The following is a 130040-nucleotide window of genomic DNA, read 5'->3' as shown; positions in this document are numbered from 1 at the left end:
GAGCCGGATGCGGGACTCGATCCCAGGACCCTGAGATCATGACCTGAGCCGAAGACAGAGGCTTAACCCACTGAGCCACCCAGGTGCCCCTAGTTTTCTGTTTTAAAATGAGTCCAAGAAAGTGAGAGTTTGTGACTAGCCCAGTGATAACTGGAAAGTTCTGTTAGCACTTAGCTCATTTCAGGTGATTGAATATATTTACACGACTAAGGATAGTGATGGTAAAAAAACACTGTTTAAAAATGTTTTGAAGATACATGTATAGGACATAGATTATCTGTTTTACAAGATAAAGCAGATTTACGATGCTGTAGCTGTGAAGTAGGTAGAAGGCTAATGTCTGAAATAATTTAATGGCATTTCTGGACCTAAGGTGCTTTCTTTTTTTTTTTTTTCAATGCTGGCTAATCACATCTCAAAATGAGAGCATTTTTTATCTCTTGGGCATTTGCCAGATCTGTACAAAGTTTGAAACATCTGCAGGTGTCTGTTTAAGGCAGTTTCTTAATGCTCTCTAATAGAATATTTTAACCATAAGTACATTATTAGTTGTATGAAAGCTACTTTATTTTTGCTACTATATTTTAGACCTGGGTTTTCTAGTACTTTCAGATGCTTTCCCTTTGGGAATGTTACTAATGATCACAAAAGATGTTGGTAAAGTACAAAAAATGGTGCTTAATTTTAAAACGTAGCTGTCTTGAATTTGACAAAAGATAAAAGTTCCAGTGATTCCTCAAATTTCAAAGGTCTTTTCCCCCCCCCCAACAAAGGTCATTTTGGGACCGTGAGACCAGACTTTAAAAGAAGAGTTTTCTGAGCTTGAGCCTTTTTGATTTTTAAAATAAATACCACATCTCTTTCTGATAATATATTTGGTCATTTAGAGTGCTTTCTATGAAGGAAGTTGTGGTGATAGGTTCTGGAATGTGAAGCCTACAGCAAGTGAGTGTGATTAAGAGGGTGATGGGAACTCCAAGGATACTCTTGGGGTGTTTTTTGAGATTTGATTAGGAGAAGCTGAGTTCTCCTCTTCTGTGTCTCCTTCATTCTCAACACTTCTACACTGCCAGCATTTCTGATGCCAGGACTGTGAGATTTCCCCACACTAAGCAACTCTCTGTGACACCGGCTGCATGTTAGATTGCACAGGTTAAGTAGGCTCAGTCCTACAAAACTGCCCTCCCCCACTTCAGGTGCCAGTTGCAAGTAGTAGGTCTCCACAGTTTCTGTCCGATGTGGCTACCCATCAGAAGTTCCCAGAACCTCCTCTGCTGTGATTCGATTATATGCTAGATCAGCTCACAGAACTTGGGGGAAATACTACATTTACCAATTTACTATGTAATAAAGGATATGATAAAGTGTACAGGTGAACAGCCAGATGAAGTGATGATACATAGGGTGAGGTCTGGAAGAGACCCAAGCTCAGGAACTTCTGTCCCTGTGGAGTTGGGGTGTGTCACTCTGGTGGTATAGTGATGTATTCACCAAACTGGAAGCTCTCCCAACCCTGTAGTTTTGGGATTTTTTAAGGGAGGCCTCACATAGGCATAATCGATTACTCCACTTCTAGCCGTTCTCTCCTCTCTAGAGAATGGAGGGTGGGGTAAAATTTTCAAGCTTCTAATCATGCCTTGGTCTTCCCCGTGGCTAGCCCCCACTCCAGAAGCCATCCTGGAGCCTACCTAGAGTCACGTCAATAGAACAAAAGACACTCCTGTCACCCAGAAAATTCCAAGGGATTTAGGAACCATGTGTCCAGAACCAGGGTCAAAGACCAAATATTAGAATAAAAGCTGTCCCTAGTGCTCTTATCATTTAGGAAACTACAAGAGTTTTAGGAGCTTTGTGCCAGAAATCAAGGTCAAAGACTTCATATTAGAATAGAAGATGCTCCTAGCACCCTTATTTATAAAGGTTTTGGGAGCCCTGTCTCAAAACCTGAGGGCAAACCCAATATATATATTTCTTATTGCAGGGTTCTTTCATAATGTAGTATTTGTCAGTAGTTTCTTTCTTTGCTGAGTAATATTCCTTTGTACAGATATACCACATTTTGTGTATCCATCCACCAGTTGATTGACATTTGAATTGTTTCTCGTTTTTGTTAATGCATTATACTGCTGTGAACATTTATGTACATGTCTTTGTGCAGACACATTTTTTATTTCTCCTGGGTAAATCTCTAGGATTGTAATTGTTGGATCATACGATAAGATTTTATAGAAGGGGGCACCTGGGTGGCTCAGTGGGTTAAAGCCTCTGCCTTCGGCTCAGGTCATGATCCCAGAGTCCTGGGATCGAGCCCCGGGTCGGGCTCTTTGCTCAGCGGGGAGCCTGCTTCCTCCTCTCTCTCTGCCTGCCTCTCTGCCTACTTGTGATCTCTGTCTGTCAAATAAATAAATAAAATCTTTAAAAAAAAAAAAAAAAAGATTTTATAGAAGAAACTGCCTAAGTGGCTGTTTCCAGCAGCAGTGTATGAGGATGTTTGACATCTTCACCAGCACTTGATATGTATTGTCATTTGCATTATAGCCAACATAGTAGGTGTGAAGTGGTTTTATTTTTTCCCTAGTATTTTTACTGTGGTAAAAAATATATGGAATTTACAATCTTAATTGTTTTTAGATGTGCAATTCAGTGGTATTAAGTACATTCATAATTTTGTACAAACATCACTACCATCCATCTCCAGAACTCTTTTTCATTTTGTAAAACTAAAACCTTATACCCACTAAACAATAATTCCCCATCCTTCTCTCCCACAAGTCTTGGCAACCACCATTCTACTTTCTTCTCTATGATTTTGACTACTATTTTTTTTTTAAGATTTTATTTATTTGACAGAGAGAGAGAGCACAAGTAGGCAGAGAGACAGGCAGAGAGAGAGGGCTCGGCTCCTTGCCGAGCAGAGAGCCCGATGCGGGGCTCGATCCCAGGACCCTGGAATCATGACCTTAGCCAGAGACAGAGGCTTTAACCCACTGAGCCACCCAGGCTCCCTGATTTTGACTACTCTTAAGAACTTCAAGTAAGTGGGATCATGCTATATTTGTCTTTTTGTGATTAACTTATTTCACTTATTCTAATGTCCTCAAGGTTCATCACTCTAACATATGTCAGGATTTCCTTCCTTGTGAAGGCTGAATAATACTCTGTTGTGTGTGTGCACTATATTTTGATTATTCATTCATCTGTTGATGGATACTTGGGTTGCTTGCAGTTTTAACTCTTGTGAGTAACACTGCTAAGAGCATAGGGGTACAAATATTTCTTTCATTGTGTTTTTATTTTCTATTTCCCTAATGACTAATGTACAAAGTGTTTTTTTAAAAATTCACATTTTAGTCTTTCCTTTAAACTCTTAACCTGTTTTAGTTCTCACTGTAACAAAACAGGAGAGTAATTTGAGAATATGTTAGCAAATGGGGGAGGGATATAATGGGCTCTGGATGGAACTGACTTGAATTTAAGTAGATGCTAAAATGATTATATTATAAATCATTATTATCTAGTTTATGCAGTTGATAAGTTCCTTTCTGGTGATTTACAAATACTGCTGTTTTTCAGTTTCTTATTCCCTGGCATTTTCCTTTTATGCTGAGAAATCAAGTATGGAGGTTTAAAACTTACATAGAAATACATCATAGAGAAACCTAGTTACCAGATAAGAAGGCTAAATTCATTAACAATTGCTTTAACCCTGGGTGGTTCGGCAGACTGTTTTAGTAAGCATGTAATTACTGTGGATCTTGTTACGGGCCTCATTTTTATAGCACACTGTTATTTTGTTGGGTTAACTTGACATGTACTGTTGATTTGCTTAGAAGTAACCAGAAAAAACAGGTTGTCTATTAACTAGTTAGTGCTTTCTTCTGAGCAGGTATCTGTGTTCTGATCCAGCATGGTTGCACAGAAATAATTCGGGCGGCATTGAGAGCTATGATTTTATGTTATTTCTTTAAGTTGGGATTGGGGAAAGGGAAATAGTTTTTTTCCAGCAAGGCAAAATTAGGAAGTAGGCTGCCAGTTCCTTCCATCCTTTTTTCTGAAGAGCCCTTCTATTTCCATTCTGGATCCAGTTCCTTTCAGCTTCCTAAAGGAGCTTGTCTCTATACTTCTCCTTTCCACAAATTCTTCCTTAACACTAATGTCCTTCTGGTCTTACTTTCTGCCTTCTATTCAGTTTCCTTGAATGAATTGCCCCCATTTTTCACCTTTTTTCCACATTACCCCCAGAAGCTTTGTTTTTACTAGTGAGATGACCTTCTTTAAGATTGTTAGTGACTTTTTTCTAACTAGTCTGTATATTTTATTAATTGTTGTTTCTTAACTTTTTTGTTTACTTCACATTATTGATCACTCTTGAAATCAGCCTTTACTTTGACTTCTCTCTGTTTGAAGACCCCCTGGCTGGATACTCCTGCCATTCTCTTTCTCTAGTCCTGGTTTATTGTCTTCTTCCTGAATCCTATCTGTGGTTTATTTTCTGAACTTCACTTTTGCTAAGTTAATTCCTCAAAAAACTTTCTGGTGATTCTCCAGAGCTGGCCCAATAAGCAGGATTTCTCTCTGTTCCACCAAACTAAGCTCTGCCTCTTCCTCTCCACCTCCACACCACCTGCCTTCTATCTAAGCCTGAAACTGATCCACTTTCTGGTACCTTTACTGGCTTTCCATTGCCTGCATGGTAAAGGCATTTTAAACCCTTGACAGTTTAGCCTCAACCTAATTTTCCTGCTAATTTTCTATTAATCTCCGTATCCCCTTTCTTCAAATGCCATTTCCGCTGCTCTTAATACTTCCTTGCTTTGAATAACCCTTCATAAACCACAGAAGTCTCCTCAGGCCACTGGATCCCACTCCTAGTTTCTTTTACATTTGTAAATTCCTAATTGTATTTAAGATCCAACTCAGAAGTCCTTGGTGATAATGTCCAAAGTTCCTTTTCTTTAATTGCAAAATTAATAATTCCTTTCTCTGTACTACTGTGCTACTTTATTCATACTATCACATCGTGTTTTACTTAGTCTGTATACATCTATTGTCCCTTTCGAGGCTGTGAACCACTTGAGACATTGCATGTTTTTCATATCTAAATCCCTAACATAATCTCTTACACAGGATAGACTCTATAAATGTTGAATGGGATAGATCTGCTAGTATACTCAGTATTCATCAACCCAGTATTCTCCTACACTGGAAGTATTGGCATCCAGCCTTTCCCATTCTCTGTACACATAGCCTGCCTTCTGCTTATATAGTTACTTCTCTATTGATCTACATGTCTGTCTTTATGCCAGTACCACCCCACTGTCTTAGTCCCTGTAGCTGTGTAGTAATTTTGAAATCAGGAAGTATGAGTTCTCCAGCTGTCTTTTTCAAGACTTGTATCCTGTTCTGGTTCCCATATGAATATTAGCTAGGATCAGTTTGCCAATTTCTCCAAAAATGGATTTTTATAGAGATTACAGTGAGTAGTATATAGATCAGTTTGGGGAGTATTGCCATCTTAACTGTATTTAAGCCTTCTAGTCCATGAACACGGATGGATGTCTTTCCATTTATGTAGGTCTTCTTTCGTTTCTTTCAACAATGTAAATTTGCTTTTAATTATTTTTTTATTTGTGAATAGACTTATTTTCTTAATTATATTTTGGGGTTGTTCATTGTTAGAATATAGAAATACGATGGAATGTTTGTATATTGTTCTTGTATCCTGCCTTGCTGAAACCGTTCATTAGTTCTGGTAGCTTTTTTGTGTGGGTATGTGGATTCCTTAGGATTTATAAGATATTTCTTAGGATGTACAAGGTCATGTTTTCTATAAGTAGAGATAGTTTTTCTTTGTCCTGTTCAATGTAAATGCTTTTATTTCTTCTTGCCTAAGTGCCCAGGCTAGACTCACCAAGTACAATGTTGGTTAGAAGTGGCTTCCTAGTCATGTTTCTGATCTTTTGGAGAAAGCATTCAGTTTTTTACCATTAAGTACATCTCTTTTATTGCTTTTTTTTTTTTTAAGTGTTTTTATCATAAAAGGGTGCTGGATTTTGTCAGATGCTTCTTCTATGCTCATTGAAAGAATCAGGGTTATTAGTTTTTGTGCTCTTAATATGGTATATTTTATTTTTGGGTGTTAAACCATACTTGCATTCGTGGGATAAATCACATTTGAGCATAGTGTACACTCCTTTTTAGGTGTTTGCTGTTCTGTTTTAGGTTTCCCAGTCCCTTTTTTTTTTTTTTTTTTTTTGAGGATTTAAAAATCTATGTTTGTGATCATTATATTCTGTAGTTGTCTTATTTTTGTCTGGCTTTTGGTGTCAGGGTAATATTGGCCTCATAGAATGAGTCGGTAAGTGTTCAAGAGCTTTCTTTTGTACAGATTGTGCCGTGAATTCACAAGATACAGCTCCCATGAGCTCATTCTCCTTGTTGTTAGTTTTTAAGAAGTGTGCATCTCTCTAGATGGAGCAGGCTGGAATTTCTGGTAAACTCAAGTATCTCTTTCTTTGGCTTGCTCCTTTTTCTGATCATTTTCCTTTGCACAGTTCAAGATCATTCTGTTTTTAGAGTGTGTAATGTACTCAGATTGCATATTAACTCTCATGGCAGTCTTGCTGTGATTATTTACAACAACATGCAGTGTGTGATGCAGCATTGTAAATAAACACTTTCAGTTTTGCCAAAATTAAATTTGCCATAATAAAATAAAATTTGGGTGTTCTTTTTTTGAGAGTACCCATTCCTTTGCTGTCTAAAGTGTCACCTTTTTTGGCCATAATTTTTTTTTTAAGATTTTATTTATTTATTTGACAGAGATCACAAGCAGGCTGAGAGGCAGGCAGAGAGAGAGGGGGAAGCAGGCTCCCCGCTGAGCAGAGAGCCTGATGTGGGACTCGATCCCAGGACCCTGGGATCATGACCTGAGCCTAAAGCAGAGGCTTTAACCCACTGAGCCACCCAGGCACCCCTGGCCATAAAATTTTAAGGAGTTGGGCGCTTGGGTGGCTCAGTGGGTTTTGCCTCTGCCTTTAGCTCAGGTCATGATCTCAGGGTCCTGGAATCGAGTCCTGCAACGGGCTCTCTGCTTAGCAGAGAGCCTGCTTCCCCCTCTCTTCCTGCCTCTCTGCCTACTTGTGATTTCTCTCTCTGTGTGTCAAATAAATAAAATCTTAAAAAAAAATTTTTTTTTAAGGAGTCAATCCATGTTTTCAAAAGGGCCTAGAGTACATTTGCTGGTTAGAATCTTTCCCCTTACATTAGTCATTTAAGTAAAGCACTGGACGATGGCAGTTTACACTGAAAGGTCTCTTGTAATTTTACAAACTGATCTGCATATGCTGTGCAGGGAAATGAGTTTAGCATTCTCTTTAATCACTCTGTCTATCCATTGGGCTCTTTTACTTGCAAACAACAGAAAGTAATTCTGGCTAACTGAAGTCAAGAAAGGGAGTTATTAAAAGGCTATGAAATAGATAAAAGGAAAACTGATTATTCAGGTCTTAGAAAGAACAGGGATATTAGTCACAGTCTCTTCAAACTGTCTTTCTTGGGATGAGTCTTTCCAGCTGGTTTTCATGCTTATATCATTTGGCTCAAGATTCCCATATCTGGAGAGTCTGCCTGGCCTGATTTGGGTGTGTGCCCCCCCCCCCTTGGCCAGCGGAAGTCAGGGATTCCTTACTAGGTCTCACCAAAGGAGAACAGAGGTGTTAGTACTAGAAGAAGGGAAATGGATCAGGGGAAATTAACATACGCCACCACAAGGGCACCACCTAATTTGTGATTCATTCCTTTTAAAAACAAAGGTAATTTAAGGGTGCCTGGGTGGTGCCGTCAGTTAAGCATCTGACTCTTGGTTTCGACTAAGGTCATAATCCAGTGTTGTGAGATCGAGTTCTGTGTTGGGCTCTGCACTGAGCAGTGTCTGCTTGAGATTCTCCCTCTCCCTCTGCCTTTCCTGCCTGTGCACTCATACCTTCTCTCTCTCAAATAAATCTTAAAACAAACAAATTAAAAAAAAAAAAAAAGGTAATTCAAATCTTATTTTGCCCAATCAGGCATGCAAAGTCAGCTAAGAGATTTTCTTCAAAGAATTTCCGTATGTAGTTTTGTTTTGTTTTTTAAAGATTATTTATTTATTTATTTGTTAGAGAGATCACAAGTAGGCAGAGAAGCAGGCAGAAAGAGAGGGGGAAGCAGACTCCCTGCTGAGCAGAGAGCCCATTGTGGGGCTCCATCCTAGGACCCTGAGACCTTGACCTGGAGCTAAAGGCAGAGCTTAAACCACTGAGCCGCCCAGGTGTCCCCCGTATGTAGTTTTTTAAAGATGTTATTCAGACACAGACTGACAGAAAATTTCTGCAATCTGATACTGTGTAGAGATATAATAGGACTCAGAAGTTTTTAGGAGAGGTGGAGAATACTTTATTAGTCTGAAGAAAAATGGAAGGGAGTAGTAAGGATGTTCTAATTCATATAATAAATAATATCTTAAGAAACAGATGCTCACAATAAAAAATATTTCCAAGCTTGCTGATTCTATGAGGTGCTGGGTTAGCATGGGTTGACATGGTTGACATGATTCCTGTCTCCCTGCCTCGATTCAGCCTGGCTCGATGCAAGTAAATTCCTCTGAGAGAAAGAATGAGTATCCCTTTGGAGTTCTCTGCCTTTTAAAAGAGTGCTTTTAACTTTTAGTTCTTTTAAAAACCGTTGTTCCATGTTTGAACAAATGGCCAGTGTTAACTTATTATATAAGTATAGAGGGCCAGTTGAGGACAGTGGCTGATACTTGGCAGGATTAAGTGGGATTCATGATAATAGAGGCTTTGATAGCAATCGAATCTGGGCTAAACTTTCTCTGAGGCAAGGCTCAGGATTACAGAACCCCAAAATGGCAGAACTGGAAGAGACTTCAGAGAACTAAGCAGTCCTCTTTCGTTAGAAATAATGACAGCTTGCATCATGGTTACAATTTTGTGGTATTCTTTCTGTGCAGAAAGAACCTCTCATTTTGTAAACTGTCCTGATCAGTCTCATAAACCACTAAGAAACAGGAAATTCCAAATTGCAAGCTAGTGCAGGCCCACCCCAGCTGTCCCAGAATCTCTGGGGACCTGGCCTCAGGCCATGTGCCACCAGGATTGCCACAGTGGACTCCAGGGGACATTTGTTTTATGTGGATGAGTCAGGGACCAAATCATTTTCAGTCTGAATGTGCAGAATTCTTCAGAGTTATGGAGGTCTTTGGCATATGGGCAAACCTGAGATTGCCCACTCTCCATATGGAATGCTTTGAATGATAGTGACAGACATTTGTATAACATCTGATGATTTACAAAGGACTTTTCTCTTACGCCATTTTATTTAATCCCTGCATTGGAGATAGGCTTGATTAGCATCCTTCTCTTTTTTCAGATGAGCAAACTGAGACACAGAAAATACTTGTCTGGTCATGTAACTTGTTAGTAAAGTGGCAGAGCTAAAATTAGGACCTGGATCCTGGAATTTCAAATCCCATGCAATTCTTATAACATTAAATGGGGGAACAAATAGTGGGGAACAAAAACTTTGACCTCTTTGTTCTGAAACCAAGGAAACTGCTGGGTATTTTATAGGGTTTTACTTTCTAGCTACAAAGGAAGGGGTGGTGAATGACAGCTACTGATGGGGTCAGATGGTTATGGAGAGCCCAGAAAAAGTTTAAGACATGTTGCTGCTCATGTTCTGTGTATTCAGTTGCCACTTAACTACTCTTTACTTCTTTGGAATGAGTCAGACCAAGGCATGCTTCTGGCATCCATACCCTGATTCTCAAGGACCTGTCACCCCTCCCTTCAGTTTTTAGTATAGAGTCCTTTGATGAGTGCTACTTGAGGACAGCCTTTCTCTGAAGAAATATATCTTCCTTTATTCTAGAGGTAAAAACTATGATGCAGATGGGGTGATAAAATCATAATGTGCTTACCATTAGAGGTAGAGTACATTGTTTATTCATCACCATTGATTATTTTGCCAAGTGTTTTGTGTAAAAAACTTCTTAGCTTCTGGAGGCTGCAGGATGATTTGTCACCTACAGTACTCAATACCCACTGCCACTGTAGCTGAGAGGAGTGTGCTGGATTGTAAAGTCCAGGGCCCACTTGGCAGCCAGCCTGCCCAAATACATGGCATGATGACTTCAGGAGGCTGCAGGTACTTTGCTGATGAGAGGAAGTGAGTTCTTTAGGTAAGATACAGAAACTAGGGACACCTGGGTGGCTCAGTCAGTTGAGCATCTGACTCTTGGTTTCACTCAGGTCATGATCTCAGGGTCATGAGATGGAGCCCCACAGTGGGCTCCTCGATCAGCAGGCAGTCTGCTTGAAGATTCTCTCCCGGGGGTGCCTCAGTCAGTTAAGCATCTACCTTCAGCTCACATTGTAATCCCAGGGTCCTGGGATAGAGCCCCACATCGGGATCCTTGCTCAGTGGGGAGCCTGCTTCTCCCTCTACACACTGCTTGTGCTCATTCTTTCTCTTTCTCTCTCTCTGACAAGTAAATAAATAAAATCTTTAACAAACAAACAAAAAAATATTCTCTCCCTTTGCCCCCCCATGATAAATAAATCTTAAAAAAAAAAATAGAGAAACTGTGTTGAGTAGTCCCTGAGTATACAGAGGAACAGCAGCGTCAGCATTACCTACAAGCTGTTGGAAATGCAGAATCTTGGGCTCTACCCCTCCCCTGACCTACTGAATCTGTATCTGCGTTTTAGTGTGAATCTAAAGAGGATTTTTTGTGCATTTTAAAGTTTAAGATGCACTAGTATAATGGGCATTGTTGGTTGTCTATCAACACACATTCCTCTTTTTTTTTTTTGATAACAAAATGCAGATTTTTTTTTTTTCCCAGTTATTTCCATCTCACCTACTGATAGCCATGCGAATCTATCCTTTGTCTCAGGTGGTCAGAGCATGGTTTTCCCTACTCCTGTGACTGTTAATGGTCCAGGGATAGTCATGAGATAGTTTGGCTCAGCCATGAGGAAAGACTGATCCTTTGTTTTGTGTAAGCATTTTCTCTCACATCCAGCAGGAGAGCAAAAATAAGGAAGCATCTTCATCATCATCATCATCTCAGTTTTCAGGTAGTGGAAATGCAACCCTTATTTCCACTGGTATAGTCATCCTGTGCCATGAGGGGATTAATCTGGAGATGAATCTGACACTGAAGTTATCGTGACTGATGCTGCTGTGAACGTTGGTGTACAGATATCTGTTTGAGTCTCTGCTTTCCATTCTTTTGAGAATATACCTCAAAATCATATGATATGATCATATGATAATTCTATGTTTAACTTTTTGAGGGAATCACCAAATTTATGAAAGGTTGGTTCTTAAAAAATGAGTTGTTATCATTTATTTAGAAATAGATTATAAGATGGATCTATTTTTTTCTCTAGTTTTTCATTAATTGAGAGAATTTAATTAGTTCAACATAGGACTCATGAACTGGCCCTTTTATAACACATTGAATATACATACTATCAGATTTATATATATTCTCCTCCTTAGTCAAATAAGAGAATAGCTGGTTCTCCTAAGTTAAAGTTAAGATTTAAGATTTAAGTATAAAATGATTCATGAGATTGTTGATGTCAAAGTACCCTCCTTTGTGTGTGTTGAGAATGAATTGATTTACTTCTACTAGTAAACACAATAGCATCTTTGTGACCTGTGAAAAACGAAAGGCTGAAGGTATAATGAAGAAAATATGGGTATAAAATACAAGATCTTGCTGTTCTATTAACAGAAATAATATTGGATTATTAGATGCCTAAAAAATTATAGGTACAGAATTACGAAGAAAGTAATTGTAGGAACTCTTTTTGCAGTATCTCTGAAATATACTAGAAGGTAAACATAGATTTAAAATTGACTACCCTTGGGCCGCCGGGGTGGCTCAGTGGTTTAAAGCCTCTGCCTCCGGCTCAGGTCATGATCTCAGGGTCCTGGAATCAAGCCCCACATCGGGCTCTCTGCTCGGCGGGGGGCCTGCTTCCTCCTCTCTCTCTGCCTGCCTCTCCGCCTACTTGTAATCTGTCTGTCAAATAAATAAATAAAATCTTTAAAAAAAATTGATTACCCTTTCTTTCCTTGAAATTAGATTTTTATAATACCGAAAATGCCTTTGATCTGGCAGTTGTTATCCTTTTTTAATGTGACTTAGTCAGACTAGCTTAGCCTGCAGAATGTATTGGTGACAAGTATCATTTTACATCCACTGTGAGAAAACTTTTAAGAACACATTTAAAATTAGGAAAATAATACTGCAGAAACTCTGCCAAGGTGACTGATGCAGCACTAGGTTCCCACTGTTGGGGAGGTTGCATCTTTTCCCAGAAGTTATTCTGGTTGGAATAATCTATATGCCCTTCCAGGTTGGCTTTAGTTCAGCTTGCACGTAAAATCCATGTAAGAAAGCTGTGGAGGTAAATAATGGTAATAATCCTTGACTTCTGTGGTTGTTGGAAATGCTACTCTGAAATGTCCTCCACTGTGTTAAAACATTTGAAAGTAACTTCTAACTTCACCTCAAGTAACTCACATTACATATAATTGAAAAGTTTTCTTTTGGTTTATTTCTTACTCTGTAAATATGGGTTGATTTTAATTGCCTGTGATTTAGAATTACTTCTTGTCCATCAAGAGTTTGAAAATATAACTTTCTGTGGTTTTATAATCTATCTTATAACTTAAACTATTTCATTTTGCAGCACACCATTAGTGTTGTATTACATTAGACACTACTTCAGAAGTATGAAAGGGCTTGATAAAACTCTAATCCCTTAATAGGGATCACATTGTTCATATTTAGAAGACATTCTTCTTGACTCTTAACATCCTACTCTCCCTACCCTCAGGTGAAATCCTGTGTGAAATGGAACATATTCTGTGATATGGTTGCTGTGGAATCTGGAGAGTTTCCTTCAACACATGCTTGTGATTAGTATGTGTGTGTGTGTCTTATATTTTTATTGAGTTGATTAACATTTAAACAAATAGGCAACCAGTAGAAAGTGGTTTTGGCATTAAATCAGCCTTGAAAACCATTATTTGTTAGTCATTTATTCTGCAGATACACTGGGAACTGTTCTAGGTGCTCGGGATTTAGCAATAAGTAGATAGAGGCCCTCTCCCAGCCCTTATCACCATGGAGTATACAGTTTGGAGAGTCTTTGGCCTTTTCATGTCCTGCCTGAGGGAAAGGTGTAGAGAATGCCTCTCTAAAGCCCTTCCTGAGTGGAGTTGTTCAACTCCGTATTTCTGGGGCCAACAGAGAGCCTGGCACTGAGTGGATGTCCCATGAACATTTGCTGAGTGAGTAAATGAGTAATAATGAAGTCACTCTCACTTTCTCATTTGGATTATTGCATTAGCTTCCTAACTAGTCCTAACCTCACTGCCTACCCTCCCCCCACCCCTCCCCTGGCCGTTCTTAAAACAGAACCAGGGACACCTGGGTGTCTCAGTCAGTTGGGTGTCTGTCTTTGGCCCGGATTGTGATCCCAGGGTCCTGGGATTGAGTCCTGCATTGGACTCTTTGCTCAGTGTGGAGCTTGCTTTTCCCTCTGCCCCACCCACCACCTCCATGCGAGTGCTTGCGCATACTTGCGCTCGCTCTCTCTCGCTCTATCTCGCGCTCTCTCTGACAAATAAATAAATAAAATCTTAAAAAAAAAACAACAACAACGTGATCTTGTTAGAAAAAGGTAAGTTAGATCTGGTCACTCTTGTTCAGAGGTCTGCGTTGGATCTCCATTACACCCTAAGGACAAGCCACAGTCTTTACAGTGACCTACAAAGACCCCAGTATCAGGCCTCCTGCTGCCTTCTAGTCTTCCCCTCATTCATTCCCCTTCAGCCACACCTGCTTCTTTGTTGTTTCTTTTTTATTTATTAATTATTTATCTATTAAGATTTTATTTATTTGAGAGAGAAAGAGAATGAGAGAGAGTGAGCGGGAAGGTCAGAGGGGGAGCCCATGCAAGACTCAGTCCTGGAGCTCCAGGATCATGACCTGAGCCGAAGGCAGTGGCTTAACCAACTGAGCTCCCCAGGCTCTCTGTTTGTTGTTTCTCAAACTCACCAGCCAGACTCCCATCCCAAACCTTTCATCAGCTGTTCTCTGTCCGAAGTGCTCTGTCCATAGGTGGCCACAGGGCCCACTCCCTCACCTCCTGTGGGTCTTTTCTCCAATGTGGCTTCCTTAGTAAGGCCTTCCCCAGCTACCCTATCAAAAATTGGAACTCTCCTTTCCCTCGTGTTCCTGATATCCCTCCCCTTGCTTTTCTGCTAGTTTGTATCTCTAAAACACACACATACACCCCTTGGATGAATAGGTAGATTTTAATGTTGTTGTTCTCTGTCTCTCCATACTATTAAGGACCACCAAGGCAAAGATTTTTCAGTTTTATTCATTGACGTATCTGCAACATCTGTAAGAGTACCTGTTAATGACTCAGTATTTGTTGAATTAATAAAAAACTTTTAACCAGTGTTTCTGTCTGAAATTTTTTAAAGTTTTAAACTTTTTTAAAGTTACTTTTTTTTTAAGATTTTATTTGAAAGAGAGAGGGAGAGTGAACACAGAGGGAGAAGGAGAAGCAGACTCCCTGCTTAGCAGAGGGCCTGATGTGGGGCTCAATCCCAGGACCTTGAGATCATGACCTGAGCCAAAGACAGATGCTTAACTGACTGAGCCACCCAGGTACCCCTGAAATACACTTATAGTAGAGCCACAATGATGCCTTTGTGTGTCTGTGGGTGCTTTGACTAAATGACTCGGTTTTGCCAGCACTGTGGCTCCAGGCCAATTGGTCTGATTCTGGTTCAGAATCAGTTGGTCAACAGAAAGGTTGATTCCCAGCCTTCTCCCAGCTCAGAGAAAAATCAGCTGTATCTGTCTTTTGACTGCAGACTGCAAACACAAGTACACATCTTACTGTCTGTGGTGTTGTATTTGTCACTTGCCTTCTATCAGAATCTCTCCCTCTGTTGATATTGTTTTAACTGATGCAAACTGAAGGATGTGTCTCACATCTAGAGTGAGAACGTGTGCTGAATGTTTGCTCTAAAGACTCATGCAGTATCAGATCGTAGAGGTACTTTCAGCCTTTCCCTCTTATCTTTTTCACCTGCTTGAAATATTTTAAGCATTTCCCAACTCTTGGGTTGGGATCTCCCTAAGGAGAGGTTTCATTGCATTTTGTTCTCTGAGGTACTTAATCAATTGAGGGGGAATAGAAACGTCTGGAGTAAAAGAGTTCCATACTTTCTAATTTTTAGGTGAAAGAAATTTTAACAGTCAATTTGCTGGTTTTATATGTGTGGAATCCTTTTGATTCGATAGAAGGAGCAGGGTAGTGGCTGGGAACATGAAATTTGGAGTTGATTAGACTTTTTGCAAGTTGTTTAATCTCTTTGAATCCCAGTTTAACACATTTTAGCTATTTTATCTTCATAAAAGATAAGAAAGTAAGTACTAGGAAGTAAGTACTGTTATTAGCCATTTTACAGATGGAGAAATGGGTTTGAAGAGGTTAAGGAGCATGATCAAGATCACATGGTGAATTAATAATAAATCTGAGTTATGGTTCAAACCAATAGTGTGAGTGAGTGTGTGTGTATGGAGAGAGATTGATTGACTGGTTGCTCTGCAGGAATTGGCATTCATGATTATGAAATCTGCAGGCTAGGCTGGCAGTCTGGAGACCGAGGGAAGAGCCAGTGTTGTAGTTCAAGTCCAAAGGCTGTCTGCTAACAGAATTCAAATCAGTCTTACTTTCACCATTATGCTGTGCCTCTTAGATAAACCTGCTGGTTTAGGGCTTGGCACATACTGAGACTGAGTGTACAATTAAGTTCCATGGGGGTGGTTGAAAGTAGAATGTATATAAGGTTACTACAGCTACGTTGTCATTAAAGTTAGGGCTGAAGCTGAAATTGAGGTTGTCTAAAAGATGTGAGAGATGACAACACTGTGAAAGAAATAAGGGTGTGGATAACAGCATAGCCTGAAGGAACCTGTCTGTTGCAATTACCCAAAATGGGCATACTGTGTTGCAGTCATTGTAGCCCAGAGTTATGAGATCAGACAGGGCCAGAACTCTGCCCCAGTTCTTTCAGAGAAACATAGTTTCAGAAAGGATGTGTGCTGGATGAGATCTCTGAGCATTGTCCAAGTCCATTTCTGCATAAACTCAGAATTTCTCCGTAACCCAGTTGACCTTTGAAATGCTTGATTCTTTCAACTCAGTCTTGCTAACTGGGTACTGTTAAAAGCCAGGGGGGTAACTTTGTCCTCTCCTAGATACCCTGTCTACATTCCACAAGCAGGGGGAGGGTCAAAGTGGAATGCATGTAAGGTTGCCACAGTGATGTTGTTAGGTTAGGGCTTAGCCAAGGTGGTACGATTTCTGGCAGAGTTGCTAAAGTGGATAGTTAAAATTTGGTAGGAACGAAGGTCTCCAAAAAATATGGCTGGCACATGATTGAGTCATTTAGTAATTAGAGGATGTTAACCAGCTCCTTCCTGTCTTAGCTGGAGAAAAAAGTAGTAACTAAATTGATTTGCCCTGCATCATGATGTAGAGTTGAAATTCTGTCTTGGAAGATAGCTGAATATTAAAATGAATGCTTAGGGAGGGAATGAAACTTGGTGAAAAGATAAGCAGAGAAAGTAAGATGACCTTTTATACCAATCCTTGGAAATGTAAATTGTAAAGGTAAAATTGGTTTTCTTAATCCTATCTTTGTGGCCTCTTTTATGTGTTGTGCTCACTTCTGTTTTTATGCTGTCGATTTTATTTTCTGCATTACTAGCCCTTTCTCATGTCTATGTACAATAAAATGAAGTGTTTCAGGGTTTACCAGGCACCATCACTTATGCTAGAGCCTATGCAATTCAGGCCACTTCTCTGCTTCACTTTGTTCACCTGCAAAGTGGGGACTATAATCCCACCTGCTTTCCTTCCTGTAAGGTGTGGATTCCTGGGGAATCAGGGGACAATTCAAGACCCAGTAAGCCTTTAATTTGCGTTAGCTGCTTTGATGATAGTGATCCATTGATGCTGGCCCTGGGGGTAGAAGTAAGGAATCCAACTGTGAGTGTCTTCTGTGTCAGCAGTTCTCTTCTCAGCTGCAGGTCAACTTTTTAAGTTCTGTATTATTTATACCATTATTTATACAGATGAGGAAAGGGACTCTCAGTGGGTAACTTGCCCACGGCCACACAGTTAAGTGGCAGAGCTGACCACCTTTCAAACTTGGGTCTGTAAGACTCACACCCAGGCTCTTTCAAATATTTTGTTTTGTTTTTATTGTGGTAAAAAAAGAACATATAAAAGTTACCATCTTAACTATTTTCAGGTGTATAGTAAAGTAGTGTTAAGTATGTTTACATATTGTGAAGCAGATCTCCAGAACTCTTTCATCTTGTAGAACTGAAACTCTGTACCCATGAAACAACTCCCCATTTGCTGCTCTTCCCAGCCCCTGATAATCATCATTCTTTCTATATGATGAATTTCATTAGTCATTAATTCATTAGATACTTCATGTAAGTGAAATAATGCAGTATTTGTTCTGTCATGACTGGCTTATTTCTTACCTAGCATAATGTCCTCCAACTTCATGTTGTAGCATGTGACAGAATTTCCGTCTTTTTAAGGCTGTATAGTATTCCACTGCATAAATAAATACTGCATTTCATTTATCTGTTTATGCATTGATGGATATTTGGGTTGCTTTTACCTTTGGCTACTATAAATAGTGATGGGAGCATGAGTGTGTAATATCTCTTAGAGACCTTGTTTTCAGTTTTCTCAGATATATACCCAGAAGTGGGGTTGTTGTTTTATATGATAGTTCTATTTTTAATTTTTTGAGGAACTGCCATATTTTTTTTTTTTATAGCAGTTGCACCATTTTCAATCCCACCAATAATGTATAAGGTTCCACCTTCTCCGTATCTCCACCAACACTTGTTCTTCTGTTTTCTAGTTTTTTAGGTTGTTTGTTTATTTCATGATAGTCTTTGTAATGGCTTTTAGATGATAGCTTATTATGGTTTTGATTTACATTTCTCTGGTGGTTAATCATGTTGAGTATCTTTTCATATGCTTGTTGGTCACTGGTATATCATCTTTGGGAAAATGTCTGTTCCAAGTCCTTTGCCCAAATTTTTAGTCAGGTTGATTTTTTGTTTCAGAGTTATAGTTTTTTATATATTAACCCCCTCTTACCTGTATGATTTGCAAATATTTTCTTCCATTCTGTAGGTTGATTTTTTTATCCTATTGATCATATCTTTTTTTTTTTTTTTTAAGATTTTATTTATTTGACAGAGAGAGATCACAAGTAAGCAGAGAGGCGGGGGGGGGGGGGGGGGGGGGCGGGGGAAGCAGGCCCCCGCTGAGCAGAGAGCCTGATGCGGGCCTTGATCCCAGGACCCTGAAATCATGACCTGAGCTTAGGGCAGAGTCTTTTTTTTTTTTTTTTTTTTTAAGATTTTATTTATTTATTTGACAGAGATCACAAGTAGGCAGAGAGGCAGACAGAGAGAGAGAGAGGAGGAAGCAGGCTCCCCGCCGAGCAGAGAACCCGTTGCGGGACTCGATCCCAGGACCCTGAGATCATGACCTGAGCCGAAGGCAGAGGTTTAACCCACTGAGCCACCCAGGCGCCCCCTTAGCGCAGAGTCTTAACCCACTGAGCCACCTAGGCGCCCTGATCATATCTTTTGATGCACAAAAGTTTTGAATTTTAATGTAGCCCCATTTATCTATTTTTGTTTTTGTTTCTTGTGCTTTGGGTGTCACATATATGAAAACATTGCCCAGTCCAAGGTCATGCAGCTTTTTCCTTAGGTTTTCTTCAAGGAGGTTTATAGTTTGGGGTCTTAAACATTTAGGTGTGAAATCCACTTTGAGTTATATTTGTGTGTAGTTTAAGGATCCAGTTTCATCCTTTCGCATATGGGTATGGAATTTTCCCAGCATCAGTTGTTGAAAAGACTTCTTTCCCACCATGCAGTTGGTTTAAGGAGAGAGGAGAGAGTGATAACACAAGGGACAGGTAATTATTTGGGGCAGAAATAATGCTGATTTTTTGTTTGTTTGTTTACTGCTGCTTAGATGGATAAGGTTATCTGTAAATCTTTGTACAATATGTTTACAAGAATTATGGATAATTTGTTTTCCTTGATTTAGACAGAGTTGAGTATTTTATTTATTCATGCAGAGAAAAGAAAATCAAGGCATTACAGTAATACAATATTCTCTTTGGCTCTGAAGAGCCAACTTTGCAGAAATACAGGGTGTCTGGAATCCAGAAGTTGCTGGCAGGTTGATGGTGGGGGAGGAAACCTTTTTAATGGCAAACTAATGAGGCCCTGAGTTCCCAAAAGCAAACAGACATGGGGGAGAAAAAGAGCCAAGGACTCAAAGAGGCTGTACTCTATATATTCTGATGGTGTGATTCACAGTGAGGGCAGCAACATTTCAGAAGGAATGGGGCCATCCCCAGAGGCAGTGGAGACGAATAAGGAAAGTTAGCATGGAAGAGCCAGAAGGGAGGGGCATGGAAGTCTGCAGCACTGCCATAAGTGGCAGACCTTGAGGAAGAGGGACCAGATTGAAGGTATCCAGCTCTGTGGCCTGGTGGTGAAGGGGACACGGGGGAGCACATAGCTGTTCCCCCTTCACCTGAAGTGTAAGCCTTCAACTACCTAAAAAAATGGGCTCTCCAGAAAAATTCGGTCCATAGGAACTCGGAATAGCTAACTGGGGGAGGAAATATATGTGTATATATAGCTTTTTGACTAATGTGGTAACATTTCTCAGAGTTGCTGAAACATTTCAAATATCTGATTCTCTTGTTAAAATCTCTGGGCTTATTATATATAAATAGGGTTATAGAAACCTTATTTGGATCTTTTTTTTCCCTTCCTTTTTCAGTAAGTATTAAGTATCTGTATATATTACTTATTGTAAGCTATGTTAATGTTACTCATCTTTCCATCAGAGTTACAATGCAATAGAGAAGACAAAGGTTTATAAAGTAGTAATGGTAATAGGACAAAAGACTGTTATTGTAGATAACGTTTTGAGTTATCTAAAGGAAGAGAAAGGTCTTTTTAAGGATGGAGAAACTGAGCTGAATATTATGTAAAGTTTATAGGTCTGGGTCCTTGATCACATTACATCTTATGGAAATGACAAGAGACTTCAAAACAGTGATTCTGTAGGTCATATTAGTATAAATAGTAATTGTGGAATGTTTGATTCTACTGCTGTCCCACTGTACTAGATATTCTCTTTGAGCTATTCACAGTGTAAATACCTCTGAAAATAAACACGAAAGTATATAATTACTTGTTATCCACATCATTTGACTAAAGTGGGACAATAGATACTGTTACAGAAATGTAATACCTTACATTGGAATAGCATTCTCTGGTGAACAGAGGAACACAGTAGTCTCATGTAATATAATGTAATATTATACAAAGAGTGTGAATCTTAAACATTTAATCTTTTCTTTGAAGACTCTTTTTAGTTTTTGGGCATTTAGCACATAATCCTATATGGTTAAAAAAAAAATGTAGCTAGAGAGCTGTGGACTGGAAGACATAGGTGAGCTGTTCAATGTATGGATGGCAACAGAGACTCTTGAAATTTGCTGAGGGAGAATATCTCATTTGGCATCATCTGTTCTTCTAAAGTTCAGCCAGATTTGATTAACATTCTGCCTCCAGGCTAAGAATCACTGACCCTTAAATTTTAAAATAGGTGGGTAAAGGGTAAAGTTCTACCAGAAAATGTCAGTTTAGTTCATCAGTTGCAAAACCATAATAAAAACCATGATAAACCATATATACACAATGCAAAACCATAATAAAACATATATGCACAATGAATACATGTTGAGCTTATGTCTAAATACTGACTGCATTATGGAAGGCCTATTAAAAGACACTAGAAAAGTTATTCTGAAGGAGGATTTGAGTAACTGTAACTTTTTTTTTTTATCATGGGACCTAATATCTTAACTCTGACTGTATACCCACATCCTTCATATCTTATTGTTCTTCTTTGCCTTCTATGAATTTCCCTTTATTGAGGTATAATTAGCATGCAATAAGCCATTCATATTTGACTTTAACACTGTAAGGTTTTTTTAATATTTTATTTTGAAGTAATCTCTACACCCAACTTGGGACTCAGACTCACAACCCCGAGATCAAGAGTCTATTCATACTCCACCAACTAAGCCAGCCGGGCACTTGTGTCTTTAAGTTTTGACTCATGACATCATCACTGCAATCAAGAAAGTGTCATCCTCAGCTTGCATCATGCTCCTTTGTCCATCTCTTCTCTCTGGGTCTCTGGGACTCTTTTGCCATTTGGAGTGTATAGGAAAAAGTTCTGAGAAACACTGTCTTAGAGAATTCTCTTAAATTTTAGAACTGGCCTGGATCCCTGAGGTAACTCCTGGCCTTTGAACCTGTCTCTCCACCTGCTGCTCATCTGTGCCTCTCTTGGCCTGGAACCCTGCATAAAATTATAGTTCTGAACATGTAGTGCAAGTTACTTTGTTGGTGCTCTACACCTTCCTGGGCCACATCAAGCATTGCTGGCCAGTACTTTCCAAACTATAGTGAAGACTGAGGTTTTCATTTTTTAAAAAAAGGGATAGAAAGAAAGAAAAAGCCTGTTAGTCCATTACTATCTGATACTTCCATAAAGGACAGTGAAAATGGTTACTAGAGGGCGCCTGGGTGGTTCAGTTGATTAGCAATTGCCTTTGGCTCATACCATGATCCTGGAGTCCCAGGATTGAGTCCCACATCAGGCTTCCTTTCTGTAGGGAGTTTGCTTCTCCCTCATCCTCCCCTTCTCATGCTCTCTCTCTCTCTCTCTCTCTCTCAAATAAATAAAACCTTTTTAAAAAGTGGTTGCTAGGAAAATGAAAGGAAAAAGAAGTCCTCTGAGGGCACCTGGGTAGCTCAGTCGTTAAGCATCTGCCTTTGGCTCAGGTCATGATCCCAGGGTCCTGGGATGGATCCCTGCATCCACATCTGGCATTCTGCTCAGCAGGAAGCCTGCTTCTCCCTCTCCCTCTGCCTATTGCTCCCTGTGCTTATTTGCACTCTCTATGTCAAATAAAGAAATAAAATCTTTTTTAAAAAAAGTCCTATAAATATAAGTCTCGTTTTTTTTCTTTAGGTTCAGCAGATATAAAATTTCTCTGTCAAATTTTAAGTTTCTAAGTACTTACTCTCTCTTTTTTTTTAAAGATTTTATTTATTTATTTGTCAGAAAGAGTGAGCACAGGCAGAGAGGCAGGCAGAGGCAGAGGGAGAAGCAGGCTCCCTGCTGAGCAAGGAGCCCGACGTGGGACTCGATCCCAGGATGCTGGGATCATGACCTGAGCCGAAGGCAGCCGCTTAACCAACTGAGCCACCTAGGCGTCCCATCTAAGTGCTTATTCTTAATTTCTGCACTGATTTTAGTGCAGATTGATGGCAAAATCTCATGATCGTAGGCTACACTGAGTGACACTGTGATAGGGAGCCCTTCTTTTCCCTGTGTGTTTCACTGGGTGCAGAGATCTCGCAGGCATGCTTTTGGAGTTGCCCACTTGGAATGTTCTGAAACTTTTGGCAATTACTTTGACTTAAGAAATGAAAGAAAACTAACAGTTGTTGAGTACTCACTATATGACAACCAACATGTAAAGCTTTTTTTTATGAAGTTAGTTGTGGGCTTGTCATCTTTGGCCTTTACTGTGTTGACATACACTCCCTCTTTATGCACTTTGTAGAGGTGTTTTTGTTTGTTTGTTTGTTTGTTTTATCTTGAATGGATATTGAATTTTGTCAAATGCTGTTTCTGTATTGAGAGATTCGTAAGATTTTTATTCTTCATATTGGTAATGTGGTATATATATCACTTTGATTATAGATATTGACCCATCCTTGCATCACTGGAACCCAAATTTGGTCACACTGTATAATCCTTTTAATGTACTGTTGAACTCAGTTTGCTAATATTTAGGGGGTTTTTGCATCCGTGCTCATCAGGGATATTGCCTGTAGTTTTTTTTTCTTGTGATATTGTCTGGTCTTGGTGTCAGTGTAATGCTGGCCTCTTACATTTTGGAAGTGTTCCTTCCTCTTCTGTTTCTTGGAAGAGTTTGAGAAGAGTTGATATTAATTCTTCTTTAAATGTAGACTTTACCAGTGAAGCCATTTGTCCAGGACTTTTGTTTGCTGGGAGGTTTTTGATGACTGATTGCATCTTCTTATTAGTAATTGGTCTGTTCAGACTGCCTATTTCTTCATAATTCAGTCTTGGCAAAACATTTTTATTTTTTATTTCTAAAAATAACCCTGAAGTGTAGGTGATATCAGCCCAGTGGAGGGTTGAATTAACTCATTTATATTTGCATATTCAGTTAAATGTTTCTGAATCCTTGCTATGGGTCAGGTTTGTCCTGAGCTGTGGAGAGGCAACAGGAGTCCCGCGGAGCTCACATCTTTGTTGGGGGGGAGACATCATAAACAAATAAATGAAACCTATTAGATGGTGATAAATGATGTCGAGAGAAGTAAACTAGAGAAAAGTATAAGGGATGGGAAGTGGGGATTGCACATTTAAGGAGGGTGGTTCTAGAAGTCTTTACTGCCAGGACATTTGGGCAGAGATCTGAAGGGACTGATGGAGAGAGAACCACTCAGAGCTAGTAGCAGTAGTAAAGGTCCTGGAATTTTTTGAGATGCTCACTGACATGAAGACCTTTCTCCCATCTAGTAAATGGCTCATCTGGGTTTAAACTCACATTTGGCCTTTTCCATTATGCTTTATAGTTTTTATTCACTATCCATGCTCCTGGTTTAAAGATGCCTGGGTTTGTTCAGATAAAGTGGAAATCCATTTGGGAGTGGGAGTGTAATTTATATGTAATAGGGAGTTAGCCTAAAAGTCTGCTCTCTATGTGAATCTTGCTTTTGATTAGGTCTGGATATTTTCCGAGGCTTTGAGTATCTTATTCCTAAGTGCACAAAATAGATGAGTTTTGTAGAGTTGAGTTTCCATTTTTAAGTGGATGAAATTTCTCTAGGGGGCATAGAAAGCCAGACAAAATCAGGGAAAGAATTTTCAAAGAGGAACAGATGATTAAAGCTTTGGAAAGAAGGCATTCCTTTTGTTTAAGCACTTTGAAGTTAAGGATTGTGTAAGTCCTTCTTTACTATGAATGACCTGATACTTAACAGACAGCTCTCCTTGGCATTGACAGGAGCCTTTGTCGGGATTCTTTTATCTGGTTGCTCTCCCGTGCCCACAGCTTCCCTTCTACACTTGCCAACAGCTCTGCTCCAGACTCTTTATCTTTGATTCTGAAAGACTTCAGCTACCTCCTTGCTGACCTCAGTCTGTACTTCCCAATTGACTAAGTTCTTTCCAGCTTATCTCTTAACTCAGGCAAAAGATCCTGCAAGCAAAGCATCCCATGTGGGGAACTGAAACTACCCCTCAAGCAATAAGGATTGCCCTGAGCCAGCAAGATCCTTATGACTGACCCACAACAGTGATCAAACTGACCTTAACTTCCCACCTGCATGTACCCACCAACTTTTGTCGCACATTTTCCTTACATAGATCTGTACATATTTTAAGCACTTTGGAGACAATCTTTAAGACATTAATCAGCTGTATTCCTGGTGTTGACCTCACTGAAATAAATTCCTTTCTTGTTTCAACACCACTCCTCTCTCTGCCTTTGAATTTTGTCAGCAGTGAGTGGCCGAGCCTGGTCTGTTTGCCACCCCCCCCTCCGCCAGCGCCATACCAGGTGCTCTTGTACACCTTGCACCTTACTTACAGTCATAGCTGCTGAACCTTGGACTCCGTTCTGCCTTGTCACCTCCTCTATCAACCCCAGATTGTGTTGGGGAGGAGGAGTGGTATGTTGTCATTCATGTCTTATGGATTGTGACAAATATTATAATGACATGTATCCATCATTATGGTATTATACAGATTATTTTCACTGCCCTAAAAATCCTCTGTGCTCTGCCTTTTCATCCTGCTCTCCCCACCTCCCATGTCTTGCTGATTTTTATATTAAAATTTAATAATTTGGGGGCGCCTGGGTGGCTCAGTGGGTTGAGCCTCTGCCTTCGGCTCAGGTCATGATCTCAGGGTCCTGGGATGGAGCCCCACATCAGGCTCTTTGCTCAGCGGGGAGCCTGCTTCCCCTTCTCTGTCTGCCTGCCTCTCTGCCTACTTGTGATCTCTGTCAAATAAATAAAATCTTTAAAAAAAATTAATAATTTGTAAATGTACATCCCCATTTAGTGAGGAATTCTCTTACTTTCTTAGAATATATATTATTTCTTGTACATTCCCTTGGTGATAAGCCTAACACCTTTGGAGTTATTGATCATGTAAAATAATTTCTCCTGTCATTTTTCTCTGTTAGCTTGCTTTATTGTTTATAACATCTCACATCCAAGGTTGTGAGAATCGAGGTGGGATTTTTAAACCTGGAGTAGTGTGTGTGTGTGTGTGTGTGTGTGTGTGTGTGTGTGTATTTCCACCCACCCCCCCAAACATAGTCATATACTTTTAGTGAACTAACCATTCTTCAAACAATAAAAACAGAGGTCAGCAGGCTTGGCCTTGATGACAGGAAAACCTGAGTCCTCCCAAAGTTAGCTTAAAATACTGAATTGTTTTACTTGCCCTTAAGGATCACAGAGAACCTACACATAGCAGGCACTGACAGTTACTTCTTTGTTTAAAGCTATGTTAGCCATCCAGATGTTTTTGGTTCTTTCCTTTCTTTTTCATCAGAAAACATTTCTCCTTGAAATCTCCTGGGGGCCATTTTGCTCTGATGTAGTTCTCCATACCATCTCTTCCTTGACTTCTTATTCCTACATTTGATAATGTTGTCATCAGGCTGCTGGACTGGACTGAACACTGACTTTCGCAGGTCTAGCTTTAGCTACAGCTCTCCTTTTCCCCATCTTCCCTTAGGCATTATTTTTTTCTTTAAAGAATTTCATGGTTTGATTTGTAATGACTATTCCAGAAGTCAGTCTTGAGTCATCGGGGTTATTTAGTCTGTCGTCTTGTGTGCATGTGTGTGTCAGTGCGGTGGTATTCCTTTTGGATATTTGGATAAGCATAGGATATAGCAGTTTTGATTCTATAGCCAAAACCAACTCAAAAGAGACTGCTAACAGTGCAGAAAAAAACAAGACAATGCAAATAGGCACACGTGCTCTACACCTGCATTAGGAACCAAGAGCAACTGAGTCCAGGATTCTAGATGAGGGATGGGATGTGGGGGAGAGGCCTGGTCTTGATGTTAATGTTAGAATTACAGCAGTAACAGAGGGTAATTATCCATTATTGGTTTTCCCTAATCATTTTAGCTTTTTTAAAGATTTATTTGAGAGAGAGAGAGAGAGAGAGAGAGCAGGAGCAGGAGGGGCAGAGGGGGACACAGAGAGACTATTTAGCAGACTCTGTGCTCAAGATCATGGCCTGAACTGAAACACATGTTGGACACCTACCAGCTGTGCCACCCAGGCACACCTAGCTCTGTTTTTTAATAAGGTTTTAGGATTTACCCACGAGACCAAGAGCTACTGGGTACTAGGTTTTATTTGTCCTGTGAGGAGATTGGATTAGAACTTTCGATAGGAAGTCAGTCCCAATTATCATTCAATTTAAGGTAAGGAACAAACCTCCTGATCTAGATTGTAATCTAGTAGGGAGAAGTAAAGTAAGCTCGTTCACTTGCTTTCTCTTCTCTTTTCCTCTTTTCTTTTCTTCTTTCTTTTTTTCTTTCCTTCCCTCCTCGCTTTCTCTCTCCTTCCCTTTCTCCCTTCATTTAATTATTTATATTGAGTTATAATGGACATACTATATTAGTTTCAGGTGTGTAACATAATACTTAAAAAATATTTGTATATATTGCAAAGTGATCACTGCAGTAAGTCTAGTTAACATGTGTCTGGATTTATCTTGATACATGGCAGCATATGGTAAATGTCCGAGAGAGAGAGAGAGAGAGAGAGAGAGAGATCAGTACTCAAAGGACAGGGAGCACTCCCTTTGCTTAGGGAGAAAAATGCTTCCTAACAGGAGTTTTTTGACCACCCCGAATAAGGACACTCATTTCTGTTACTGCCTCACACTTCCTGACCCTGTGGTTTGATCTTGACTCATATGTCTAGATTTTCTTGAAAATGGGTTTGAACTTCTCAGAATACAATATGATTTCTCAGAACTGTCAGTACACCGAACATATTGTTGCATAATCGGTGACCATTCCTTGTCTCCCTTAAACTGTAAACTCGTTAAAAGCAGTAAAACTGTCTCCTTTTTGTTTCCTGGGTCTTAGCACACTGTACTAGCAGGTACTAGCAGGTGGTGCTTTTTTGTTATTCCCTTCCCTGAGAATTTTTCTTTCTCTCCCTTTGCGTTGTGGGTACAACCAATATAGACTCCCTTCAGTCAGTTACTCTCTAAAGCCTCTCTTTCTGCTGCTCTATGCTACAGCTCCTTGCCAACACTACCTCAGCTATTTCTTAGAATACTGTGATGTGCGTTGTATGTATCTCATAGTCTGGGAAGTTACTCTGGGCCAGGAGCTTTTTTTATTCATCCTTAGTGCCCTGTGCCCTCAACAGTAAGTTACGTGGTAATCATTGGCTACACATTTGTTGAAATGGAAATGAAGGGAAGTTTTCAATTTACAGGTATTTGTTTGCCACTCACCCCTCTGTTTTAGTGGTACAAAGTGAGTAATAATAAGTTAACACTTGCATTGGCTCAAAAGTTAATTTTTACTGTTTTTACCCATTTATATTTTTTTTTAAAAAGATTTTTATTTGAGAGAGAGAGAACGAGTGGAGAGACAGAGAAGCAGGCTCCCCACCGAGCAGGGAGCCCAACATGGGACTCTATCCGAGGACCCCAGGATCATGACCTGAGCCAAATGCAGACACTTAACAAACCGAGACACCCAGGTGCCCCTACCCATTCACATTCTAAACAAATACAATTTCTCTGTATTATAATACTTCACTTTTTAAGTACGAGGAAAATGGTGCTTCATGTGTTTTTAAACTACTGTTTAGCATTTTTGGGAACTTAAAATGCAGCTCTTAAAAAATGAAAAGCTGGGCCGCCTGGGTGGCTCAGTGGGTTAAGCCTCTGCCTTTGGCTCAGGTCGTGATCTCAGGGTCCTGGAATAGAGCCCCACATCGGGCTCTCTGCTCAGCAGAGAGCCTGCTTCCCCGTCTCTCTCTGCCTGCCTCTCTGCTTACTTGTGATCTCTTTCTCTGTCAAATAAATAAATAAAATCTTAAAGAAAAAAAAAGAAAAGCTCTTTTTTCCTGGGAAATAAAATGTATCTATTTTTCCTTCTTACCAGGTGACTGTTGAATTGCACTTACGAGCTTGTACATGTTTTGACACTGTAGGGAAGTATATAATAAATTGCCAGTTAGTCACCAATAATTTCTAATTATGACTCAGTTCATCTTCCGTCTTCAGTTTTTAACAGAACACATCCTTTGCACTTGAGTTTGTAAAACTTTTCATGTATTTCTAACCATATACTCAATCCTATTTTGTTACATATTCTCTTTAAATAAAAGCACTTTTATTCTGAAATAGTTTTGCAATATTAAAGTTAACAGTATAACTTGGTGGTATGATAAGATCTTTACCATGTGGAGTATGAAATATCTCGGCTTTCCTGCCCCTCATTCACAGAGGTTCCTTTAACCAGAAGGCTTAATGCTTTGGCTGAACTCTCAAAAGCATTGCAGCTGTCATAAGTATGAGAAATGTTTGTTTTAGTTCATGAAATATAAATAATTTTTTAATCTGATGCCCAAAAAACATGATGCTGTAGAGGTGTCCTTTTTTTCTTCCTCAAGAATAAATTCAATCTTGAATTTCAGGTTAGCACCCTGGATTCATTATCCCATATCACCTTTTTTGGTATGCATTCATGGGATTTTGCAGGCAATTTCATGCCAAAATGTAGTATTTTTATAGAACTGATTTTTATTTTTCAGCTAAAACTCTCTTTGAAATTATACAGAATTTTGTGACAAAAACAGGTTATTTGGCTTTTTATGTTTATGATTTCATTTTATCTTTGTGTAGCCTGAGATTTAAACAGAATGGTTATTATCCCATTTTGTAGTTGCTAAAGCTGAATATCAAATTATTTTTATTTTTTTTAACGATTTTGTTTATTTATTTGACAGAGATCACAAGTAGGCAGAGAGGCAGGCAGAGAGAGAGGAGGAAGCAGGCTCCCTGCTAAGCAGAGAGCCCTATTTGGGGCTTGATCCCAGGACCCTGGGATCATGACCTGAGCCGAAGGCAGAGGCTTTAACCCACTGAGCCACCCAGGTGCCCCATGAATGTCAGATATTTTGCCTGAACCAAGATGTCACAGCTAATAAGTGGTGCAGTTAAGAAACTGTAACCCAGAGTCTTTTACTTGTAATCAGGGCACCTTCCACTGTTATTTGGTGTTTCCATGCATATTGAACTTATTACTAGTCTAAAGCTGTGGTTTTCAGGTATGTTAAATGCATTTAAAATTTTTTGTTAATGTTTAATATACATACAAAAGCGTACACAAATCTTAAGCACACAGGTTGATGAATTTTCACAAAGCGAACACATAATTATTTTGAATGTGAATTAATATTAAAATGAATTTAACATGGAATGTGCAGGACCTCTTGATTCCAAAGAAATTAATTCATTAATTTTTAAAGATTTATTTATTTATTTTAGAGAGAGAGGAGAGGGAGAACATGAGTAGGAGGGGCAGAGGGAGAGGGAGAGAGAACCTCAAGCAGACTCCATGCTCAGTGCGGAACCTGATGTAGGGCTTAATCTCACAACCCGGAGATCATGACCTGAGTTGAAACCAAGATTTGGACACCACCCAGGTGCCCCGAAAATATTTATTTTTAAACTTCTAATTTCTTAATTTGTTCATTTCTTTGAGGCTGAGAATCTGCTCTCTGGCAGGCGTGCACATAGGTGTGGGGTTACATTTGTGTGTAAGAATCACCACTTGTAATAAACTTCCATTTGGGTTTAGACTAATAAGGAATCGGGCAACAAATTGTGGGGCCTTAAGCTTTTTTTCAGGAGTATTAGTACCAGGCCCTATGAGAGCATAAGTAGTCTGAGGGGCTTAAGTGAAATTTTCCCAGAGGAAGTGACATCTGGGCTGCATCCCACCTGATGATGAGATTCATCCAGAGATGCCATTCTAGGCAGGAAGAACAGAAGGGACGAGAACAAAAGATGCTGAGGTACGGCAGATCCCCATAGTTGGCTCAGAGTGTGTAAAGTGGGAAGTGGACCTTGGCAATGGAAGTGGGAGCAGGGACATCTTAGATCAGGAAGGGTCTTGTGTCAGGTTGAGACTGCTTTTATTGTTACTTAAGTTCCTTGGTTATGGATAACAGGAATTGACTCTGGCAAACATGAGCTAAAAGGGATTTATTGGAAAGAGTCTCAGGGGACTGGAGAAAGAGCCAAACATCGAGGTCTCTGAGAGGATAAACAGCTAGAGCAACTCTTGGCATCTCTGCAGACAACCTGCGGGTCTTCTCTCTAGGGTGATACCATTAGTTGTCTTACTCTACCTGCTGAGATTTAGTCTCTACTCAGATTTCTAATTATCGAAAAATAGAATCTGATTAGCTTACTTCAGATCCAGTGCCCAAACCAGAACCAGTCCCCGTGGCCAGGGATAAGAAGAAACACTGTCTAGTCAGTTGCCTGTTCCGTGATCAGGAGTGCTAGATCTGAAACAGAGAGTAGAGGAAGGAAGGTACACTGCCTCAAAGGCAGTGTTGCAACTGTATGTAAAGGGGGTGCAGACTGTGATCAGGAAAGAGTGGAAATCCAGAGACCTGTTAGATGATATTATAGTAATCTAAGGGCAAACTGATGGTGCCAGAAGTAGATATTGTCCACAGGGAGATAAAGATGTGAATAGACCCAAGATAATCAAAAGGCAGAAAAGAAAGGACTTCGCAGTTGGACATTGGGAGGTTTGTGGGGATGTTTGAGGAGTTGAGGATGAGTCCTGAGGATGAGTGACTAAATGGTGGTGCTTTGTGTGGAGAAGAGCTAGTTTCAGGTAGGGAACAGGGCTTTCATTCAGTTTTGAAGAGTTTGTTCAGTTGACATACCTAAGCAGGACCATGTTTAACTTAAGCACACTTGGTTATTTCTGGGATTCCAGTTCCGCCATCAGGGTCCTCTCACTCTGATATAGGGACAGATGCTTAGGATTATCCCTTTCCTGTCATGTCCTTGGACAGCTAGAGTCTTCCCACAATATTGCCATGGAAATTTACAAGCTGCATCCCTCTCTCATGCTCTTATACTTTGGACACTTTCAGGTCTGAGTGGATATAGGGGATTGTACCTTGCTCAATCTCAAAAAGACTCCCAGAGCTAGGAACATTTAGGACCAAGTATTGCTGTTTAGGATCTTTCTTAGATATTATTTTGATTAGACAAGCCTTTTCCATGACACTGTTTTTTGGACATAATTTCATCTGAGTTTGAAAATACTTGAAAATTGGGGGCTTACTTGATTAAAAAGTTTAAATTGTAATTGGAAGTTTTTTAGTTACAGTGTTTTAATAGTATTCGTGTCGTGGTTCACATCACACCCTGATGTGTATACTATATGTGTATATATTGATGTGTATACTATACACAATAGTATAGTGTCGTGGTTCACATCACACCCTGACAGGTGGTTCCTTCAGATACTTTATTTTTTTTTTAAGATTTTATTTATTTATTTATTTGACAGAGATCACAAGTAGGTAGAGAGACAGCAGATAGAGAGGGGGAAGCAGGCTCCCTGCTGAGCAGAGAGCCCGATTTGGGACTTGATCTCAGGACCCTGGGATCATGACCTGAGCGGAAGGCAGAGGCTTTAACCCACTGAGCCACCCAGGCATCCCCCTTCAGATACTTTAATTAACGTTTTTGCCATTAGGTAGCTTAATGGCCTCAGAAATCCTGTGGGTCAGTAGTTCTCAGTAGGGCTAGAATTGTCCCCTAAGGAGCAACTGGGAACTTGTAGGGTATTTTTTTGTTACCTTGATGTTTTGGGCACGGGGCACATAGACATTGAGTTAGCTAGGGCCAGGGATGCTAGATGTCATCGACTTTGCATCCACAGGACTTTGGTGCAGGTTAAAAAGAAAAAAGAAAAACTTTTATAATTATCTGAGCAAAGCACCTAATTCTGTTTTTTCAAAAGATTTTATTTATTTATTTGGGAGTGAACAAGTGGTGGGGAGGGACAGAGGTAGAGAGAGAGAAGCAGACTCCCTGCTGAACGGGGAGCTTGATCAGGGCTCCATCCCAGGACCTGGAGATCATGACCTGAGCTGAAGGCAGACGCTTAACCAACTGAGCCACTCAAGTACCCCCCCCCCCAATTTATTTTAGATATAATCATGGAGTACCTTTGCACAGTTTCAGTCAACACTAAATTTTTCAGGAATGCCATGAAATTTTTAAGTTGAATAAAAAATGAAATTTGCTCAGGATTTTACTGTAAGCTGTACTCTCATAGGTAGTAATAATTTCTTTTTTATCCTGTTTAGAAACTCAGAGCCTTTAAGATAGCAATTAGGATATATTGAGGGGTGCCTGGATGGGACAGTTAAGCATCTGACTCTTGGTTCTGGCTCAGGTTGTGATCTCAGGGTCATGAGATTGAGCCCTGCATAGGGATTCAGTGCAGAGTCAGCTTAAGACTTTTGCTCCACTTCCACTCCGCTGTTTCTCTCTCTAAAATAAATCTTATAAAAATATATATTGAAAAGGTTTTTGTTTTGTATTATGTTTTTAAGTGAGAGTTGATTGGTAAACTAATGTTTTCTTAAGTGAAATAGGTCAGAGACACCAGGGAAATCATGTGTCTAGGGATGAACATGATGAACTTGCTGGGTTATAAACGTATTTCATAAAGAAGGACCTAAGAGACATGTAGAAAGATGTAGACATTTAGTAGTACTTGATAGTTTGGGTGAATCAAATTGGGTGAGATTATCCCAGATTTTTTAAAAGGCCAGAGAGAAAAAGATATGCAAAGGCATTGAAAAAGTTACAAAATGGATCTGTGTCCATTCAGAGAATATTCTATGGAAAATATGTCTGCTGATTTCTTTTTTTTTTTAATTAAAGATTTTATTTATTTATTTGACAGAGAGAGAGATCACAGGTAGGCAGAGGGAAGCAGGCTCTCTGCCGAGCAGAGAGCCCGACATGGGCCTCAATCCCAGGACTCTGAGACCATGATCTGAGCCGAAGGCAGTAGCTTAACCCACTGAGCCACCCAGGTGCCCCTGCTGATTTCTTTTTATCTGTGTGAGACTTATAAAGGAAAAAGGAAGCATGGAAAAGGATCGATGAAAGAGGCTGATTCTTTTACCAGTCACCCAAACTATAGCTGGTGATCATATGGGACTGTAGCTCCATCTGCTGGAAAGAAGCAGACCCACTCCTGCACATTATATAAGTGAAAGTGACCATCTGTATACAGTCTTAGCGAGCCACCCAGTATTTATTAAATATTCCCCGTGTGTGAAATAACACCTTGTCAGGTTTTAGGGTAGCAGTAGTAAAAATGTAGACACATTCTCTGCTCTCACCATGCTTAGCTTTGAGAGGCTTTCTGCTTTTAAGAAAAAGACTTCAATTTAGCTAGTACATTTTTGCATTCTAAGTTCCCTTCTTAGACTTTTCCATGGATGGCTTTTAAGATGTACGCTCTCTGAGCATCATTTTCCTTATCTGTAAGGTAAGAACTACTGCCTCTCCTGCACGCTCAGTTTAAACTTTCGTTAAGTTCCTTGTGTGTTTGGAAGGCATAGGCGCGAAGGGCATAAGATAAGTAGGAGCCCAGTTCTTGCCCTTACATGGGTTAGAAAAAGAAGCTATTACAATTGAGAGAGCCTCACGGGAGCCCTGATGAGGAGTCCCTGACGCAGACCAGAGAACGGGACTAGAGAAGGTTTGGAACAGGGTTTTTTGAAGATGTGATGCTTCACTTCTGTTGTACAAGGATATTAGAATCAGCAAGGGGAAGATGGAAGGATCCTCCAGGCTGAGGAGCCAGCATAAGCAGCAGCATCAAGATGAGGCCTGCATGGCAGGTATCACTGCTGGGTTGTATAAAGTGAGTGGCAGGGAGTATCCAGAGATGAGGGTTGGCAGGCCAGGGAATGTAGGGTTTGTTTGCCTTTTTTTTTTTTTCTTTAAGATTTTATTTATTTATTTGACAGAGACACAGCAAGAGAGGGAACACAAGCAAGGGGAGTGCGAGAGGCTTCCTGCTGAGCAGGGAGCCTGATGCGGGACTTGATGCGTGGCTCGATCCCAGGATAGAGGATCATGGCCTGAGTCGAAGGTAGACGCTTAATGGCTGAGCCACCCAGAAGCCCCGTTTGCTTCTTTAAGGGGCCTACCTTTGTGCTCAGAGCCATTGTGGAGTTTAAGAGAGACCCCTGGTTCTTTAGATGAGTTGCTGGTTGGGTCTCCTGGATTTGGTTGAAGGTAGAGAACCTAGTTAAGAGGCTGCAGCGATAGACCAAGTGAGTAATCATGAGGCCTGGAACAGTAACAGCGCTGAAAATGAGAGTGATATGGGGCAGAGGGACAAATTTGAAAATCCATTAGAAGTTAAAATGAGCAGAAATAGATGTCTTGTAGGTAAGAAGGTAAGAAGGGTGACCAGGGAATTCCTAGCTTGGGTGACTGGTTTGATAATGTTGCCATACCTGAGAGAGGGCACATAAAAGGAAAGAACTGGCTGTGGGCAGCAGGGAGGGAATGACTGATATATTTAGTTATTTTGAGTTAGGACGTCCCCATGAAAGCAGCCAGCAGACAAATTGTTACATGACTGTGAGTTCAAGAGCAAGGTCTGGCCAGTGTTGCTAACATGGAGGAAGTAGAGGACCCATGAGAGATGGTGAAGTCATCAGGGAGAATATGCATAATGAGACAGGCAGAGAGCCAGAGTTCGAATTAGAGACATTGCTGCACTCAAAGGCAGGCAGAGGAAGGAGATCCTATAGAGGAGACAATAAAGGGATGATGAAAAAGACAAGAGTAATGGTGTAATGGCCTGGAGACCAAGGGCACTGATTTTTTTTAAGATTTTATTTATTTCACAGAGAGACAGCAAGAGAGGGAACATAAGCAGGGGAGAGATGGAGGGAGAAGCAGGCTTCCCACTGAGCAGGGAGCCTGGTGGCATGGGGCTCAATCCCAGGACCTGGGATCATGACCTCAGTTGAAGACAGATGCTTAATGACTGAGTCACCCAGGCGCCCCCAAGGGTACTGATTTGAAAATTTCCAGGAAAACCTTGTTTATAAATGTCAAAAGTAAGATAAAGATTGAGAAATGTTTTCTGGGTTTGCTCTTGCCTAGAAAAATTTGTCCAAAGAGAGGAGGAGGGGATGAGATGGTAGTTAGAAGGACTTAAGATAGACTTCTGCTGATCTAAGCATGTGTGCCCCTTTGTCCATCATACCGCCCTATTTCCTTGACGGTGCATGGTGATCAGTAGAGCTGGGACACAAAGAAATGGCAGATGTTTGCCTCTTTTAGATTTTAATTGCAGTAACATAAGTTACTTTCTTGAAGAGAATTCCATATGCTGGGAATCTTGCTCAGAAGACTTCCGTTCTATTTTCCTTCTCCCAAGAGTGGTGGTGGCTGCTTTCCAGGGTTTCTATCTGGTATAGTCCTGTCTCTGGTGGGAATTGGGGGTGGCTGCTTCTCACCCACAAACAGCTTTTGTATTTCCAGCTTCCTTCTACATCCCACTCACACACCCCCAAAAGAAAGTAAGTAAATCAGGACCAGAAGAGTCCTCTGGCTGGAATTGTACAGTGTTGAGTATTGTGTGTGAAGTCCAAACCTAGTTCTGATGGTGGGACTTTAGAGTGAGCCGTGAAAGTAGAGCCTGTGAGATGCCCCCTGGGAGTGCTGCGCAGAACCCTGAAGTTGAGTTCACTCTGCCTGTTGCCTTAGGTGAGCTCTTTCACCTCTCCAGACAGCAGACTGCTTCCCTGTGGGGTAGATGGCTTTTCAGGATGCCTTTCACTTCTGCCCTTCTGCTGACGGTCACCATCTCACAATGCTGCCAGTACCCAGTCTCTAGTATTGGCTTAACAAGCGAAGGTGAGGCGTTGTCTTCTTGATTTTAAAGATTCACCTATAACTGAGAAATGCTGTTATCATTCTAAAATTGACTGCCTTATAATAAAGAAATTGCTTAAGGAACTTCCTTTTAGTATTCTCAGTGAGTCAGGGCAAGGAAGTCATCATTTATGGAAGCGGAAGGCTGTAATTAGTGTTCCTGAGTTCCTCCATCTCAGCCAAAGATTCTTTTATAATTCCTCAATGGAAACTTGGCACCCAGGAGTCCTGGGAGGTGACTCAATCGGGTGTGTGAGGCCTCATTAGCATTGGCTCTACTCCTTCCCTGCACTGTTTGTCAAGGATATCTGGGACTGAAGGAGCTGCTTCCCCTGCTCAGTCTGCTGGAGTTTGGCCTGCCTGTCTCTAAACTTGGGCTGAGCCACCAGGAAGAGAAAATAAAGCCAGCCGCTCAACGCTGAAGTGGTAAAACATTAGAGAAGAAGAAAAAGCTCTAATAATTCAAACATGTAGATACTTTTAAGATCCAAAAGAGTAGAGGCCATCTTTTTATGAAAGTTCCACCTCTTTCTGTGCTGATCAGTTTTTTTTTCCCCCCTAAATATTTCATGCACAGTACAAATGCTTTCAACAAGTTTATGGATGAATTTCTTAACTTAGTAAGGTACATAAAACAACTTAACAGGATATGAGTTATGACATTTACGGGTGTTGCCTTATTGCTTCAGAGCTTTGGGGTTATCGTGTAACACACTATGTCACATGATTTGTCTGAATGCAGGAAAAAAGCCCTCAACTTGGTTTCATTGGCTTAAATATAGCTCAAGGCAACAGACACAAGGTTAAGATGAGGAAGTACTATACAGTATAGGAAACAGGAGCCTTTAAAGATAATTCACTGATCTGGAACTGGTTGCCCAAGCCCTGATAAATGAGTGAAAACAAGAGCAGAAGTATCAGAAAGGAGATGCTTTATTCTTGAGGTGAGAGTAAGAGAGTCTGGAGGCACATCAGTTAAAGTGCTTGGAATATCGACTTGCTTTTGCAGAGTTGGGGCTGTATGTACAAAGTTATTAAAGCAGGGGAGTAGAAGTTTGAGAGAAGACATTCATCGAAAAGATATTCGTATAAACTTGCATATCCAATAACAGGAACAATCTTGGGTAAGTTGTAGTAGCTTTTAGCCATACTAATTAAATTTTTCTTTTCACTGCTACAAAGTGTAATGGTTGTGGTTCTTAACTTCCTGCGGGTGCATATTTAATTACTGAGTATATGTAAAAGGGACTTCATGTTTTATTGGCTTCAAAGAGTGTGAGGAAGGGAGGCTATACCCTTCTATTTGCAGAGAAAACATTAAGAACCTTGATAGTGTTTAGTGCCATAATACTTTATGGTCCTGCAGAGACATAGAGAATTTTTATAGTAATGTTTCTTGTAATTTTATTACATTAAATACTTTTAACCCAAATTCTGTGTAGGATCTTAAACAATCCTATACTGTTTAACACTATGGTTAGTGAATATGTGTCTTGCTGTGGTGTGGGAAGAGCAACTATAACTATTTGAGACTTATTTATGAACCTGTATAAGTCTGTGTAAAACTAGCAGGCCATTTAAAAAGCAACCTTAATGCACCAAATCTACATTTGTAAGACATTTATTGAGAAGTGATTATTACCCCTAAAAGGATCTTGTGCCTTACACATGATCTGCCTTATACAATGAACTTCCTTAGACATTTAAAGGTATTTATGAAAACATTTATTTCTCAGTCAATCTCCAGGAGTATTGTAATCTTGAGGGGAAGATAGCTGTGATATAGAATGGGGTGATGTATAAGGGACTTTCTTATTTTATATAGGTTATATATTTGTAGATATATGTTTTTTATATGGAAACACATAGTTGTAAAATATGGAATAGTTATAACATTAGGAAAACAATTATTTTTTTTCAAGGACAAGAAAGAAAAAGTTAGAGGATGACCACTTTGCTTTGGTCTTAATAGAAAGGATACATACTTTAGTTTGCAACAACAAGGCACTGTGCATGGCTTATAAAATTAAAAAAATGAATAAGATACTTTGGGTAAACATATACACAGTTGTGTAAAAAAAAAAATTACATACAACTAACCAGGCATAATCAGACCAACATGAGTACTGTCAAGTTTTGGGGGATAACCAAAAGAAGTGACCTGTAATTCTCAGGGACAGCACCATTTAGCTGATTATTAAATTGGGCCTTGAAGAATGAATAAATTTCAACATTTAAAAATGATGGAGAAGAGTGTTCTTCTAGCCACAGCTGGTGAAATCTTTTTTTTTCTCCCCCTACCACTGGTGAAATCTTGAGCAAAGGTTTGCAGGTCAGTTTACTTCTCTGTTCAGAATCTTCCAATGCCTTTCCACCTCACCTAGAATGGAACCTGGAGTCCTTATTCTGGTTTGCAAGGGCATACTTGATGTGTGCCCTGCCCTTGGTTCCTCTTTCTTTCAGATACCATGTCTTTCCCGCCCTTTCCCACTAGACTATAAGATCCACGAAGCAGGGGCTTTGTCTTTCATGTTCCCTCTTGTATCCCCGGTGCCTAGACCTCTGAGTGCTCGTAAATGAGTATAGAATGAATCCAAAAAATTCAAAGGCACCTAATGTGCTAGGATGTAAGATGTGTTTGTGGGGTAAGAGTGACAGGGAGGGACGCCTGGGTGGCTCAGTTGGTTAAGCAGCTGCCTTCGGCTTAGGTCATGATCCTGGAATCCTGGGATTGAGTGCCGGATCAGGCTCCCTGCTCAGCAGGGACTCTGCTTCTCCCTCTGACCCTCTCCCCTCTCATGCTCTCTCTCTCACTCTCTCTTTCTCTCAAATAAATAAAATCTATTAAAATTTTTTCTAAAAAGTGATAGGGAGTGCACATGGAGTATTGGTCCTGAATGCAATATAAAGTTTTGGGGTGATTTTGCAGGGAAGGGATATGGTAACATTGCAGTGTGGAGGATGGACTTGGAGAATCAGAGAGTGGAGATTGTTAAAACTGAATGGAATGTATCAGCAGTTCCTTCACACAGTTGACATTTGACTCATTTGCTCCATGCTAAGCACTGTGTTCAGTTCTGGGGATACAAAGATGACTGGGAAATAGTTCCAGTTGGTAGGAACAGATATGTGAACATCCTGCATTACAGATCTCAAACAAGTGATGTGATGGGCTCTTGAATCAGGGCTTTACCGTGGGTAGCAAGGAGTATTACGTCTCCTTGACTGTTTCTTGATGTCAGCAGCTCTAGGAGTTCCCAGAGGAAAAAATGAAGCTGTTAGGGGAACTTCAAAAAGTGTTTTTAGTCTTATGTATATATTTTTAATGCAGAGACCTTACCATGATTTTTAATTACATCTTACCTTAAAGTTCTTATCAATACATTGATTGGCCCATTCATTCTCAGAAGAAAGATGCATTATAGGAAGAGCGCATCTTTAACTGCCTCTACCCAGTGTCTATAGTAGGTCAGATTTTAGCTCCAGGTAAGTGCTTCACTTTGGGGGCGTAGTTTGCCAGTCTACAGAATGGAGATGATGTCCTACCGAGTGGCTAATTGAATTAAATGAGGTGATGTATAGGAAAGTACCATATACCAAAAATTGCTTCAGGTATATGATGGTATTGTTGACGGTGAGGATGGGTACTCTCCCACCCCAGATGAGAGTTTGGGATAGGATATATAGAACATAGAAAAATTGAAAAATTGAATAATGAATTTTACCAAATATTCTGGGTGGAGGGGAGAGAAGAGGCAGATATTCTTTTAGCAATATATTTATGGGGCTTAAAAACTATGCAAAAGGAAGTTTTGCAGCCTGGGGAACTATTTGGATACCTAGTTCTTTGTATTCAGCCATTCATGATCTCTCTTGTCACTAATTTGACAGTTTCAGACCTGTAAGGAGAAGCTGCCTTTCTCGTTCATGTATTTATTCACTGAGTATGTTTACCCTTTAAACACTTTGGTATAGTTGAAAGACTGGGTCTTAGAGCTACCAGATGTGGGTTCCAATCTTCCTTCTACCACTTGTATGATTTTTTTAAAAAAAGATTTTATTAAAAAAAAAAAGATTTTATTTATCTGACAGAGATCAGAAGTAGGCGGGGGAGGGGGGGCGGGTAGGGAGACAGACTCCCTGCCGGCAGAGAGCCCGATGTGGGGCTCCATCCCAGGACCCTGAGATCATGACCTGAGCTGAAGGCAGAGGCCTAACCCACTGAGCCACCCAGGCGCCCCTATATGATTTTTTTTTTTAAGATTTTACTTATTTATTTGACAGAGAGGGCACAAGCTGGGGGAGCAGGGAGGAGAGAGAGAGGGAAAAGCAGACTCCCCGCTGAGCAGGGATTTCCCCATGCAGACTTGATCCCAGGACCCCCGGATCATGAGCTGAGCCCAAGGCAGACGCTTAACCAATTCAACCACCCAGGGATCCCCACTTCGGTGATTCTTTTTTTTTTTTTTTTTTTTTTCACTTGGGTGATTCTTAATAAATTACAAAATATCTCAGCCACAAGATTCCTCATCTGTAAATGGCAATAATTCCTAATCAGTAGTTAGTGATGATTAATTGACATGTACAAGGATCCTGGCTAGATATTTGGTGGGATTTAGGTGGTCAAGAAACATTCCTTCCTCTCTTGTTTTTTTGTTATAATAAAATACATATACCACAGAATATGCCATTTTAACCCTTTTTAAGTATAAAAATCAGTGACGTTAATTACATTCATGATGCTGTGCAACTATCGCCACGATCTGTTTTAAAAACTTTTCATCATCCCAAACACATACTCTATATTCCATTAAGCATTAATTCCCCATTCTTTCTTCCTCGGCCATGATAACTTTTAATACACTTTCTGTTTTCATGAATTTGCCTCCTGTGTATTTATATGTGGATTTATATAACATAAGACCTTCTGCGTCTGGCTTCTTTCACTTAGTATAATGTTTTTGAGGTTCATCCATATTGTAGCATGTGTCAGAACTCATTTCCTTTTTATAGATGAATATTATGGCATTCTCTGGGTATACCACATTTTGTTTATCCATTCATCTGTGAAAGGACATTTGGGTTGTTCCCACCTTTCAGCATTATGAATAATGCTGTTGTGAACAGAAGAGTACACATATATGTTTGAATCCCAGTTTTCAGTTCTTTGGGGTATATGCCCAGAATTGGAATTGCTGAGCCATATGGTAATCCTATGTCTAACTTTTTGAGGGACCACCAAACTGTTTCCTCTCTTTGTTTTTCATTTTACGGTGCATCATTCAGACATGTCTCCTTTAAGATCCAGAATTACTAGAGCTCAAGGTTGAAAGAAACCAAATTTTGTTGAGTATTTGATGATCTTCATGATTTTTCTCTTTCTAAACAAATATGAACCTCTTTAAACTCTCCCATTGCCTGAATACCATTGATTGCAGAGATTTTCTTCTCTCTCTTTTGTTCTTTTCTTTCTTAAGTCTGTTTCCCCTTCTCTTATGTTTTCTTTCCCTCATAGTTCTTTTCCTTTCCCCCTCTGATTCTGTCACCATCCCCCATCTTTTCTAAAGGGAGGAAATCTGTCAGGAGCTGGTCCTTCTTTTCCATCCCCCAGCCTCACTGGGACCTGGAGTTGTTAGAGGTGGGATAAGATCAAGAGGCTAGATCATATTGATGCATATACATAATAAACTTCTTTAAGCCAAACTTTCAGATGGATTGGTATTTATAATAAATAATGGGAAGTATTTGGGAAAAGTTGGGTAGAAAATAAGAAAATAGCATCATCCAAGAGAGGAATATTTTCAGGGTTGCCAGCTCAGCACACTATTAGCAACAGCTTGAAGGAAACCATAAGAGAATTTTTCACAGATGAATCAGCCAGAAATAAACCCAGACTGCCAAATCAGATGTGATTTCTTAGTCAAAGAAACTGCTTTCCATTCCCTGTAATCCTGATTGGCCTGGTCAGTCATTGAAAGTCAGTGTTCAGCTTGATTTTGCTTATATCTCAGACCATTATAAAGTCCTTCATTCATTGTGTATCTGATGAGACACTAGTGGGAAATAAAGGATGTATCCATGCATCTTAGGAGAATGGAGTGTACACACATGAAGTAGCTAAAATTAGAACTAAGCTACATTTAAATTTAGTCAGTAGCAATGAGCTATTGATAATGGTCCTTAGAAGAAAATGAGCCACAGCCAGAATTTTAACCTAAATTTTAATGATTTCTTAACACATGGACCAGTAGAGAGGTGGAGGGTAGAATATGGCAGGTAAATGGACAATGGGAATAAATAGTGCAGGTGTGGGGAAGGGGATAGATTTTGCCTAGAAGACATCCCTCAGCCTTGCCTGGCAAGGGTGATTCTATGGCAGTAATTAGAGTGGAAAGGAAGGAAAAAGAATTGTGATCTAGACTTTCCATGAACCCCAAGATGACTGTATCAGCAACTCACCATGTCCATGGGCTTTCTAAGACCTTCAAAGAAAAGGGAAGTAACATTTACTGAGAAATACACTTTGTGCTGGTAAATGCTAAAGGCTTTCCTTCTGTTTGTTAGTTCTTGAACCCGTGAGGGGGTTTTATTATGCCCACATTTGTAGATGAAGAATCTGTCCTGCAGGTGAAGAAATTTATCCTGGCTAATAGGAGACAAAGTCCAGGCTGCCACTGCCCCTTTTTTTCTGGGCTACATTTCTTTATTCCATAACGAGGTTTACTGTATTATCTAGATTGGTGCCATCCAGTAAACACATAACATGAGCCATATCACATGTACAGTTTAAAATTTTCTAGTAGCCATGTACAAAAATAAACAGGTGAAATTAATTTTTTAAAAGATCTTATTTAGGGGCGCCTGGGTGGCTCAGTGGGTTAAAGCCGCTGCCTTCGGCTCGGGTCATGATCCCAGGATCCTGGGATCGAGCCCCGCATCGGGCTCTCTGCTCAGCGGGGAGCCTGCTTCCCTTCCTTTCTCTCTCTGCCTGCCTCTCTGCCTGCTTGTGATCTCTGTCTGTCAAATAAATAAATAAAATCTTTAAAAAAAAAATTAAAAAAAAAAATAAAAGATCTTATTTATTTGAAAGAGAGAGCATGAATGAGTAGGGGAGAGGGGCAGAGGGAGAGGGAGAAGAAGCAGGACCCTGGGATCCTAACCTGAGCCAAAGGCAGAAGATGATTAACTGACTGAGCCACCCAGGCATCCAGGTGAAAAATTAAATTTCATAATATATTTATCTCCATACACCAAACAGTTTCATGTCCAAACTATGTACATATCATGTAACATATCAAAACTATTGAGGTATTTTACATTTTGTGAGCTAAGTCTTTGAAATCCAAGTCCATTTTACACTTATAGCACATCTTGATTTGGGCTAGCCACATTTCAAGTTGCTGCATGTAGATAGTGGCACCAAATTAGCATGGGTCCAAGAAAGGTATTGGGACTCATCCTAAAAAATTGAGGGTAGAGGCTCTGCTTTGAAGTCATTGGGAGGAAATAAGATGGGGCAAGAGAGCAGCTTCTCTTAGGAAAAGTATAGAAAAGCATACACGAAAAGCAGGACTGCTCTTTAAAAGCAAATAAAAATGGAGCAGAACATTCAGAGTTGTCAAGTCACTCTGTTGTATACCTGAAACTAATGTAAACACTGCGTGTCAACTATGCTTAAATAAAAATTTAAAATTAAGAAAGTAAAGGGGGCCCCTGGGTGGCTCAGTCAGTTAAGCATCTGCCTTTGGCTCTGGTCATCTTGGGGTCCTGGGATCGAGTCCCGCATCGGGCTCCCTGCTCAACCTGGAGTCTGCTTCTCCTTTGCCCTCTGCCACTCCCCCTGCTTGTGCTTTCTCTCTCTGTCAAATAAACAAATAAAGTCTTATCAAAAAATTTAAAAATTAAAAATTAAAATTAAGAAAGTAAAGATGTAGGGTACCAGTCAGTGGAACATGTGACTCTTGATCTCTGGGTTGTAAGTTCAGGACCTACAATGGATATAGAGATTACATAAAAATAATATCTTAAAAAAAAAGAAGAAAGTCATTACCATATCATGTAAGGCATATTACTGACTGAAGGGCCATTTATGTAGAGTGGTGAAGTCATACCAGTTTTTATCACCACCACTAGTAACGACCACAGGAAAACTGTGGCATTAAGTGCTAGATACTGAACCATATTTAGTCAGGGGAATGACATGTCTTGGCAAATCTACTAATCATTAAGAATGGAACCACAGCTTTTAATGTATATATGCATGGTGTTGACAAAAGAATCAGTTCTTTCACATGCCTAATGCTTTTTTCAGATGGGAGCTATAATGTCTGCTTGAGGAAATAACCACGAACAAACTACCTTATATGGGAATTTTCACAGCCTTCAGCTCTACCCAGAGCAAGATAAATGATAGTTGCAGACTTCTATTGCAGCAAAACAGGAATTATTTTAAAATGTTCTTGGAGGGACGCCTGGGTGGCTCAGTTGGTTAAGCAGCTGCCTTCGGCTCAGGTCATGATCCCAGCGTCCTGGGATCGAGTCCTACATCGGGCTCCTTGCTCATCAGGGAGGCTGCTTCTCCCTCTGCCTCTGCCTGCCGTTCTGTCTGCCTGTGCTTGCTCTCTCTCCCTCTCTCTCTCTGACAAATAAATAAATAAAATCTTTAAAAAAAAAAAATGTTCTTGGAATTTCCCCTTCATCCTCTTCCTGTGATTGTGCCACCTACTTTGTTGTCTATGTCCCACTTAACTTCTGTCACTTCTTTCAGTCTATTCTCACTATACTTGCACTCACTATACTTTTTCTTTTTTTCTTTTTGTCTTGTTTTGTTTCGGTAGTAAGCTGTGTACTAGGGTCCTGCTCTCTGGTCTCTTACCTGTGGGACTTTAATTAATTCCATTCCTTCACCCGAAAAATGAAAAGGATGAATTCAAATCCTTCGCAGTCATTCAAGGTCCCTCACTTTGCAGCTTGGAGCCTCATTTTTACATTAACATTGTCGTGCTACCATCTCCAGAACTCTATTTGTCTTGTAAAACTAAACTTTTTAACTTCACATTTCCCTCCACCCCAAGCCCCAGGCACCCACCATTTTCCTTTCTGTCCCTATGGATTTGGGGATTTCAGATACCTCATATGAAGTTTAATCATACAGTATTTGTCTGTGACTTGCTTTCTTCACTTAGTGTAATGTCCTTAAGGCTTATTCATGTTGGAGGCCTCAGAAGTCTTTTAAGACTGAATAATATTCTATTGTGTATATGTATCACATTTATCACATTTTACTTACTCATTTGTCAACAGACATTTGTGTTGCTTCTACCTTTGGGCTATCGTGAACAATGCTGCTGTGAACATGGGTGTACAGGTATCTCTTGGAGTCCCTGTTTTGAATTATTTTAGATACACTGAGAAATAGAATTGTGGGTCACATGGTAACTCTGCTTTTTATTTTTTGAGCATGGCTATACTGTTTTTCATAGTGCACCATTTTATATTCCCACCAACAGTGCAGAAAGTTTCCAATTGCTCCGTATCCCCAACATCTGTTATTTTCCCTTTTTTTGGTTTTTAAGTAGTAGCCATCCTAACTTGTGTGAGGTAGTATCTCATTTTGATTTTGATTTGCATTTCTCTAATCACTAATGATATTGAACATCTTTTCACATACTTATTGGCCATTTCTGTTCCTTCTTTGGAGAAAAGTCTATTCAAATCTTTTGCCCAATTAAAAAAAACATCTGGTTGGGTTTTTGTTGTGGTTGAATTGTATGAGTTCTTTATAGATTCTGGATATTTACTCCTTATAAAATACATCATTGCAAATATTTTCTCCCATTCCATGAGTTGCTTTTTTAACTCTTTTGATTATGTTCTTTGATGCACAGAAGTTTTTAATGTTGAGGTAGTCCCAATTCTCTATTTTGACTTTTTGTTGCCTCTTCCTTTGGTATCCTATCCAAGAAATCATTGCCAAATTCAATGTCATGAAGCTTTTCCCATGTGTTTTCTTCTAGGAGTTTTATTTGATCCATTTGGAGTTAATTTCTGTATATGGTATGAGATAAGAGTTAAACTTCATTCTTTTGTGTGTGGATATATTTCCCATTTGGGGCGTGGGCGGCTCAGTCTGTTGAGCATTCGACTCTTGTTAAGTCATGATCTCAGGGCATGAGGATTGCGCCTCGCTTGAGAATCTTTACCTTTCCCTCTCCCAACTGCTCCTTCCCCGATTCGCAGTCTCTTTCTCTCTCTCTCAGATAAATAAATAAAAGCTTTTAAAAAAAGAAAATAAAAAATTAAATTTTCCCATTTGTTGAAAAGAATCCTTTTTCTATTGAATTGGCTTGACACGCTTATCCAAAATCATTTAACCGTATTTGTGAGGGTTTATTTCTAGGCTCTCAGTTCTGTGCCCTTGGTCAGTGTTTCTGTCTTTATGCCAGTACCACACTGTTTTGATACTGGAATTTTGTGGTAAGTTTTGAAATCAGAATTGTGAGACCTCCAACTTTGTTTCTTTCAAGATTGATTTGGCTTTTTGGGGTCTTGGAATTTCATATGAATTTTAGGATGGATTTTTCTATTTCTGCAAAAACCTTATTGAGATTTTGATAAGGATTAAAACCTCATTTTTTAATTCTGTAAAGCAAGGGTGATATTTTTACCCAGTGATTTAATTCAAGGCAAAAGTTTCTGCCTATAGAAATGTCAGATAAGGGGGCACCTGGGTGGCTCAGTGGATTAAGCCTCTGCCTTCGGCTCAGGTCATGATCTCAGGGTCCTGGGATCGAGTCCTGCATCGGGCTCTCTGCTCAGCAGGGTGCCTGCTTCCCTCTCTCTCTCTCTCTGCCTGCCTCTCCGTCTACTTGTGATCTCTCTCTGTCAAATAAATAAATAAAATCTTAAAAAAAAAAAGTCAGATAAGGCCTGGAGGCTTGGAAATGGCCTTAGGCACCTATGGATGATAGGAGGCAAATGCTGGAATAGCTCCCTTGGAGCAAAGATTAGGAACAAGGAATGATTTCCTGGCATGTACTTGCAGTAGTGCCTTAAAACATGCTTAAAGAATCATGTAGGGGATCGCTCTCTGCTGCAGACACATTAAGAGCTAATAACTCTTTTGACTTCCCTGTGACCCAGTAGTAGTATACTGAGTCACGCCTTTCAGTGACCAACATTGCTATAGTACTTTATTACCTTTCCCAGTTTGTTTCTAATTAATACCCTATTTAATTCATACAGAAAGATTGTGAGGTAAACAAGCATATGCTGTCTTTGATTTATAAGCAAAGAAAGTAAAGGCTTTGCAGAAAACTTGTGGGTGGCCATGTAATAGCTAGAATGACAGAAAAGTCAGAGGGAGGCCTCAGGAGCCTGGTACAGCCTTTCTGTGGGGCAGTTGGGCACCATGGTGGCAGGGCGGGGATGTGATCACTCCTTATAGTGGTAGAGGCTTTATGGGAGCCATCTAGTGTAACCCACTGCCTTCTTTGACTCTCCCTGCCTGTCCTTATGGGCACACAAAAGAGTGCGCTGAGTTGGGGGAACAGTGGTTGGGGAAAGGGATTTATGATGGGAAGGAGATCAATAGTTGGAAGGGGGAAAATGGCTAGAAATGAGGCCAGACAGGCAGGTAAGTACATTGTAAAGGGTTATGTTGTTAGAAGGTGAGGGAGGGACAGTGAAGTGTCCTCCAAACTGAGAAGGCATTTTTTGAGACTTGAAGAGGAAGCAGGTGACTCCATAGTTTACAGAGTTTTATTCAGGGTAATTTGCTGCTGGCGGTGGGGGTGGTGGCAGGGGCAGAAGTGGTGAGGGGAATCTTGCAGAAGATAAGAAGATGACCCGTGGCAGCTGCACAGTTATTTTCCGTAAAGTCCAGACCTTAGTCCACAGATTTTATAGAGCAACGGGACATGCAGAAGGGCACTATAGTGAGATCAGAGGGTCTGCACACACTCCAGAGGGCTTGCATGCACCTAATCAACAGCTAACTTTTGATTAAATCTTACGGCACCACCTGTGCATTAGGAATGTTATCTCTGACACAGGCCAAAACAAGCCTCCCCCCCATCCTGGCCTTGGCAGGCATTTCTGAGGTATGTATGTTAATCTCCAAGGGACCTGGAACACAGCCCCCAAAGAGGTCATCGATTGAACATGAACATGAAAGAGGGCCAAAGATGGGGTCAGTACTGTCAGCACTCCCGCAGATGTCTCATGTGTTATGCCAAGGTCTTTGAACTGTATCCCATATAAAATAGACATTTGTAGAAATATTTTAAACTGATCCATAGTATGATCAGAGTTGCATTTAAAAAATCTTTGCAGTGAAAGGAGAAATATTGATGATAATGGTGATATGTATTTTGTATTTAACATTTATTATGTGTCACTTGTCAACCTTAAAAATAAAATAGGCAGTTATTTTCCTAGCAAAATGAGTTTATTCAGGAATAACAGAGGAATTGCAATTTGGGACAAGCAAACTATGGCAAACCACAGGTAAGTCCAAAGGGACAATGGAAGTTTGCTTTTATTAGGTGCTGGGGGAAATTGGGGAAGATTGTTGTGAACAAAAGTTCACTGGAAAAGAACAAGAGTTTGAGGCTGGAGGTTTCTGGAGTGGGGAGAGATTGTCCCTCTTTTTCTTAAAAGCCAGAGATAAGATTCCTGTAAGAAAGGTGCTCTTTTTTTGACAAGATAAGAATTAACCTTCCTTTGGGGCATCTGGGTGGGTCAGTGGGTTAAAGCCTCTGCCTTCGGCTTCGGTCGTGATCCCAGAATCCTGGGATCAAGCCGCGAGTTGGGCTCTCTGCTTGGCGGGAAGCCTGCTTCCCCCTTTGTCTGCCTGCCGCTCTGCTTACTTGTGATCTCTGTCAAAAACAAAACAAAACAAAACAAAAACTACCTTCCTTCTTGCAGCAAGTTACGCAGTCAGTGGCAAGTGGTGCGTTGGTGAGAGCTCCCCCTTCAGGTCTTCCCAACTCCATTTCCAGTGAGGTTTCCCTTACTCCTTCCATTAACCCCTGTGCTTTTCATAGGAGCTGTATAGGGTATGGTTATAACCACCCCTTATTAGAAAAAAAAAAAAAGCTAGTAAGAACCAAAGCTGGGATCTGAATTCAAGGCTGGTTGACTCTGAACCCAGCCTCTTATAGAAGGGAGAGTGAGGATGGGGAACATCAATTGGGTATGCAGTAGGGTATGGGGAGGGTGTTAGGCTCATAAATGTCAACGAAGAGAAAAATGGAGATGGCATTTCATAAATTAAGTGTACTGGTTTTAGTGACTTTGTTGGTGAGAAGGAAGTTGCTGAGAAAGACTTTGAGATTTTTAGCTTGGCAGCCAGATGACCAAGAATGCCTTTGATCAAGATAAAGGACGTAGTGGGAGCTGCTGTACAATATTCAGTTTCCCCACTCCCCCACCGGTGATAAACAGAACATAATGAAAGCATGCTATTTGTCTAATTTACTGTATCAGTAGTGCTTGTATGCAGTTATTTTTATGCAATGACATGTTTCTATCTAGTTAAGATTCCCTGTGATACAAATTTTAGGTTTCTTTCTCTTAACCTAAATATTCAGAAAAAAGACCTTCATTTCTCATAAAATTTGCTACTAAAGGTACTAAATTCCAAAGTACAAAATTAAGTGAAACTTAATACTAGGGCTAGTTCTTTTTATTGTGTTTTTTTGCTAATTTACTTCTAGGTTTTGAAGTATGTATCTAGGTCTTCATTTACCTCTTCAGGGAATTGCATCTGAAAGCTAGCCCTTTGTATCTGTTTTTGCTAGTCTTGACTATTTAACCTTACTGTCTCTAATGTTTCTTATGTTGATCCTTTTCTCTTAAACAGTTTATATCCGATAACTCTCATTATCATCTTCTTTTGAGTGTGCTTCCTAGCAAAGTATTTTTTTTATTTTATTTATTTATTTATTTGACAGAGGGAGAGATAGTGAGAGTGGGAATACAAGCAGGGGGAGTGGGAGAGGGAGAAGCAGGCTTCCCTCTGAGCAGGGAGCACAGATGCTGGGCTCAATCCCATGACTTGAGCCAAGGGCAGCTACTTAACGACTGAGCCATCCAGGTACCCCGCAAATTTTTTTTTTAATTTTTATTTTTCCACCTTCATTGAGATATAAATGCCACTAGTTCTATTTTCAATTTTTTGAGGAATTTCCATACTGTTTTGCACAGTGGCTGCACCAGTTTACATTCCCACCAACAGTGTACGGGGGTTTCCTTTTCTCTCCACATCCTTGCTGACACTTAATTCTTACCTTTTTGATAATAACTGTTCCAGCAGGTATGAGGTGATATTTCCTTGTGGTTTTGATTTGCATTTCCATAGTGCTTAGTGATGCTGAGCACTTTTTCATGAACTTGTTGGCCATTTGTATGTCTTTAGGCAATCTCTTCATGGCCTCTGCCCATTTTTTAGTCAGGTTGTTTGTGTTTTGGTTATTGAGGTGTATGAATTCCTCATATATTTTAGATATTAATCCCTCTTGGGTACATGGTTTGGAAATATTTTTTTCCAGTGTTAGTTTTCATTTTGTTGATTGCTTCTTAGGCTGTGCAGAAGCGCTTTAGTTTGACGTAGTCCCGCTTACTGATTTTTGGCTTTTGTCACTTGTGCTATTGCTGTGTTATCCAAAAAATCACTATGAAGACTGATGTCAAGTTACTTTTCCTCCAGGAGTTTTATTGTTTCAGATCTTACATGTAAGTCCTTAATCCATTTCAAGTTAATTTTTGTAAGTGGTGTAAGATAGGGGTCCAGTGTTACTCTTTTGTACCAGCATAATGTTTTATGTCTTCTGTTTTATTAAATATTACTTTGAAGCGGTAAGGTATTTTTAGTAATCATTATATAGTAAGTGGTGGCTATTCAGGCTTTCACATATGGGTGACATTCATTTGATACTGTACCTGAGAATTAACAATGCCCCTTTTAAACCTACTTTCATTTTCTGAAAAGTGTGTGCATGTAATATCTTTAGGAGCCACATGATGGCAGAAACAGTGTTTTGAAACTTGTGGACTTACAGACATGCTCTGTCTGCTCTGTATCTTCATCCTTCTTCTTTTATTAAAAAAAAGGACAAAAAGAAGAAAATATAGAATTTAGTAGAAGATGCCTTGAAATATCTATCACGTATCTTAAGAAAGAAGACATTACAAATAGAGTTGAAATTTCTTGGTACACTTTCCTGTTCCAGTTATCCCCCACCTCTACTTATTGTTTCTTTTATTTTAGATTTTATATAGTGTATACTATTTGTGTTACTATGAAACTTTGGATTTTCACTTAACATTTTTTAGAGTTATTCATGTGGATTTATGTAGTTCTAATGAATGAATGACTTTTCTTCTTTTCTAGTGTTCCATTGAAGAGATCACAATTTTTTACATCTTTTTTTCTTAAGGATAGACATTTAGAGAGACAGTAGGAGTAGAGTGATTATAGACTGGGGAGCTGGGGACCAGGTGTACCCTTTCGGATGCCATTGCTGTCACTTATTAAGTACAGAGCTTGGTTTCTACTTCTGCAAAATAGGGGTAGCACTTGTTTCACAGGGTGTTGTGACCATTAAATGAAATAGTATATAGAGCATTAACACCACAAGTATTATTATTATCACAACTACAATAAGATAACAGTAATGTAGAACGAGCATTATTTTGTGCCATTTATTAAATTCTATTGAAACTGGAAGTCATCTGAAAGAAGAGGGGGAATAGTGAAAATGTGGACTTGTAGACGGTTGAGGTGGCTTCTGTCAGATGACTTCTACTTTCTCTAAAGCAAGCGAGGTTATCCACAAGAGTGATGGGAAAAGAGGGTGGGTGGATGTTTTGAGAATGCTCAGGGTTTGAAGTGGCCTTGTTGGGCCATGATCTGGCTGTGCTTGCAAAAGAATTTCCTGTTTAGGTGTATATGCTTTTCTTGTTTGTTTTGTTTTTTCTCAGCAACTTTTCACCTGACAAATCCCGAAAGCTCAGCCACCACTCTCGAGTTTCTCTTTCCCTCCTTCCATGGCACATCTTGCTACCTAGATTGTATTCCACAGCTGGCTGTCTCCAGGCCTGTAACCCTCTCCACCCTGGATCCAAACCATTTATTCCCTTTTATCACGTTTCACATAAATTTCCTGGCCTGGCATTGACAGATCTTTAAAATATGCCTCTGACTGCCTTGATGCCTTATCTCCCACATCCTTCTGCTCCCACTGTGTTTCCACAGAATGAGGTTACCCACTTTTCTCTGAGTCAGCTTTCCACTTTTCTGTGCCTTTGTTCTAGTTCTTTTTTCTCTACCTAGAATATTATCTTCTCCTCTCTTCCCGTGTCCTTCTTTTGAAATTTAACATATCCTTTACTGTATTTTGTGTGATGGAGTTATTTAAATATCCCTCAGATGTAAAATCGTCAGATACCGCATTACAAAAAGCACCCAGTAAACCTAGGAATCCTGCCCCAGACTTTCTATTGTCTAGTCATTGCATTTGGGGACTGCATACTGCTGTCAGAGTACTGTGTTCAGATATCAAGGTAGTCATGCTTGCTTTCATTCTCATTGGTTGAATTTTGTTTTAAGTTAGATTAATTCTATTATGAAAATTTTCTAATATAAAATTGGAGGAAATGACTCTCCATATACTCATCATCCTGATTTACTTACTGTATTACCGTATTTGCTTCATATATTCTTGTTGTCTCTCTTTAAATCGAGATGTAATTGACATACAGGTGTGCAACGTAATGATTTGATATTTCTGTATTGTGAAATGATTATCACAATAAGTCTAAACATCTGTTATGATAGTACAGAATTTTTTTCTTGTAATAAGGTCAATTAAGATCTACTTTTAGCAACTTTCAGATACACAGTACAGTATTATGAACCATAGTCACCGCACTGTATGTTATATTTCCATGACTTATTTGTCTTATGACTGGAAGTTTACATTTTTACCACCTTCATTAATTTTGCCTACCCCTCTAACTCCTACCTCTGACAACTCACAATCTGTTCTCTGTCTCTCTGAGTCTTTTTTTTTTTTTTTAGACTCCACATGTAAGTGAGATCACACAGTGGTTGTCTTTCTCTGACTTATTTCACTTAGCATAATGCCCTCAAGGTCCTTCCATGTTGCTGCAAATGGCAAAATTTCATTCGTTTTTGTGCCTGAGTAATAGTCCACTGTGTAATATTCCATTGTGTGAGAATGCATGCATACGTACATGTATGTGTGTGTGTTTATATATACACACATATATATATATCACATTTTTTTAAAAGAGTTTTTCTCTTGATTTGAGAGAGAGAGCAGAGGAAGGGGCAGAGGGAGAGGGAGAGGCAGACTTGCTGTTGAGCAGGGAGCCTGATGCGGGGCTCAATCTCAAGACCCTGGAATCACGACCCAAGCTGAAGGCAGTTACTTAACTGACTGAGCCACCTAGGCACCCCTATATGTCACATTTTCTTTATCCATTCTTCCATCAGTGAACACTTAGGTTGGCTCCATGTCTTGACTATTGTAAATAATGGTGCAGTGAACATGGGGGTGCAATATATTCTCAAGTTAGTGTTTGTATTTCTTTCAGATAAGTACCCAGGAGCGGAAATGCTAGATCATATGGTATTTGTCTTTAATTTTTTGAGGAATTTCCATATTTTTTTCCACAGTGACTGCACCAGCTTACGTTCCCACCAAGAGCACACAAGCGTTCCCTTTTCTCTGCATCCTCGCCAGCACTAGTTACTTCTTGTCTTGTTAATAGCCATTCTAAGTGGTGTGATGTAATATTTCACTGTGGTTTTGATTTTCATTTCCCTGATGATGAGTGATATTAAGCACTCTTGAACCAACCGTATGTCTTCTTTGCAAAAATGTCTAGACCCTCCACCTGTTTTTTAATCGGTTGGTTTTTTTGTTTGTTTGTTTGCTATTTAGTTATATGAGTTCTTTGTATATTTTGGGTATTAACTTCATCATATATATGGTTTCCAAATATTTTCTCCCATTTGGTAGGTTGCCCTTTCATTTTGTTGATGGTTTTCTTTGCTGTGCAGAAGCTTTTTAGTTTGATGTAGTCCCATGTGTTTATTTTTGCTTCCCATGCCTTTGCCTTTGGTTTCAAATAAAAAAAAAAAAAAAAACATTGTGAAGATGATGTGAGGGAGCTTACTGCCTATGTATACTTTTAAGAGTTTCATGGTTTTGGGTCTATGTTTAAGTCTTTTTTTTTTTTTTTTTAAGATTTTTATTTATTTGACAGACACAGTGAGAGAGGGAATACAAGAAGGGGGAGTAGGAGAGGGAGAAGCAGGCTTCCCGCTGAGCGGGGAGCCCAGTGTGGGGCTCTATCCCAGGACCCTGGGATCATGACCTGAGCTGAAGTCAGATGCTTAATGATTGAGCCACCCAGACATCCCTAAGTCTTTAATCCATCTTAGTTAGTGCTTGTGTGTGGTTTAAGAGAGTGGTCCAGTGCCATTCTTTGCATGTAACTGTTCAGTTTTCCCAGCACCATTTATAAAGGTGACTGTCCTTTCTCCATTGTATGTTCTTGGCTCCTTTGTTAAAAATTAACTGACCATAGGGGCACCTGGGTGGCTCAGTCAGTTAAGCGTCTGCCTTCAGCTCAGGTCATGATCCCAGCGTCCTGGAATTGAGTCCTACATTGGGCTTCCTGCTCAGCGGGGAGTCTGCTTCTCCCTTCCTCTCTGCCCCTTTACCTACTCATGCTCTCAGTCTCGTTCTCTTTCAAATAAATAAGTAAAATCTTTTTTAAAGTTAATTAATTAATTAATTAACTGACCATAAATTCATGGGTTTATTTCCGGGCTTACTTTTCTGTTCCACTGAACTATGTGTGTGTTTTATGCCAATACCATACTGTTTTGATTACTGTAGCTTTGTAATATAGTTTGAAATCAGCTTTATTCTTCTTTCTCAAGATTGTTTTGGCTATTGGGACATTTTTTTCCCCTCTTAATTTACTGAAGTATCTAAAAGCAAATCCCAGACATTAGGTCATTTCATCCCATTGTACATCAGAATTATTCTCTGATAATGTGGACATTTTCTTATATAAACATATTATTATCACATCTAACCAAATGAGTGATAATTCCTTGGCATCATCCAATACCCAGTCCCTGATCAGATTTTTCGCCTATCCTAAGAATATTCCTTTGCAGTTGGCCTTTATGAACCAGGATCTAAACAAAGGCCATACTTTAATACATTTGATTGTGACATCTCTTAAATCTCTTTCAATTTGGAGGAAAACTCCTTCCCCATTTGTCTTTCCTGTAATTACTTTTTGGAGATACAAGCTCTCTTGTCATGTTGAATTATAGTTTTGAATCTTTCAAATAAACTTTTGTTTTGGAATAATGTTAGATTTAGAGAAAGTTGCAAAGATAGCTCAGAGCATCCTTCTATTCCCCTCACCCCGTTTCCTCTTTTGTTAACATCTTACGTTACCTTAATAGCATCCAGACTAGGATACTACATTGCATTTAGCCTTGGTTGAATTTTAAAATAATTTCTGATCATAAGGTGTCTTCTGTTGAGAAAAATAGCCCTTTTCTGGCTAGGAGGCAGTACCCTGTAATGGTTAAAAGCATGATTAAAACCGAGTATAAGGTTTCAAATTCTTAATCACATAAAAACTGTAAGATCTTAGATTACTTGTATTGCTACATCAGTTTCATCATCTTTAAAATGGAAATAATAATATTACTTTATTTGATCATTGCAGAAAGTAAATTTGATAAATGCATGCAGAGTGCTCAAAGAGTTCCTGGCACATGGAAAGAACTCAGTAAACCTAGCTCTTGACAAAGGTGGTATTTCCTAAATCATAGTGAATGTCAGCAAAGACACTGGCTCCCATGGCAAGGGGTGGGGGACCATTTGCTTAGAATGAGTTCCTTTGCTTTGGTTCTGTGACAGGGATCTCATTCAGTTTTAAGTATTTCACCTCTAAAGAATTTTTATTCAGTAAAACATATTACTCTAGTATGTGTAGATCAATCAAATATGGGCTTCAGGAGTTACTTTTTTTTACCTTGACAGGCATTTCTTAAGATCATGATCAGGGAATGAAACTGCATACTTTTTTTTCCTCGATTAGTCTCACATAGTGGTTAGTTTGTATTTTAGAATCACCTCCTTTATAAAGTGGCTGTTTATATGGCTTAAACTGTAACATTTTTTGTGGTATAAAGTGCTCTTAGAGGAATTGAAATGGGTTTGGTCACATTCTCAGTGCCTCTTCCTGCACCCACACCCTCCTAACATCTCTGTTTTGTCTCGGTTGCTTCCAGAGCCTCCCCTGTTGCTGTGTAACAGTGTGCATGGTTTCGGCAGAGTTGTTCTGATAGAGGAAACCTGTTTTCATTAGAATCTTTGCCCTTTTTTTCCAGAACTCTTGGAAACATTGAGTCATCACATGAACTCTGCAAGGAAATAAGGCAGCATTGGTAACTTTGACCTGCAGAACTGTAAAGAATCCCGGAATTCAGTTAAATAGAAGATTACCAATTTGACTCCTTTCTTTCATTGGCCTTTGCTTCCAGACTGGTAGGAGAAAATTAGCCAAGGAGGAAAATGTGTATTAGTGGGGTTTGTACAGGGCTATACCACAGGTCTCCTTCCAAACCCGTAGACTGCCCATTCACGATATTCATCTAGAGCATAACTAGACAACTTTTCATTTTCAGGGACGGAAAGTGTGGGCTTGCTGTGGTGAGCTTGGTGGTCTCTCATCTGTGTTTACAGTCTGGGACTTGTCCTCAGGGCTTCTGTGCCTGTCATTGTTCCAGAAGCTTCCTGGGTTAGGTTTGTCAGTGTTGAGAGGTAGTTCTAATTCAGAGTAGACCTTTTGTTTTTCTGTGGGGGGAGTGTTTGGGGTCCCAGAGACAGTGTAGTCGATGGCTAAAACAGGAACATCTGAATCAGGTAGACCTGACTTGGGATCCATACTATCTCCCTTATTGCTTATGTTGTTTGGTCAAGACATTTAACTGTTTTAGCACTTAGTTACTTCACCTGCAAAATGGGAAAAATAATGATACACACCTCATAGGATCGAGAAAAAAATTAAATTAGATGGCATGCATAGTATGCTTGGTAGGCACTCAGAACCCTGCTGTTGTTAGTAGTGACCAACTGTATTAGAGAGTCAGGAGACTTTGAACTTTATAGTCAGAGAGGTGAACATTTTTGTGTCCCAGCTTTTTCTTTTGTAAACACTCTTTAAAAACTATTTTATTAGATTCAGAGTAGGTTTAAAATGCCTGCCAGTGGACAAGTTTGAAGGAACATGAAGTACAGCTTATGCTGTATTTCACCAGGTTGGTATGGTTGCTACGTCACTAACAGAATGTGGGGAAATGTTAACAGCTTCAGTGCTTACTGCCTCTCCTGCCCCTGCATCTAGTCTATAGCCCCTGCATCTCTATTACGTCCAAAATTCCTCTCATACCACTGTAGCTCCGGCTGTTATTTGTTTCCTGGACTGCCTCCATGCTCATAACCACTTGCCCCTTAAAATCTACCCTCCCCAGATGCCACTGTGAGAGGAATCTTTGTGGAACAAATTTGATCGTGTCAGTCTCTTGTTTAACAGTACAGTGGTTTCCCGTTGTTCTAAGGTTAAAAAATGCCACTTTGAAAATGCCACTGCCTGTCTCTCATCTCACCTGCCAGTGCTTCCCCTTAACCACACAGTCGGATTTCCTTTCCTCCTGCCCCCTGGGGCTTTGTACCAACTGGCCCTGCTTCCACAAATGCTCCCTGCACCCTTTAGCCTTTAGTGACTTCTCATCTTTTGGGTTTTTGGGGTATCAGATCTAATGTTTCTGTTTCAGGAAACTTTCCTTGCCATCCCTTCTCTGCTCCTTGTTGTAAGCATTCTCATGGCAGCCTGTTCTATCATTTGACATGTTTTTTAATATATTTGTGTGATTACATGATTAGTATTAGTACCACCGATAGACTGCAAGCTCCTCAAGGACCCTGGGTCCCTAGTGCTTAGAGCAGAACTTGCCACATGTTAGGTGCTCGCTAAACACGTATGAATGTAATGATTGGCATGGGGAGGTCACAGCACACTCTTCTGTACCCTATCAGGCCTATGTAATGTTGTCTGTCCCCCTTCCCTTTCTCATGAGAACCTCATCTGGACCCTCATCTTATACCTGGGCAAGGAGACCCTCTGCACGACTTTCCATTTTCCTCATACCATCTTGAAAGCTGTGGTCCTGCCGTAGAAGGTCCACTGCTCTGCCAATCTCATTGTCCCTTTGACATATCTGTCAGTCACATGGGAGGATGTTTCTTCCACCTGGAGTGCCCTCCACTTCCCTCTCCCCAAATCCTTTCCTGTATAGTGCCCACTCAAATCCAACCTGCTTTAGGGGATGCGTCAGTATTTGATTATATATACTGACATTGATGAGGTGTCATTTCTTCCTGATTTAATTACAAATCCCTTGGAATATGGAATAGTATATCTTCATTTAATTTTTTGTTTTCTTATTTTAAGCATTTTAAATTTTGATTCCTAATTACAGAACTATATTTGTCCATTTTGGAAAACTTAGAAAATAACAGATAATCCATAAGAAAAAATAATTTTAAATCTTCTTAAATCCTACCCACCAGAGATATTTTGGTGTATACTCTTCCAGATGTGGTATGTGTGGATGTGTAGATGTGCACACATACGTGGTGTATACCTATGTGATCTTTTCACATAAAATGCAAACAGTGTATAGTATCCTGTAACCTTTGTTTCACACAGCACTATATCATGAATACCTTTTTGTGCCAAATAATTGCCACCAATCACTCTAGAATATAAAACTATACAGGAAATATTGTCCTTATTGAAATAATTCTATCTTTAGAGCTTTCTTAAAAATCCTGTTTTCTGAGTTAGGGAGAGAAAAATAACAGTAAGTGAAGGGATATTGCTGACATTAGAAATGAGGTAACACAAATTTTTTTTTTTTTTAATGTTGTTGCCTTTAAGGTGAGGCCTCATACAGAACCTGGAAATATTTTGAGAACTTGGTGAAAATAGTTTTGATGTGGACTACCTGTAGTAAAGAGTCCTATAGGGCAGGTCTTTTGGTTTAGTTTTTAAGACACACCTCTGAAATTCCAGGGCAGGGAGCAGAACCACATTTGTTCTTCCGGATCTTCAGAAGACCACAGTTGCTGGCTTGTGACTTTGCCTGCCTTAGAATGTGTAAATGACTGTTTCTTTCGTCCTCTTACACACAATTGCTTCACCTATTGTGTTTTTCCAAATGAGGGTTTAGTTTAGTGATGTGCTCCACAGATATCAGTGCCCTATGAGGTAGACAGGTAGAAAGAGTAGAAACAAAATAGCAATGTTATAAAAACATATATCAAAATACATGTAAGTTGAATTATGTGAAAATCTGGATAATCAGGAAAGCTCTCTTTTATTGAAATATTATCAGTAGAATTTCTTTTTAAAACAAGTTTCCTTAGAGAATTAAAAATTATTCTGTTCTGCCAACTATGCCCCCCCCAAAAAATTATTCTGTTTACAAAGGTTTAATCTTATATTCAGTTTTCCAAAAACATGTTTAGTACATCATATGAGGTACGTTATAATTTCCTCCTTTCTGGAGGAGGAGTATAATCTTCCTGCAAACAAGCTATTTCGTTGTTCCTTCCCTATGATTTCAGAGCTCTGTTGAGAAGGAGTCTCTGTTTTTGCCGTAAGTGTGTGTTGGAGCCGGAAGGATCAGTATACCTTCTCGTGGTATTTATATCCTTGTTAGATCTTATCTTTGGAGCAGCTCTTTTGACCCAAAGAGAAAGTGAAGAGGAGAGCATCAATCAAGACAAGTTAAGAGATGCTTAGTATCTTTCTTCTCTGTTCCTGCCTCTACACTCTGAGGACCTGGCCTGTGTTAGGCTCCAGGCAATGTTTGTTGAAGAGCTGATATATAAATCCTGGTCTTGTGTTCCTGATTTACTCAGGAATGGGATTTCTCACTAACACAGTGATTTAGGGGTAAAGTGTGTTGCCAGAGCTTCAAGATTGGCACATCATGTTACCCAGGTCCTCTCTTAAAATCAAGTCATGTTAATCTAGGGAAAAGACCACTGATATCTGATTCGGTTGATTCTGTCTCTAAATGGAAAAATTGAGGGCTTTTATAGTTAAATGACTTCCTGTACTCATATGCCAACCAAAGCAAGCGAGCTGCCAAATGTGGAATGTCTTCTGGTTTCCTTCTTGTATTCTTACACCAGCTTCCCCTGTACTTAGTCCTTTCAAAATGTGGATGGGATAGGTTACTTGAAATTTTATTCCAAATTCCTTTGAAATCTGCTAGGGAAACTTGACATATTTTGACAGCAGCATCTAAAAACAATTTTTTTTTTAAGATTTTATTTATTTGAGAGAGCTTGAGCATGCGAGTGAGAAGGGTCAGAGGAAGAAGCAGACTCTCTGCTGCACAGGGAGCTCTATGCGGGGCTTAATCCTGGGACTCAGTATTGGGACTCCATCTTGGGACTCAGTCCTTGGACCTCAGGATCATGACCTGAACCGAAGGCAGTTGCTTAACCGGCGGAGCCATACAGGCGCCCCCAGATGACTCCTAATTGCCTCCTTTTCTATGCTGTATCCAGTTGAACAGTTGAATCAAAAATTACCCAAGCAGCGCAAACAGACTGATGGGCCTTAAAATGGTGTCCATTGACAATCACAATGATGTGGTAAACTGGTCCTGCTCCCCCTGTTGACGCAGTACACCCAGGATCATCTTATGATGTCGGGGGAACTCCTAAAGGAATTCTACCGTATCTTCAGCCTCCACAGCTGTGGAGATGCTGCAGACACACTGTGTCACTGCACTGAAAACATTCTTTAATTGTCTAACAAAGTACTGCAGAAGCCCTCAGGCTGCTAGTTGTGAGAGAAACTGAGTCTCTGACTCAGAATGATTCAGTGAGCTTCCCACAAGCTTCTCGTGTTAGGTCAGCCTGTCTACTTGGTGTGTCCATCTTGAGTGAGTTACAGAAAAGCTGATTAAAGAAAAAATTCAGAGGGACTTGTAGGCAGTTGCAGTGTCATCTACTTATAAATGGGATCGCGTTTTGGGGTGATTTTTTTTTCAGACTCTGGGATGGTTTTTTTGTAAAAATTTGATTCTGCCTTCTCATATTCTTTGCTCTGGTTAATGTGAACTCGGCATATTAGAGTTTGAATTCTTCTGCCTCAGATTTGTTTTCAACCCTGGGTCTGTCCTTCCTGTTAATAGCCCAGAACACTCTTGGAAGGTCTCATTTAGGGAGATAGCATGGCTGATAAACAACTGTTTGGGAGAGGAAGGTGTTAGACATAGTGAGAAAGGATGATATTCTTGCTTGACTTGAGAAAGTTTGCTTTCCCCTGTAAATGACTGTTCATAAGATAAAATTTAAACTAAAAAAGGATTCGTTTCCATTAAGTTCAAAGTTATTGCAAAATATAAAATTCTTCTTCTACAGTATGTCACACAAGGAAGTAAATGGCCTGGAAATGTACAGCTGTTTAACCAGTTTACAGGCTCTCTTAGTAGCTAGTACAAAAGGTACTGCTAATGAGGCCCAACTAACTCTGACTCTGCCACAGAAGCCAGTTTGCCGTGGTCTTATTTCTTTGTTGGAGGAAGATTGACAGTTCAGTAACACTAATGATCAATTTTAGAGGTTTGATTTTTTTTTTTTTAAGATTTTATTTATTTGACAGACAGAGAGCACAAGTAGGCAGAGAGGCAGGTGGAGAGAGGGGGAAGCAGGCTCCCCACTGAGCAGAGAGCCCGATGCAAAACTCGATCCCCAGGCCCTGAGGACATGACCTGAGCCAAGGACAGGCTTTAACCCACTGAGCCACCCAGGCGCCCCTAGAGGTTTGATGTTTAACTAGATTTCTTTACCCTCTCATGCCTGAAGGAATACTTGGACAAAGTTCACTAAAAACTGGACTATGTCATAAGCATACACTTATCATAAACACTGAGTCACGTATAGAATTGTGGAGTCATTATATTGTACACTCGAAACTAATTATACTTCACCTTAAATAAAACTGGACTGTGTCAGGTATATGTAAAAATCTAGGCTAATTTTTAAAAATTTTTATCCCAAAGTGTTTATACAGTGGGAGATACTATTCAACTCTACAAATATGAAAAACTTCCGAGTTTCTATAGTCTCACCAACAAAGTAAATTTTTGCAAAACCATGGAATAGATGTACCTTTTAAAAATCTCATTTAGGGGATGACTGGTGGCTCAGTTGTTTGAGCATCTGCCTTCATCTCAGGTCATGATTCTGGGGTCCTTGTTTCGGGCTCCCTGCTCAGCTGGGAACCAGCTTCTCTCTCTCCCTCTGCCTGTCCACACTGCTCATGCACTCTCAATCTCTCTCTCTCCAATAAATAAATAAAATGGTTTGTTGTTGTTTTTTTTAAATCTCATTTAGGTAATATTGAGTGTTAAGTGCAAAAAAAAAAAAAGTTTCAGAAATGTGGAGCTTGAATCTCACAAGTAGTGTTGTAAAGTGATTAGGCTCTCAAAGTCAGTTGGTTGAACCACTAAACCAAAGAACTTACTTAACTAATGTCCACCGTGTATGTTTGTGGCCTTATAGACATGGTTGTAAATTAGATATGTTGCTGCCCTTGCAGACATATTATCCTAAGGGGAGAGGTAGGTAGAGAAACAACCTCTCACAAGGCGATATGATTATGATGACAGAAGGAAGCAAGCACAGCTGTGGGGGGAAGGCATTCTGGGAGCAACAGAAAGGGAACTGTGGGTGCTTAGGGTCTAGAAATGCTTCTTGTAAGAGATGAGTCCCGGTGGGATGGTTAGGAGCTGGTCCATCTTCTAGTCCTATGAAGCTGCATGTGGAAAGGCCAGGAGGTGAGAGGAAGTGAAGTCAGTCGTGGGAACCACCTAGAGTTGAGTGCTGGTGTGAGGAGGGTGCAGGCTCAGCAGGGTTCTGTTGGTGACTCATGGCAGTGAGCCACTGAAGAGTTTTTTAGCAGCATCAATACGTGATCAGTTTATTTTAAAAGAGCACTTTGAAATTTGGAGGATAGATTGGAAGAGGGTAAGCTCAGGGGCAGAAAGATTGGTTAGGAGAAGTGAAGGGGAAACAAAGGAACTCTTCTGAAACTATCCAGCCCACTGTACAGCACTGAGTAAATACATATTAATGAACAAATGAGAACCAAACCTATAGCACTCTGAAGCTCTATAGGTTTTCAGAGAAGAGGGGAGAACAGTGCACATCAGAAGATCCAAGGTAAAGTCCATCTGTTAGCTTCTGAAGAAACTATTAATTCCCTGAAATGATTATAAAACTTTATGCTTACATGCATTTTCTGGGAGTTATTTACTTTCATCAGATTCATAAAATGTCCCCGGCCCTCTGAAAGGCGAAAGACAACTGGGTTAGATATGAGCCTGGCAAAATAGGACCTGTTTGATGCTCCAAAGAGCTTTGTATTTAGTCATTCCACCAAGGTCTTAAACTTATAAGAGAAATTATCAGCTATTCTGATGAGGTTAAGCTGGAACAGATATCTAATTATGCCAAGTATCTAATTATGTCAAAGTACAGGTTCAAAGAGAACCCAACAGTTTGGACAGAAGTGAACAAAAAGTTGTAATTAGGTTCATAGACCAGCTGCACTATAGTGGAAGTGGGATAGAAGATGCACACCTTAATAACTTTTGTGAGCTGTTGTTCCTTAACAACCATTGGGCGTGGGAGTTAGGGAAAGCCCCAGGAGTTCTGGGTAGTAGTGAGCACCTCAGCCCTGCAAGCCTCTAAGGAGAGCCATAACCTCGGGCAAAGAATACTGTGTAGGAGTGAGGCCATGTGCAGAATGAGAGTAGGGAATTCTTCAATGAATGGGAGACTAGACTGGCCTTCAGAGATGTTTAGAGGGCTAAAATGAAATGTTTCCCTGTATAGAGACCACAGCAAAGTGCACCTGCATAGGTCTCCCTCTGTACTGTCAGCAGAAGGCACCATTGATAGCTCTGTTTCTCTGGAAAAGCATGAAAGTTAAAAAAAAAAAAAAATGAGATCACCTTTGCCAGTTACTGCCTTTTGTGCTCCAGGGGTGTGCTCTCCCTCCCTTGGTGCTGAAGTTCAGGAACGCTGTTGTGAGGAGAGGACTTGGTAATCTGGCTGCTTCATGAAGTGGTCAGTCAGTTGTGTGTTTTGTGGCATTTGTGAATTTCCCTTTCAGAAATTCTGCACGTGCCCAGCCGTGCCGGTATATCCTCCACCTGGTTCTTCTTACAGTTTAGTACAATCTCAGAGCACATCAGAAGGAGTGCAAGGGACAGAGGAAGCCTCTCAGTGAAAAGATACTATGAGAAGCACTTTGCCCTAAGCCCCCGAATTTAGTTTTACTCAGTTGTGACGATTTCCTTAGACCATAAGCATTGATTTACTGAAATTCCCATTTGTCATTACAGCCATTTTAAAAGTTAGAGGGCAAGAATTGTTTCAGTTTGTTTGTTATATAGCTTGGAACTTTTTTTTTTCCTCTGGTCACATCCTTTTAACCTTAGACTCATCAAATACAGGATTCGTCCTACACAGAGAGATGTTTCCTGTCTCGTTAACCTTTAGTAGTTGCCAAGCACTTTTTCCTTGTCAGCATGCTGTATTACTTCTTTTAAAGCTCTTTTAAAAATCAAGCTCTTATTTATATCTTTTGTAGAAACAAATATTATCTAATGTTGAGGTTTCTTGAAACTAATATTACACTGTATGTTAACTGAAATTTAAATAAATACTTGAAACAGGAAAAAAAATAATGTTGAGGTCTCTGTGTTTGTAGTAAATACAAATTAATTTGTGTTTTATTCAGCAGGCGTCTATTCTGTCCAGATGCCTTGAGTAAAAAAGAAACTGAACATTGGTGGTTGTTTCTCTTCATTTGTTTTTCACACCTATCTTGAGAGAAATGTGAGAATTAGACACTTTAGGAATCCTAATTATATATGTTTCTGTTACTGTAAACTTTAAGTTTTTCTGTATTTTAAGTCTCAGGAGGATACTAGGGCTTTGTACAAAAGACATATATAAATCTTCTAAATTTTTTAATTTATCTTTGAGTAGGCAGAATATTCAAAGTTCAGAGTAGAACTTTGTAACAGAAAAGTTTTCTTCTGCTCCTGTCACCAAGTTCCCCAGAGGCCCCCAGTATTACCCCTTTTATATGTTTGTTTCCTTCCAGAAAGAGAAACAGATACGTTTGTCACTTAATTTTTTTATGTGTTTCGTGACTATTTAAGTCTAGTGTTATAACAGGGGCGGCTGGGGGGCTCAAGTCGTGATCCCAGCATCCTGGAATCCAGCCCTGCAAAGGGCTCCCTGCTCTTCAGGGAGCCTGCTTCTCCATCTCCCACTCCCCCTGCTTGTGTTCCCTCTCTTGCTGTGTCTCTGTCAACTAAATAAAATCTTAAGAAGAAAATCTAGTCTTATAACAAAATCCGTAACTTCTTGCATCTTCAAAAACATATGTTATATTTTGATGGCAGCAGTAAGAAGCTGTTTTTCACTGAGGAGATGGAACCAGTAAGAAGCTGTTTTCCATGATGGTGGAATTTAGCCCTGAGGGAAGCTAGCATCTGCATGTCTTCAGTGAAGGAGTAAGATATAGGCTCCCCTTTCTTTGTGGGTGCCTTAATCTATGTATTTATAATATAGATACTCTCATGGACTATGTTAATTCTTTAACCCTTGGTGCAAAAAGAAGTTTCAGAGCCATCTCTCTGTGCTCTTACTGAGGGGATTCTAGAAGGGAAAGAAGTTAATACAGATTACTCCAAGAGAAATTATTAGAACAATGAAGTCAAATTATTAGCTGAGAACTTGCCAAGGATCTAACCTGCGTCTGTGAGATGGTGATGTGTATTGAGTGGGATTGAATCAGAAGTGGAGGCTAGAACCTTGTGTGTTGTTGTACACATCGTTTGTGTGTACAACACACAGTAACAACAAACAGTACAAACAGTACAAACAGTAACAACAAAGTAACAGTAACAACAAAGGATTTGCTTTACAGTTATTTGTACTCCATTATCTGCAGACTCCTCTTGCAGACACTCAACCTACACCCCATACGCACCAAAATAAGACCCCTCTCTAACTTTACCATCTAGGATCAAATATGCCACCAACTACGAGGGCAGCGTTAGGCACCCAAAACACCTTTAGGCAGACAGTGTTGATTACATTGAGGCGCACATTTGATAGGAGGGAATTTTTAGAATAGGTAGTTACATTTAGAAAATCATTGAGTGGAGGTTGATAGAAGAAACCACTTTCAGTTCCTTTCAGTTAGGAATTTTTGAATAATAATTTAGGGGAAAAGCAAAGACACTTCCTTCCTTTCTAAAGAGGATTTAAAGTAGAGTAGGGAAAGAGGAATTGCACTGCTTCCCTCACAATTCTGCCCTTTTTTTTTTTTCTTTTTAAGGAAAGTTTCCCAAAGAGCTCATGATGACCAGGCACTTCTTTAAACTGACAGCTGCTTGAGCAGTGTTAGTGGATTTCCTGGCAAATAAAATAGGGCAGGACCCTTCTTTAGTCATTACCTTACTGGAGCTTTTTAGCCCAATTTTAATTCAGAATGATGCTGGAAAGATTTATAAAGGAATTGGTGTGATTATTCGTAACAATTAAACTTTGCTTGTTATTAAGCATGTGAGCAACCCCGTCACTGATTCTCCCTCTCCCCCTCCTCCCCAAGGTGCAAGGCCCAGAGATAAGGCGGGCCAGGCCTTGCTGAGGAGGGTGTGTACCAACAGAGAAACAGGAAGCTGTGCTTAGCCCGGCTTGCCTGGAGGTTTCCAACTCTGTTCAGGTGTGCTGAGGTCCCGGCAAGAGACACGCTCTCTCTGGAACCTGGCAGCCACGCCGCTCAGCATAAGTGCTTCAGATTGTCAGTTAACTGATGTGTAGAGAGAAATATGACTGCATTACAGCTTAAAGAGCTGTCACACTCAGGTCTCTACCGGAGAAGACGAGATCGTCCCGATAGTGTGAGACTAAATGGGTTACCGGAGGAAGAGCTAAGGTGAGTGCAAAGTCATGGTTGGCTGGAGGTCAAGGCACCTAGTGATTGCGGCGAGATTCATGTCCAAGTGGATGCAGCAGTGGGGAATACACGTTGAAGAGGTTCCACTGGAATCTCTCAGTCTGTAATTAAAGATTGAACACAATCCCAAGATTGTGCTGTATTGGAACTGTGCAAACTAGAACTCATTTTTCCATTTCCTCACAAATCCTGTAAGTTGTTTTAGCTGTTCCCCAACCCTGCAGTATTATGTCTTTAAAAATTATATAATCATCAAAGCAGTATTTAAAATTGGAAACAATTGATTTTTTTCCCCCATAAAGATAGGTTGCTTTGACCTATTAGGACATAGTTTCTGTGTGGAATTTTTCTTTGGATTTTGGTGGTGAGATTAGTTTGTGGTGTTTTGGATGGGGGTTGGGGGTGTTCATAGAGGATTCTTTGTTATTGAAATGTATTCAGCAAAGGAATGCAGAAGCTATTGAATGTAACCTACGAAGGAAGGACATCAAAAATCTGGAGACATTTTAACTAAAAGGTGGGGGGGGGTCTTGTTTGTTTCCAAAGTTAATTTGCCTCTAACAACACAATTTTAGTTTTTGTTGCAGCTGTTGAAAATTGGTTTTGAATTTTTAGGTTCTAAAAAGTCCCTGCAACATTAACCCATATTTAAAATACTATGCTAACTGAAGGGTTTAGATTTTCTGTTTCTGAGATAAGTGTTCCTGTTTTACTGCTAACAGGAGGCTGCAGTAAAGAGTGACTTCCTTTTCTTTTTATTACATTTACTGTGTAGTACTTAAATTTGTTTATGGACTCTTGATTTAAGTATTTGCTGTGTAATATTTCTTTTCTTTCTATAACTTCATTTTTTAGAGGTTTTTTTTAATTCTATATTTAAATTTGACAGGGAAGAAAGTGTCAAGGAAGCTTTTTTAAACTTATGTTAGTTTGTATTTGTCTTTCAGCTACCATATATACTGCGAGAGCTGTAGTTTGGGAGGGAAGCATTTACTTGAAAACTATCAACTCTTTCATTTCATTTTATTACTCTTTCATATTGAAGAGAATAGTAGCATTAAAGGACTGTGATTGATATTAACATTATTAGAATTTACTTCATACTGTATCAGGTGTCTCTTAGATACTTTTGATGTATTAACTTTGAATTGATTGGATTAGATAGAATTTAAAGCCTTCAGAGTTTGAATTGTTACACATTTTATGAGGTTTAGTGAAAATACTGAGTTCTCACTTGTTAACTAGGTAGGTAGGCCGTGGGTAGGGTCCCCTGATGTCAACATTTGCTTATAGACTCCAATCTACTCTTGATCCAAGAGTGAAAGTTACAAGAAGGAGTTTTTAAATTTTTGTTTGTTTGTTTTTCCAGATTTCATTTATTTATTTGACAGAGAGAGAGAGAGATCACAAGTAGGCAGAGAGGCAGGCAGAGAGGGATGGGGAAGCAGGCTCCCTGCTGAGCAGAGAGCCCAAGCTGGGCTTGATTCCAGGACCCTGAGATCATGACCTGAGCCAAGGGCAGAGGCTTAACCCACTGAGCCACCCAGGCACACCACCAGAAGCAGTTTTGATTTCAAATTTGGGGTCCTAAGGAATTTCCTTTTTTAAAAAATTAATATTTGAGACCAGCCATATTTTAACTATTTTCAGACAGTAGTAAAGTACCCATGAATAAAATTGCTTATATGCCCAAGGAGGTAGTTATTTATATAATTATAATGACCTTTCAAAACAGCTGGATACTTTTCTTTTGTCTTGACTTTAAATCAAAGGAGGAAGAATAATTCTTGAGAAGTATTGCTTGTTGGGGCGCCTAGGTGGCTCAGTGGGTTAAAGCTTCTGCTTTCAGCTCAGGTCATGATCTCAGGGTCCTGGGATCGAGCCCCACATCAGGCCCTCTGCTCGGCAGGGGCCTGCTTCCCCCTCCCTCTCTGCCTACTTGTGATCTCTCTGTCAAATAAATAAATAAAATCTAAAATTAAAAAAAAAAAAGGTAGTATTGTTTGTTCCACTGAGTTAAGGGGAAAAATTTTGCCACCCATTCTGGTCATGTAGTTCCCTGGTGACAAGGGACTCAGGTTTCTACCATTTCTCTGGTCTCTCATGCAGAGAGAAAGACTGTTATTCCTTATTTTAGGAGTGTACTGCTTCACTAGTAAAAGTAGGCAATTATCTGTTTTTCTGTGGACTTTTTGTTAATTCAAGAGTCAGGTTGTTTTTCTAATTTTATAGGAAGCCTATGTTTAGTATTAAATCAGGTTTCTTAACTAATAGGAATCAGAGAAGGTAGGCACATCCATTTCAGCACCACTCTTTTGGACAAGTTACTTAATCTTGTTGAACCTGTTTGTTCCTCCTTAAAATGAGGATAAAAATAATTGCCATTATTTAGCATCGTTTACTTTCTCAAAATCCTCACCCCCCGACCTATGAGGCAGGGGCATTATCATTTTGTGTGTAATGCTGTAGGGCTAATGGCTTTTGTGTATTATTCAGTTAATTTTTATTGGGTGCCTACTCTGCTAAATAGAGATGCAAGTGATGAATTAGACACAGTTCTTCCCCTCAAGGCACAGCAAGGTTTTGGTACATGAACCGAGACCAGCAGGTGCTCTTCATGCAATCAGTTGTTTGACTTTGAATGCAAGTAATATCAAACATCTCTCACACTGTCTCCTTATTGCACAAGACCCATTCCTGCTTGCATTCCTTCTCACTCTCGTGTTCACTTTCTTGGTATGTTTATGGACTCTAACAGAACTATTAGAGACAAAAAGAGCTATGCTCATTGCCAAAAAAACATTTTTCTTGTAAGTTAAAATAGAAGATTGTGCTCTGAGACAAAACACAATGTTTAAGGAGCACCGTGAAATACATGAAAACAACCCTGGCTTCAAACTTGGGAAGCATGAAAAACACTGATTTTTTTTTTTTAACAGATTTTTATTTTAAAGTACAAAGTAGAATCCAAAACTTACTGCACTTGCATACTTTGTACAAGAGAACATTAATCTCTACATTTGAGGATTATGCTGCGGCAATTTATGTTATTTAAACAACAGCTGTCACTACTAGTAGAAAAAGTGTCCTGTGGGCCTTAGTCTTCAGTTCTGTAACATGTCCTTAATTTTGGCTAGATTCTAACATGACTAAGAAATAATTGGAAATTATTTTCCCTTGTGATTTGGATGAAGCACGGATATTCATTTATACCCAAAGACTCTCTCTATATAAAGGCTGTGAATACCCGTATAGATTGTCTTTAGGGCCGTCCCTCATGACCTGGCTAGAACTGGTTTAACTTTCAAATCTAAACAGTGGACTCCTTAGCTAACACTTTTACCTAAGTGGGCTCAGAACATGTTCTGAGCCTTACACCTCTACAGAGCATTCACCCTTTTTCCCCTGGAATTTTTGATGGCCAAAAATCGCATTGAAGATATATCCTCGTATATATACCTTATTCTTAGCTATTTATTCCATTTCTCAAACTATGTTACACCCTGTTTGTTTTTTTAGGAAATGTGAATGGAAAACACACCTAAACAATACACACACACACACACACACACACCCTTTAAAATTCTCAAAGTCACTTTTGTTCTGCCATAGATATAAAGGATCTCTAAATACCTGACTGGGGATATCTCAAAATTCAAGTCTTTGCTGGCTAGGTCCAAAACATAGTTTACATAGAAACATTGGCCAGCTCTGGCCCACTACCTGTTTTTGTATGGCTCATGAGCTTAGGATGGATTTTATATTTTTCTGGTGGTTGGAAAAAAATTAAAAGAGGCATATTTCATGACATAATAAAAATTACATGAAATTCGTATTTCGCCATCCATAAATGAAGATTTATTGGAACACAGCCAGGCTTATTTGCCTGTGTTGTCTCTAGTAGTTTCTTGCTCAGTGGCACTACATCCTTGATCTAGTGCTAAGATAAAGAACCTTTAGTCTTTTCCTATTGTTCTTTAGTTGTGCATCTACCCTCCCCCACTCTGCCACATCCCAGTTAGATTTATCATACCTGGGTAAAGTCAGGGCTGTGTCAATCTTGAAATGAGTGTGAAGAAAAGAAAAAATACTTTGAAGTTTGTATCTTTACGTGAAGTTGACTGGATGCAGCAGTGAGAAGTTACTTGTTGGAACATCTTTGTGCTGTCCTTTCCTGCCCTTTTCCTGATGGAGCTGGACAACCAGGAATAGGAGGAAGTGCAAAGAAAAGTAACCTTTACTTTCTGGTTATTCAGTAAACAGTCTGAGCTCATATCTTTCTAGATATAGGATGTAATCATTTTTAAGTAGTGGGAATGTCCTTGACTTGGTTTCAGAGCAGAAAATTGAAATCATGTGTTCCAAAGTAATACGCTACCATCGATTGAGCCTTTGTTATGGGTCACGCACTCTATTAAGAATTCTCATGATTTGGGTGGTTTTTATTTGTTTTTTAATTCACAACTCAATAAAGAGGAAGAAGAATCTAAAGTTAGAAAAAGTGATCATTCTTATTAACCAGTTCCTGTCCTTGATTCAAATAAGTTAGTACTCTGAGTTCAGTTGAGGTTGGAGTAGGTCAGCTTAGGATGTACATTTCCTCGCATACCTGTTTATAGTTTGCTTATCATTTCTTTGCCTGTTTTTTGGATGAAAAACTAGGTTCATATTTTAGTTTTAGAGCTATAGTAGACGGCTAGGGGGATAAAATTGCGGATTTGCCGTTTTTGTCTATTCTTATTATTTAATGGTTAAGTTGAGAGCACATTTAATCTTCCTAACAATGAATATATCACACAGGTTTGGGTTTTTTGGGGTTTTTTTTTTGTTTTTTTTTTTAAGATTCTACTTATTTATTTGACAGAGAGAGTGCACAAGCAGGGCGAGCAGCAGGCAGAAGCAGCAGCAGACTTCCTGCCGAGCAGGGTGCCTGATGTGGGACTCGATCCTGGGACCCTGGGATCATGGCCTGAGCCGAAGGCAGAGGCTTAACCAACTGAGCCACCCAGGTTCCCTCCATCACACAGTTAATAACAAATATTTTTTTCTCTGTGGTACACAGAGGTATCAGTTTGACAGAGCTGCTTTTTAAAATGCAGTAAGTAGTGCTTTCTTATATATGTTTAAGAGTGTAATACAAACACACGTACTAGAATATTATTCAGCTGTGAAAAAAAGGAAATTCTCCCAGTTGTGACAACATGGGTAGACCTTGAAGGCATTATGAGATAAGTCAGAGAAAGACAAATACTGTATGCTCTCTCTTATATGTGAAATCTAAAAAAATTCAGCTCATGAAAACAGAGTAGAATGGTCGTTACCAGGCCTTAAGGGGTAGGTGAATTGAAGAGATGTTGTTTTAAGGGTACAGACTGGCAACTAGTAGATAAATAACTTCTGGAGATCTCATGCCTAACATAGTGATTATAGTCAATACTACTGTATTAAACACTTCAAAGTTGTTAAGAGACTAGATCTTAACTCTTCTTAACACAGAAAGGAAGTGGTAATTATGTGACATGGTAAAGATATTTGCTAAAGTTACTGTAGCAATGATATCCCAATATATAAATGTATCAAATCAACAGGTTGGGTTGGCTACCTCAAACTTACGCAGTGTCAGTTAGTTATATTTCATTTACACAGATGGGTTTTTTTTTTAAGATTTTATGTATTTATTTGACAGAGATCACAAGTAGGCAGAGAGGCAGGCAGAGAGAGAGAGAGAGGGAAGCAGGCTCCCTGCTGAGCAGGGAACCCGATGTGGGGCTCGATCCCAGGACCCTAGGATCATGACCTGAGCCGAAAGCAGAGGCCTTAACCCACTGAGCCACCCAGGCGCCCCTACACAGATGTTTTTTAAGAGTAAAATCCACAAGTATTTATATTATAATCATTGGTTTTATAGGCCTACCCCTCCTTACCTTCTCACTTACCTGTCCCTCTCCTATGCCCCTCCCCATTACTAGAGAGGATTCTCTAAGCCCAGAGAGGCCTTGCCTTACTTCTTTTAAATCTCTAGCATCTACCATAGTAACCTGGTAATTACTGTCCATATCTATTCTTCATTGAATGAGTGAAGTTATGTGAAACAAAAGTGGTTTAGCGGTACCTCTTTCATATCTACCAAAGTATAGTGTCAAAAGATCATGGTTATTTTGTTTTTCAATAGTTTTGAGAAACCTATTTTCTAAAGGGTAATGTGTTTTCTTTGTCACCTAAAATATTTCTTTATAGATTAGAAAGTATATGCTGAAATTAAAAATAGCAATGTTAATCCTTAAAACTTAGGTGTATGAAGGGCACCTGGGTGGCTGAGATGGTTAAGCATCAGCTCAGGTCATGATCCCTGGTCTTGGGATCAAGTCCCACATCAGGCTCCCTGCTCAGCTGGGAGCCTTCTTCCCACTCTTCCTCTGCCTGCCATTCCCCTTGCTTGTGCTTTCTTCTCTTTTAAATGAATAAATAAAATTTTTTTAAAAAGTTTTTAAAAATGAGGTGTATGAAAAGAATAGTTAAGAGGAATGAAAAAGTCTTTAGGTAAAGATCCCTTTTCTATTTTTCCATATAGCTGAGAGACTGGAATTTTGGAACGAACCTCAACTTCAGCAGAATCAATTTGTAACTTTGTTGTCAATACACATAAAATTTTCTAAGTGATTTACCATGACAATTAAATACCAAGATTTTAATCATTGTAATTGCTTTCCTATTGGTTTAAAACACATAAAAAAGGTAAAGTATCAGTTATAAATCACTTACTTAAAAAATATAGCAGTTGACTAAAACTTAGCACTTTACCTATATAATTTGGATAGATGCTATTAAAATGAAACTATTATTTATTTTTTATATGTTTAATGTTTAAAAATACATATTTTGGAAACACAGCCGTTTATTGTGTATCTGTGAGACCCAGTGACCATTCTGTGATTAAAACCACCTTTGGATACAAGTATTCTCCTGTGGAATATCTGCTTTTAGAAATAAATATTAAATATGGGGCGCCTGGGTGGCTCAGTGGGTTAAAGCCTCTGCCTTCAGCTCAGGTCATGATCCCAGGATCCTGGGATCGAGTCCCACATCGGGCTCTCTTCTCAGCAGGGAGCCTGCTTCCTCCTCTCTCTCTCTGCCTGCCTCTCTGCCTACTTGTGATCTCTGTCAAATAAATAAATAAAATATTAAAAAATATATATATATATTAAATATGTTTTCACATAAATACACAACTTCTTACGTTTTTTTTTTTTTAAGATTTTGTTTATTCATTAGAGAGGGAACAAGCACGGGGAGGAGGAGAGGGAGAGGGAAATAATCTCCAGCCAACTCCACACTAAGCCTGATAAGGCGCAATCCCACTATCTTGAGGTTATGACCTGAGCTGAAACCAAGAGTCAGACACTCAACCAACAGAGCAACACCAGTGCCCCTCAAGTTTTTTTAAGATTTTATTTTTAAGTGATCTGTACACCCAGTGTGGGGCTCGAACTTAGAACCCAGAGATCAGAAGTCACATGCTCTACTGACTGAAACAGCCAGGTGCTGCCCCAACTCCTTAAGTCTTTTTAATGGTTACGTTAGTTTCATAGAGCTACTAAAACAAAGTACCACAAACTGGGTGGCTTCACACAGCACATTTACTGTCTCAGTTTTGAAAACTAGAAGTGAGAAATCATTGTGTCAGCTGGGCCATCCTGCCTCTGAAACTTGAAGGAGAGAATCCTTCCTTGCCTCTTCTAGCCTCTGGCCTTTGCTGGCGATGCTTGTTTACTGTTTGTCTTATAGGTATATCTTTCCAGCCTCTGCCTCTTTTATGACTAGGTCTCTTCTCCGAATGTGTCCTGTCTTCACACAATATTCTCCCCTATGGCTGCATCTTATCTCTGTCTCTCTCTCCTCCTCTCTTTGTAACAGGACACCAGTCATCTTAACTTGTATCTTAATTATATCTGCAAAGATTCTGTTTCCAAATAAGACCCTATTCATGGGTACCAGGAGTTAAGATATCAACATACCTTTTTAGGGCAGAGAATCCAACCCATAGCAGTGGTCTGTTCATACAGTAGTATATGAAGATTAAAAATCATTCCAGTGTGCAGTTTTTTAAACAGCTTTATTGAGGTTGAACTAATGAATCTCTATGAAGTGCATAATTTTAATGTGCAATTTGATGAATTTCGACAAGTATACACAGTGATACCCTCACCACAATCAAGATAATGAACGTGCTCATCATCCTGGAAGTTTCCTCATGCCCATTTATAGTCCTTCCCTGCATCCCTGGGGACTTTGATCTGCTTTTTGTCACTCCAGGTTATTTTGTATTTTTTAGACTTTCATATAAATAGAATCATACAATAATGTTTTCTTTGCTTTAACTGGCTTTTTAACTCAGCATAATTATTTGAGATCCATCCATGTTGTTGCCTGTATCAACAGTCCATTTGATTGTATCCTTGAGTGATGTTCTGTTATAACAGATACTATTATCTGTTTAGCCAGTCACTTGTTGGTTGACATTTGAGTTGGTTCCAGTTTTTGGCTATTACAAATAAAGCTGCTGTGAACATTTTTGTACAAGTCCTTGTGGGAACATGTGCTTTCATTTCTCTTGGTTGAAATGACTAGTTGTTGGGTAGCTTATGTGTATTAAATTTTTTGAAAGATGTCTAGAAGCACCTGGGTGGCTCAGTAGGTTAAATGACAGACTTTTGATTTCAGTTTAGGTCATGATCTCAGGGTCCCCTGGCTCCATGCTCAGCAGGGAGTCTGTCTCAGGATTCTCAACCCAGCCCCCCATTCCTCCCTGCTCACACACGCACACACTCTCTCTATCCCAAATAAATAAATTTTTTTTTTTAAGTATTAAAAAAGAAAAAAGGGGCACCTGGGTAGCTCAGTCGCTAAGTGTCTGCCTTCAGCTCGGGTCATGATCCCAGGGTCCTGGGATCGAGCCCCACACTGGGCTCCCTGCTCAGCAGGAAGTCTGCTTCTCCCACTCCCACCGCTTGTGTTCCCTTTCTTGCTGTGTCTCTTTCTGTCAAATAAATAAATAAAATCTTTAAAAAAAAAAAAAGAAAGAAATGTCTAAACTGCGTTACAAAGAGATTGTACCATTTATATTCCCACAAGCAGCTTTTGAGGGATCCATTTCTCCACATTCTCACCAATGCTTGGTTTGTTAAATTTTTTTCAATTTTAGCCATTTTGAGGGTGGGTAGTAGTGTCTCATTGTGGTTATAATTTGCATTTTCCTAATGACTCATGTAGTTGAGTATCAGTTCATGTGCTTATTTGCAACCTATCTTTTGCCTTTTATTGGGATGTTCCTTAATAGTATTAAGTTTTAACAGTGTTTGCTGTATTCTACATTTAAGTCTTTTACCAGATATATGTTTTGCAAATGTCTCTTCTGAGTCTGATTTTTATCAGTATCTTTTGAAAAGCAAAGGTTTTTTTTTATTTTGATACTATTGATTTTTTTTTCTGTTTATAAAGTTTGTGCTTTTTGTGTCCTATTTAAAATCTTTCGGGGCACCTGGGTGGCTCAGTGGGGTAAAGCCTCTGCCTTCGGCTCAGGTCATGATCTCAGGGTCCTGGGATCAGCCCGCATAGGACTCTGCTCAGCAGGGAGCCTGCTTCCTCCTCTTTCTGCCTGCCTCTCTGCCTACTTGTGATCTCTGTCTGTCAAATAAATAAAAAACAAAATCTTTGAAATAAAATAAAATAAAATGAAACCTTTCCCAAACCCACAGTCAATAAGATTATTAAAACATATGACTCCTATAAATACAATCTCATTAATTATTTTTTTAAAAAATTATCTTGGCCTTTCATACCATTTAGTGCTTTTCTGGCTATGTGGTAAGTACTTCACAGGCTCAGTGAATGCTCACAGGAATCCTAGAAGGTGCCATGTATTTCTCCCTTTTCACAGAGACAGGAAAGTATTGTTAGAGACTCATGCTTGGTAATTTGGGCTGTCGGGATTTTAACCCAGGGCCATACTCATTTGTGTCTTATGTTCAAAGTGTGAGCTCTTAACCACAAAACTTAGGCTTCACATAGGTTTTAGAATAAGTTTTCTTATGTGGAAGTTTTGAATATACTTGATCATATCTTAAAAGTTAAAAATTTATCATTGAACATAAAAGTAAAGGTTAACCTCCTGTGCTTGCCTGTAGGTAATAAGATTGAAACAAAAATGGAATTATTCTGCCTCTTCTTCATAGACATTTGCCAGAGAAAATATCCAGGATTAAAAAACTAAAAATATTACATTTATATGTCATAATGAATATATTCCTTAAAATTGAACATTACAAGAATATCCAAGTTTTTATCTTTCCCAACAATATTGTCCTCCTGCCCCTAGCAAACAGAATGTGAAGGGAACCAGACTGAGATAGAAAGCCGCAAATGAATCATTGCATGTAGGATGTTGACTTATGTTTGACAGTTGCTGCTGCCAACTTTAGTTTTTAATTCTGGCATGCAGAATTTGTTGGAACAAAACTGAAATTCTGCAGTGTTTTGGAAAATTTCAGTAACATTTCCAGGTGCTGGAAAATATATTCTTTGTTTCATGGTTAAAACTAATGGCAATAATCTTGGAAGTATCTGATATAAACTGATGTACAGGTATTTTAAACAATGAGGTTTTATAAAAGTATAGCCAGTTTAGGGTTGCCTGGGTGACTCAGTCAGTTAAGTGTCTGGCTCACATTATTCCAGTGTCCCTCCTTAAAGAGGAATCTGCTTCTTCTCTGCCTTTCCCCCAACTCATGTTCTCTCTCTCTCTCTCTCTCTCTCTCTCTCTCTCTCTCACTCTCTCAAATAAATAAAATCTTTAAATAAATAAAAAAATAAAAGTATAGCCAGTTTAAAAGATAACAGTTTTCCTGGATCTAGAAGTATTGTTTCTGTGGCAGTCAACAAATACCTTTAAATTGGATTCAACTGGAAATAGTAGCTATTCAGCATCATTTGTAATTTTGGCTTTTCTCAATATGATGTACTTTATTTAAAGGATGTATTGCTAAGCTGGGAGTTTCGCACCTTAGTATATAAAATATATTTGTCTAGGCATTCTTGGTTCTATATGTACATTTATTAAGGTCCTACTGTGTGCTGGGGAAATGGGGTTATGAACTTGATTAAAACATTCTTTATCTACTAATATGGAACCTTTTGTATGGTGGAAAAATAGCTATATAGAGGTAATTAAAAGATATTGTGTATCTAGAGGAATATCTGTGATGCTGATCACAGATCAGAGTGCATTAGTTACCTATTAATAAATGACAGATTACCTCCAAACTTAGGGGCAACTGGAGGTGGCACACTTTTTTGTAAAGGGCCAGATAATAAATATTTTAGGTTTTGCACATCACACATTCTGAGTCACAACTACTTAACTCTGCTGTTGTAGTATGAACACAGCCATAGAAAATGCATTAAGTGAATGAGCATAGCTGTGTGTGTTCCAATAAAACTATTTACAGAAGCAGACAGTGAGCCACATTTGGTCTATGGGTACTGATTTACTGATTGCAGGCTTAAAACAATGAGCATTTATTATCTCACAGTTTCTGTGAGTGAGGAATCCAGGTACATCTAACTCAGTGACTTTGGCTTAGGGTCTTTTGTGATCCTCCTTTTGAGCTTTCATTAAGGACTGTAGTCTTCTCCAGGCTCAAAGGGAGGGGGCAGTCCAGGAGAGGGAGAGAGTTCAAGATGGCAGCCACAGTCTTTTTATATCCAAATCTCAGAAATAACTTAACCACTTTTGCTATAATGCCTTCGCTGGAAGCAAGTCAGTAAGTCCAGCGTAATACACGGCAGATGAGATTCCACAAAGGTGTTAACACTGCTAAAGAAAATCAGTATTCAGCAGTAAGGCAGACTGTCCAGGATCAAAATTAAGTATAGGGACCACTGGGGGAGAGAGATGGGGCTCAATTACAAATACAGCGAAGGAAGGTGGGATTTGTAGAGAACTGAATAGGGGTTAGTAGAAAGAGAATTACTGAGAAGAAACATCACAGGTTATGGGGGATATTATTACATTATTACTGATTATAACCCCTAGGCTATACTTTTCATCCCTATGATTTCTTTTACCTCTGTTAAGTTTGTACATCTTAATCCCTTTTCAGTCTTTTTTGCCCATCCCCCTACCCCCCAGCAATCATTATTTTGTTCTCTGTATTTATGTAGTCTGTCTCTGTTTTTTATTTTTATTTTATTTGTTCATTTATTTTTTTTAGATTCCACATATAAGTGAAATTATATGGTGTGTCTGTTTCTGTCTGGCTTAACTTCACTTGGCATAATACCTTGTAGGTCTGTCTGTGTTGTCACAAATAGCAAAATTTCATTCTTTTTATAGCTGAGTAATATTCCATTATAAAATATACATAACACATCTTTATCCATTCATTTTTTTTTTTTAAAGATTTTTATTTATTTATTTGACGGGGGTGGGGAGTGGGAGAGGGAGAAGCAGGCTCCCTGCTGAGCAGGGACTCTGACATGGAGCTCAATCCCAGAACCCTGGGATCATGACCTGATGGAAGGCAGACACTTAATGAGGAGCCACCCAGGCACCCCTCATATGTGTTTTAAGCTAGTGTTTTTGTTTTATTTGGGTAGATACCCAAAAGTGGAATTACTGGTCATACAGTATTTCTATTTTTAGTTTATTTTATTTTTAATTTTTTGAGGAACCTCCATACTGTTGCCAAAAATGACTGCACCAGTTTACATTCCTACTAACAGTGCAGAGGGTTCTCTTTTCTCCACATCCTTACCAACAATTGTTATTTCTTGTCTTTTTGATAACAGCCATTCAGATTGGTATAAAGTGCTACCACATTGTGATTTTGATTTCCCTGATGTTTGTCACCTTTGTACATCTTTATATTGCCATCTGCTATTACAACTACTTAAAGAGAAGGCATTGTTAAATGGTACTGAGATGAAATAGTATGTTTCATTGTCAAAATCCTGATTGCTTAGGGGTGTAATGGGAATGAAAAAATGACAATATTTGGGGAAGGAGCATGAATATGCATGGAACTAGAAATGGGCCGCAGCTTACGTGTGGGCTACTCATTTTTAATGTTTCAGCCATGTTTGAGGGGGAAAAGAAGAACTTACAGGATTGTTTCCTGACAAGATGCTTCTCTGTGAATGAGTGTAGGATGATCTTCTGAGCTATATATATAGAGAAAGAGCAACTGAGATTGATCAACTCAATTACCAGTTAAAACTGGTATATACTAGTGAGTTAACTGCCACTCATAATAGAAGTGGAAAAGTATCAGACCATCTCAGAAAACCAGTCCACGTTTTTAGAGCTTCCGGTTTTTACAGGAACAGACCAAACAACAACAAAAGAAACAAAAGAACAAATAGGAATCTGAAAAATCTCAGAAAAAGAATGGAAGGTCCAGCCAGAAGCTTTCAAAAGAATCATCTTTTCCAGACAGGATTTCCCTGGGCACTGTGGTGTACAGAACAAAAGCAGTGATGCTCTGTGGAAGTGATGAGAAGGAAAGGGGTGGGATGACTGGACCGGATTCTTTTCCTGAACCTTCCCCCAGTGCTGTGGCAGCTGCTGAGGCATCTTCAGTGAAAACTAGTGGAGGACAGCCTGCTCACACTTAAGAGTCTGTAATTTTGAAATAGTGGAAGTCAAGCATCTCTGTACTGAGCCTCCTTCAAAATTTACTGAGCTACATTACATTCCTGTAGGAAGAAATTAAGAGCTTAAATATATATTATGGTTACATGCTGAAGAATTTATGGATCAAGTGATGTATGGAATTTGCTTCAGAATATTTTATGGTTGAAAAATAGATAAATTGGTCATGGTTCGATAACTTTTTTCATTGAGTTGGGTTTGATGGGATTCATTTTACTGTTCGTACTAGTTCAATATATGCTTCAAGACTTCAGTAATTACAGTATATAATTGTTTGATATGTATCATGAGAAGTGGCGCAGTTTATTTTTTAAGCATATTTTAAAAGATTTTATCTATTTATTTGAGGGAGAGAGAATGAGCAGGCGTAGGGGTGGGGTAGAGAGAGAGGAAAAAGCTGATTCCCTTGCCAAGCAGGGAGCCTGATGTGAGGCTCCATCCCAGAACCCTGGCATCATGACCTGAGCTAAAGGCAGAAGATTAATTGACTGAGCCACCCAGGCACCCCAAATGACACAATTTTAACTTTAACCTCCTCATATGTAACTATCACATTAGAATTTATCACTTGGCTTATCAGTGGTTGTGCCTAATCAACATTCATAACAGTAGTCTGTCAGCTGCTTGCCTGTCAGTAACCTATAAACCCAACCAGGATTTCAGCATCTGTGGCTCGGCATGTATAATTTGGAGGTTGGTGGGAGGAGGTGGATGGAAAGGGATAGGAGCTCCTTACCTTAACTAGGATGTCTACCTATGGTAATTATTATTATTATTATTATTATTTAAGATTTTTATTTATTTATTTGAGAGAGAGAGAGAGAATGAGAGAGAGGGAGCATGAGGGGATTGGTCAGAGGGAGAAGCAGACTCTCCGTTGAGCAGGGAGCCCGTTGTGGGACTTGATCCGGAGACTCCAGGGTCATGATATGAGCCAAAGGCAGTTGCTTAACCAACTGAGCCTCCCAGACACCCCCTATGGTAATTATTAAGCCTTTTACAATTTGTAGCAAAAGAGATTGGACTGAACATCTCATTTACTGCTCTTATCTCCCTGGCAGAGATAGATTTGTTTCATTTGTAAGACATTTATTTTGTAGGACAGTTTATGTTTATTTTGAGAATAAGAGCTTGGCCAGTGGAATGTGGGCCATTAAGATAGCTTTTCGAGTCTAGGTTAGCAGAGACTAGGTCCAATATTTGGTATCACCACTTAGTAATTGACTATTACAAGTCACTTATTTTTAGGAGCTTGGATTTCTCCATTTATCAGCTGAATAATATTAACAGATTTAGAGCTATTCAAGGAAGATTTATTGTATTTCATTTTGGCTATCAAATCCATTTTATTACTTGGAAAGACACATCTGTTTGCAAAGCAGAATGTTAGTTTCTCTTTATGTTATGCTTTGCTTCTTGAGTACCTGTGTTAGTAACCTGTTGGAATTCAGCTACCTTCTCTCTCTTGAAAGACACCTTGTGAAAAGTTAAGTGCTGGAGCCACTAAACATGTCCAAGATTCTCAGGGTGCCTGGGTGGCTTAGTCATTTGGGCATCTGACTCTCGATTTCACCTCAAGTCATGATCTCAGGGTTCTGGGATTGAGCCCCACCTGGGTCCCTGTGCTCAGAGTGGAGTCTCCTTGAGATTCTCCCTCTCCCTCTGTCCCTCCTTTCTCTCTCTCAAATAAATAAATAAATCTTAAAAAAAAAAAAAAAGAAAAAAGAAAAGGGTACAAGATTCTCAGAAAGTATGATGAAATCAAGAAAGAATACCCAAGGAAGCATGTACTCATAATTCTCATAATTTGGGACAGTTTGTTTCTTGCCAGCCAGTGTCAGACCTTATAGCAGAAATTGATGTTTAGAGTGGAATGAATGGTAAATGAGCTGCAGGAAAACCTCCAGCTTTTTTCTCTGCCTCTTCAGTCTTGAAAAATGTAAGAGCGAATGCAAATGTTGCTAAAGAACCAAAATGTTAATCATGGTCTGTCTGAAACCGCTTCTACAGAGCTAAAAGTGAGCCCCTGGGGTTATGGCCTCTGGGCTCTGTAATAATGACTCAGACTGTCTATATTTACATGGAAACATTAAATAAAAGGGAAGGTAAACTGGCTTGTTCATATGTATTTAAGCAGTTTGCATGGAGGCAATCTGTACCTGTGTAGCAAGGATACAAATTGATTTCTGGATGAGAAAACAGTGACATTACTTTATGAGTCATTATAATATTGAGCACTGATTTTATTTGTGCCCAGGGTAATAAACTGTACCATGACATTTCCCCCCTCATCCCTTACCCCTCTGTCCCTGAAAGCATTCATGCATCCCTTATGACTTAAATATTTAATGACAGCAGTGTTAAAATTTGAGTTTTGCCCTTTTAAAATGCTAATTGTTCTGTACCTTCACTTTTGCCAGCATCTTAACTCTTAGTAATTAATATGGTGATTGTTTTTCATTTATCCTTTTAACACAGAACTATTTCCTTTATTTCAGAGCAGTTTTATCTGAAAGTATAAAACTTTCTTGAAATAGTCATGTGGTCATTTGTCTCTCCTAGTTTGGAATATTGCTATCTGTGGGAGAATAGAAGCTACTACCACTTTTAATAAAGGCAGATCATTGACTTTTTTGTTTTTGTTTGTTTTTGTTTTGTATTTCTTAGAAAGATCATTGACTTTTGATGCAGCTGTCACAGATACAGTCATTTGAGGACTAGACAGCTCTTTCACTCAGACCATATGGTTTTAATAGTTTATGCAAACCATTCTCAGCATTTCATTTTTTGATTTGCTTTTCTACCTAGATTCCAGGCTGTTTGAGAACTCAATTATTTTGCCTTATTTTCCCAGCTTAGAATATGACCTGGTGCCAAGTTAGTTTTGATGACATTTTGCTTCCTTATGTATGCCTTGAAAAGAGATTGTTTTGTGTCATTATGCTCAGATAGACAGAGTCATCCAAATACACATTTGCTGTCCTAAACTGAAACCCTTGGCATCAGTTCTGTTTGGAAAATGATTAGAGCAGGAGTCTCCATGCCCTTCGGTCAGGAAGGTTTAAGTTTCATTTAATATGATTTAAGTAATTAAATATTAAAAGACAACACACACACACGTGTGTGCATGTGCACATTTGTAAACCCCAATTATAAAAACAACTGAAATAGTCTTCATGAGCTTCGTGGTATTGTTTCTCTCTCCAAGACTTTTTCTCAATTTTTCTCTTGTACATTTTCTTTAGAGATAGTATTTCTGGAAGGTTTGTGGTTGGGGTGGAAACTGGATTATGTCTCTAGCTTCTTTGTGGCAGATAGAGGAGGAGGAGGGAGCAGTGTCCTAAAGAAGTCCTGCAAGAATGGAGAGGAAGAAAGCAGGCTGAACACAGACAGCTCTTGTGAAGTTGGTCCAACACTAGCCTGTTTAGGATTACAAACAGCTGCTACCGAGATGTCTGTAAAGGGAAGGGAAAGAAGGACCTCAGGGCTGGTCTGCTCTCTCTTGCGGCTGCTGCCATGTTTCACAGAGCACTTGTAGTACAGTGACTCCCACTCCTTCTTAGGGCCCATCATTCAGTTCAACTTTCATATATATGGGGAGTGAAAGCAAGGTAGATGATGAGATAGAAGAGATGATAAAAATAAGGTAACATCTCTTAAAAGCACATTTTATGACAGAAATTGTTTGAGATATTATTGTATTACATTTTAGATTTTGCCTGATCCCCTCAGAAAATGTGGAAACTCAGAAACATGGGACAGGCCTTGAAGCCCTCTCAGGGCTGGCTTTCAGGCCCTCCTGAAACTGTGCTGGCTGTAGCCACAGATGGGCTCTTTGTGTGACCATCCCCTGCAGAGATGACATGTGAGTCAGTGTTAAGCAGTGCACATGATCCTTTTCACCACAAGGATACTGAAATTGAGGGACCATTTAGGAAACAGGCTGCTGCTTAGGTATTCCACAGCAAGACTCTTATGACAGGGAGGGAGACAGGAATAGCTGTGACCAAGGAAAGCTATATAGCACTCACACCAAGTAGCACAGAATACCCCATAGTCAAGTGAGCGGGTGCATAGTACATGCTCAGGAAGCTTACAGTTCTTATCACCAGCCTCCTTATAGCCTTGAAGATGAGAGAGAGCTTACTGAAGATTAACATAGGTTCCTTTATTCTCTTCTTTTGTTTCTTGAGCACTGAAATGGAGGTGTGTCCCCTTGTTTGCCTTTTTCCTGGGTCAATACCTAGTATGAAAATATTATCAGAACTCAAATTGACTGGTTGGTCCCCAAACATGCCTCTTGTAGTAGAGATTGCTCATTGGAAGGGATGCCTGCTCTGTACTGGGGAGGTGAGGAAGAGTGGGCACTGCCTTATCCTCTTGCCCCAAATTGAACGTTAAGTCTGTTCTTGGAGAAAGAGTGAGGTCAGCTGACTTGAACTCCCCTCTAACTGGCCATTTTATTATGCTGGACTTTTTTATGTTATAATCTACTCCTCCCATCTCTTTCTAGTTTCTTTCTTTTTTTCTTCTTTTTTTTTTTGACAGAGAGAGATCACAAGTAGGCAGAGAGAGAAGGGGAAGCAGGCTCCCCGCTGAGCAGAGAGCCCGATGTGGGGCCCAGGACCTTGAAACCATGACCTGAGCTGAAGGCAGAGGCTTTAACCCACTGAGCCACCCAAGCGCCCCCCTTTCTAGTTTCAGATGCACATTTGGTTGTTTTAAGTGAGACAGATGCCTCATACTGGATAAAGGACCCAGTGAGGTCTAAGAACAGTCAATTAAGAGTCCTAATTTTGGCCTCTCATATTGGCAGAGGTTCAGTTGCGATCCAATCAGGAGAAAAAACCACACAGTAATTTGAAGGAGGAATGTTTAATAAAAAGATTTTTTTTTTTTTAAGTTATTAACTCCAGCAGGGGTTTGCAGTAGTAAGGGATTGGCTAGTAAGAAGTAGAGAGAATTCGAAGAGTTATTGAACAGCCGCTATATTCAGCAGCTACCACTCCAGGGCTGGAAAGATCTAGCAAGGGGGAGCCCTCCTCCCCAACCAGGACTTACTCTTGGGGATAGCAGAGAAGTTGCTATGGTACTGCACCAGTGAAACATGCTAGAAGTCTGAACTTGTAGGAAAGCCTCCCTACAGGTGGCAACAAGGGGCTTCATTCCAGAACTGCTGAGAGTGGGGAAGGTGGGCAGTGTGGTGGTTGGAAAGGCAGGCAGCCTGGTCAGTGTGCTGTGGGCTGCCACTCACTGCAGGAGCCAGAGGCCTCCTGCTGCAGAACCACCAGGCAAGCTGCTTGCCAACTGGCTGCTTTTGGCTGCCATGCCCACTCGAGCTGGACGCTGAAGAAGCTGTGTGTGCTGCTGGAGGCTAAACCAAAGAAAACTGTGCCCACAGGAGCTTGCCAGGAGATCCTGCAAGGACTAGCGTGCAAAACCCTTTCCTCTGGTCGGTCTCTCCAGCGCCCTCTGCTGAAAGGCCCCTGGGCCAGCTGGTAGTGGAAAAAGACCACTTCCATCATCAGCACGCCAAAGATAGGCCAGTAATCTTCCATCAGAAAATGAAGTGTCTGTTTGTAGTCATAATGATCATACTCTTATATATTATTTCTGGATTCATAGAATATGTCTCTTTGAAAAGAGCTAAAGGATCTGAAAAAAGAGCTTCATACCTAACCCTGTAAACTACTTTCAAAAACCCAGACTTCATTCTGTCACAGAGAATAGTGAGCTATATAGGGAGAGAGAAGAGCTGAAGACAAGATCCAGAAGAAAGGGAGGAATATGCAGAAGACACCTGGGAGAAACTGAAGCTCTAGCTTTGTGCTAGATAGCCTTTTAATGACATCACTAGGTGCTCAGGCCTCCTATGACTTTATATAATTTCCACATCTTTTGTTCACATTAATGGTAACTCTCACTCACGGTAATTAAAACAGTTTCTTGTCTTTCTGTACACACTTCACAAAATTTGAAGTTAGTGAAAGAGAAGAAGCCTTTTTAAAGTTTGCAAAAAAAATTTTTTTCAATTCTTCTACTTAATCCTATCCAGTATTTTCAAATGTTTAATGGAATAAAATACATGAAAAATATGTTCTATGTTAAGAATAAAACAACTGAAGATGAAAGATACATAGATTGAAATTTGAAGGGATTGTATTCACTTGACTTGAGTGCAGCAAGTTTTTTTCTGTCCCTCCGTACTGAAACTTAACGGTTTTGTTTTACCTTATCATTGAGGAATGTAGACCTCATGTTAAGCTTATTCACAAAATAAAAACTCCCATTGACTTCCTCTCCCAACTTAGCTGAAGGTCAGTGGTCAGTGAGATATCCTTGGCTGAGTCAGAACTAAAATAAGAATGTCATTTAGAACCAGAAAGTTTGGTGCTGATGGCTACCCCTGCCATATAAGGAGCCTGTGGATTCACTGAAGGGTTTCCCTGGTAAGCCGGGCATTCTCATAAGTCAACATTCTTAGCTAAAAATATTGTTCTATATTTGAAATACAGGGCTTTCTCAAATTCATCTATTTTGGTTAGGACACAAGGTATCTTTTTAAAAAGATGTTTAGGGGTAAGAATATATGTTAGTGGGTCACAGTATGAATAACAGGGAGAAATGATTTGGATAATGGAGTATTTGCTACAGAGATATTTTCCAGTGAGGATGTTTGAAAAATCAGAGAAAAATTGCCCAGCTTATGAATTCTAGGAATGTTTTTTTAGTTGACCAAACACTCCACTTATTTGAGCAACCATGGGGATCTAGTGAGACTTCGTTAGAAAGCATATAGATTTCAGACTGCAGTGATGTTAAGAGAGTTATCTTTACTGACAAGAGAATGTCATGCTTAAGTACATACTGAAGCTACTCTGAGTTGTCTTGAATTTCTGGGGACAGTGGCAGCTTACCAGCACCTCCCCAGCTCTGTTGGGCAGCACCTTTTCACAAAAGGGCTAATTTGATTAATTGCCTACTAAGATAGTGTTTGATGTAAAGACTCTAGAAGTTTTCACACCAAAGGGCTCACGGTGTTCTTGAGAGGAGTACCTCTGCAATACAGAACACAGTGTGGAATCGACTAAAATCTCACCCATTCACTAAACAGGATACTCAGTGAGCTCTGTAGATGCTAAACAGATTAGTACAGGCTAGAGTGCTCAGAGCAGGCTTTTTAGAAAAGACCTTGAATAGAAATTTGAGGACGGGGCAAGTTTCAGATAGAGAGTTCAGGGAAAAAGGGGTCAGTGGTATTCATCTCAAGAACTTTATGTCCTTTCATGATCAGTACTAGGAATAAAGATAATTCTGAACAATCACCATGCAACAGTCTTGCCTTTATTTACAATCGTGTGTGTTATGTATTTTACAAGGAACAGAGATCAACATGTTGAAGTGCTTATCTCTAGATGACAAGAATATGAGTGAATCTTCTCTGCCTTTTATAAATGCTCCTTAACAAGCTGTGTTGCTTTGGGGTTGATGGGGGTGGAGAAATTCAACTTGCCAAACAACACAGTGCAACCCAGTGATCCTGTCCCAGAGTGCTTATGCTCCTATAGACGTGGGGCTTCCAAAAACTGAGGCTGCTCCATTGTTATGTCAATTGTTAGTTTTCTGTTATTACTGATTTTTGCCTTGTTGCCACACATTCTGCTACTTTCCCAGTCTGATTTTGTGTATCTTTCTTTCTGTAATGGGTTGCCTTTTGGGATGAGAAAGTCATCATTATTGCAGAGATAGGGTGGCTAGTTGCAGGCAGCAAGTCAGTGCTCTTGTGCCTGTGCCAGGGAAGGATACCACAAGTATTGAACTCTGTTGGTTTCTCTCTGCACATGGCTCAGAATGTCTCTAAATAAAGTAGACCTGCCAGTGTCAGAGTGTCACGGATGAGGGGGGAAACACTGTAAGAAGCTTTATTTCAGTCTTGTTCCTGTATCTTCCCTAGGCTCTGTATCCTCTACATGCTGAAGTGGGTGGGTATTTGTTGGTTGGGTAATGTTGGAAAACTTCTAGAGATAGTCCAGAAAGAGGTACTTCCCAAGAAGTAGGCAGCTAAGTAGATTGTCAATGCTTGTTAATTTGTTAAGGTTGAAAAACTGAACTAAAATTTACAATAACTTGTGCCTGTTGTGGGCAGAGTATTCCTGAGCTACAGATCACCTCAGGACCTGTCTTGTGTCACAGAACCCTCAGGGCACTGAGGAGAGCATGTGGCAGCTCTCACCTAATGGCTCCCGAGTAGGGACTCTCTTGCTATGGGCATCAAAAATAAAACCAGGACAGTTCCAGACACCAGATGAGGAATTTTTACCTCACCGGCTTTCACTAGAAACATTATATTTTAATTGTTGATTTTAGTATGGAAAACATGCCTGAAGTTTACTTCTTGAAAATTATCACTCATTTTCACTCATTTTCCTTATGAGAGATATGAACACACTTCTTAAAACAGCACAAAATTTGGGGTGCTATAAATCTTCTGTCTTCAACACCAAAGATTCTCTAACTTTTAGGTGAGTTTCATTTAAGAAGGTGCTAGAATCGGATACAAGTATCCCAGCCTCTGGGTCACTGCTGTGCTGGTCTGAGTGTTTGGGATGAGTGGGAGGCCCTGGGAAGGCAGTAACTAGTATATAGGGAGGTCCTTTAAGTCTGTTCTTTCCTCCTTATTAGGCAATAATGTTTTCTACTTATTCTCCTCAGTTATTTCCAAGGTACAGTAACAAAGCTAGATAGAGTGGTTCTTCCCTGCTTTGATCATGATCCATAAGCAGCACCCATGCAGGCAGCTAACAAATGTGCCTTTCTTTGAAGTTAGTTTAAGATGTGCATCTTATTTCTTTCTCACTCTCTTGCCTCTGTTGTAATAAATACTTTTTTTTTGCTTGTGCAATCCAGAATTAGGAAACAATTTTAACAGACAAGGCAAAATGGCATGTTAATTGCAACTCTATCCTCTCTAATCAGCTGACCTTTGGCTCTTTCCTCACTGTGTGTTGAAAGAAAACAGTGCATTTGTCCTTGTCACTGGGAAATGCGAAAGAACTTTCCAGCTCCATTATCTGTACTTGCATGTCACGATTCTTGTGTTTTGGTGCATAGTAGGGGGAAAATCAGATTAAATTTTCCATTTGAGTAGAATAGGGACTCGTAGTGGAAATAATTCATTTTTCCATATGTTAATTTACCCAGGCTCTCTCAACAGTTTGAATATCCCAGTATTCATGGAAGCCTTTGATTGAAGTTGGAGAAACTATATTCTAGTAGTTGTTATTGACAAGTGCTTGGCCTAGCCATCCACATAAGCACAGCTATCTGTGGAATGGTATAAAACATGTAGTAGCACTGCCTTTTTTTCTGTATTGGAGTCCTATGTTTTAGAAGCAGTTGGTCAGAATGTTCAGCTTGGATTTTAAAAACCACTAGATAAGTTGTTGCTATTTGAGAGAATTTAAAATACCAGTTATTAAAAAGTTGAGTATTAATTTTGGTAACCATGCATATGATTATATCTGGGCTTTAAGTATTTGAGCTCCTGGGGGCACCTGGGTGGCTCAGTGGGTTAAGGCCTCTGCCTTCGGCTCAGGTCGTGATCCCAGGGTCCTGGGATCGAGCCCCACATCAGGTTCTCTGCCCTGCAGGGAGCCTGCTTCCTCCTCTCTCTCTGCCTGCCTCTCTGCCTATTTGTGATCTCTGTCAAATAAATAAATAAAATCTTAAAAAAAAAAAAAAGTATTTGAGCTCCTGGAAATAGCTACAGTATTTTTGTGTGATATCTCTAAGTAAGTTATTTATCTTTGGCTAGGTAGTATGTTGGGTGGGATTTCTTTTGCCTGAAATGGAGTTAGCTAGATGGGTGGAATCTGAAGGCCTTCAGCATTCTTTTTTTTTTTTTTTTTTTTTTTTTTTTAGATTTTTTTTTTTTTTTTGTCAGAGAGAGAGAGGGAGAGAGAGCGAGCACAGGCAGACAGAATGGCAGGCAGAGGGAGAAGCAGGCTCCCTGACGAGCAAGGAGCCCGATGTGGGACTCAATCCCAGGACGCTGGGATCATGACCTGAGCCAAAGGCAGCTGCTTAACCAACTGAGCCACCCAGGCGTCCCGGCCTTCAGCATTCTTTACAGGACACTGGAATGGTCAGCTTAACATCAGATATGCTGTGTGTGGTTTAGATCTAACAGACTATTAGATTCAGTCCACCAGGATCCCAGGTCCTGCCTGCTGTGGTCTGAATGTTTGTGCCCTCCCAGAATTCATATACCAAAATCTTAGCCCCCAAAGGTGATGGTATTGGGAGGTGGGGCCTTTGGGAGGTGCTTCGGTCATGAGGGTGGAGCTTTCATGAATGAGATTAGTGCCCTTACAAAAGAGGTCACTCAGAGCTTCCTAGCACTGTCTACCACATGAGGACACAATGAGAGGGAATGAGCCAGGAAGAGGGGAGAGGGGCACTTACCAGAACCCAAGCATGCTGGCACCTCAATCTTAGACTTTGAGCCTCTGTAACTGTAAGAAATAAATTTCTGCTGTTTGTAGGCCATATGGTCCATGGTATTGTGTTGTAGCAGCCCAAATGGGTGGTAGAGTTTGGCCCACAGTAGATGATCAAAAAATGTTGAGTTTATGAAATATAAGTCTGTCTTCTGTAGATTGGGATTCAGACCTGTCCTATGGAGCCTCTCAAAGACTTTAATCAACCATGATGAGCAGAGCTGATTAGATATTAGAACCTCTTGGGAAGAATCCTTAAGGAACCATGCATGGGCCTTGGGAAACCCTAGGTCTTCAGCAAAAGCCACCTAACAGGCTCACTATTCAGACAAAACTGGCTTTTGGAATATTTTTTAAAAACAGTTTCCTACCCTACTTCAAGGACTATTTTTTTTTTTTTAATTTTACTTATTTGACAGAGAGAGATCACAAGTAGGCAGAGAGGCAAGCAGAGAGAGAGAGAGGAGGAAGCAGGCTCCCTGCCGAGCAGAGAACCCGATGTGGGACTCGATCCCAGGACCCTGAGATCATGACCTGAGCTGAAGGCAGAGGCTTAACCCACTGAGCCACCCAGGTGCCCCAAGGACTATTTTGATTCCACTGTAGTAGCAGTAGTAATTTCCATCAGAGGTGCTCAGATAAATATTTTTCTCATGGCTGCAGTCACAGTCTAAAAGGATTGTTTACATTTCTTAGAGAGACATTATTAAGTGTCAAAATGGTTTGAAAGTAGCAAAATGCTTGGATATTAAACTTAAGCAGTGGTGTTGATTTGGCCTAAAATGACCCCCCATGGCCTCTTGGAAAAATAACCACACATTTATTTTAGTTCTCTTCTTGGTAACCTGGGTAAGAAGTGATTGACCAACTGACTCCCTTACGCAGTCCTTTTGGGGTAAATAGTGCCACCTAACCTTGCATTGGCCACATGGTTACTGCTCTTACTCAGGTACTAGGACACACACAGACAGCCCTTTTCACTCACTACCTGGCACTGAAATAGAAATCTTCATCCTTATTTGCTTGAATGATGGAAGAAAACATGTATATCCATATATTATTTCCTTAAGTACCTTGTATACTCATAGAACAGGCTGTGACTTGTATTGTTTAGTCATTCGGCAGGCACTTCTCAGGTACCCCTTAGGCCTGTTGCATTGTGAGTTCATAATAAAAGTTCCATATGTTCAGAAATGATGTAAAATAATGCAAATAAGCAAACAGAGGAATAATGTGAGTAGTTAACTTTTTTTCCTTTTTTTTTAAAGTAGGCTCCCATCAGGGAGATTCAAATCAAAACCATATTGAGATAGCGCCTTACACCTGTTAGAATGGCCAAAATTAACAAGACAGTAAACAACATGTGTTGGAGAGGATGTGGAGAAAGGGGAACCCTCTTACACTGTTGGTGGGAATGCAAGTTGGTGCAGCCACTTTGGAAAACAGTGTGGAGATTCCTTAAGAAAGTAAAAATACAACCCTGCAATTGCACTACTGGGTATTTACCCCAAAGATACAGATGTAGTGAAAAAGAGGGCCATCTGTACCCCAGTGTTCATAGCAGCAATGGCCACAGTCGCCAAACTTTGGAAAGAACCAAGATGCCCTTCAACAGACGAATGGATAAGGAAGATGTGGTCCATATACACTGTGGAGTATTATGCCTCCATCAGAGAGGATGAATACCCAACTTTTATATCAAAATGGACGGGACTGGAAGAGATTATGCTGAGTGAAATAAGTCAAGCAGAGAGAGTTAATTATCATATGGTTTCGCTTATTTGTGGAGCATAAGAAATAACACGGAGGACATGGGGAGATGGAGAGGAGAAGGGAGTTGGGGGAAATTGGAGGGGGAGATGAACCATGAGAGACTGTGGACTCTGAAAAACAATCTGACAGGTTTGGAGGGGTGGCGGTGGGAGGTTGGGTGAGCCTGGTGGTGGGTATTATGGAGGGCACTTGCTGCATGGAGCACTGGGTGTGGTGCATAAACAATGAATTCTGGAACACTGAAAAGGAATTAAAAAAATAAATAAAAATTCAAAAACAAAACATGGATGGACCTCGAGGGCATGATCCTAATAAACCCTACAGAGAAAGACACATAGAGAAAGAAAGGAAGAAAGAAAGCAAGCAAGCAGGCTCCATACCCAGTGTGGAGCCCAATGTGGGGCTTGAACTCAAAATGCTGAGATCAAGACCTGAGCTGAGATCAGAGTCAGACACAACCTGCTGAGCCACCCACGTGCCCCTAATGGGAGCAATTACTTTTTAAGAAGCTACAGACCTTAGTGGAAAAGCTGTTCAAGGAAAGGCAGCCCATTGCTACTAGCTCCTAAGTACCAGTACCAGTGTTCATTCACAATTGCAAGGGCTAAGCCTTCCTAGTTGGCCCTCTCACTGTGTGAGTTCCTTTGTTGATTCAGCATAAGGTTCAGAGCATGTAAGGTTCAGAAAATTTCTCTGCAAGAGTCAACTGGCCAGGGTCTTTTGCTCCTGAGAGGAAGGGGGGACCTCATAGGAAGGAGATGTGGGATAGAAGTTCGGGCTCTGTCCCGCCCATCTTTTCTTTCTTTAGAACCTTAGCCTCCCTTCTCCTTCTCAGCTGCCAGTTATGAGATTCCTTGGTTATAAAAGAGAAAGGAAAAAAGAATGAGATCTGGCAAAACTGTAAACAAAGAGACAGAGCCATGAATCTGTCTCAACATCCATATAGTCACACTGGTTGATTAAATAGTTTAAAAATATTAGCATCATATATGATAACTGCGATCATAAAACTAACTCCTACTGACATGATTTCTACTGAAGAATTCTATTTGGCCTTACTGTGTGCCAAGCACACATTAAAATAGTCCCAACTGGAAGTAGAGGAAACCAGAAAAAATGGAAGGTCTCCTCCCTGCTTCACCTTAACACAGCATTTTTTAAAATAGCGTAATTTGAAGAGATAAGAGAATTTTTACTAAATTTCCAGCACTAATCTGATCTAGCAGAAAGATACCATGGAAATGACTTAGTTGAAGGTGCGGATAAATTATTAAGAGACTTTATTTTTCATTTTATATCTCTCTGTAGTGTTTGAATTCTTTCCCAAATACATGTATTACCTTTTCTCTTCTAGTCAATACAGTTATCTGGTAGACTGAAGTTTCTGATGTATTTTTTGTACTTATCTGCATATACATAAACTTAATACATATACATAAACATAAACTTAATACATATACATACAATATGTATTTACATATACAAAAGATGTGACTACACACCTATTGGAACAGCTAAAATTAAAGATAATGGTAGCACCAAATGCTGGTGAAGATGTGAAGAAACTATCTCTCATACATTGCTGGTGGCAATGTAAAACGCTATAACCACTCTAAGAAAATCGTTTGGCAGTTTCTTAAATAAACTACACATATATTTATATAACTCAGAAATTTCACTCTTGGACATTTAGCCCAGAGATATGAAAACTTACATTTACATAGGAACTGATACACAGCTTTATTCACAAGGGCCCCAAACTAGGAACTACTTAAATGACCTTCAGTGGGTAAATGGTCAAACAAACCATGGTATGTCCGTACCATGGAATATTACTCAGCAATAAAAAAGGAATACACTGTTTATATATATTAACAATTTGGATGGATTTCGAGGGCATTATGCAGAATACAAAAAGTCAGCCTTTAGAAGATCACATATGGGGTGCCTGGGTGGCTCGGATGAATAAGCGTCTGCCTTCAGCTCAGGTCATGATCCCAGGGGCCTAGGATCAAGCCCTGCATCAAGCTCCCTGCTCAGTGCAGAGCAAGCTTGGCCCTTTCCCTCTGCCATTCCCTCTTCTTGTGCTCTCTGGCTTGCTCGCTCTCTGTCCAATAAATAAAAAATAAATAAAATTTAAAAAGATCACATGCTATAAGATTCCATGTAGCTGGCTTAGTCAGTTTGGACTGCTATGACAAAAATACCATAGACTCTATGGCTTAAACAAATAATTATTTCTAAAGACTCTGGAGGCTAGGCAGTTCAAGATCAAGGTACAGCAGATCCAGTGTCTGGTAAGGATCCACATTTTGGCTTGCACACAGCTCCCTTTGGCTATATCCTCACATGACTGATTGACAGAGTGATCTGTGTGTCTTCCTCTTCTTATAAGGATGTTAATCCCATAATGAGGGGATTATAATCCCACTCTCATGATCTAATCCAACCTTAATTACTTCCCAAAAGTCCCACCTCCTAATACCATCACATTTGGGATTAGCTTTCAGACATGGGAATTTTGGAGGGACATAGACATTCAGTCCATAGCAGTAACATTCTCTAAATTACAATTCCATAGATCAAAAACGATTACAGGTTGCAATCTGTGGATTGCCCCTCAGCCCCTACCCCCATGTGCACATCCATGCCCAATCTCTCACTTGCTCTCTTTAAAATGAATCAGTCTTCAAACTACTCTCCTATATTTTATCCACGAAATTCTACAGTGTTTGCTTTTTAAGTGTTTTGGGTTTGTTTCGTGTGTGTGTGTGTGTGTGTGTGTGTGTGTGTGTGTGTGTGTATTTTTTTAATTATTAAAGTGTAGTTGACACTGTTACATTAGTTTCAGGTATACAACGTAGTGATTTCACAACTCTATGATCTATGCTATATGCTCACTACAAACATGGCTACCATTTGTCACCATACCATGCTATTATAATACCATTGCCTGTGTTCCCTGTGCTACACCTTATAACCCTCTGACTTGTTTTTGGAGAAAGGTTCTCAATCCCTGTATTGCCTGTGGCCTTCATCATCATCACCCTCCTCATCTGTGACACGGCTACAAGATGACAACCGTGTGGACTGACCACAGCAGGAATGCCAGTGGCATCCTTAGCCATAATAAAGACCACCATTAGCTGGGGGTTTCTAACTAGACTCCAACTCTTTCCTATTTCCTCTTGTATCCATTCATGGAACACATCATTTAACTCTTGCTATGTGCCAACTGCTAGGATCAATAAAAGTCAAAAGTAGCTCCAGATCTCAGGGACTCCCAGACCCTTGGGGGAAGGCAGCTATGGGCATAGCTGGCAAGCATGCCCTGGGCATTAGGATATCCCCCAGAGTGTGCCAGCTGCATTGGCCTCAGCAGGGAGCTTGTTAGAAACAGAATATCTGGGGGTGCTTTACAAGAAGCACAGTGCTCGTGTGGATGACGCTTGGTGCAGATTCCCCAGGGCATGTGGATGTTTGTTTCTCTTGGACCCTGCCAAGCAAACCTCTATTCCTGTGGCAGTGTTTACAGACAGTCTACTGGGAAGGTTGTTTCTGCAAAGACTGTGTCACTGCTTTGGGGAGTGTTTCTAGAGCTCCCAGAAATGCCTCCATAAATCAGGACTGGCACACCAAGTGACTGCTTTGCTGCTAGAGCTCTTAACATGAAGGGCCAGGAGCGACCCTGGCAAACGCAGGGCTGACGTGTGTGGGAATAGTGGGAGTGACCCTGGCAGGGAAGCGGGGGAGGCCTGGATATTGTTTCTCCGTCCCCTGTCCTGCTACTCTCTGCCCTGGGCTCAGAGCTATCAAGCACCCGCGGATGGCGTTCCCGGGCAGGGCGCGCCCCCATGTTATCCCAGAAAATGAAGAAATCCCCCAGGCAGCCCTTAACAGTGTCCACCAGGCTAATGGCAATGAAGACGAGAGGGCTGTGTCCAAACTGCAGCGCAGGCACAGTGACGTAAAGGTCTACAAGGAGTTTTGTGACTTTTATGCGAAATTGTAAGTGTCTCCTCTTCTGGAAGAGGCGCTCCTGTTTTCCAGATCTAGGCTTCTTGGGCTTTGAGTTCATTGCCCATTGATGGTTTTATTTTCTCAACTTTCAGGAGGGGCATTCCAGGGTGATTGGGGTGGGGGGGCATATTCCAGCAGGCAGGAATATACCAGATGAAATGCAGAAGTGAAAGAAAAAATGCTACCTTTAAAGTAATAGTAGTGATGTCTTTGTGTTCAGTAAGTTCCAGATAATAGCATATTTTCATTACATAGTCCAAAAGGGAGGTTTAGAGTTTCTGCTGTGAGGATTTATAATAGAAAAGTTGTATGCTCTAAAACTTCCCACAGATGAGGGGTCGGTTGAGGGAGCAGTAAAAACTGAATTGTTTTAAAAACAGACTGTTGATAAAGATAAACATTTCTGTTAAGTTTAACAGTCAGCAGTTTGACATAGGCTGACTGGGTTCCTTAATACTGTCTTGAGGGGACTAAATGAATAAATAAGAAATAAGAATGCTGTGTAACTAGCAAATATACATGTATTTATATATACATATATATGCCACTAACTCTAAAATGTCTAATTCATGTTATTAAATGGGTTTTAGCAAACAACTAAAAAAAGTAGTGCAGAGTAGTATTTAGACCAACTCATGGAAGATTGTTAACCTCCTGCAAAGTTAAAAGCTTGGAATTATTGCAGACAGTCTACTGGGAAGGTTGCTTCTGCAAAGACTGTGTCACTGCTTTGGGGAGTGTTTTCTAGAGCTCAATTTGTCAATTAAGAGTTAAGGAGAATATAACTGACCTGATTCTCTATTTCCATTAATCCACTCTGTGTGGTATTGTAACAGATGTCATTTGTTTTCACAACTTATAAAAAGTTCTGTTTATGTGTAATTGGGTAATTAAAATTATATTGTAACCAGAGTGCTTTATGGACTCTCAAGATGCTTTTTGGATTTACACATGTTTTCATTTCATGCCAAAAAGTTTGTTTCACAGACTTTGACCAATGAAGCACTTGAAAAACAAAAAGCTCAGTGATACCAAGTTTTCTGTGTGCAGTTGATTTGTGGAAGAGGATCAGGTAAATCAGTTATAACTGACCAAATGTGAAGATGCTCTACTAAAGGCTTTTACATATATATTTCCCAACATATGTATGCTTTGTCATCAGTACCACTTCTTAGCAAAAATCCTTTTTTGAAAAATTAGCCAACTAATTTTAACTAGCTGGATGACAGTTATAACTATCATTTATGACTTTTAAAATGTAATTTCTATCATAGGTAGTGTTAAATATAAAAAACAACTGAAAAAAAAATGCAGGTCACAGTAGGTTCATCAGTTGTAACCAAGTACCTCTCTGATGGAGGATGATGGTAGCGGGGGTGGAGGGGGAGACTGGCATGTAGGGGTGAAGGGGAACTCTGCGCCTTCCTCTGTTTCACTGTGAACCTGAACCTACTCTAAAAAATAGTCCATTGAAAAAATTCACAGTGCCAGAGGGTCAAAGACAAGAGAGGAAAAGGAAATGTAAACAGCTCAGTAGGCTGGTGAGATTATTAGGGGCTCTTTCCTGAAAGTTTTCCCTAATGTAATTTCTTTTCTTATCCTGCTTGTTATTAAAAGGAATACTTCTTCAAAAATACATAATACATTATTTCTAAAGCTGGTTTATTTTTCCTATGTGTGGGAAACTACGTTTGTTTTTATAATGTGTCTACCTATTTTCTAACTGAGTATTTAGATTTGAATATAACCAGTGTTTAGTATAATGAGTAGGAAACAGGTGATAAATGCTCTGATTTTAGGACCACTTTACACTCTTAAAAATTATTGAGGTCCCCAAAGAGCTTTTGATTATCAGTATTTACACTGTCTTAGAAAACAAAAACCGAGAGCAAAATTAAATGTGTATTAATTTAAAATAACAATGAACTCATTACATGTTAATAAGTATTAATATTAATGACTTTTTATGAAAAATAACTATTTCCAAAATGACAAAAGCTTGGTGGGAAAAGTGGCATTGAATTACATTTTTGCAAATCTCATTAATGTCTGTCTAAATAAGACAGTTTCTCATTTCCGCTTCTGCATTTATCCTAGTGTAATATGTTGCTTTAGATAATGTGTATAATGAAAATATGCCTCTACAAAGATGTAGTTGGAAAAGGAAGGACCTTTTGAACCCCTAAAAGAGTTACGGTGGCCCTTGCACTTTGAGAACCCACTGATCTAGATAATGGATCAAGACATTCCAGAATATTCTTCTCTTCCTGTTCTTTGGGAGTTCTGTTAAAATTATAAGTATCTGCTGAATCTTTTGAGAGGGTTCAAAATTAATAATAATGCTTTATATTTGAGTAGCATCTTCTGGCTTCCAAAGTTATATACTTATTTTATCTTCAAAACAATATTAGGAATTACTGGGGCAGGTTTACTATACTTCATCTAGAGACACCTGTGGATTTTGGTCAGGAGAAAGACCTTTCCAAACCTTTCCAAGAGCTTTGCTAAAACTGCTACAGTTCATTTGGCTTATGGCAAACCCAAATGAAGAAGGGAATGTGATGCATTTTTCTCCATAACCCACAGTAATTTTTAAATGACAAAGTAAAAAATTTAATGAGACTTAGGCCAGTCTTGCCAAGCAATGAGGCTGCTTCTCTTCCTACCCCCCCCTTTTTTGTGATGTTTTAATTCCGTATTTAAGCCTGTTAAGTAGAGTTATGATTGGTATGTGGTATGAATGTGGTATGCCTACATGAGGTTAGTTATGGTAAGGCTACAAAATAGGAATACTGTTCTTTGAAACATTTAGGGCAAGAAGGCAAAATTGTCTTCCATTGGGGCGGGATGGAGTTGAGACAAGGTATGTGTGAGCCCTTCTGCTAAGGAAACAGGAAAACTTAGAAACTGGCTGGGGACAAGGCAGTTAATCTGGCTATAAAATGAAGACTCCTCACCTACCTCACAGAGTGGTTGATTCTAGAGAATATTGGCAGTAACTTTAGGAGGTGGATTGACTCAGTATCTGGGTGGTTACAGGCCGCACCAGGCAACTAGACACACAGGTAGAGCTTGTGCTCTCAGTGGGCGTCTGAAAATAAACTTGCCAATTTGTGAAGGACAGCTTGGCCAATGACTGCTATGGGTAGAGGACCTTCCCCACTTCAAGGCCTTTTAGAACAAAGCAGTTCTTTATGTGAAACCAGGGCTTGTTAGAGCTAAATAATTATCTGAGTATATGCTTTTCTTCTTCCAAACTACACAGTGGTTAGTTAGGGTATCGGTCCATTTATTGAGTGTCTCCTGTATGTTTCAAGATAATAGTGGAATGACTGCAAGGAAGAGACCAGGTCACTGGGTTCATCGGGGTCATTTGACTGCCCAGTGTGCAAAGTGTGATGGTGTCCTTATCTCATCTTCTCAGGTGTCTGAAATGGATACTATAATCTGGTTTTGATTTTATGAACAGAGACTCTGGATTCTGGTCCCGTGTCTTCCTTTAACTACTGAGCTTTGTGACATTGGGCTGATTACTCCAATTCCCTGAACCTCCCCGTGTCATGTCTATAAAATGATTTTCACAATGTACAACCCTGTGACTAAGATACAGCTTATAATGTTAGTGCTCAATACTTGTTCTTACCAGTGAGATTACAAGACTAAGTAAGGCGTCTGGTGGTTTTAAGAGCTACTTGCAGCAGTTGCTTTCAGCAGGATCTCACCAAAGGGATAACCTGTGTCAGGAGATGGTGTTCAGTTGACATGCAGGTTAGATTCTGTTCTCAGAAGGAAGAGAAATTGGCTTTGAGATGGTGACCTGTGGGTACTTTAATTAGGCTACTTATAAGCTGTAACCTCAATCTCCTTGAAGGCAGCTCTTGACTTCTGTCTCTATCCCTAGTTCCTCACAGGTAGTAGGCACTCACTTATATTTAGCAAGAGGAATGTCAGAAATGTTAAGGAAAAACAAATTCCAAGCAGGAGGCCCTTTCAGCACCTAGATGGAAGGGCAAAGAGATGGGAGCAGTTTGAGTTCTTAAGACACAAGAAATTGAGCTTTAGGGCTACAGTATGATTTTGTGATCAGTAGAACTTTCTTCTCAGTTCTTCGTGTCATTTGGTCTCAAGTCTAAGGACTTGAGAGTCTAAGACTTAAAGACTTCCTGTCCTTTGTGTGTTACAGCAACATGGCCAATGCCCTGGCCAACGCCACCTGTGAGCGCTGCAAGGGGGGGTTTGCACCTGCTGAGAAGATCGTGAACAGTAACGGGGAGCTGTACCACGAGCAGTGCTTCGTGTGTGCTCAGTGCTTCCAGCAGTTCCCGGAGGGACTCTTCTATGAGGTGAGTCAGCCCGGACAGAAGCACAGGGATGCCATTTTGAGGCATCCTTCTTTGTTTTGAATTTTAGTATGAAGATTATATTGACATGCCTGGTATTTGGTACCCATCAGGTCAGTGATGACTTCTGTGCAGAATGCCCTGTCAGACACCGTCCCCAGCACCACACCTTGCCACTTGTATTGTTCATCTCACCTTCCTGTTTCAGGACCCTTGGTACCTTATGACTTGACCTATCAGACTTGTGCACTTCAGCTCAGCAGACAGAGCCTTTTCATAAATGTTAGCCACAGGCTCTCTGGCTTTTCCACTCAGGTCCCCAGTTGCTTGCCCCCTACACATGTCTCACTGATTCCTGCCTCTCTCTCTTTCCCTGACTCAGAGCACCATGAAATACCCTCTCTAAAGCAGGGCATCTGTTACTGACCTTTCATGCAGTGAGTGGGAACTTCATGTATTTATTGCCTGAGGAGGATCTTGTTCAGATGCTTTGGAGGGATATCCTGTCCATATTAAGCTCTTCTATGTATCTTCTTTTTCAAATTCTTGCTCTTTCTTTTTTTATTTATTTATTTATTTTATTTTTGTTAAGTAATCTCCATATCTAATATAGGGCTCAGACTCACAGCCTCAAAATCAAGAGTCACATGTTCCACCAACTGAGCCAGCCAGGTGTCCCCCAAATTCTTGTTCTTGATTCTTTTGTGTTACCTTGTGGTGTCTACATATCCTTTGTATTTCTTATGATCACTGAAACCCCCTTCTCACAGAATATGTATGCTTTTGGGACTAGTCCGTGGAGGCTGAACCCATGCTGTTAATGAAGGTAAGAGTAGGATGTGTGTGTGTGTGTCCAATTATATCGTGTACTTTTACCAACTTACTCCTTACATATCTATATGTGTGTTACTCATACGTTTGTCTCTCTATGATAATGTATGCACATAGAATTGTTATAGCCAGAGATGGGTGCTCTTTGATTTCTTTTTGCCTACCACATTTTTTAATTTCCCTGTTTTAAAAGCCATTTTAAAAGGAAGGAAGGTAGTTTCTAATGGTCATTAGTAAGTCAATTGTTTGCCACTCAGACTGCAGTTTCCCATAGAAACAATGCCTCCTGTGAGGGGAGGTTTCCAGGCCAGCCTGCCGAAAAGCTATTTAGTCCATCATATGCACATGACATACAGAGCTGCCCTGTATATGGTAATGTAACTCTGGGAACAGCTTTAAGAGGTTTGATTAGGGATCACTGTTTTATTCACCAGAACACATTTTTGAGCTCCTGCTATATCCTAGAAACCACATTCCTCACAGTAAAAACCCTAGCAATAGGTACTCATGTTCTCTTTTCTTTTATTTCTTCCTAACTCTTTCCCTGGGCAGTAGGAATCTCTTTTTCTGTCAGTGGTAATGGCTTTGGGCTAGGACTAGCAAGCGATAGGAGAGTCCTAGTAGGGGGGAATTCAGGGTGGAGTAGAAGCTGTGCTGCTTGGCATCCTGGTAACAGATCCTCCCGGAGGCTGTGGGAGAAGCTGCCAGCGGTAATGAGGAGGGTGGCAGCTAGATTCCTGGAGAAGAAAAGGAAATCGCTAGGGGTCTGGGCAGCAAGGAGAGAAAGGGAGCGGGGGCAAAATTGGGGCTCAATTGGAGTAAAAGGATGAGGACCTGCTTCCGTGGTCTGGATGAGACATTCAGGTTCTCAGGTCAGCACAGTGGAGGCATGCCAGGACTGTGGCAAGGAAGGAGGTCACTTAAAAGAGTCAGGAGTCTGCCTCCTGAGGAAACATGAGCCTTCAGACTCTGTTATCCCAATCTTACCCCTGCCTTTTTCCTGCCTCATGGCCCAAAGAGATTGAAATGTCCCTATAACACAGCAGATCTGTGACATGAATGGGGTTAGAACCTCATTTGGTCTCCTAATGCCCAATATGGTATTCTTTCCCTTGCATATTCTTTTCAAATCTAAGACATTTTTATTGAAATGGGTAGTTACAGCAGAATCCTTAAGAGAGGGTCCAAAGGAGCAAGAGAAGGACCCAAAAGAGAAAGGCAGGGTCAGTTTTTCCAAATATTAGTTCCATATTATATGGTCTGTGTGCCTGGCACTTCAGAATTAATTATGTTGTCAAGCACAGTCACCTCCTGAGGGGCTGGTTCTGCATCTGTAAACTGTCAACTGCCAGGCCACTTGTGCTTAGTCAGCGGGAAGGCTCTGTGAGAGCTTCCAGTAGGACAGAATAAGGCATGACTCACACTTGTCCCCCTGTCCACCTCACACTCCCTTTTACTTCTGGACTATAAATATGCTCCCTGGGTCTGTCTGATATTATTCCAGAATGTTACAAATACCCAGAACTGGTCTATTAATGGGCTGTTGCCCAGCTTAAGGTCTTTTGGGTCCTGAGGAAGATTGCTGTTTTAGCTACACTGACAATTAAAACCCCTTTCTCAAGGCCAGGGATTTGTAAACCTGATGTGGAAAATCTGGCTTTTCCTTTTGGTTGAATGATATTAGAGGAAAAGCTGTCCAAGCCTTCCAAGAAATAATCTGTATTCTCGGTTATTGAAAAGGAAGCCCAAAAATTTGCCTTGGCTTGCTTTCCATTGAGACACAATATATGTACTTCAGTCTTGCTATATGTAGTAATAGCAGATGTGGGGCGCCTGGGTGGCTCAGTTGGTTAAATGACTGACTCTTGATTTCGGCATAGGTCATGATCTCAGCATTATGAGATCGGGCTCGTGTCCAGCTCCACACCCAGCATGGAGTCTGCTTGTCCCTCCCTTTGCTCCTCCCCACACTCGCTCGCTCTCTCAAATAAATACAATCTTAAAAAAAAAAAATAGCAACTGTGTCCTTTGCACTCTACAGCTTTGATACTGCTTTTGTCTTATGATTAAAACATCATTCTTGGGACGCCTGGGTGGCTCGGTTGGTTAAGCGGCTGCCTTCGGCTCAGGTCATGATCCCAGAGTTCTGGGATCGAGTCCCACATCGGGCTCCTTGCTCAGCAGGGAGCCTGCTTATCCCTCTGCCTCTGCCTGCCACTCTGCCTGTGCTCACTCTCGCTCTCTCTGACAAATAAATAAATAAAAATCTTAAAAAAAAAAACAAACAAAAACATCATTTTTCCCTTATTTGCACAGCCTCTACTCTTTTCTCCATAGAATTAGTTCTGAAGACTTATAGGTGGGTTTTCTGCACTCACTTCCCCTTGCAAATGGGATTCATTTTTACTGTGGAACTTCTGATATTTTGGATGAGATGGCCAGGATGTTCCTCCTTCCTTTGGCCCCAGAGGCGAATTTAGCATTACACTGCTGTTTCCTACCCACTCACGAGGATGTTTGTCTGGAGGTAAGCTGATTGAGCTCAGCTATTTCTGGCTCATCTGCAGCTCCTCTTAAGTGAGTTAGCTGCAACCAGGATTATTACCTGCTTTGGCTCCTTACTCAAGGTGAACTTCAGTCCTACCAGATCATGTGGTTCAGCTAGTGAACTTACAGTTTGCCATTAGACTGTAATACATCACCCTCGGAAGAATAAAAGATTGGGCTCCGTGAATCTTGGGCTCCACAGCTTCTGTCATCAATGACTGCTTTACTCAGGGTGTTTTTATTACAGGGCCACGTGTCTCATGTTTTCAGGCTACTCCCATCTGTCTCATTTCAGTTACCTTCTCTAGTACCACAGCACTTTGTTTATATCTTTAGTATGGAGAGCATTTCACATGTTTATGTATATGCTTATCTTCCCCTCTAACTTTAAATACCTTGGTGTAAGGACTTTCCTCATTAATTGGTATCTCTATCATTTGTTACACAATATTTGATGATAGTATAGATGGCAAGTATAGATTGGATATATACTTGGATAGTATAGATGGCAAGATAAAATGCTAATATACCCACTAGGAAGCAGGGCGAACATTTTCTAACGTAAACGTTTCTAGGCTATACTTCAAAATCTTGGTACGCTTTACTCATTTACTTATTGCTCATCTCACGAACATTGTCCCAGCTTTATTGTGAGAGTGGTGGATGAAAGAAATTATTTTTTTTTAAGATTTTATTTATTTATTTGACAGAGATCACAAGTAGGCAGAGAGGCAGGCAGAGAGAAAGGAAGGGAAGCAGGCTCCCCACAGGGCTGGATCCCAGGTCCCTGGGATCATGATCTGAGCCGAAGGCAGAGGCTTTAACCCACTGAGCCACCCAGGCGCCCCAAGAAATGTATTCTTAAGTAGAAACAGAGGAGATTTCAGTTTTGGGTAGAACCCTGACTAAGTGCCTGAGCCATGATGTATTTTCAGTACCATATGTGGACTGCTGATTTGAGATGTTAGTTCAGGTCAATGTGGTATCGCTGAATAAATTTACTTTTGATTTAAAACCTACAGAAAGGTTGAAAGAATAGTACAATGAATATCATGTACCCTTATGCATCTCACACATATGCCCACCACACCCATCTTCTGCCAAATTATTTGGAAGTAATTTGCAGACATATAACACTAAATGAAGTTACTTTTAATCCCCCCCCCCCCCCCGCCCGGCAGGGGAGGTACAATGGAAGGGTCGTAGTTAAGAGATGATTTTAGGGCTACTGGCCTTACCAAAATGTTCTGGTTTTGGGTGACTTGTATCTAGGTGGTTTTTAATATAATCACTTCTGGTATTTGGAGTACTACTTCTTGAGTTAAAAGCTCCCCTCCCCCCAGTTTGTTTAAATGATTCAAATGACTTTAAATGATTCAAATGACCTATGCTCTCCAAGAGCATAGGTTAAAAGGAAAAAAAAAAAAGCACAATTCTCTACTTTGATGTGGGCTGGACTTAATGACTCACTTCTAACAAGGATATAGAAATGGGTAAAGTAGTAACTTTGCAGCAGCAAAACCTGACAGGTACCATCTTAATCAAGTGATCAAGGTTAACTTGAGTGCTAAGAAATTGTGTTGAGATCATGTACTTCCCAGTATGATGCAAGAAATAGAGCACCTTATTACCTCTGTGGTATTCTTTCCCCAAATCTATGACCTCAGTTTAATCATGAGACAAACCCATATTGAGGAGCACTCTACAAAACAGCTGACTGGCACCCTTCAAAGGTGTCAAGGTCATGTAAGACAGGGTAGGAACTGTCACAGATTGGAGGTGACCAAAGAGCCTCGCTTGGTCTGACTTCCATGAGATTTTCCAGTAGTGTTGTTTATTCATTCTTTATTAGGAAACATGTACCCATAATTAGGATGTTTCAGGACCTCAGTATTTTTCTCAGATTTGTGCAGTGGAAACAGAGGGTGGATTCACTTTATTGGTACATGGTCAAAAGGGAACCCAGTAGTTCAAGGCTTTAATGTCATTGTTCCACATTCAGTAGAATTTACCTCCATCTGTGTTCAGATGCCAATTCTCAAGTGAGGTTCAGATTGTATGTTGGCAGAGAAGCCAGGCAATCTTTCAAACATGATTTTTAAGTTCTTACAGAAGCCCACAAGATAATTAAAGAATTCTAGGTTATATTCTCTATTGGTCTGCCAAAGAGAGGTGGTGGATACAGAAGCAGCAGCAGCACAGATTTTAGGGTCTGACAGCCTTGGGTTGAATCCCAGTTCTACTGACTTCGGTGTGAGTTATTTAATATTTTTGAATTTCAGTTTTCTCTAACAAGGGATGATCACACATGTCTCATAGGCAGTTTGAACCAAGGTAGCATGTACAGTACTGAGTAAATTAGTTCACTCTCTAGTACCACTTTCCAGTGGATACTGCTCAGATAAGTAATGTTTGCACACACTAAACCAGGGTTCCTTATCCTCAGCACGGTTGACTTTTTTTTTTCTTAAGATTTATTTATTTATTTATTTGACATGCAGAGATCACAAGTAGGCAGAGAGGCAGACAGAGGGAGAGAAACATGGAAGCAGGCTCCTTGCTGAGCAGAAAGCCGGATGCGGTGCTCGATCCCAGGACCCTGGGATCATGACCTGAGCTGAAGGCAGAGGCTTTAACCCACTGAGCCACCCAGGCGCCCCAGCACTGTTGACATTTTGAACTCAGTAATTCTTTGTCTTGGGAGCTCTCCTGTGCATCGGAGGCAGTTCAGTAATATTTCTGCCACTCTGCCCTCTAGATCCCCAGTTGTGACAACCAAAAGTATCTCCATACATTGCCAGATATCCCTTAGGGAGCAAGATCACCCCCGTTGAGGGACGCCTGGGTGACCCCATAGGTTAAGGATCTGCCTTTGGCTTGGGTCATGATCCCAGGGTCCTGGGATAGTGTCCCACATCGGGCTCCTTAGTGGGGATCCCGCTTCTCCCTCTGCCTGCTCCTCCCCCTGCTTGTGCACGATGCTCTCTCTCTCTCTCTCAGACAAATAAAGAAAATCTTTCAAAGTAAATCACCCTCTATTGAGAACCACTACACTGAATGAGGGCATCCCTTTGAATAGGTCATGAGCTTCACTATGATAATAGCAAGTCCATTCCAAGTGGGCATGTTCCCCAAGTTGTGTAGGCAATACCCTCATAAAACAAAACCCTTTTTCTGTCTCTAAGAATTTGACTGCACTTAGAGTTAATTCTTAGATGATAAATTTAATTAGAAAGTATTTCCAGACAGATTTAACTTTAAAAAGACCCTTAAGAAAGCCTATATTTTCTGGCTTAAATTGGCATAAGGAAATATAAGTATACCATTCTTGGATAGTCATCACTCATAATGAAAGTATCATCCTCGTTTAGCAAAAGGCAAGATGCCCTATCTATGTGGTGATTAGAACTGCTTCCTACTTAGAACTGATACCCTACTTCTGCATTTTAATTTTAAACACCTTTTAAGTATGAATGATTCTAACAATGATTTATCTTTTAATTTTGTCTGTCTTAGAAGGTAGTGATCAGGGTATTAATAAAAGGGAACACATTAAAACAGTCATGGTGGTGTTGCTCTCCACCACCGGCACCACCAAACGTTGAGGTGCTGTTTCTGGTTTCATGTGAGTCTCTCAAGGGTAAGGTCACCTAGTTCGTCTTACTTCTTCACAGTCCTTCACTTTGCCTGGAATGTGGTACTTTATGTGTGAATAAATGCCCTGTAATTGCTAATTTTGAGTTACATTAGTATTTTTATTTCCGAAATAACTAAACACTAGGTGTTTTACAAATTGTTCTTGTTGTTCTTCATACCTTTGATTCTCACATGAGCCCTATGAATTAGGTATTTTCATTCCTAACTTACATGTCGCCATGATGAGGCTCAGAGGCCTTGCCCACAGTTAACTAGTGGGGATGCGGTCAGATCAGGATTTTATCTCACACCTGCTCGTCTGCACAAGGATGCCCTGACTCTCACCATACCTGAAATGGTTTCCTAGGACTGATGTTTTATCATTCGGAGAGATAATGCTCTCTTGTATATGGCCATCACTGCTTTTTCAGTCATTCAGGAAATATTTATGGAAAGCTTACAAATGCAATGTGTGGCAGACTGTGTAGGCCACACTATACCCTAGTCCTAGGAGTAAATACAGTTTTTACAGTGATTTGGGTAGAATTTGGAGATGGCTTCCATGGTACTTTTCTTCATTTTCAGATCAGGAAAATTTGGAGAGGTTAGATAAATATATGAATATATGATTAGTGATCTTTGAATTTGGTATTGTAGTTAGTTTTGAAGGGAAATCTGCTTCCATCAGTGCTGGTTTTCATGAGTTACTAGGATCTCCAGTCATCTTCCAGTACGTATGAAGAAGTATTTGTAAAGTGACCAAGTCATTGGCGGCATGAGAAGGCTGTTTAAATGTCATTTGGGGCTGGGGGGGATACCTATTCAAACCAGAGGCCCGAACATTACTGACTATATATAGCCACTGTAATGGTTCCTAAATCTAAGTTTGTGATATCTTGGAACATCTTCAGTAAAAGGATGATCTTAATATTCCCCTAAGAAGATACTTTTGAAAGTAAACTAGAACTAACAGTTAAAGAGAGCTATAATTCCAGAAACATGACGAGTCACATTGAACCAAGGCTATGAACCTGGTGTGCAGTTTGGCATAGTACACGTTTAGGGGCTAGGTTCTTTGTTATTACTTCAGGTTTCTTCCTTTCTCTTTAGTTTGAAATTTCCGAATGTGTCCTTTTCTCCCTATCACAAAATGCATAACAGGAAAGACCAATTTATGATGAGTGATTTAGTGGAAAGAGAGTTTACAAAGAGATTTCTTCACTCATTTCCTTTTATACAGAATCATGATTACTCAGGAAGGCTGAACTCTGAGAAGGGAGGTCTGTTTGGGAGGAAACTGTCCAACTAGAGGAGGTGCTTATCTGCTGACCCACTCACTTCAAAGCAATTTATGAGGAACCAGTACAAATCACCAAGTGAAGATCGTTAACATTTGCACTTGCCTTGAAATGAGACTGTCAGCCCAGTTTCTAATTCTGAGTTCTCTTTAAAGCAGCAGAATTTCTCCCTACCTCCTCTTACCCCCACGCAAAGAGAATCTTCACAGAACTCAAACTTAGAACAGTTCAAAACAGAGCTAATTTTGGTTAGAGTTCATCCTCCCTCATACTGAACAATCCCTGTTCCTTGCAGGTGGCAACAACCAGGGTTCTTAGACATTCTGTTTTAACACTGTCTGGAGCATTAATACTTCCTACAGGCTGATGGTATTTTAAACCAGGTTTGGGTTCACACAGTAGGAACTGTGTTGCATGTTCTATATTGAGATTTGTGGCAGATTTGGAAATGTAATCATGACAGCTTCCTTTTAAGACTTTGCCCTTTTCATCCCTGATTTCAAAAGGACTCATCCTTTTCCTCCAGTTTTGTTGAAACACGATCAACAGACAACATTGTGTAAGTTTAAGGTGTACAACATGATGATTTAATACATGTGTATATTATGAAATGATAACCACAGTAAGGTCAGTCAACACATCAGCACCTCATGTAATTATCTTTTGAATGTGCGTGTGGTGAAAACATTTAAGATCTACTCTTAAGTCTGCTGTACAGTATTTTTAACTATAACTATATATTAGATCCCCAGAATTTATTCATTTTATAACTGGAAGTTTGTACCCCTTGACTAACATCTCCCCATTTCCCCCCATCCCTCCAGGCCCCAGTAACTACTCTCTGTTTCTGTGATATTAGCATTTTTAGATTCCACACATAAACGAGGTCACACAGTATCTGTCTTTCTCTGCCTAAATTATTTCTTTTGCACAATGCCCTGCAGGTCTTTCCATGTTGTTGCAAATAGCAGGATTTCCTTCTTTTTTACAGCTGAATGGTATTCCACTGTGTATTTATACCACAGGATTCATCCTTTCAAAGGGAGAGTCCTGTGAGAGTAAAGCAAAGAGAGCAGTGCTAAGAAATTGGGAACATGATGAGTATGTGTTAAAGAGCCAGAACACAACAGCCAGAAGAGAAGAGGCTTGTGACTCTCACGAGGCACTGAGAGATTAAACAGCTCAACCAAAGTCACACAGCCAGTTGGTGGTTCAGCCAGAATTTAGACTTCAGGCCTTTTGGATCCACAGTCAGTGTTCTTATGCTACCTATTTGAAGTATATCTTTTTTTTAAAAGATTTTATTTATTTATTTGATAGAGAGAGAGATCACAAGTAGACAGAGAGGCAGGCAGAGAGAGGGAGAAGCAGGTTCCCCGCCGAGCAGAGAGCCCAATGTGGGGCTCGATCCCAGGACCCCGAGACCACGACCTGAGCCAAAGGCAGAGGCTTAACCCACTGAGCCACCCAGGCGCCCCTGTTTGAATTATATCTTAAAAAATTTATTCAAGGGGCACCTGGATGGCTTGGTCGGTTAAGCATCCGACTCTTGTTTCCACTCAGGTCATGATCTCAGAGTTGTGGGTTTGAGCCCCGTTTCGTTTCAGGCTCCATGCTCAGTGGGGAGTCTGCTTGGAATTCTCTTCCTTTCCCTTTGACCCTCCCCTGCGTGCACTCTCTCTCTAAGTAAGTAAATAAATCTTTAAAAAATTTCAAATTACAACCAATCCTAATTTTTTCTACCTTCTGCTAGCAAATACAGTATATATGCTAATGGCTGGACTCATTTTGTTTTTGTTTTAAACAATATACATCTTTCTCTTTCATTAAATACAAACTAAAAGTTTAGTTTTTCTTTTCTTTTTTTTTTAATTTTTTTTTATTTTTTTATAAACATATAATGTATTTTTATCCCCAGGGGTAGTTTTTCTTTTTTAATTAAACTTTGTTTTAATGGATTACCAAATTCTGTGACAGATTTTTTTTTTTTTGGTCAAGTTGTTTCCATTAAAAAGTACTAATTTTAAAAACTATAATAAAACTGTTATGCATGTACGCGTGCGCGCACGCACACACACATACACATACAAATAATGCACAAAACATTATCCTTTCCTTCTGAAGATGTTGTGATGCATTTTTTTTATTATGTGCAGTTAGCTGGCATATATACATCATTAGTTTTTGATGTAGTGTTCAACTATTCATTAATGATCCATTGTTATCCTTAATCAGTCTTTTAAATGTTAGTGACCAGTTGACACACACATTTCTGAGCCTGGTCTTTCACCACGGATTAAGACTTGGGTGGGTGGTAAACAATTTATCATGTCCAACTAAATCAATGGAGTTGGTTCTGAATCTTTATATTTAATTTTTTTAATTACTGCTAGAAGCTAAATATCAGATTTCATATATATACGTAATATATATCCAATAAGGAAACATATCTACTTCATAAATAACTAATGCTTGGGGCTGTACAGTGCATTATGATAAGACTGGGTTAATGTAGCATATCAATGTATTATCTGTTTGCAGCTTTTAAAAACAGATTCATTAAATGTATTAGAACTCATTTAAATTTCAAAATGAAGTAAGCCTTTTTCTGGCACAAAATAAATCTGCTTTGGCTGGTCTGCCAATTAAGACATAGTCGATAATGTTCAATAAATTGAGCAAAGCTGCAGCTGATTTCTACGATTGAGCAAATTGAGTTGACTACTAATATATAATTAAAAATGGATGTTGAGGGGCGCCTGGGTGGCTCAGTGGGTTAAGCCTCTGCCTTTGGCTCAGGTCATGGTCTCAGGGTCCTGGGATCAAGCCCCGCATCAGGCTCTCCGCTCAGCAGGGAGCCTGCTTCCCACTCTCTCTCTTCCTTCTTGTGATCTCGCTCTCTGTCAAATAAATAAATAAAATCTTAAAAAAAAAATGGATGTTGTGGGATGCTTGGGTGGCTCAGTTACTAAGTGTCTGCCTTTGGCTCAGGTCATGATCCCAGGGTGCTGGGATCCGTCCTGAGTCAGGCTACTTCCTTACAGATCCTGCTTCTCCCTCTGCCTACCACTCCTGCTTGTGCTATCCCCCCAGACCCCTGACAAATAAATAAATCTTTAAAAATAAATAAAAATGGATTTTGATAGTCAAACAGTATGTTAATACATTTAATATATAACTTGCAAGGAGCTCAAAGATTCAAAGGGAGACATAATTCTCGTGACTTATGTGAAGAGGGTAAAAGCAGCCCCCAAAATAGAAATTAGTGTTGAACCCTGACTCTTCCAATGTAATTCATATTTATCCTTGGATACATGCAATAATTGTGAGGGGAAGAGGAGCCCTGCTCATCTCATTAAGATAGGCTTTTCAAGTAAACAAATAGTGGAAAGTAAAATTTAACATTTTGACATACTCGTGTTTTGACCATTTATGTATTAGTAATCACTGTAATGATAATTTAATCCAGAAGAAAAAGAAGGTTTTAGAGCCTTATGGGTTCAGAAAATAAAACAAATTTTAAAGTTTCATTATACGCATTTTAGTTGCCGAGAAGTATGGTAGGGTGATCTGTCAAAGACTTTAGTATAGAGTTTAGGAAAAAAAATACCACACCAGAATAAAACTTTGGGGGATGAAATGGAAATAGTTCAAGGAGAAAAGCGGAGGATACAAATTTTTCCAACTGTTAAAATAGAATTTTTTTTAAAATGGGTTTTGGCCTCATTTTGAAATGTGTCATTCTAAAATATACTAGAGTATCTACTCTTTGGAAATATTTAAGCTTATGGTACAACATTTTAGATATCAACCTGAAAAAAAGTGGGACAGGGTTTGTGTGTGTATACCTGTATTCTGGAGAGAGGGATCTGCGGCTCTTGTTAGACTCTTTAAGATGAGTCTGCAAGCCAGAGAAGACTTAGCATTGGTAGAGGGAGGTCACTTGTACTCTGGAGCCATTGTACCAGGTCTCACCTCAGTTGTTTGGATCTTTAGGGAGGGTAAAAAAGTACATCTGCTTTTAAAAATCTCAGTAGAATTATAAATTCTTAGGGCAGAGCTCTTAACTCAAAAACATCTTTCCTATATGTCTCCATGGAATAATTATATTCATCCTGTGATTGTTTCATCTGTACAAGTTGATGGTACTTTCTATTTCAGTTTGAAGGAAGGAAGTACTGTGAACATGACTTTCAGATGCTCTTTGCTCCTTGCTGTCATCAGTGTGGTAAGTCTTACTGCTGAATGGCAAAGTAAAAAGTGAGTCTCAAAATTATGCCAGTGGTGAAAATGGTGTTTGGTGCTCATTAAAAACCGCATCCAGGTAACTTATTAGTCCTTTCCCTTATTAACATATAACAAGCTGGAAGAGTATCAAAACCCAGAGAGAAATGATTTTTAAGGAGATCCACTGTAAAGTTATTTGAGGACCGATTGAGACTTTTATCAGATGATCTTTTGGATGTTCTTGTTCCCTGTTAATTCATCCTTTACCTGCTCACTTTGGGGGTTGCCAGGAGAGAGGCAGGGAAGACATTGGTGCTCAGATGCTTAAGGGTTGCTGTGTGTTACACAAGTGTTTCACTTGCTTGCATTTTAACCACCTCACTGGTTGCTAATGCTTCTACTAGAAGGTCTCCAGAGATTGGAAAAACTGAGTAGAATTTTCTAAAGTTTAGTGAAAGAAGAAATTAAATATAGGTTTCAAGAAATGTGCTGTGGATTTAGGTTTTTCTATGTCAGTGATGACCAGAAATAAACAAAAGGCCTTCAGGAGAGCCCAGTATGTCATTGGGAAAAGGAAAACCACGATCAGAGATGTGATAAGACAACCTGAAAATATGACTACAGAATCAAAACCAAGGACTCAGATGAAACAAGAGTTTCTTCCTCATGCAGTGCTTACTGTGGTCAACACATGTATAGAAAGTCCCTAGTCGTGGAGAGCGATTTAAACATTTCTTTCTTGGTGTCTTTTGCCTTACTACTTTCCGCAATAGGATGCACACTGGACATCCTTTGTGTGTTACTTTCCCACAGGTGAATTCATCATTGGCCGAGTGATCAAAGCCATGAATAACAGCTGGCATCCTGAGTGCTTCCGCTGTGACCTCTGCCAGGAAGTTCTGGCAGATATTGGCTTTGTCAAGAATGCTGGGAGGTAGGAGTGTTTCATCCTTGTCAGGTGTGGGTGGAGAAGAAACTGCTACAAGGTCATGCCTGTTTTCCCTGATGAGGCGGTTCTTTAGGGCACTGAGCTGAAGGTACAGGGGACTCAAGACTGCAGTGTATTGGTTCATCTGGTATCTGTTAGAAGAGGATCTTAGACTGCATGTGGCCCTGGGCCAACAGAAGGGGAATCAGCCAGAGTTTCTTAAAGATCAGTTGGGTTACCTGGGTTGGAATAAATTAGTTTTCATGTAAAAAGTAGTGACTTGATTCTGCTCTGGTAAGCCAGGAGTGATTTTTTTAAAAATGATGTCTTTAACTTCAGAGATATGAGGAGCATATTTCTAATTATTAGAAAGAACCTCAGATTTTCAATTGAAGTTTCTAAAAAAGTTTTCGGCTCTATTTAGACATCTGTGTCGTCCCTGTCATAATCGTGAGAAAGCCAGAGGCCTCGGAAAATACATCTGCCAGAAGTGCCATGCCATCATTGATGAGCAGCCGCTGATATTCAAGAATGACCCGTACCATCCAGACCATTTCAACTGTGCCAACTGCGGGTATTGCCATCCCCTCCCTTTTGACTGCACAGATAGTGGAAATAAAAGATCACATTTTTCTGTATTTCTATCACTCCAGCATACCAGATTGCTTTTCTCCAACATGTAACCTAGAAGATTTAAAACCCATAAGAAGTCGGGGTACCTGAGTGGCTCAGTGGGTTAAGCCTTTGCCTTCGGCTCAGGTCATGATCCCAGGGTCCTGGGATCGAGTCCCGAATCAGGCTCTCTGCTCAGCAGGGAGTCTGCTTCCTCCTCTCTCTCTCTGCCTGTCTCTCTGCCTATTTGTGATCTCTGTCTGTCAAATAAATAAATAAAATCTTTAAAGAAAAACAAAACACCTGTAAGCAGTCAAGAGAATAATAAAAAAAACACCCATCGTAGAATTTCATCACTTGACATTTTGCCACTTTTGAGTGTGTACAGCGCACACTCAACCCATGTGTGTGCATGTGTGTACATATGTACATTTAAACATACCTCTAAATATTCAGTCAATAGTAAGATATCCTCAGTTGTCACCAAAACTGTTTTTGATCACTGATTTTTCAATACAGGATCAAAAGAAAAAGAAAAGGAAAAAAAAACCTTTAAAACATCTTCTGTTTGTACATATTTAACTTTTACAGTTGTAATAATTAGGGTGTTATCTTAAAATATCTTGAACTACATTTATTTAATTTTGCTTTATTTACTTCTAAAGGGAATGTTTTTCCATAAACTCATGATAAATAATTAGACTGTGGTTTTCTAAATTTGCTATATAAAAATTTAATGGATGGGGCGCCTGGGTGGCTCAGTGGGTTAAAGCCTCTGCCTTTGGCTCAGGTCATGATCCCAGGGTCCTGGGATGGAACTCCGCATCAGGCTCTCTGCTCAGCGGGGAGCCTGCCTCCCCCTCGCTCTCTGTCTGCCTCTCTGCATACTTGTGATCTCTGTCTCTCAAATAAATAAATAAAATCTTTTTTAAAAATTTAATGGAAAAAGTTCCTTTAATCAATATGAACGTACATGCTAAATTATTGTGAGGTGGGAGAGATGAGAGAAGCTAAAAATCAAGAAAACAGCTTTGTGCTATAAGTACAGCCACCTCATCTTTTTTTGTGATTATCAGTTTGTATCTTATCTCATTTTCTTGCCTGTTCCACTTTGTGGAATTTTTCTCTGTTCATTTGTCATTAGCACTTCTGAAGAATTACTTAAATGAAATGTAAACAAGTCCATTTGGCTAATTGGGGCCACCTCTGGCTAAATATTTATTGATGCAGGAGACTGGAAATAATACTGAACTAAAGCATTTGGGGGAGGAAAGTTCTGGGCATTTCATCTGTGTATTTTCTATTAACCTATAACTCTTAATAGCTTGTGACAATTTGTTAGTAAATGGAACTAGTCTTTAAATTTAGACCTTAGTTATTTTGGAAAGATAACATCACCGTCCTAGGCATTGTGATCAATCTCTTCTAGCTTTTTAAGGAAGACAAAGGGATTGTAATGTGATAATAGAAAAAGACGTGATAAATATGATCAGTGTGATCTAACTTATTTGTATATTTTATCATTATGGTATTATATTGATGTTTTGATAGGAATCTGAAACCCCTTCAAGCCTATTAATTTAGGATACTGTGAGCAACAGTAAGAGGGGAAAAAGGGTTACAGGGATTGTTACAGTGAAATTTTCAAAAACCTGCTAAAAAGTGTGTTAGCCACATTGGTTGCCTGATTGTTCTCTCTCGGCAGTAGTGTTCAGTGCCATGTCTTTCTTGTGGACAGGAAGGAGCTGACTGCTGATGCCCGGGAGCTGAAAGGGGAGCTGTACTGCCTGCCGTGCCATGATAAGATGGGGGTCCCCATCTGTGGAGCTTGTCGGCGGCCCATCGAAGGGCGCGTGGTGAATGCCATGGGCAAGCAGTGGCATGTGGAGGTGAGTCAGTTGTGAAGGTTAACCAGTACTTTTCATTCAGATGTGCTGGGAGAAGGAGATTCTAAAGATTAAATACGGACATTTTCAAGACAAATGACTCTGTAAAAAATTAAGAATATAGAATATACACTGCTTTTGTGATCTCTTGGTAATGATACAGAATGTGCTCTTTTGTTCTTAAATCCTTCTTGAAGCTGGAAGTATCATGGTCCATATGCAGCAGCAGCCCCTCCCTAAAAATGCTACTCACATGTTGACCTCTATTCTCATTCTGTGTTGTTTAAATAGGCTGTATCATAAAGTAACCTTTCAGAAACTCAAGATACCTGAATTAAGTAAGATGGAAAGTGTCACAGGGTTAGCCCTGGCCAAATGAAATAGCTACCTCAAACTTCATGTATCTAGTTTAATTTGGGGAGTTTTACTTCATTAAATAAATAAAATATCGCAATTCAAAAATGACCTCTAGCAATTTTTTTCAGCATTTTGTTTGTGCCAAGTGTGAAAAGCCATTTCTTGGACATCGCCATTATGAAAGGAAGGGCCTGGCGTATTGTGAAACCCACTATAACCAGGTATTTATTATCCTCATTGGATACTACAGATACTTAGATGAATTTGAGCTTAATATTTTAGCTACAAGGAAATCTCTTGGAAAATGTACATTGAACTATAGAGATCTCTTTTTAACTTATCAGACTCACAGAAAGGTTTTGAAATAAAAATTTTTTTAAAAGGCTTTAAAATTAAAAAAAAGGGTTTGAAAAAAATATATGTACCTTTTCATCATTTACATGTGTTTGTTTCTGTGATAATATACACTTGATAAATTCGCATATCTTTATATGCAAATGTATGTATTTGTATATATGCACCTATTTTTTCTGAAGCATTTGATGATACGTTAGTTCATCATGGTCCTTTGCCCCTAAGTACTTCAATTTATATTTCCCAAGATTATGGAGTTCTTTTGCATAATCATAGTTAATCAGTATTGATATAATACTTTAATACTTTAGTGTATGTATTCCAATTTTGTCACTTGTACTAGTAATGTCCTTGTATCATTTTTTTCTACTCCAGTACTAGACCCTATCTAGGTTTGTCATTTTCCTTTAGCCTCCTTAAATCTGGAACATTTCTTTTTTCTTTTTCTTTTTTTTTTTTTTTTAGATTTTATTTATTTATTTGAGAGACAGAGATCACAAGTAGGCAGAGAGGCAGGCAGAGAGAGAGAGGGAAGGAAGCAGGCTCCCCGCTGAGCAGAGAGCCTGATGCGGGGCTCGATCCCAGGACCCTGAGATCATGACCTGAGCCGAAGGCAGAGGCTTTAAACCACTGAGCCACCCAGGTGCCCCAAAATCTGGAACGTTTCTAAAGCCTTTCTTTGTTTTTGATAATAATGAAAAGTAAATTAATTTATTTTCATTGTAAAAAGGAAAAATAGTCCATGTACTTTACTAATTTTCGCTAGTAATGAATGGTAAATTCTGGATCTAGGCAGTCAGCTGTCTGTTTTAAGTGGTAGAAAGAACTGAAATTATATTAAATATTTGGTATTCTAAAACTTAGTTCTGGGACACCTGGGTGGCTAAGTTGGTTGGGCGGCTGCCTTCAGCTCAGGTCATGATCCCAGCGTCCTGGGATCAAGTTCCGCATCAGGCTCCGCAGGGAGCCTGCTTCTCCCTCTGCCACTCTGTCTGCCTGTGCTCACTCTCTCTCTCTCTCTCTCTGACAAATAAATAAATAAAATCTTTAAAAAAATAAAATAAAATAAAAAATAAAACTTAGTTCTAACATATCTTGAATTTTTACCACTTTTTTTTTTTTTTTCACTTTCAGCTATTTGGTGATGTTTGTTTCCATTGCAACCGTGTTATAGAAGGTGATGGTAGGTATCTGTAGGAATTTTATATGCCATCGTTTTGACACAAGAACACTTAGGTAATGTGAAAATTGAAAGAGTTCAATAACTTATATTGCTTGGAATATGATCATTATCAGTTACTTCTTCTTCCTTTGGCATATTTTGCAAGTAATCCATAGCAGAAATGCTAATATCCTAAGAGATGGATTTGTTACTCCTTTATAATAATACTTTAGGGTATTGCCACAGGGTTGTTATGGTAGATATTGTGGGAACATTCACAGCCAACCTTGAGATCTGTTTCTATTTCCATCCCCTGGAATTACGTAACTTGGAAGCTGTAGAGCAGTATTTATTAGGAACAACTTAATCTGTCATGGTAGTCAGCGAGAGTCAATTTAACCCTGCAGATGCTAAAACCTGGCAGTTTTCTGTAGACATTTCTCGGCTTACCAGCCTTGTATTGCAGTAATTAGGCAGGGCTGATTAACTGGGACAGAAAGGAAGCAGCTGTGTTTGCTAATAGTCGCTAGCACAATTCTGCTAGAAACTTCCTGGCAAAGTTTAAACATTCCTGTTTTCAGCATGCTTTGTGGTTCTCGTCAGAGAACCCAACTCAGGAAATAATTTGCAATACACTGCCCATGATGCAGTTTGCAAAAGGAGTAGTTCAGAAGAGCAATCTTCAGCGCCATAGAAAGCAAAACTTAACTCCCTCCTACGTGAGGTATTTGTCAGGTGAGAGAAGCTGGGAAGGGAAGGGAAGCATGCTTCTTTTTGTCAGTTTCTATAGGCAAATAAGTTAATGTCTGGATTTTTAAAAATTACTTATCTAGTCCCTATTTCTTTGTTGGGCCAGTGGCAGTAGGCATGGAAAGGTAGCAGCAAATGTGCTCATAGGCAGGCCCTGTGCCATAAAAGCGCATCTGAGTGATGTAGTATATGTTAAATGTACACCCCAGCATCTATGGGAGTGAGAGGACAAGCTTTAGGGGGAAGACATGGTACATACTGTTTATATGTCTCACAGGATACTCAAAGAAAAATTTTAACTATAAATAAAGATTGAAAAAGCCACTGTTAATCTTCCATAAGGTGAACCAGCCTAGAGTCATGGAAGACATAAGGGCTCAGTTTTTCTAGTAATGTGAAAAAAATAGCCTTTAATTAATTAATTAATTTGATTGGTTTGGTAAACATTAATGGCACTGAGATTTTTAGTCATGTGATACTTTTGCAATTAAACCTCTTGAGAACCTCTTCCAACTGTTATGGAAGCCACCTTAGCTCTGTCAGAGTTGAAAATGTCAGCTCCACTTTCCATACCAATGTGTGTGACCCAATCTCTTTCTTCCTTCTCTAGTGGTCTCTGCTCTTAATAAGGCCTGGTGTGTGAACTGTTTTGCCTGTTCTACCTGCAACACTAAATTAACACTCAAGTAAGTCTACAGTTTAGTCCAGTGTGAATCCTAAGACTGAAACCATTGGGGTAACTTTTTATAAAATATGGAGTTTTAAAAAAGAATTGATTCCTTATTCTTTGTGTCCCTTCCAAAAGTAAAGGTTCTTCCTTTAATTGTTTTATGTTCTTTCTTCTATTCCTTCTTTGTCCTGTTCAAAGGGATAAGTTTGTTGAAATTGATCTAAAACCAGTCTGCAAACACTGTTATGAAAAAATGCCAGAAGAATTTAAGAGGCGACTTGCCAAACGGGAGAGAGAAGCAAAGGATAAGGACAAGCAGAAAAAGAAAAAGCCAGTCTGTTTGTAAACTTTTCTGTCCCTTCTGTCATCATTTTCACTGCTTTCTTCTTTGGTTAGTCCTTTAGAGTATGTTTTATTCTATTTTGGTCTTTTGCTTTTTTGTTTCTTTTGGCATATATTTGTAGCTGTCAGAGCTTGAAATACAAGTACTTGACCCGTGTAGAGCCGGTTCTTCTGCCTAATTATTAAAATTATTAAAACTTACATTACTAAAATCCCCACCTAAAACCAGCTTGTACTTGACTTATTTCCCTTAATCTGCTGACTCCCTCATCTCTTTGTTCATATCACGATGTGGTATAGATTTATTTTTTCCAAAAATGGATACAAAGGGAAGAATTCCAATCTCTATTTAGTAGATACTGAGAAAAATTTTTTAAGTATTTTTCTCTGCTGACTACAATCTTCTAAAATCCTGGTTTTGGTTTCTTTGCCTAAAATGATTTATTTGATGAATTCCAAGTGTCACATGTTCTAAGCTCTGTATTAAATCCTTTCAGCATGTTTTGTATCTAAGCAAAGACCCTCTACTCTATGTAATAAGATATCTACTGTCTTTGGTGTCTGTATACACTTTCATAGAGTGCTCATTGCTGCTGTTTATGAATTCATTTTCTTGATGTTTTCCAACCCTACTTTATTCCTGATCTTTATGGGAAGTATTTCAATGTTTGAAATTGTTTCGAATTACTGGCATGATTGTCCCATTGTTTCTTCATGGTTACCATTGTGTTCTGAGCTCCAAAAGTTTTTTATTATTCCAGTTTTCATGTTTCCTTCCATAAAGAGGAATTAAAATTCAAATACAAAACTAAAACCATTGAAGTTTGCTTTACAGTATCTCTGGAAGCAGTGATAATATTTCCTTCATCCAAAAAATGGCAGTTTTTATAGCTTTCATGCTAGCAGTCTTTGGGAGAAAATTGTAACTCAGGAGTACCATTTAAATCAAACTGTCAATGGAAAAATAACATCATTTGAATTTCTGTCAGCATTAAGATCTTTGTGAAAAACAGCTAGGGAATAACTACCGTGTAATGCTTGAGAATAAAAGTTTAATTTTATTAACTATATGATTAGGAATTTACTTTGGTATTAACTTTGTTCTTTAAAATTGTATCATCTGATTTAATCATTTGCCATAGGTAACAATGTGCCACTAGCCTTGTTCCAGAAATGCCACCTGAAAACAAGTTAGGAAAATGTACAAGTTACAAGGTTGTGTATCTCCTCAGTTCACAGTTTAACACCCTAGATTCCAGCAGTAAGAAGCTATTTTTAATTACCAATTGGAAATGCGTAACAGTTAGAAAGCTATCTAAAAACCTGGCTTCTCCAGAACTGTTTCACAAATAGATTGATAATGTGAATTGCTCTAGGTTTAGAAAGAAAGAGTTGAGTTCTCCATACAGCTGACCATTCACAAAATGGAACCACAGGCAACCAGTTTCGTTTCTGTTTCTTAAGGGTGATTAAAACTTTCTCATATCTCCCCTGTCATCCTTTCTGTCAGCTAACCAAAATAACCCATTACAACTTAAGTTTTCTTTGAAAATGATTTTTTGTCATTGTTGGAGGTAGAAATCAAACCATTTTATGTAAGGAAAGATGAAACCTCATAACTACCTAATTTAAAATATTAATGAAGATTAATTTGCTTTCAACAAAGAGAAGGTCATTCAAATTAGAAATACAACTCTGGGCTTTAAATAACTGTTCTTTAAAGTGTTCTCATGGTACTTTAATGTGTGATTGACTTTACTTACCTAAATTACATTGACATTAGATTTCCTGTATTCGTAGCACAGACTAAAATGTAATGTACATTCTCTATTACACAGATAGATGTATAAGATATATTTATAAAGACAATTTTTTACATCTACCACAATGACAGAAGTTGAGATTAGAAATACAGTTTTTTGCTGTGAATTTCAGTGTCATCATATAGTGTCTTCTTTACTTCAGTAAAATTACCTCACATTATTTATATATCTGTGTCAAATACATTTCTCCTAATTTCTCTTATTATTGTTACTGTCTTTAGGAATAAATTTGTGGAGTTTGACATGAAGCCAGTCTGTAAGAAGTGCTATGAGAAATTTCCATTGGAGCTGAAGAAAAGACTTAAGAAACTAGCTGAGACCTTAGGAAGGAAATAACTTCCTTTATTTGTTTATTCTCTTCTATGCAAAGAAAAGAGATTACCAACATTACTTGACTTGATCCACACTATTTAAAGCTGTATCTTAAAATAGTTGAGAATGAAGAGGGCCTGTACAAATGGTTTTCTTCATCTCCTTCTTCTCATTAAAAAAGAAAAAAAGCTTGTGTAATCATATTTAAAACACACATGAAATCAAGATTTGCTTTTGTTAATAACCCTTATCAATTTGTCAAAATGTAGATTGTACTTAACCGCAAAAAAAACACACGGTTTAGATGTTAGATTTTAATTAAGGTCCAAAAAAATTAATTTAACTTTTAAAAATGGAAGTAAGGAATCAGCTTTCACATGACTCAGATAAAAATAGAAACATTATTTTACTTTGTATTTGAAAGAAAAATAATTCCAACTCCTGTTGGGGAGGATAGAAGGAAGAAAAATAACCAGCCAAGAAAAACAAATCTTAAAGAATCTGAGTATGTTTATCAGACTAATAGCTAGTAGCTATAAAATGAAATATACATATTACTAAGACAAAAAACAAGTGCATTTAGAACTACTTGAGTTCATTTTTTTGTTAAATGCAATAATTATGCTTAGTTTTATATTTTGTTCTCCTTGTGAACTTCTTCCTTAGTACAATTACTTAACCCAGTAGTTTTAGCTTGCTAATAGTATGCCTTTTTAAATTTTGTGCAAAAAAATTTATACTAGGTATTTGAAAATTCAGTATACTTTACAATATTGGAAAAAATGAAGTATTTTTTAACATATTACAGCAGTTCTGCTTCTAAGCTTAAGGTCAAAGATGTAGTCTTAGAATAGGACCCAAAATTAAATTTTACGTAGCTTGGAATGTATGACTTAAAACAAGTGAATGTATATGTATTGGTCTTACTGCCTTTATAACCATGCTAATGTTTGTGCTTTATACATAATCAGACTTGCCTTAGAAAATACATTCTTCAGGAATTCTAGCTGTTTCATGCAATACCAAAAATAAGTGCATTGATTGAGGTTTGTAAACCCAAATTCCTCTGCCACAGCTATGGTGATACTTGATTTTCTATTTTTCTCTCCTTTTTTTGGGAAACACGTTGAAATTAGTTTTTTTCATCTTGCTAAAAGGATGATATTGGTAGGTGTTTCAGTTTTTCATTTCAAATGTTGTGATTCGATTTTATTTACTATAAGGAGGAGGTAAAAATGACACTTTTAAATTGGAAGGAGGATGTTTAAATGTCAATTTTAGGTCAAAAGTAGTGGATTATTCTACTTTATAGAAAGTGTTCTTAGAAAGTTTATCCTGAAATTTCTGGACCATTCTTTCTCGATAAACTTGTATGCAAAGCAAATCTTGTGAACATTTTTTAAATGTTGCTGCTGCTGTGTTACCATTTAAAAGAAAGTTCCCAAGATGGACTTTTAAGGAGGAAATTATTGTTTTAAAAAAAAAAAATTTGCTGAAATGTTTTGCCATTAAAAAACAAAACAAAACAAAAAACTCAGGATGCTACCACTCTGCCATTAAAATATTTGTATGCATGTATTTTTTTTTTTTAAGTTTGTGCATGCACTTTACAGAGTAAATTCTATTTCAGTTTTCAGGTAACTTATAACCAGTTACTTTTTAGTGTTCTTTTAGAGTTCAAAGAATTATCAGTGATTGAAAAAATCAATATGTAGTTAAAGTCTGTATGTACTCAGACGTTTTTAAAAGAGTCTTTGCATTTGACAGTAAGAATCAAAATCCCTTCAGAGTGCCTTTGTCAGCTAATACATGACCAGCAAGGAAAACTTTGGAAGTATTTATTAAATATTATCCTATGGACATAGGCAAAATAGTACAGGCTTTGTAATTTGGGATCTTGATCCTAAATTGTCAAATCCCCCTACACCAGAAATAAGGGACAGAAAAGCAACCGTTTACCCATATTCTTAAATCACTTTAAAGATGCATGAACTGAGCTCAGCTGCTTTTGTTTACACAGCTTTCATAGCCCGGCCTCTCCTGCAGCCAGATGCCCCGGTGCTGTCCCTGCTCACTCCTCTTTTAAAATAGGAATTCGTATTTCCTGAAAGTTCAATTTGGTAACCCTCTACAACTTTAGATATTTTATTTAGATTTCTTCCCTGATAGGGGCATCATTGGAGCTTTTACCTGTGGGAAAGGAAGAAGTCGAAAAGTTGCAAGTGGAATAGAAGACAGGCTTGGTTGAGTTCATAATATTGTTCATGGGGTTTTCCCTGGCAGTGGAAAAACTCAGGCTAGTAAGCCTTTCTCTGTTTAAAGTCCTAGAAGGCAATTTGAAATAATTTATTGTTCTTACCCAATTTCTACGTGTTCTTTTTCTTACCAAGCCTAATATAATTGAGGAAATGTCTGGTAGGTACAAGGAAAACATTTCTCCGGATCATGTTCAAAGCCTTATTAACATTATACCTGAAATGATAGGCCATTTTGCCTCATTTACTTGCCAAAATAACCATTTCTAAGTTAAGGAAATTTTGAGGTAGGCTTGTAGCATTCTTGTATTTCATTTTAGATTGTAAGCTTGATGGCAACGACACTATGCTGTTAATTATGTTTTTACATAGCAACCATTGCAGTATACTCTTGGTGCTTAATAAATGTTCATAATTGTTAAAAATAATCTATTGTGCATTGTTTCATTTGAGTAACTCTGAGACATGGAACTATGAGCAGATAGGACTAATGCTTAAGAAAACTGTTTTGGTGGGGTGCCTGGCTAGCTCAGTCGGTGGAGTGTGCAACTTTAATCTCGGGGTTGTGAGTTCGAGCCCCATGTTGGGTGTAGAGATTACTTTAAAAAATAAAATCTTTTTTTTTTTTTTAAGATTTTTAAAATTTATTCATTTGAGAGAGAGACAGAGCACAAACAGGGGGAGAAGCAGAGGGAGAGGGAGAAGCAGACTCCCTGCTGAGCTGGGAGCCCAATGCGGGGCTAGATCCCAGAACCTGGAGATCATAACCTGAGCCAAAGGCAAACGCTCAACCATCTGAGCCACCCAGGCACCCAAAAAAAATAAAGTCTTTAAGGGGCACCTGGGTTGCTCAGTTGGTTAAACATCGAACTCTTGATTTCAGCTCAGGTCATGATGTTATGGCTCATGGGATCAAGCCCTGCATCAGGCTCTGCACTCAGTGAGGAGTCGGCTTGAAGATTCTCTCCCTCTGCCCTCCCCCAACTCTCTCTTTCGTGCCCTCTCTCTCTGTAAAATAAATAAATAGATTTTTTTTAAAACATAAAATCTTTTTAAATCTTTTTAAAAAATAAAACTGTTTTGGAAACAACCTTAGTGTCCATCCACAGATGAATGAATAAAGAAATTGTGGTGTGCATACAGACACACACACACACACACACACACACACACACACACGGGAATATTATTCAGCCATAAAAAAAGGAAATCTTGCTATTTGCAACAACAGGGATGGAACTTGAGAACTTCAGACAGAAAAACAAGTATAGGCTCTCACTTACATGTGGAATCTTTAAAAAAAAAAAAAAAAAACCAACTCATCAATACAGAGAACAAGATTGGTGATTGCCAGAAGCTGGGTGTTGGGGCGGTGAAATGGGTGAAGGTGATCAAAAGGTACAAACCTCCAGTTACAAAGTCACAGCGGTGTACTATATAGTATGGTGACTATTGTTAATAATACTATATTGTATACCTGAAAGTTGCTAAGAGTAGATCTTAATAGTTATGAGAATAAAAAATTCTGTAATTATGTATGGTGATGGATAACTAGACTTACTGTAATCATTTCATAAGTATTACAGATATTGAATCATATACAGCTGATATAGAATATTACATGTCTGTTATATATCAGTTTTTTTTTAAAGTTTTTCTTTAAAGTCATTTTAAATTTTTATTATATGTAGTGTTTTGGAACACAATTTAAATAGTCCTATCTCCATCCATGTAAGAATATCAAATTAAACATTCTCTATATAAAGTTCACAAAGCGGTTTCCAGAAATACTATAATTTAATCCTTAAAATTATATGAGTTACTTAAAATTCTTTTCATATTACAGCAGAGGAGCAGAGCATACTGACATTAAGTAGGTCCTTTGAGGTTGCACGACTTAAAAGTGCCATATCCAGAATCTGAACTCAAGTATCCCTGTAATTCCCAATATATAAATGTTTCTACTCTGTTACTTGGGGTGTGTGTGCAAGAGAGAGAAAATTAAAGTGTTCTTCAATATAAAGTAGAAATATTCATGTGTCTGAATAAAAGAAAATGATCTGGTTGCTGTGTGTGAGCCAAATCCCAGAACCATACAGAATAGTGGTGGTCTTCCCTCTATTCCCCGTATTTTCACTTCTTAACAAAGGAGTTCTCTTCTGTCTCCTTATATATGTATATCGGCTTATCTTCATACATCACTCCTCCAGCCCTGAAGCACTGCATGATGCCTTTGGGGGGCATTCCTCTTCCCCTGCACTGTCCTGTCCTTCCCCTCCATCCTCCTTGAACATAGAGATTCTGTGTCTCTGTGATTTGAGCCTCGGACTCCTTTTACTCCCTGGGGCAGGTGCAGAACTTTGATTTCCTCTCTCGAAGTAGGAGAGATGGGGAATTACAGCACCACATAGGAAGTGTTGCGAGGGTGAGCAGAGTTTTGCCAGATCACAGCAGCAGAGGGGGAGGGAAGGCTCCTAGAGGAGCCGAATCTTTGGAGGGGATCACTGCTCAGCCAGGCAAGGGAAGAGGCCAGGGGTGAGTGCCCCGTTGCTAGCTCACTCTCTGTTTCCCTAAAATAATCTTTTGAAAATGTTACTAAAATGGTTCTTAAGTGTTTTGTTTGGAGTTTTTTGACAGGGAAGAAGGGAGACTATTCAATTCAGGTAGTGCTTTCCAGTTTGCCAAAATTAATATGCTACAGTAATGGAAATGCTAACTTTTTTTGTTTGTTTGTTCCAAAACATGGACTTTTATTTATTTCTTTTTTAATTTTTTAATAAACGTATAATGTGTTTTTATCCCCAGGGGTACAGGTCTGTGACTCTCCAGGTTTACACATTTCACAGCACTCATCATAGCACATACCCTCCCCAATGTCCATATCCCCACCACCCTCTCCCATCCCCACTCCCCCCAGCAACCCTCACTCTGTTTTTTGAGATTGAGTCTTTTATGGTTTGTCTCCCTCCTGATCCCATCTTCCTTCATTTTTTTATGTTGCATCTCCACTTCCTCATATCAGGGAGATCATATGGTAGTTGTCTTTCTCCAACTGACTCACTTCACTAAGCATAATACCCTCTAGTTCCATCCACGTCGTCACAAATGGCAAGATTTCATTTACTTTGATGGCTGCGTAGTATTTTATTATATATATATATATACACACATATATATATGTGTGTATATATATATATATATATATATATATCACAACTTCTTTATCCATTCTTCTGTTGATGGACATCTAGGTTCTTTCTATAGTTTGGCTATTGTGGACATTACTGCTATAAACATTTGGATGCACGTGCCCCTTCGGAGCACCACGTTTGTATCTTTAGGATATATACCCAGCAGTGCAATCACTGGGTCATAGGGTAGCTCTATTTTCAGTTTTTTGAGGAACCTCCACACTGTTTTCCAGAGTGGCTGCACCGCTTGCATTCCCACCAGCAGTGTAGGAGGGTTCCCCTTTCTCCACATCCTCGCCAGCATCTGTCATTTCCTGACTTGTTAATTTTAGCCATTCTGACTGGTGTGAGGTGGTATCTCATTGTGGTTTTGATTTGTATTTCCCTGATGCCGAGTGATGTGGAGCATTTTTTTCATGTGTCTGTTGGCCATCTGGATGTCTTCTTTGTAGAAATGGCTGTTCATGTCCACTGCCCATTTCTTGATTGGATTCTTTGTTCTTTGGGTGTTGAGTTTGATAAGCTCTTTATAGATTTTGGATACTAGCCCTTTATCTGATATGTCGTTCGCAAATATTTTCTCCCATTCTGTCAGTTGTCTTTTGGTTTTGTTAATGTTTCCTTGGCTGTGCAAAAGCTTTTGATCTTGATGAAATCCCAATAGTTCATTTTTGCCCTTGCTTCCCTTGCCTTTGGCGATGTTCCTAGGAAGAAGTTGCTGCAGCTGAGGTCAAAGAGGTTGCTGCCTGTGTTCTCCTCAAGGATGTGGATGGATTCCTTTCTCAAACTGAGGTCCTTCATCCATTTTGAGTCTATTTTCGTGTGTGGTGTAAGAAAGTGATCCAATTTCATTTCTCTGCATGTGGCTGTCCAATTTTCCCAGCACCATTTGTTGAAGATGCTGTCTTTTTTCCGTTGGACATTCTTTCCTGCTTTGTCGAAGATTAGTTGACCATAGAG

General features: G+C 39.5%; 1 protein-coding gene across 3 annotated transcripts; it reads left to right on the top strand.

The window, feature by feature from the left end:
- Positions 1 to 67431: 67431 nt before the first annotated feature.
- Positions 67432 to 126311, top strand: LOC111155884 (LIM zinc finger domain containing 1). Of its 3 annotated transcripts, XM_022516338.1 has the most exons (11): positions 97352 to 97547; positions 101743 to 101902; positions 114373 to 114439; positions 115252 to 115372; positions 115791 to 115940; positions 117717 to 117867; positions 118350 to 118442; positions 119710 to 119758; positions 121098 to 121173; positions 121356 to 121491; positions 123544 to 123801. In XM_022516338.1, exons 1-11 carry the CDS (start codon positions 97366 to 97368, stop codon positions 123547 to 123549), a joined length of 1191 nt encoding a protein of 396 aa, XP_022372046.1. In that variant the 5' UTR covers positions 97352 to 97365; the 3' UTR covers positions 123550 to 123801. The 3 variants fall into 3 exon arrangements, with proteins under 3 accessions (XP_022372048.1, XP_022372046.1, XP_022372047.1); XM_022516340.1 differs by lacking the exons at positions 97352 to 97547; positions 121356 to 121491 and adding an exon at positions 67432 to 67538 and having other exon boundaries at positions 123544 to 126311; XM_022516339.1 differs by lacking the exon at positions 121356 to 121491 and having other exon boundaries at positions 123544 to 126311.
- Positions 126312 to 130040: the final 3729 nt, after the last annotated feature.

This window comes from Enhydra lutris, unplaced genomic scaffold (assembly GCF_002288905.1).
Source record: "Enhydra lutris kenyoni isolate GAN:26980312 unplaced genomic scaffold, ASM228890v2 scaffoldscaffold44, whole genome shotgun sequence".
Classification (NCBI taxonomy): Eukaryota; Metazoa; Chordata; class Mammalia; order Carnivora; family Mustelidae; genus Enhydra; species Enhydra lutris.
Note: the sequence above shows the minus strand (reverse complement) of the source record. Positions and strands in the feature narration are given on the sequence as shown.

Excerpts from the sequence above, each read along its gene's own strand:
- LOC111155884 (XM_022516338.1), top strand. The coding sequence starts at position 97,366 with ATGGCGTTCCCGGGCAGGGCGCGCCCCCATGTTATCCCAGAAAATGAA. Across the intron at positions 114,440-115,251 it reads TCCTTGCTGTCATCAGTGTG|GTGAATTCATCATTGGCCGA; the intron begins GTAAGTCTTACT and ends ACTTTCCCACAG. Across the intron at positions 115,941-117,716 it reads TTCAACTGTGCCAACTGCGG|GAAGGAGCTGACTGCTGATG; the intron begins GTATTGCCATCC and ends TCTTGTGGACAG.